Consider the following 139,469-nt stretch of genomic DNA (forward strand, 5'->3'; position numbering starts at 1 on the left):
CTTTGGCTCAGGTCATGATCTCAGGTTCCTGGGATTGAGCCCCGCATCTGCCTCAGCATCCCTGCTGAGCAGAGAGCCTGCTTCCCCCTCTCTCTCTGCCTGACTCTCTGCCTACTTGTGATCTCTCTCTCTCTGTCAAATAAATAAATAAAATCTTTTTAAAAAATTCTTAAAAAAAAAAAAGGAAGTGAATGCAGGTGAAAACGTGGGGGAAAATAATGTAGACAGTCTTTAGAGAAGCTTGACTATGGCCACCAAGAGAAAATGTTTTATTAAAATGTTTGATATTAATTGGTTGGTTAGTTTCAAAGGTGGGAGAGCTTGAGCATTTCTACTATCTTGGGAGAATACAGAAGGGCCTCAGTTTCTTCAGCTTCGTGTTACAGAAATGCTAGTACCACCATAAAAAAAGTCTGTCCAAGATCACCTAGCCTATTGGCCAAAGCATCAGGATTGAAATTTGGGTCCTTTATCAGCTTGTTCTCTTGAGTGCATGGTGTCTCTCCATTTTTCAAATGTTGGGTTTTCAGTGGGTCATGGGAGGATATAGGTGGTTATTTCTGTACAAATACATTTGGAAAGAGCTGTTAGGTCCTCTTGGGCATGGCAGGGACAAAGAAAGCCAATACTTGGCTAAGTAAATGCATTCCACTTGTCAGACACCAGGGTAAGCACTTTACATATAACAAGTTATTCAATCCTCATAGCAACTACACAGAGCAGATGAAGTTACTATCCTTATTTTACAGAGAAAGACATTGAGGCTCAAAGAGATTAAATAACTTGCCTAAGATCACACAGCTAGTGAAGCCCAAATCAAAGAACCCATGTCCTTAACCACTAGACTATACTGTTTTTCATGGGAATGCAGAGTAATAATGATTTTTATCACAAATTACCAAATAATATTTTAAAATGTCACAACTCAGTTTTTTCTAGGCACAGTCATATTTATTGCCCTATTTTACTTTATTTTACTTTCAGAGCAACCAGTTGTGAGACAGCTAAGGCAGAGAACACCATCTGCATTTGAGAGTAGGGAGACACTGAAGCATATTCTCTCCCTCTCTCTCTACCCCTTCACCTCACCCCAACCAAACACACACACACACACACTTCTCTTAGGAAGCAATGGAGCCTGGGCTGGCTCAGTGCCCAAATTTGCTGCAGAGTTGCCAGGACCCTTAAGGGAAGAGATTCAGTCCTCTGCTGTTTTTAGCAAGTAATGCCTGGTGTCCAAGGTAGAGAAAATAAACCCATTCCATCAAAATGCCAGAACATAGGCCCTTGAGCTGCTTTATCAAAGAACTAGGTGAGAGGATTCATAAGAAATAACCAAGGAAATGATTCCTAGTAATAGAAACTCTTTAAAAAATAAATGTAGCATGTCTTCACCCCTTCTAGACTTCTTCCCCCTTCCAGGTGACCTACAGTCACTTGGCATCAGGATGCTCTTTGGTGAGATGGTGATTTGCAATTAGTTTTAGGAATAAAAGAGTAAACACAAGTTGGTTCCACATGCTCTTGACACATGGCAGATTATTTAGAAAGGCAGTATTAATCAGTATGGAAAGGAATCACTAGTGTGAAGAAGAAAAGTCAGAGTCAGCGCAGGTGTGATTTGTTGATAATTTGAAGGAAGGGCCATGTCTTATTCATCTTTCCACCCCCAGCAGCCAGAAGAGTGTTTGGTGCACAGTCAGTGCCCAGTAAATTTTGTTTAATGATTGATGAATATTAGCTAGCATATGATAACGGTCATGCCTGCCACCATGCTTTGATTCTCAAAAACCAATGATTATGCTTGTGAAATCTACTTAGTTGGGCAGAAGGAAAATCAAAATGGCACCAAAAAACTGAAATTCCTGGCCTGAAATTCCCAGGGAATTGTCGCAACTTTTAACTTGCTTGACTGGTAGCATTCTGACCTTTATGAAAGCAATTCTGTCTTTGGTGGGTAAGTTTCTAGACCAACTATAAGATTCTTATATCTATGTTCAACAGCAGCATAGAACCATATTCCCATTGTAATTATGTTTACTTGGCAAGATTTATTCGGACCTCCAATCTGAGATGGCAGAAAGAGACATTCTTTTGCTGGAATCCCAGTTTCAGATTCAGGAACTCCTTTTTAACCGCCTTCCAACTCTGTCTTTCTCTCCATTACCTGACGAACCTAGTCATACTGCTCTGTGCCCCCGACAGAAGCCTCTTCTCTTTCTATTTCCTGAAATCTCAGCCTATTTCCTGAATCTCAGGGACTCCAGTCTGACACTTGGAATCACCCTTACTCAGTACGCCTCTCACTGCCCCCCGAACACACATCTTTTTTTTTTTTTTTAATATTTTATTTATTGATTTGACAGAGAGAGATCACAAGTAGACAGAGAGGCAGGCAGAGAGAGAGAGAGAGAGAAGCAGGCTCCCTGCCAAGTAGAGAGCCCGATGCGGGACTCGATCCCAGGACCCTGAGATCATGACCTGAGCCGAAGGCAGCGGCTTAACCCACTGAGCCACCCAGGCGCCCCCCGAACACACATCTTAACAAGCTACCAGGTACCAGTGATTCTACTTAGCCATTACTTTATTTCAAGACATTATCTTTCTGAACTACTGCAAAATGTTTCTGTGTCCCAGGGAGAAAAAAGCTATAAATGCTGTAAATCTTTTTGCCATTTCTATGCAAGGAAAATTACCTGAATTCATAGGTTTGTATGTGTACTCAGGTGACTACAACACTGGGGTAATAGATGAGACTGCAGGAACGGATAAAACTCTCCAAAAAGGGCACACTCATTCTTCAGGACCGTGGAGAGAACCAGCAGAGGCAGCTGATGAACAGGTATCGGCAACCGGCTGGTGAACAAGGCCAGTGCAGGAAAGAACTCAAGTTAGATGTCTGGTCACAGATTTTCCTTCTGGTTCTTGAAACTTTGAACCCATTCCTGTTTCAGGGCTTTTGTGCCAGATGTTTCTCCTGGCTGGAACCCTTGCTCCTGTATATTTGTATTGCTCTCTGCTCCTCCCCACTCAGGTCTCAGCTCAAATGACTCTGCAGTAAAGCCTTTCTTCAATCACTCTTATCCCATTTCCTCATAACAGTGACCACTATTTGCAACTGTGCTACGTATTCATTTGTCTACCTGACTGTTGTCTCCCTCACCTTCACAGAAAGCAAGCTCCGTGAAAGAACAGACCATGTCTGTCATCCCTGTGGTGTTGAAAACGTACCTGACACCCAGAAGGCACTCTATAAATATTTGACAAATGAGCAAATGAAATAAGACAAGCAGTGAGAGCAGGCAATTAGATTTGAGGCTGAGGAGACTGTTGAGGACCTTGAACCCAACGGTTTGAGCTAATACCAGACACGTATTGTTGGGTTTGGAAAAGGAGGATCTGAGATGCCATGTGTAGGCTTGTGTTAGCATGACTCATGTAGAAACGGGCATCTAACAGACTCATTGGGTGACCCTGCCAATACTACATTTTCATTTCTATAATAACCAACACATTTTGAACTAATAAAAGTGAGACAATTCCATATTCTTCAAAACCAGAAGGGAATGAGGACTGTTTCCCCATTTACTTCCTCTAATTATGTACTTTGATTTTCTCAGTGACATCAAATGGAGACTGACCGGGCAAATCACTGAATGGGTTGTTGAACTACTCCATAGAGGTCAATGAGTAACAACGGTTGCCCCTTGCGCACCCAAATGTTTATAGCAGCAATGTCCACAATAGCCAAACTATGGAAAGAACCTAGATGTCCATCAACAGATGAATGGATAAAGAAGATATGGTATAGATATAGATATAGATATAGATCTATCTATCTATCTATCTATATACTGGAATACTATGCAACCATCAAAAGAAATGAACTCTTGCCATTTGCAACAACGTGGACGGAACTAGAGGGTTTTATGTTGAGCAAAATAAGTCAATCAGAGAAAAACAGTTATCATATGATCTCTCTGATATGAGGAATTTGAGAGGTCATGGAGGGTAGGGAGGGAAAAAACGAAACAAGATGGGACCAGGGAGGGAGAGGAATCATAAGAGACTCTTAATCTCAGGAAACAAACTGAGGGTTGCTGGGGAGTGGGGGAGGGGATAGGTGGCTGGATGATGGACATTGGGGAGAGTATATGCTATGGTGAGTGCTGTCAATTGTGTAAGACTGATGATACCCTGAAACAAATAATACATTATATGTTAATAAAATTTAAAAAAAAAATGTTGCCTCTGAGCCCTTACCTTTTTTTTTTTAAGATTTTATTTATTTGTGAAAGAAAGCACAGGTAGGGTAGGGAGAGGGACAAGCAGACTCCCCGTTGACCAAGGAGTCTGATGTGGGGCTTGATCCCAGGACACTGGGATCTTGACCTGAGCTGAAGACAGACATTTAACCAACTGAGCCAGCCAGGTGCCCCAACACTTACCTTTTTTATTTTATTTATTTATTTTTAAAGATTTTATTTATTTATTTGACAGAGAGAGAGAGATCACAAGTAGGCAGAGAGGCAGGCAGAGAGAGAGGGGGAAGCAGGCTCCCCACCGAGCAGAGAGCCCGATGCGGGGCTTGATCCCAGGACCCTAAGATCATGACCCAAGCCGAAGGCAGAGGTTTAACCCACTGAGCCACCCAAGTGCACCCACTTACCTTTTTTAAAGGACTTTATTTATTTGAGAGATTGTATGAGCGGGGAGGGAGAGGGGTAGAGGGAGAAGCAAGCTCCCTGCTGAGTAGGAAGCCTGATGAGTTACTCAATTCCAGAACCCTGGGATCATGACCTGAGCGGAAGGTAGACACTTAACTGACTGAGCCACCCAGCGACCTACTCCTGCACCCTTATTTACAAAATTCTTAGGAAATGGTAGAGTTATGGCCAGGGAGGTGGAATCCTGCCATGTCTGCTGATGAAGAAGGAGCACACCCAGGTGGTGGGACCACCTGTCTGCCCAGAATTTGAATTTGGTTAACAGGTTTTATTTGGCCCACATAGTGGTTTTAAGTTTTTAAAATTAGCCACCAGCATTTTATTTTTATTTTTATTTACTTTTATTTTTATTTTTATTCAAGGAGGTTGCACACTCAGTGTGGAGCCCAACATGGGACCTGAACTCACAGCTATAAGATCAAGACCTGAGCTGAGATCAAGAGTTGGACATTTAACCGACTGAGCCACCCAGGTGCCCCCACCAGCATTTTAAAAATCTGAAGAGTTCACTTAAAATAAAGATTTCCAGCCTGTCCTAAAAAGGCAGAAGTTCAGGCGCCTGGTGGCTCAGGCCTTGGGCGGCTGCCCTGGGCTCAGGTCATAATCCCAGGGTCCTGGGATCAAGCCCCACGTGATGATCCCTGCTCAGCTGGTAGCCTGTTTCTCCCTCTCCCGCTCCCCCTGCTTGTGTTCCCTTTCTCTCTGTGTCTCTCTCTGTCAAATAAATAAATAAAATCTTTAAAAAAAAAAAAAAGGCAGAAGTTCTAGTAATACCGGCCTTTGAATTCCCACATGACAAAAGTCGCCTGACGCTGAGTAGCAGCCGCACTCTGTAAGCGGGATTCATGGCTTCGATGCCATCAGAGACCCCAGCACCCACCCTTCGCACCGCTGAGCCTACTCTGCTCATTTACCTTAACCGCGTGGCCCTTGTAGGTGTTTGAAGTACAAGGATCAGATGGTTTGGGCAGCGGGAACATGAGAGTGATTAAAAATACAAAGTATCTATAAGGAATTAATGTGTCCATTTTTCCAAAAAAGCAACAAATCTGTGATCCATTGCTATGGGCATGGACTTTGTAATACTGTGCACTATACAGACATTTATGAGGACACTGTACGCTATTTTGCAGTGTCCCCTTAAGAGAAGATCTAGTGAACTCTGCATATGCATACATGCGTGCACAGAGGCGTGTACGCAGGAGATACTCAACAAATATTAACTGAATAAATTAATGAGGGGCTCAAGAGAGTTCATCAAAATCCCAAACCCTAGGGGCGCTTGTGAGGCTCAATCAGTTAAGCATCTGCCTTCGGCTCAGCTCATAATTTCAGGGTCCTGGGATCGAGTCCTAAGTCAGGCTCCCTGCTCAGTGCGGGGTCTGCTTCTCCCTCTCCCTCTGCCTCTCCGTCCCTCCCCCTCCCCGCCCTTGTTCATGCTCTGTCTCTCACAAAATAAATAATCTTTTTTAAAAATCCTAAACCCTAAAAAATATTATGAACCACTACTATACATCTTCCAGCTTCTGAATCCACCATGCTGCTTTTTTCCCCCTCTTATTCCCCTCCCCAGTATTAATCCAGAACTAAAACTAGAAATGTAAGTAAAACCCACTAATTAATTATAAAGAGGCCTCGTTAATCAATCATCTGTTAGTCTGCTTGCATTCATGTGATGTGGTTTGATAGGGCCTTCATTATTTAGAAGCCAGGACTTCTTAGTTGGGAGATACAAAGTCCTGGCCTGGCTCTACCACTAACTGGTTGGGGTTCTTTGAACAAGTCACTTGGCTATCTGGCCAAAGTTTGTTCATTTGTGTAGTTATGTGATCTCCAAGGCTCCTCTCTGCTTTATCGTCTCTGTTTGCCTGAAAAGCAGACACATACGAGGTAAGAAGCTGGGAAGACAGAGCAAACAGAGTCTAGCAAGGAAAGACCAAGAAGAGATTTTTTTTTCTTTCCTGATAATTAAGGCAAGGAGGTCTCCAAATGCCAGGGCAGCAATCCATGGAGGGACAGGAGTGGAACGTGAACTCATTAGCAGGATGTTGAGTAAAACTCAGAGAGGGAAAGAGTAATGGGGAGGGAGTTCAACTGGAGACTGAGAATTCTAAAGAAAGAACGGAAAAGTACTGCTAATTAGGTCATTTAGAAACTGAACAACTGAACGTAATTCTTGCTGAAGCAATAAGAAAACACCGAGGGGATGCACATTAGGAACAGGAATACATGCTAACAGACAAAAACAGGATCCCCAGGATCCCCCAAGTAACTCAGGAAAACAAGCCCCAGGCAAGCCAATAGATACCAGGTAGAAAACGGCCCGTGAATTTCAGCACAGTTTTCAAAAATATACAAGGAAGCACATAGTAAGTGCTCAGAAAATATTGGCTGAATTATATTATTAAAAGGTCAGATGTGCTTTATTATGTAAGAATTCTGACATGAAAAAAATGAAAAATTTGAAAAGTCTCAGAGTAATTATTCATTTTTACAAAAGGATTCACTCCTGGGGCACCTGGGTGGCTCAGTGGGCTCAGCTTCTGACTCTTGATTTTGCCTGGAGTCATAATCTCAGGGTCGTGGCATGGAGCCCCGTGCTCCAAGTTGGGCTCCATGCTCAGTCTGCTTGGGATTCTCTCTCACCATCTCCCTCCCCCCGCCCCTCCCCTGCCCCTGCCCCGCGTGCACACGCGCTCATGCTCTCTCTCTCTCAAATAAATAAATAAAGTCTTTAATTAAAACAAGGATTCCCTGCATGGATATTTTCTTGAAACAGAATCTTTCACCTTTAAAATGTAAAATTAAAATATTTCTACTTAAGATTTTTCATTAGCAAATAAGAGTTCAGAATCAATGCTTTATTTAATTTAGCATCCATGTTTCCTAACACAGCATCAGGCACAGAGGGAGAGTTAAATAGCTTGCAGTGAATAAACGCATGGGTTTTGTTTACCTGCGGCTGCATATCATGCCTCCCTAACTGAATAGCTTAAAACAACAGCCTTCTGTCTCACAGTTCTCTAGGTTGACTAGGCTTGGTGAGAAATTCTTCTCACAGTCTCACTTGGGTTCTCTTGTGTGTTTGCCGTCAGATGGCAGTGGAGTCATCTGGAGGCTCCTTGCCTTCTTGGTGTGGTCTCAAGCTTCACCCTCTGCATGCGGGCTCTCCCTGTGGTCTTTGCAGCAGGGCAACCAGACTTCCTATAAGACAGTGGCTCAGGAATCCCCAGAGTACAAAATCGGAAGCTGCCAGGGCTTCCGGAGACTTGGGTCTGGAGCTAGAAGCATGGTGTCCCTTCTGCCATAGCCCGTGGGTTAGAGCACATCGCAGAGCCAGCCCAGGGCCAGTAAGTGAGGGAACTCAGAAGGATAGGAAAAGGAGGTGGCATTACTGGAGGAGTTTTTGTAACCTAGTCACGCAGCTGGCCCTCACTCAGGGCCAGTTACTTCTACTGAGGCAGGAAGCAGGCTTAGAGCCACATAGCTGCAAACATGGGCCGTTCTTATGGAAAAGGAAGAACGACTCAGAACCAGAGCCCAGAGGATGAAACCAGGAGCTGAGAAGAACCATTCCTAAAAAGCAAAATTGTGCCTTATCAAGGAACATTCCCTGCCTGGAGTCAGAGAAATTGGGACATGTGCCAGGCTGGATTTTTCAGAATTGTTATAAATCAGTGACTGCTTGTGTCTCCCTTTCTCTCTCTTTTTACACAGGGAAGTCAATTGTAGTTTTTCTATCTCTCTCATTATTATATGATGGATGGGTGAGGGGCAGATAACCTGCCCCTTGCTGTTCTCTGCACTAGAGGAAGTGCATGTAAGAGACTGCCCCCAGGGAGCCCCATCCAGACCAGCGCCTGATTTATGGGTTTCAAACTGACGCCATATTGGGCTGAGATTTGTAGGGGTAAGTGTATTTTTCACATAGAAGGGACATGAATCAGGGATGCCTGGGTGGCCCAGTTGGTTAAGCATCTGCCTTCGGCTCGGGTCATGATCCTAGGGTCCCTGGGTCGGGTTCTCTGATCAAAGCGAAGTCTGCTTGTCCTTCCCTATCTTCCCCTCCCCAGCTCATGCTCTCTCTCTTTCTCTCTCAAATATATATAATCAGAAAGAAAGAAAGAAAGAAAGAAAGAAAGAAAGAAAGAAAGAAAAAGAAAGAAAGAAAGAGAGAGGGACACCTGGGTGGTTCAGTCGGTTAAGCCACAGCCTTCAGCTCAGGTCATGATCTCAGGGTCCTGGGATTGAGTCCTACATCAGGCTCTTTCCTCAGCAGGGAGCCTGCTTCTCTATCTGCCTCTGCCTGCCACTCTGCTTGTGTTTGCTCACTCTCTCTCTCTCTCTGACAACTAAATAAATAAAATCTTAAAGAAAGAAAGAAAGAAAGAAAGAAAGAAAGAAAGAAAGAAAGAAAGAAAGAAAAAGAAAGAAAGAAAATGAATCATTAAAAGTCAGAAGATGGTAGCTAGTCTCCCAAATGGCTCCCAATGAACCACACCTCCCTGCATCACACCATTGTATGGACCCTTTCCTCACTGAAACTGGGCTTCCCCAAGACTTGATTTAATTAACAGAATAAGACAGAGCTGACACTGTGCCAGCTAGGACTTTAGTTCCATTGGCCTGGAAGCTTCCATGATTTCATTTTTGGAAACCTTAAGCTTTCACATAAGAAGTCTGGCTCTCCTTCTGGAAAGACCACATGGTGAGATGACATGGAGAAGCTACATGGAGAAGGAGAGGTAGGACCACTTAAAGAGAGAAGAGGTCCAGCTATGCCAGCATCCCAGCCAAGCCTCCAAGTAAGCACAACTGCAAGACAGACCCCAAGATAGACTAGCCAAAGAACTGCCTCTCTGAACCCAGTCAACCTACAGAAATTTGAAAGATAATAAAATGGTTGTTTTAAGCCACCAAGTTTGAGAGTAGTTCATTCGTGCAGCTATAGGTAACTAAAACAGCATCGACGGATGAATACGGGCAAAGTATACTACCTCAGGAAGTTAAATTTTCATATACTACCCATAAGTTTCTTTTCTCTAAAAAATATTTGTTGAGCCCCGACACTGGTCAGCACATCCTTCTTGTGCGCAGAGGAAAATGGTGTCTCCTTTGCCCCACTCATGTGCTCTCTCCTCAGAAACCAAGCTTAGATTTAGATTTAGGGAAACATCTTCAGTTGAAAGTCGACATGTTTAGTTAAAAATTTTTAAGTCTGTTTGTCACTAGCTAGAGTGTCCTCAGGCCTGAGAGGAGGTGGTTTTGATGCACTAGCAGCAAGAAACCATCACAGATGCTAGGGGGAGCAGTGACATGATGAAGTAGTATTTGGGAAGGTTCATCTGGCAGCAGCGTGCAGACAGGTTTCAGGGTGTGCAAGTGGGATGATGAGGCATAAGTGCATATGCAAGCTGACCTGCATCCAAACCAGGGTAGATGGGAAAGGAGAGAACTTGATTATAGAACTTAGTGAACAATGGAAAATGAAAGAGATCATGCCAAAGATTACTGAGACTGGGAGAACAACAATGTCATGAAGAAGAAGAAGAAAAGGAGAGGAAGAAGAAGAAGGAGGAGGAGGAGGAGGAGGAGGGGGAGGGGGAGGGGAAGGAGGAGGAGAAGAAGGAGAAGAAGAAGGAGGAGGAGAAAAAGAAGGAGGAGGAGGGGGGGAGGGGGAGGAGGGGGAGGGGGAGGAGAAGAAGAAGAATAGGGAGGGGGAGGAGAAGGAGGAGGGGGAGGAGGAGGAGGAGGAGGAGGGGGAGGAGGAGGAGGAGGAGGGGGAGGAGGAGAAGGAGGAGAAGAAGGGAAGAGAAAAGGAAAGGAAAGGAAAAGAAAGGAAAGGAAAAGAAAAGAAAAGAAAAAAAAAGAGAAGAGAAGGAAGAATGTGGGATAATTGGAATAAGAGTCATCCATGTATGGGAAGAAAAGATCCATCCAGATTTCGACTTACTCATTTGGACAAGAGGACAACTGAACACAGCTATTGTAGAAGCAGTTGATGGTAAAACAAACAAAAAAGGCTGGAGCAGCAGACTATGGGTAAGAAAGAGGAAGAAAGGGATTCAGGAGGTCCTATGCTTGCTCCACTTGCAATGAGCATGGCTTTGCCCCACTAGCCAGTACACGGCTTGGCCCAAGTCACAGTTAATGTCTGGAACTGAGACCTGGAATTCTGGAGTCCTTTCCAGTCACCCTCCTTTCTGAGAAAATCCTAATACATCAAGGTGGTTGCAGAAACCCCAGTGGAGAGTAGAGTGCTGACAAGGAGAGGTCACCAAAGACCAGTCCTCTGCAAAGGGGCCCATGATTAAGCTAGCAAATTTGAAACCAAAGCAGATAATTTTCCAGCTTCCCCACAAATTATCTTCAAAGCAGCACAGTGTCATTACTTACTGTTATGGACCAAATGTTTGTGTCCTACCCCAAACTCATTCGTTGGAGCCCTAACCCCAATATGATGGTATTAGGACGGAGGGCCTTTGGGAGATTATTAGGTTGTGGTAATGTCACCAGGATGGAGCCCCCATGATGGGAGCAGTGCTCTTATAAGAAAAGGAAGAGACATGAGAGCTTCCTTTCTCTGCCATGTGATGATATAGCAAGAAGGCAGCTGTCTACAAGCCAGGAAAAGAGCCCTTACCAAGAACCAAATAGTCATCACCTTCACCTTGGATTCTCAGCCTCCAGAACCTTGAAAAATGAACGTCTGTTGTTTAAGCTTCCCAGTCTATGGTATCTTACTATAGCAGCCCAAGCTGACTAAGACACTTACCTTTATATAGATGCTGTATTCTACATGGAAGTGAACTTGGTGAACTCCCAGTAAACTCACAGTGGTTCAGAATAGTTCAAGCTCTCCTGGAGAGCAGCTTGTGTCTCCAATCTCCATGGTACTAGATATTCCTGCCTTAAAGCCATAAAGTAAAAATTAATAATGCCTATGAAGACAACAAAACAGAACTGGAGTTCCTTCTGTTTTGTCACTCTATGTGACCACTTGGAGTTTTTTATTCATGTTTAAAACTTTTAAACAGTGAAACACAGTCGCTGGAGTGATCATTTGAAAATATGCTTAAGTGAATCTGAAATCTAGATACCTCTATAATATATTCTTAAATCCAAAGTGTGTGAGGGGCTTGTGCATTTGGACTCAATCATAACTATGTATATCATTAAATCTCAATATTAAAAGTATTTATTCTTCCAATCCATGAGCATGCCTGTCTTTCCATTTCCTTTTTTTTTTTAAGATTTTATATATTTATTTGACACAGAGAAAGAGATAGCAGGAGAGGGAATACAAGCAGAAGGAGTGGGAGAGAGAGAAGCAGGCTTCCAGCTGAGCAGGGAGCCCCATGTGGGGCTTGATCCCAGGACCCTGGGATCATGACCTGAGCTGAAGGCAAACGCTTAATGACGAAGCCATCCACACACCCCTGTTTTTACATTTCTTTGTGTCTCCCTCAATTTCTTTCATAAGTGTCCTATACTTTTCAGAGTACAGATCTTTTACCTCTTTGGTTGGGTTTATTCCTTAGTATCCTATGGTTTTTGGGTGCCATTGTAAATGGGATGGATTGAACTAGAAGGTATAATGCTAAATGAAATAAGTCAGTCAGAGAAAGACAAATACCATATGATTTCACTCATATGTGGAATTAAAGAAACAAAACAGATGAACATAGGGGAAGGGAAGGAAAAATGAAACAAGATGAAAACAGAGAGGGAGGAAAAGCATAAGAGATGCTGAACTCTAGGAAACAAACTGAGGGTCTCTGGAGAGGAAGTGGGTGGGGAGATGGGGTAACTGGGTAATGGGCATTAAGGAGGACATGTGATGTAATGAGCACTGGGTGTTCTGTGCAACTGATGAATCACTAAATTCTATTCTTGAAACTAGTAATACAGTATATGCTAACTAAATAGAATTTACGTAAAGAATTTCTTAAAAATCTCAATAGTAATGCCACCATTGTTCAGCGCTTAGATAACAATTTTTATTTAGGAAGAAGTATTTTGTTATTATTGGTGGCACATGATGATAATACAAAATAGGCCAACTTCCAGTTCATTTTGTAATTTAGAAAATTCTCCACAGAAAATGCACTGAATTGGGGGCAACTGGTGGCTCGGTTGGATGAGCATCGTACTCTTGGTTTTGGCTCAGATTGTGATCCTGGGGTCCTAAAATAGAGCCCCACATTGGGTTCTGAGCTCAGTGTGGAGTCTGCTCAAGATTCAATCTCTCCCTCTGCCCACCCCCCACTGTCTCTCTCTCTCTCTCTCGCTAAAGATGGGTAAATAAAATTTTGGGGGAAAAAGGACAACTTATTACCTGCACCAGGAGTGGACCATTCCCACTGTCCTGCCATTGGTATGCCAAACAGAGCCTGATTCTGGAAAACAACAGCATAAGGATGTAGCACTAAACGACCTCAGTTCCTCCAGTCTGAATGACCATAGACCAGAATGCGGAGACACAGATTGGAGCAAGCACCTTCTGCATAAATTGCACAACCCATGTGGGACTGTTTGACTTTCAGAGAAGTCAAATAACTGGCCCAAGTACCTAGTTAATGAGTAGCTACATGAGACAGACTTCTGGAACTCACCAACTTCTGTCTTCTCTCTTTCTTTGGCACACTGCTAGATCCTGTTCCTTGTCCCCTTGTATTTAGGTGGGGTCATGTGACTGGTGCTAGCCAACAGAATAAGTGAGGAAGTGGTCTATGCCTCTTCTGGCCCTGGCTCCTACAACAAGTCCTAACCTCCAGATGCTCCATGCCCTTTCTCTTTTCTTGTCTCTTGGCTGGATGCCAGTGGGTCCCATGGAGGGCTCAGATGAGGCACTAGGTGGAAGGAACCTGGGTCCCCAAATCTCTCTGTGGACACATGCCAGTGTGATGAAACACAAGGAGTCTATCAGGGCATGAGACGCCACACAGAGACAAGCCATCCCCCCGAGCCCTCTTAGACTAGCCAGACCCAGCCAGCTCTGCAGATTCTCACACATGTATGAGACACCCAGTATATAAATATATAAATGGGTTATGACACGGGGGAGAAATGCACATTTATGATGTGAAGCTACTGAGATTTTCATGTTTTTACAGTTGTTACACCACAGAGACACAGTGCCATAGTTTGAATCAAGGCCAGTTTGACTCCAAGCCTGTAGTCCCAAAGGGCGCAGAGCATGATTGAAAACCGATCCTACCTCCTAGCCCAGATTTCCCAAATTACCTGGCTGCAGAGAAAACCATCCCTAAAATCCCATCACACACGATTCCATCTGTAGTACTAGACTCCAGGAGAACCCTTAGGAAAATATCGTGGCGCTTTTGCTGCATAACAAAGCACTTCAACACCAAGTGGCTTACAGAAACAATGAAAAGAAAAAAGGAAAGAAAAACGTAACAGCAGCTCACAGTTTGGAGAGTGTGCAGTGTGGGGCCTCCCACAGCTGAATGGTTCTTCCAATCTGGGCCAGACTCTGTTAATATTGGCCAGGCATGCATGCATCTGTCTTCAGCTGCAGAGTTGCGCGACAGCTGGCTAGTCCGTTATGGCTTGGGCGAAATGGCTTACCTCTCCTCCATGCAGTGTCTCTTCCTCCAGCAGGCTAACCTGAGCTCGACGAGGTAGTGGCAGCAGCCAAGGTCACAAGAGCAGCAAGAGGAGAAACCTCAGCACACAGGTATTTCCAGTCAAATCAGGACACGTGGCTATGCCAACAGTGGCATGGGAGGGCATTATCTAATGCTTGGATACAGGAAGTGGGAGCCAATGTGGTCATCATCACAATCAATCTACCCCAAGAGCCAAGGATCACTGTTTGGGGACCAGAGCACAAAACAACTGTGTCACTGACTCTCCAGCCCTGACCTCCAAAGCTCCACCAATAGTAATACGATATGGGTGGGGGATGGGGACAGGCAACAGCATCAGTTGGCTTTTTTTGGAGTTTACTGGAAACCAAGCTTGGGAGGAAATGACCAAGTCATTGTTCCTATGGTTGGTTTGGCAGAATTCTGGAAGCAGAGAGTCGTCTCCATCAGACAGAAGGATGGTTCCACTGGGCGTGAGAAATCTTCTTCCTGTAAAAAGTGAGTCATGATAAGAATAGAGTGCCAGACCTCCCTCGTACTCGTCAGCGTGGCAAAGGAGAATGTGGCCAAATCCATGATGAGTGCACTCCCTTTCCTGGGAGGCAAGGAAGACAAGAACCTGGCAGGAGAAAGAAGTGCTCCTGGGGCGGCTGCCCCAAGCTGCTCTCTGCTAACATTTCCTTTTGTCTTGATTTCTATGTTCTAAATCTTCTCCTTGTGCCTTGCTGTTGTTTCTCTAAAAATGTCTTTTACTTGGCAACATCCTAACCAAGAAAAGGAAAATATCTAACAAGAAAAAAACACAGTTTGCCTGTCATTTCAGGGACTTAGGGACAGAACAATAATTCCTTATTGTTATTACGGGTTGAATTGTGGCCCCTCAAAATGCACGTGTCCAAGTTCGAACTCCCAGGACCTCAGAATGTGACCAATTTCAAATAGGGTCATTGCAGATGCCATTACTGAAGATGGGGTCATGCACACAGAAAGAACAGACTTGAGATGATGAAGCAGAGATCGTGGTGATTCAGCAGGAGCTAAGGACCCCAACGATTGCCAGGCCACCATCAGTAGCTAGAAGAGGGGCATGGAACAGCCTTCTGAAGAGCAAACCCCACCAATGCCTTGATCTCAGACTTCTGGCCTCCAGAACCGAGATGATACATTTTTGTTGCCTAAGCCACTCAGTCTGTGCTAATTTTTGTTACAGTAGCCCTAGCAAAACAAGACAGGTGTGAGCAACTACCTGTCATGGGCCATTTCCACTCATTTTCTGTTCCACTTCCTTGCCCCCAAGACTGTTGGCCCCACTTCCAGATGAGAACACTGAGGCTGAGCCAGCATAGTCATAAGCCAGGCTCAAGCCCAGGGGTCCTGACCCTGTCCATGCATTTTCTTTTACACAATGTTGCTGCCTACTGTTTGCTGGCAAAAGGCCGATGGCAAGCAATTCTAAAGGTAGCTAACACCCCCATTGTGCCACAGAATGGTTGCTGAAAGAATGCGTTCTTAATTGATTCTTCATAAACTCGATGATATTTTAAGTATTTCCAGGAGTTCCCTATTGAAAGGAGCCCTATGGGAGAACCTTTTGTATTGCAAAGGGTCCTTCTGGGTTGTGAATGATAACCTTGCTTCCCTCTTGATTCATTTGCTTTGCAAGTGTAATTCGTTCTCATAAGAGAGGTTTTTGAGAAAGTGGGCCTGCCTTCAGTTCTGCACCTCTGCCTTGGCTGGCGGGGGCTCAGTAAATGCTTGCACTTGCCATTGTGGTGATAGCAGTGACGGGCGTCCACCAGTGGCACTGCCTTTTAAATACAGGGGCTGTCTGGAATGATTTCCTCCCATTTCAAGCCGTTTTCAGCATCCTCAACTTAAAATCATTGCTTGGGTAGAAAAAGGGAAAAACATCATTTTGCTAAATGCCAACATTTACCTATTAATTATTCCCTAACTATTAGTGAGCTTTGTGTTAATTACTATTCCAAATTCCTAGGTGCTGGTAAATTAGCAGGTGCTTCATTTCCTTTCCTGGGTCTGTCTTTAGGCTGCCAGGGCAGAAAGATTCCCCTCAGGAGATGCATATGGCCCATTGGAGAGGGGCTGGTGGTGGCTGGAGTGGCTACAATCTTCCTACTTTAATGACAACCTCTATTTGGGAAATACAGTTTGCCAATGTTTTAGATAACTTTCAAGGTTCTTTCCTGCAATCACTTTCATTATTAGTTAGTTAATTCACAAGTATCAAGGGAGTATCTACTAAGTGCCAGGTACCGTCCTTGGCCCTGAAGATGCAGAGATGAGCAGAGGAACTCCAGCCCTGCCGCTCACTCCTCACCATCTAGCAGGAAGCCACGTGGGTAAGTCAGAACCACAGCAATGTGGTGAGTGTTCTGTCAGAAGGCTAGAGAGCACAGAAAAGAAGCGCTACACTTTGCTGGAAATGACAAAAACCATTTCCCAAAGTTGGCGGCTTCCTCACTAAATCCGAAGGCTCAGTAGGAGTATGCCAAATGCATAATGTGACAAAGGACATTTCAAGAAGAGAGAGGAGTGCGTGTCAGAGGCAGCTCTGAGCACCTGGTGTTTGGAAACTGGTGTGTGGCTAGACACAGGAGGTGATGAGGGAGGAGCAGGAAGTGAGTTTAAACAAGTTTCCTAGGGGGCGAGATCGCAAGGGAGCTTGGACATTAGTCCACAAGTAATAAGGAGCCACCGAAGAGTTTTATCCTAGAAGGGGGGACTTGATTAAATTTGGTGGCATGGAAGGTGGTCTGCAAAGTGAAGGGGCTGGAGGCAGGGAACTGAATGGGGAGACAAATGCAGTAGACAAAGGTCCAATCTGGAGGAGCAGTGGGACAGACAGAGAGAAGCGTCTTTGAAGGTCTAATTGGCCTTATTAAGCAATTCATCAACTGGGCAGCATCCCACCCAACAAGCAGAGAGATACTCCAAGGAGTTGTACGAAATGGAAGGTGTTTACAGGCAGGAAGGTGGGGCGGGGAAGTTATTAGGGAAAAAAAGACAAAACAAAATGAGAGAGAGAGAGAGAGAGAAAGATTTGTTTCAGAACATGACATCTTCTTTTCAGGGAAGGAAACAGCAGTTTCCTTTTTCTTTTTCTTTTTCTTTCTTTCTTTTTTTTTTTTTTTTTTCTGCTATGGATAAAAATACGATTTTTAAAATACATTTTTTTGGGGGGCGCCTGGGTGGCTCAGTGAGTTAAGCCTCTGCCTTCGGCTCAGGTCACGATCTCAGAGTCCTGGGATCGAGCCCCACATCGGGCTCTCTGCTCAGCAGGGAGCCGGCTTCCTCCTCTCTCTCTCTGCCTGCCTCTCTGCCTACTTGTGATCTCGGTCTGTCAAAAAAATAAATAAATAAATAAAAATCTTAAAAAAAAATACATTTTTTTTAATTGAAGTATAGTTGACACACAACAGCGGGGGTTTTTAATTTTTTTTCATGCAGGTTACCTCACTAGTGCTGATCAGGAAATTTCTGATTAACTTTTAAAAGGTCACAGTTAAAACTGTAATTAAGTCTTAGTTTGCTATTACCGGGGCAAAGGACACCATTCTGAGCTTGTTTCTTTTTCTTTCTTTCCTTCCTTCCTCCCTCCCTTCCTCTTTCTTTCTTTCTTTCTTTCTCTCTTTCTTTTCTTTCCATCAAATGTACTCAGCTGAATTTTGTTTTTAACAGTATGTTTAGAGTGCAGATGTCACAAGGAAGCTTCCAGAAATGACATTTGTGCTCACTCCTTGCAGGGCGGGTTAGGACCTGCTCACTCATTCTGACCCAGCTACCGTGAGGAAGTCCCACCTGAGTCACAGAACAAGTGAGCCCCTTTTGCATTCACAGGAGTGGGAAATGCTGGCCCGAGGTTTTTCAGTCAGGTTTCCAGGTACACATAACGGAACCCCCTTGGGCCACCATAAGCAGGAAACAAATTTATTACAGGATACTGGGTAACTCAGAAAATGTCCAGGAGGGCGGGAGGGCTAGGCCTGGGAACCACAAGACTGGGATGGGCCTGGGACCACACTCCGGATGGCTTCTGAGGAGACCCCATTGAGCGGGGGCGGGGGGGGGGGTGACAGCATACAGTTCACACTCCTGACCCTGGAAGCCCCAAAGTCTCCTGCCTCCAGCAGCCCAGTGCTCCCTAGTTTCCTTCAACAGAAAGCAGTTTCCAGCGCCTGCTTCCTCAGTCCATTGTTTTCCTAATCGAAGTCTCCAGGCAGCATATCTGACCGTCGGAACTTGGGTCTGTGAGTAAACCCCAGCTACAAGGAAGGCCGGAAGCCTTTCTCCTTGAGGAGGGGAGGCTTGTGTTGCAGAAAATACCCCAAACATAAGAAGGGTTTTAGAGCATGTGATTAGGAAACAGACAAATATTAGCTCCAGGAAGCTGCCATGTGAAGAAGAAGCTGGAGTTAAGTGGTATCTTCCTCCCGCGAATCACTGCTTTTGTAGACATTGCAACTTTTTACTTTGTAGGATAGTTCTTTTCCCCAGACTGGGAAACTGCCTGTGGCAGGTGCGGTGTCATTTTCGGCTTTGTGTGCCACTTTGCTGATGTCATACACCCAGGAGCAGCTCCTAAATGCGTGTCTCCAAGCCCACAACGACCATAGAGCCTCGGGGCTTGCTCATTCAGGGAGGCCCCGCCACATACCTGCCGTGTCCTGACCTGTGTGGGGCACCGCAGCTGACTCAGCACCTGGACCGGGCACACGTGGGCTTGCACCCTGCAGTTACCTTCTGTGCAAAGTGCGCGGGGACGACACCTGACATGTGTCATCATGGTGATCACCCATCATCCTTACAGGAATAATCAGTTTGCCCTGGGAAAGAAGCCTTCCTCGTCATTCAAGGAGGTCAAAGCCTCCTTTGGCAGGCCACCCCAGTGGCCCCTACTTGGCACTGGTTTCCATGGACGCTGCCTCAATAAAAAGAAACCCAGAAGGAAGAAGTACTGAGTTCCAACGCCATGTAAGAAAAGGACCTTGTAGGCTGCCTAGTCTTTGAAATGAGGACTCTAGGCCTGGGGGAGAGGCTTAACCCACTGGTAACTCTGTTCCCATCTGTCTTTCTGAGAGGGAATGCTCAGGGATGCTCAGCGTCCATGTCACTGGTTCTCCTGCAGCCCAGGGCACTGCCCAACTCTTACTCCTCCTCCTAGCAGAGCCACTGCCCCTGGGAGATCGGAGTCACTGCAGGGAAAGAAAGCCATCCATCACAACTCTGCCACAGACTTAATCATGATCCCAGAGGGGAGAAGTGAGGCCCTGGGCGGATGGCTTCACTTCTCAGTCTTGAGTTTTAGTGTTGAGGGGTTAGGAGTCCCCATGGGGTTCTGGCCTGTTTCCCTGGAAACACAGGCAGAAAGAGTCTTCAAGGAAGCCAAGCAAATCCACTGACACCAGGGGCCCAGGCCCAACACCACCAACAGACTTCAGCAACTTCCAGCAGATTGAGGTAAGTGGGTTCGCTAGAATTCAGGGTCAGTCAATGCCCCAGGTCCCAGTGATAATGGGGTCTTCTATGTCTTGCTTTAGTTAAGCTTTCAGAAGGGTACAGTGTGGACTTCTGATCTGCCGCAGTGTAGAACCGATGACACTGATTTTAGGTATATTGAGATTAGTCTCTTGCTCCTTACCATACTCCAGGTGTCCATGCTCTAGGTTTTCATGATCATGGCCGCATTCTTTTGAATCTGAGGTTTCTTAAAAACCAAGCCTTTAAGCAATCTCATTTTAAGTTATTTTATGTCTACTTCCACCCAAACAAGATGAGGTCCACTTTACTAAAGTTACTCTCCCTCCTTAAACAGCTGAAAAGCTGGACAAAAGGTATGGAACAATGGGTTTCAGACACTGGACAACAGGCAGTAAAGGACAGAGTTCCCTGAGAAAGGAAGAACAAGGGAAGCCCAGTGGTGTCCCAGAATGATGTCAGGAAAGAGTTTCCAGGGCATAGAACAGGGAGGAGGAGACCCAGGCAAAGAGTCTCCCTGAGTTGGGAGAAGCAGTTGGAAGATTAAAGAACCCAAGGCAGCTCCAGTTCACAGAGCCAGATGTCAGTGAACACAGACCTGTGCAGAGAGAAAACTGCAGATGTCTTCAGAGGGTTCCCTTGGAATCTTTGGCCAAATACCGATTAGTGATTGCATCTGAGGAAACTAGCTGAGACAAGAGAAAGACCCACCAGAAAAGAGCAGGAGAAACAACTCCCAAAGCCCACACAGAGCTGGGTATCATTTGCAACAATTAGAGTGGAGAAACCTGAAGTATGTAGAATATCAGAAAGACATTTGAAAGACTACTGTTGGATGGAATTGTCTGGTATCACTCAACAAAGTTCAACAGCAAGCCTCAAAAGGGCCCCACTGTTTTTTTCTTAACTGCATCCCAGGACAAAGCACAAAAGCATATAAAGGAGTACCAAATATTGAGCACCCAAAAACATAGAATGTGAAGTGCTTAGCATCCAATGAAAAATGGTCAGGCATAGGAACAAGAAAATATGTATGATCTCTCACGAGGAGTCATACATATGTGTAATTGGTGGCCCTTGTGTAAGAAGAAGGAAATAATGCTAACAGTTGAAATCAATAAAATCTTAAAAAGAATAACAATAGAAAAAGGAAACCAAAAGCCAATTCTTTGAGAATGTCGATGAAATCTATAAACCACTACACATAGTGATCATGAATAAAAAAAGAGAGAACCCAAATGATCCATATTAGAATGAGAAAGTGGACATCACAATAGGTCCTATAGAATTAAAAGGATAACAAGGGGTATGATAAACAACTTTATGACAGTAAGTTCAGTGATTTCAATGAAACGGTACAAATTTCTTAAAAGGCATAATCTACAATGCTCTATCAAAAAGAAGTAGATAACCTGAATTGTCTTAAAGCTATGAAAGACATTTTATTTTTTTACTAAAAATTTTTGGATGAAGAAATTGCAGGCCCAGAAAACTTCTCTGGCAAGTTCTACCAAACATTTAAGGAAGAATTGATACCAAATCTACACAAACTCTCCCCTCAAATTGAAGAAGAGTATGGTAGGCAGTATAGTGGTTTCTACAGATGTCCATGTCCTAATTCCTGAAACCAATGGATGAGTTGCCTCACATGCCAAAAGGGGCTTTATAGATGTGACCAAACTATGGATCTTGAGATGGAGAGATTACCCTGCATTATCCTGGTGGGCCCAGGGTAAGCACAGGAGCGCTTGCAAGTGAAAGACAGAGGCAGGAGAATTGAAATAAGAGATCAGATGATGCTACACTGTTAGCTTTGAAGAAGGAAGATGGGGCTGTGAGCCAAGGAATGCAACAGTCTCTGGAAGCCAGAAAAGGCAAGGAAATTGACTCTCTTAGAGCCCCCAGAAGGAAGACAGCCCTGCCAACACCTTGATTTTAGCGCAGTAAGATTCACTGTGGACTTCTGACCTCCAAGACTCTGAGATAATAAAGTTTGTTGTTTCAAGCCACTAAATCTGTGTTCATTAGTTCAGCAGCAATAGAAAAATAATACAAACAGGGAACACTTCCAACTCTCCCTATGAAGCCTGCATTATCTTGATACCAAAACCAGACAATGGCATTACAATAAACCACAGAATAACACTAAATGTCATCAGCAAATTTAAGCAAATCTACTCTACCAATATATAACGAAGATAATTCCTCATGCCCAGATAGGGTGTAACCCAGGAAAGCTATTATGATTCAATATTCCATTGCTTTTCCAACCTGCTCCAAATCCCTTTAGTAGACCTGGCCTCCAGCAACCCACCCTATACCATCTTCCACCTTTCCCCATTCCACTCTTCACTCAGAATTTATCTGCATCAGCCTTCTCAGCATTTCCTAAATATATAAAATATCTCTGTATGCTCATGCCTTTGCTCATGCTCTTCCCCCGCAAACAATGTCCTCTCTAGCTTTCTCACTAGAGACACTTATTCACTCTTCATATCCTAGAACAGATCTCTTCTGGTGCTCTGAGAAGCCTTCTGCTTTTAGTCTCAGGCTCTTTCGCCCCATCTTCTGTCTCTCTCCACAGCACTCCAATGGGACCCGTCTTACAGGACTTCACCTTCTGTTATAATTCTTACTTTCTTCCCAGACTGTGAGTTCCATCAGGGCAAGAATGGTGTCCAATTCGTCTTGGAATCCTCAATGCCTAGTACAGTGCCTGTCACGTGGGAGACTCTTCATAAATTACTGATCAATAGATACTGCACTAGAGAATAGTTGACAGTCACTTGAGATAGAGTCTAGTGTTCTGTGGCACAGAGGGAACTAATCCACAAGGAAGAAATGAGCCTCAGAGACTGGAAGGGTTCCAAAAAGAAACACATCATCTTTCCACTCAAAATTACATCATCTAATTGACATGCGTTTGGAGCCCCACCACGTTGAACCATTTATACATATGATATTCCTTTTGAGGGTAATAAGGAGGATGTAATTAATACCATTTTTTCAGGAGGAAACTGGAGCTGAGGAAGGATAAAGTATTCACCTAAGATTATGGAATGAGATAGTGGCAGAGCAGTGATATCCACTCCCAGGTGGCTCACGGTACCCTCCGCTGCCTTCTCCTTTCAGCATATGCCACAGTTTCCCACCTCGACCTGAAGGAAGTGAAAATTAGATGCAGGCATCCCCTTTACAGTTCTGAACCACATGCCCTCTCAATGATTTCCACTGTAGGCTAAGGTACTGGAGGTCTCCCCAGCCTGGTAGAAACCCTGGCTGCCCCTACATCTACCTCTACATCTTCTGGCTAACAGCAGGTCTTATCTCTAGCAAAGCACTTAGAACACTAATAAAAATGGAAAAGAGAATATGTTTGAATGGAAGACAAGTAGGTACAGCCAATAGCCCAGTGAGCCTTCCCATTTTACATCTTAGAAATCGTGGAATCACCCAGACACAGTCAGCCATCTCCACAGCCATGGTGTCTTCACCTTGGGGTGTCGGGGGTCACTGGCCAGTCTGACACACCTGAGATTGGTCCCTTTATTCTTGTTTGACACGTATCTTCTCACACTAATCTCTCTAGTTGGTCTTTTGGTTTTTACCATGTCTGCTCATCTACCTTCAACTTCACCTATTCTGCTCAGGTGTGTCCCCATCCCCGTGAAACTTGGGTAACGTAGATAAAATCTCTTACTTTTATCTCTACTCCTTCCTCACCTTGGGAATTTCCTTTCCATTCCCCCTTTTCAGGTCCCATCACTCTTTATGTAGAAAAGGAGCTGAATTCTTTCCCCTTGATCATTTTTTTCATCTGTATAATGTAGTATTTTAATCTCTTCTTATATGAGAAGAACATGCTTAGTCTCCTTTTACCTCTCCAGAATTATTTCATTTGCATTCATTTTATTTTTTTAAGATTTTATTTATTTATTTATTTATTTATTTATTTATTTATTTATGGGAGAGAGAGAGTGCAAGCACAAGCATAAGCATGAGCTGGGGGAGAAGGAAGAGAAGTAGACTCCCCACTGAGTTGGGAACCCAATGCAGGACTCAATCCCAGGACCTTAAGACCATGACCTGAGCCGAAGGCAGATTCTTCACCAACTGAGCCACCCAGGTGCCCCTGTTTTTGCATTCATTTTAGCTACTACCATAGCATGCTTAGAAAGATCTTCTTCCTAGAGGGGTGGCTCTTGATCTCTGACAACCAAGAAGAACAGACAATAATCCTTGTGTAATGCTTTCCAGATTGGACACTGAGGCACAAAGTTTAGGGACACAAGCAGAGACAGATTTAGGTCCCTAAGACAGTAGTAGTGGTAACAATACCTGACATCGGTAAAGCTTTTCACACTCTCTGATGGCATTCCTCAACCCTTAACAACCATTTAAGGTGAGCAGGGCAAGGACAGTTTCCATCAGTAATAAAAACAGTTGCTTATTCCAGGGGTAAATACTCACAAAGATTTCTGCCCTTGTGTTGTGTTTTTGCATGTGACCTGGCTTTCTCAGGTCCTCCTTCTTGAGAAAGAAAGACTGGATTAGCTCAAATGCTTAACCCATACCCTCAGAAAGTTCATTTGCTTTTGCAAGATTTCTGCGCTTCCAAGAGGCTGATGTCCTCAAAGTATCCTCTGACTCTGACTTCATGCCACTTTTCAACTCCTGCTCTAATCCAGTTGTCTTATGGAACTCAGCATTACTTTTTAATTTACATAGACATACAACACACACACACACACACACACACACACACACAGAGAGAGAGAGAGAGAGAGAGTCTTCATAAATAAGAAAGACTCTGTTAAAGGTTTGGGGACAAGAAGAGTGAGTCTTTTACATGAAAAAAAATTAATACAAACCTTTTAAAACTGGACATCAGACTTCCCTGATCTAACGGGTGGATCTCCCTACCCATCTTAGCAGGCCATCCACTCTTTCCTTCCCTGTCTTCTCTTTCCATCCCTCAAATTCACATTCATTTCTGTGGGAGAACCAAGAACCAACCAACATCTTTCTACCAGGTCTCAAGTTCCTTGTCATGGAATTCTCACCTTCTGCTCCAAACAGTTTATCAAGGTGTTTCCCAGAACAAACACAGGAGGAAATCTGGAGATATCCATGAAGATCATCTTTTTGAATTCCTAATATAAGCAAGGAAACTGAGTCTCAAAGGCTTTATGTGACCTGCCCGTGGTCAGGGAGTTGGTATCACTTCTAATCTTCCATTAACTGTAAGACACAAAGCCTGAGACATAACTTTCCAATAATGCTCCCTGTGCAAGGCTGTGAGCTTATTTTTAAGATACAGTCAATTGTACTTTGAACATTTTAAGGAAACAGTATGGTCCTCTTCACCCAGCTCCATGGAGCAGGGGCGGGGGGCTGTGAAATGAAATTGTGATGTGTGGCCTGCTGGATGCTTGTCTCGTGTTGCTACAGGATTGTGGGTGTTGCCAACTGCCTTAGGAAGTATAAACACTAATGTTACTTCTTCCACTGTGTGTGGTACTAACTGAGTGATACAAATAGAGTTAGTTTCTATTCCAGTAAACACAATGCCCAATTTAAAGAGATTCTCACGTTTTCTCCTTCCTTTCTGTATTGTTTTCGTCCTATATTGCTCATTCCCTTTATTATAATGTGATCTGGACTTGCTTCCATTCATAAATCAATATGTTCCAGCAGTAGTAAATATAAGTACTCATTCCAGGGGTAAATGCTCTGAGAGATTTGTACCCTCGTGTGTGTGTGTTTATTTAGCCTGGACTGAGGCCCAGGCTGAATTTTCAGAGTAAAGACCACACACACTAGAGTTCCTTACACAATCAGTCCCTGGGGACCCTCACACCAGCTCCTCACATCCTCCTGCTTTATCTCAGATACATGCCTGCACCACAGATTGGATGGGGCAATCCAGGAAGGGTGGGACATGGAGCTTAACAGGAAAATCCCAAAGCAGGTGCTGAGAGAAACGCATCTGGTCCCCCAGGTACAACATGGTGTCAGGAAGGCCAGGTCTCAGCTCCAGAGCTGCTTCTGGAGTGACACATGCATCCTGGCAGGGGAAAAAACCCAGGGCAATTCCAGGAGCAGTGACAAGGTGGGCAGCAAGATGGAAGTCAGTGAGCGAGTGTCGGATCCATTCTCTCTCCCACCGCGGGACTGAGGGACTGCTCGGGGAGAGAGGGCAGCAACTCTAAAAGGACGGGGATAGTGGGCAGTTAGCAAGACCAACTCATTCCACAGAGATCCGTGTACAAACATATATGTATGGGACATTGCTCTGATGCCTAGGGAAACAGCCATAAAAAAATTAAACATAGTTCCCACACTCGTGCAGCTTATCATGTAAAGGAAGAGAGATCATAATTAAATAATCACAGAAGTGGTTAAGTAGTTCCTATGGTGAGAAGGGCTGTGAGGAAGAAGAGGTAGAGGGGCTTTGTAAATGCGGGCTAGTGAGCCCTCGCTGGGCCCGGGCGGTCAAAAGCACTGCCAACGGGGTTGAACATGTAGGTTGAGCCCCAAGGGATGAGTTGGCTATGTGAATGGCAACCACGAGAGAGAAAAGGTAAGTGCTGAGCATTTATGCATTCGATAAATATTTATTAGGTGCCTACTGTATACCGGGCACACGCAAAGCATTTGGGATGCATTAGTGAACAAAAAGGCAAAGCTCCCCGCCCTCACGGAGCTGGCGTGCCTGTGGAATAAGAAGATGAAAAGCCAAAACTGTGCGGGCCTCGGTGTGGCTTCTCCGAGTGAGGGGGAGAGCCGGAGATGATGCTATGCGGTAGGAAAGGGCCAGATTACAAAGTCGTCTTCATCACCGGGAGGGGCATAAGATCCTGGTACTTTGTATCTCCTGCGTACCACGCCTGACAGATGGCAGCTGCTCAGCACACGAATGAATGAATGAATGAATGAAACAATAAATGAACACATGAATGGCTTCAGACAGGCCAGTGAACAAGGCCAAGGGCATTTTGGAAAAATAATTCTCAGTGTAATGTCCAAGAAGGAATCGAGACAAGGAAACCAGCCAGAAGTTGCAATTGTCTCATTCAATAGTGGCCACATAGGTTTGCTTATTTACTTATTTATACATTATATATGTGACCACCACGATATGGGAACATTCATTAATACCAGATACATAAAAATAGAAATTTGGGGGCACCTGGGTGGCTCACTGGTTTGAGCGTCCAACTTTTGACTTCAGCTCAGGTCTTGACCTCAGGGTCGTGAGATCGATCCCCACATCTGCTCTGCGCCGAGAGCAGAGTCTGCTTGTCCCTTTCCCTCTACTCCTCCCCCACTCATACTTTCTCTTTCTCAAATAAACGAATAAGTAAAATCTTTTTGAAATATAGAAAGGGGTCATCCCACTTGGGGATTCTATGAAGCCAATATGCAGCCTATTCCCCTCTAGTCATGACACCAAAACAGAAACTGGAGAGGCTATGGCCAGGAGCCCATCCACACCGATGACCCTTCCACTCTGGAAGCCCCCGCAGACAGGGATCGAGATTTATCCTGTGCCTAGGTTGACGCTGGCATCCTCTAGAATGGGGCGAATTCTCACCAGCATTTACTGAACGCCTACCATGCCCTAGGCACCGCAGGAGGAGATGTACATTTAATTAATGGTCACGGCAGCCCTACAAAGTAGAGGTCATGTTCTCCCTATTCCTATTTGATAGACAGAGAAAATGAAGCTAAGGACCACCGAAATTATACAGCTCGTTCTTGTCTAAACTGAGATCAGAACCCAGGTATGTCCGACATCAACAGCATTAACGTTTCACTCTGCCTCCCTCTGCCTCATGGAGACCCAGGGAACTGCAGGCCCTGGTGCCAGCTCCCTGTTTTGGCTTCCTTGATCCCCAAGCCTCCCTCCCCACATGCTATGTCCAGCCGCCTCCTACACACCAACCTCTCCCAACCTCTCCACCAGGCATCATGAACTTGGATCCAATGCTGAGGACCATCAGATCCCATTTTGAGGACAGATCTCACAAGGACTTAGAGACTCACTGCAGAAGCAGAGTCGCAGGCCCACCCAGACCTACAGAATCAGAATCTGCATTTTATCAAGCTCATCAGGGGTTCTGTATGTATAATTTGAGGAGCACAGGTCTCAGCCCGAAATGCCCTTTCTCCTGCTCCTCACCAGGCTACGCTTGACTCAACATCACCTGAGTATTCACAACACACAAGACTGTGCTTACAACTGAGGACACAAAGTTGAATTAAATATGAGACACATACTCAAGATGATGATAATGTAGTCCTGAGAGAGACATGTAAATAAATAGTGTTTTTTAAAATGTGAGTGCTAGGAACAAAGTAAGGACAGGAGAGAGTATTTCATATGCCTCACTGTCTCTAAGCAGCATCATAATACCAGGCACGAAGAAAAGGCTTGGTGATACTTCTGGAAGAAAGTGAAGGAGGGAAGGTAATGCAGAGAAAAGGAAGGAGGGAGAAGCGAGAGAAGGAAGGCGTTGCGCTAAGCTGCAGTTTCTAAACTGACAGCTCGAGCAAGATGTGTCCATCAGTGACCTCCCCAGTCAAACACTTGGATGCCCTGATATCAAGGTCACTATAGTCCCTAACCCACCAGCCTCTCCCCTTCTCCTCTTCTCATGTGATTTACTTGGAAAGTGGCCTTATCATTCTCAGTAATTAGTCTAAAAATCTTAGATTTGTCTTTGAATGTTCCTTCTCCTTTGCTCTTTCTTAAAGCTATTATAAAATCTTCCTCTTCTGTTCATTCATGTGTGAGTTACTCAGTGTCCAGTGTGTGTTCTGTGTAGGAGTTCAGGGGTAAAAAAGATCATTTCTGGCTGAAGTGCTCGCAGTTTCTATGAGTCAGAGGGTCACAGTGTGGGGGCAGACAGGGAACTGAATCTTGGCCCAGCCACTTACCAGTGTGACCTGGGGGCAGTCCCTTCCTTGCTTTGCACTGTTATCCATAAAGGAGGATAACAGTACCACCTCACGGACTCACGTAAAGACTCAGTGAGACACACATGGTCGCCATCATTATCATTGTCAGGGAGCAGGGCGGGCTTTGAACATGCAGCCGGGGACTGAGCTTACAGAAGGACAGAGAAGTGGAAAGGCTGCAGCTCTGTGGAGGGGATGGCGAGTTGTCTGCTCAGGGTGAGGCCCAGTGTATGCTGGAAGCAGAGGCTAAGAAGGCTCAAAAGCCTGCTTGGGGCCCCATCCTGGAGCACTGCAACCATGAGCTCTGTGGTGGATCTGCGACAAGAAGACACTGAAAGTTTCTACAAAAAGAAGGATCATGACCACAACTTGTTTTCACTGGATGTGTTGGCTGACAGTGGCAAAGATGGGGAGGGAAGAGCCTCCGGCCAGAAGTGGGGTAGTCAGGAGGAGACACTGCCTTGCAGTGAGAGAGGTGCCGGTTCACTGACATGAAGAAGATGGCAGGACCTCTGAATGGAAACATCTAGAAGGCAGGTGAATGTGCTAGCCTTGAACTGAGGAAATGTTTGGGCTGGAGGGACCAACTTGGAAGACATCCATGGAAAATAATAATTAAAACCAGTAGCATGGATACATGCCCTGAAGGAGTTCAGGTAGGGGAGGAGAGACCCTTGGGCATACTCTGTGGGAGACAGGGAAGCAAAAGGAGTCAGAGAAGCCAGGAGGAGAATCGTGATTTGCAGAATCATGGGTTTAAAGAAGAGAATTAAACTCTATTGAGAAGGACCTAGAAAAGGACTCGAATATAGCAGAGACAGGCATGAGTGACCTTCAACAGGACAGCTGAGCAACTAGGGCATCGTTTTTCACAGTCTCTGCAGCCTAAGGTAATATGAGGCTGGTGGGAAAGGCTTGATACATACAGGCTACGTGAAGCAGCTGTCACATCTTGAGCCAAATGCCTTCTGCGAAGAGTCCATGGCCACGGTCCACTTCCTATTGAGCTTAGCCTGATTACTCTGACTTGAAGTGGTGGGAGGGGGAGCTCACACCAAATAGTCAAGTTGTTTCTTTAACCTTGAACTCTTGGACCTTGAGGATTCATTTGCTCTCTTGCCTGTCTTCAGGACATCCAAGCTAGGTAGAAATCCATCTCTGTTTTTAACAGCTCCAGAGGCAAAAACTAGTGGTAATCTGTTCTCCAGTTTCTGAATACCCTTGCCAAGGTCAACTAGAAAATAGGCCCTTGTAACCCAGAGTTTCTAAAAAGCACATTTGACAAATTGAGTAATGAGTCAACCAGTAGGAAAAATAAAGTCAGAAATCACCCTGCTTCTGGAAAGACTGAGCATGGGGTCATTGGAGGCTGAGGGAGTGGACTGTAAAGGAGGTGCAGAGGCCAGAATCCCAGAGAGTGTGCTCTGGGGCTCTACTTGGGGGAACTGAGGGTCTCTGTCACGCACAAGACCATCAAAAGCATGACATACAAAGGAACATTTGTGCTGTGCCCTCAGAATAAACTCGAATGAGGTTATTCACAAGGAATGATTGTCATCAATGTCTCGTCATTGAAGTCTTTCCCTTTCTTGGTGCCTAGAGTGGATGACCCTTGAGATGGCATATGGTGCTCAGAGACAAAGGGCATCACTTACCATCAAGAAGGCATGTCGTGAGGGAAGAGTGGGAGGACAAAGAAGTACCATGCAGAAAGAACTAGAATAAAAATATAGTCTTGCTGTAGGTAAGGAGACAAAGCTTCTAATTAGGTTATGGGAAATAATATTTTATCATATTAAAAAATAACTTTAATCATTTTAACATTTACTGAGCAGCTCCTAGGCGGGGAGCCCTTAGCTGGGCAACAAGACACGATGCCACGTTCCCTGGAAGTGTGAACAGCTCACTGAAGGAGACCTGCGTGAGCATTCTACGGCGATACAGCACGAAAGGCACTAAGAGAGGCGAGTAGGTGAGGCTCACGGGGCAGGGACACTTAATACTCCAAGAGAGAAAGAGGAGCTTATAGAAGAACAGCACAGAGAGATCGTGGCACATCTGAGGACTTTCATGCGTGCTACATGGATTTAGCAGTCCACTGGCATTTGCAGACTGAATATTCATGGATGAACACCGTCTCCACTGCGTGATCTGAAAGGTCTCCACCATGAGGTAATTGCTGAGACACAAATTTGAATGGCTTGCCAGGATGCCACAGCGGACTCACCAGCCACTTAGCTGGTGAATGGACCACACCCGATGGCTGGCATTCATGTCCCCACACAGCTCAGCTCTTCTCTTCTCTTTGACATCTATGAAGTCACACTCCTACTGTGGCTACGATTTTTTTTTTTTTAATTTGATTTGCAGAGCCAGGGAAACATGGAGTTAATAAGGTACAGATGTCATGAAGTAAGGAGTTTATTTTAATGGAAAAATTTATTTAAGTCACTTTAGAAATCACCTTGGTTCCCTCTTTATAGAACCATTAAGAGTTTAAAAGGATCCCTTACATTTTTCACACTTTACTGCTTTTTATAGTGGAAATGATATGTCATGGTGACATTCATGATTTTGGAGGCTCATGAAGGTCATGGATGAACCCTTTGAGAATGTCAAGGGTCTAGGTCTGTGAATAATGAGTTATATTTCATTGGTACTCTACAAGGCCTCACTTTAAATTTGGAAAGTAGGTATATTCTCCTTTATATACTTTATCTACCACTTGGAGAAGGCTGCCATTGCTCTGCCCAGTTTACCAAGGCTTAATATGTGCTACCAGAAGATCAAGGATGATATTTATCCACGACACTGCAGCCTGACAACAATTAACTACATTCCGCCCATTGAGTGCTTTTCTCTCGGTCAACTTCCTGGAACCTCATAACTGCTGGGACTCAAACTCTGGCCCCGCCCCCCAAATACCCTCCCCGTACTTCAAACTTAGTATGACAACCCACAATCTCAATCTGCTTCCAATTCTGTCTCCTTGTTTTGACTATTACTAAATCAAATGTATTTATTGCTGAAGCCAGGAAATTCAGAGTTGGCCAGACTCTTTCCCCAACATCTAATCAGTTACCAAGTAAATCGATTTTACCTCTTAAATGACTCTCAAATGCAGCCAGGCCTCTCCAGCCCCATGGCACTGCCCTAGCTCTGGGCCAAATCATCTATCATCACAATACCCTGACCCCCTGCGTTGAAACCATCCTTGCTCTATCCTCCAAAAGGATACCGGGTAATTTTTCTCAAACTGCAAACCTTGCACTCATTGGCTTCCAGTGAAGATCAAGATAGCGTCCTATCGATAACTGGTTCCTGGCCAGTGACTCAGATGCCCTCGGTCTGCACCCAACACTGAGAAACACCTTGGCTGTGAGCTCTTTATCTCCCTGAGTACGCTGCATTCTTGCAGACCTCTATGCACTCTGCATTTGCCCAACTCTTGTCCTACACTGCCTGAAAACTCTCGTCTTCTCCGAGAGCCTCTCACAGTACCTTCAGGATCCAATTCAAATGTCACTACTCCAAGAGAGCCACGGCTGTATCTCGTAGGGGCTGGCCCATCTGGCCCCCCACAGTACTGGATACACACCACTATTGTGTATGTGTCACAGCACACGCTAACATCTTGTTAACAGGTCTGTCTCCAGTGATCCGTGAGCTCCCGTTCATCTCTGAATCCTAGTGTGTAGCACGATGCTCGGCCCCTGTCAGGAAGTCAGTGAGCATCTCCTGAATGAAAGGATTGAGTGATTGAGATCTGTAGCGAGGTAATAACCGAAGCGTGTTATCAAAAGGCAAAAACGGCTTTTTTGTTAACTACAAAGTGAATCAAGGTGCCAGAAAAGTTAAAACAAGGATGAAGAATGCTTTTATCCCAACCGACTTTTAAATTACTCATCACATCTGTCCTAGCTAAAGACTAACGGTAGTCAGCCCCCTGCAGACTAGGAGTCACTGTTTCACACTTGGGCACCAGATCCTGCAACATGTTCTATGATCAGAGAAGAAATACTTAAAGAAAAGCTATTGGGCTTTTAAATGTAAAAAGATGCCCAGAAAGAGCATTTGCTAAACATCATTTCCCATCTGGTACATCGGACCACAATATCCCAGGCATGGCTTGGGTCATACTGCACACAATGTCCAATACCTACAGTAGCGGTGTAACATAGGGCCATGACAGTGAGGTTGCTCTTTCTTTAGTCCTTCATTCATTCACAGACGACTTGCGGGTCAGCCCCCACGTGCTGGAGAAGCTAGGACAAGGGTGGGCCCCTGAGATTCCAGGCTTACTACAGACCGGTGTCCTGGACTTGCATCATTAAGCCGTTACTATTTAAATCCAGCCTGGTTCCAAAAATGTTCCCAAGTTCCCCTTGTTCTTAGCAGGTCACAGGCTACCCTGGGTAACCTCAAGAAGGCTGCTCAGCGTTCTAATCCAGCTAGATGGCCATGCGGGCACGACCTGGCTCCAGGACACAGGTACGATCAAAACGTCGTGTTTAGGGTGAGTCCACCGCTGTTCTGATGCCCCAGTGTGGGGGGTTTTGTTGAAAGAGCATTTTCTGAGAAAGAAAAGATTTAGATGAAGGCAGGAGATGAGTAAAAGCTGAGCTCATGCTAGAACCCAAACTCTTGGCATTTTGGTGACGCGGTGTTAGGGCTCAGGGGTGGGGGAGGCGGTTCCCTGGGCGCCCTCCCTACGTCTGGTGGCGGAGAGAAAAGCTTCCAGAGCAAATCCAGTCCGGGAAAGACGTAAACCCACCGCACTCGGAGCCGCTCCCGGAAGCTTCCTCAAGGTAGGGTACCAGGGGAGCTCAAGCCTAACTCCAACCTAACAAACCACATTACAATAACCCACCAGCCGAAGACAGCCGCTCCCCTAGCCCCCGGCGGCCCCAGACGGGCACCCACCGGACTCGGGAGCGCAGCGCCCACCGCGGCCCCACCCGGGCCCGGCCGGAGACCACCCCCCCAAACCCCACGCCCACCCCGGCACCACCTACCGCAGCCCCGCCCCGCGCCGGCCCCACGTGCAGGGCCCCACCCCGGCGCCCGCGGCCCTTTAAACACCCCCCCCTTACACACCATCACCCCCCGCCCGCCACCCGGACGGCAACCGGAGAGGGACAAAACTCATGGCGTACAGCCAGGCTCCTCCGCGGATCACGTCCCGGGCAGCCCGGCCCGAGGGGCCCTCCACCCCCGGCCGCAGCCCCCCGGCGCCCCCCAGCCCCCAGCGGCCGAGCAGGGGAGTGCGGGGCGGGGCCCGCGGCCGCGCGGGTCTCCGCCGCCGCCCTCGCCGCCGCCGCCTCCGCCTGCCGCTCGGGCCGCCCGCTCGCCCGCCGCTGGGTGCGCTGCACGCGGGGGGCAGCCGCGGTGCAGAGGTTCATGCAGCGGCGGCGGCGGCGGCTGCTGCTGCTGCTGCTGCCGCCGCGGAGGCAGACAGACCGGGCGCTGCCGCCGCCGCCGCCCTTCCCCCGGCTCCATGCCGCCGCCGCCGCCGCCGCCGCCGCCTCCTCCTCCTCCTCCTCTCCGGCGAGGGGCGGGGGGCTCCGGCCCCGGGTGGGCACCGCTCCGCGCAGCGCCGCTCCCCCCTCTGCCCTCGGCGGGGGCGCCCGCCGCCTCCTAGGAGCGCACGCTCCGCGCGCCCTGCCGGAGAGAGGGGGCGGGCGTGGGCGGGGGCCGGCGGGCGGGCGTCGGGGCGGCGGGGACCCCGCGCTGCGGCCGGAGGAGGGGGCTTCCCCGGAGGATGCCCGGCGGCGGCTCCCCGCTCCCGGGCGCGAGCTGAGCCGGACCCGGAGCGGGCGGCGCGTCGCCATGCCGGCGTGACGGACGCCCCCGGCTGCCCGCGCGGGCCCCCGCGCTGCCCCACGCCGCGCCGCGCCGGCGCCGGGCGGCAGGATGGGCTGTATCCAAAGCATCACCTGCAAGGCGCGGATCCGGCGCGAGAACATCGTGGTGTACGATGTGTGCGCCACCATCGACCAGTGCCCCACGCGCATAGAGGAGACCTCGCCCATCGTCCTGCGCTACAAGACCCCCTACTTCAAAGCCTCGGCCCGCGTGGTCATGCCCCCCATCCCCCGCCACGAGACCTGGGTGGTGGGCTGGATCCAGGCGTGCAACCAGATGGAGTTCTTCAACACCTACAGCGACCTGGGCATGTAAGCGACCGGCGGCGCGGAGCCGGAGCGGGGTCCCTGGCCCCGTCTCTGCTCCCCACCCCGACCCTCCTCCTCAGCTCCTTCTTAACGCTCTCCCCATCCTCTTTCTAAACCTTCCTCCCGCCTCCTCTTCCACCTCCCTCCTCCCTGCGCTTTTGTTTCAGTGACAGGGCGGGTGTAGGGAGGCTCCTCGCGAAGGCATTTTCTCGTGGTTTGCTTCTGACTCCCCGTGAACGCCAGGAGGACGGTGCGGGGTGGCGAGAACGCGACAAGGAGGGTTCGAGAGACGGGCGTGGGGGTGGCTGGCGAGTGCCCTGGGAGTTTCGGGGCGCCGTCGCGGCTTGATGGGGCTTCCCGGGAAGAGTTTGGGGGGACCTGTGGAGAGAGGAATGGCGTGGAGTGCCGGGGGCGCACGGGCTGTGCCGCGCGTCCTTTGGAAAAGCCCGAGAGGGCTTGGAGGAGAAGGTCCCGGGCGTCCGAACCGGACTTGCTGGTTGTGCCCTTGTTCCCTCGGCTGTTGAAGTCGAGCTCTTGTGCCCCAGGCCGGGAAGCCTGCAGGCGTTTCCATTCAGAGCCTCAAACCCGGCAGAGCCGCCTGTCTGGCTCGGCGCCCTCTGGACGAGTTGTGCGGCGGTGGGGAGCGGGAAGGCACCTTGTGCGAGCAGCCTGGGGCTGGCGCCACGCGGGGTTTTCCTTGGGCTCCGGAAAGTACACGTCTGCTGGCTGTCCAGGGTCCTTACTTGCTCCAGAACTTTGCTAATTGCGGCGCCGGGAGGAATTTCCCAGCGCCCACCGGCGAATCCAGTCCGCGAGCTGGGAGCTCTCCAACTTGTTCAGCAGCGCCGCTCGGTGCGCGCCGAGGTGGGCGGCTGCGGGGAGACCCCGCACGGCGGCGACTCCGTGGCCGCTACCGGGAGCCCGCAGCCTGCCCCAGAACCGCAGGCTGCGGGCTGTCGCATCCAGGACTTTTTAGTTACTCACTTGCTTACCTCCCTGCCGGCCTCCTTGCAGAAGCCGGCTCTGAGCAGTTGGCGACCAGAGTGGCTAAAAGCTTTGGGGCCTGCATTGTACCTGTGTTAACGGTGTTGGTCTAGAGCACGCTAATTAGCCTGCAGCCTCTAGAGAAACCTTTTTCTGGAAACCCAGCCTCATTTCATGTATTAGCCGAAGACTCTGGAGCTCCCAAGGTTCATGCGTTGAATATATGGGGCAAGAGAGTTTCTATTTTGAAACGCCAAACTGTCTTTTGTAATGGCAGTTCGCAGGCTTTGTACTGCACTCTGAGAGCCTGGAAGTTAACACTAGTCATAGGTGCTGAAAGGAATTTTGGCGGGTTGTTTTGTTCCCCCTGCCTTACCCACAGAGTTTGAACTTTTCTCTTTAAGCATAAAAACTCAGTGCTGGAGGAAGCTCATTCCCCGTGAAGATGGGCGAGAGCCTAGTTTCTTCCTATATGCCTCTGTTCACTCTGTTCTTATCTTTCTGGAAGACAGCCGGATGTAAGCAATGGGGGACATATTATTTTGGGTGATTCATGCCATTTAAAAACAGACACACCCTCCAAAGTATGATTATATCAAAACACAGAGGTCTCTTAAAGCTGTTCTTTTAGAAACCCATTATTTCCAGCCAAGCCAGGGAAAGGCCTTCCCTTTTGTCCTGGCCCTGATGGCAGTGTGCACCTTGCGGGGGCGAGGGGGGGGTCAGTAATTGCAGTCTGGGGCCCCTGCAGAGGAAGCCGGGAAGGACTGAGCCAAAACAGCCTCACTTTTCCCCAGACTACACAGCGAGGTCTTTCTGTTGCTTTGTATCTGTTGTGAATCAGTAAAGCAAAAGCAAACAAATAAATAATTTCTTTCCATAAAAGAAAATATATTCTACCTCAGGAAAAGCAGAGTTGAACTTCTTGAATCTGGGGGAGCGTGTGTCCACAGTGGAACCAGCTTTATCGGGGATGAACCGGTGTTAGCTCTGAGGGGCACTTACTCCCTGACCTTCCCTTGCTGAATTCTTGCCTCTGGGGCTTGGAAAGGAGCTTTGCTTTGAAAGTGCTGCTGCCGGTATTTTAAGATTCTTGGTGTTTATATCAATGGAAGCAAAACAAAACCCAAGAAATTGTGAAGCATATTATTGGAGATCCGGATCCAGAGCCCACCTGTTTTCACACTTGCAGTAATTGCTCTGTTTAAGCATACTTTGGGCCAAATTTGATTGAACCCACAAAATATTTATGCCCTGAAAACTTAGCCAGTGCAGACTCTTTCATGGGACCTCATATTGCACAGTCTGTTATTACACACTTTAGCCAGTATCTTGAGTGGGGGAAAAAAACACCAGAGGCTGAATTTTCACCCCGTGCAATGCTCTTGTTACATGAAGCATGATATGATCAGAGGGTGTGGGTTAGAAAGCTGCCTTTTCAACATTTTAAAAGGGACTGCCGGAGGAAATCCACAATTTAAAATGGCAAGAAACTTCTGGTGACAGACTTAAAAGAAAACATGAGCTTTTGTGGTTTAAAGTTTCAGCATTTCCAAGAAGGAGTAGGTTTCTGAAGGAGCATTTGAAATAGTTGATGATCATGATGGCTGGAGCTTAATTTGAACTTGAACTCAAGTGATTTGGAACTTCTTCACATGATTGCATAGAACCCAGGCTGGTGAATACTCACGTCCTCTTATCTATTTCTCCTTTGGCCCTGGTGAACCCCGCTAGTGCAGCCCCAATCCAAGTCTTCATCTTTTGGGAAGGAAGGGCCTCTGGTTTTTTGTCAATCGTCCCATCAATAAACAAATATCCATCAGGCACCTCTCAGAAAGCAAAGGACCAAGCAGGCAGCCTCATAGTTCCTCATGTAGGAGAGAGGGAGGGGCACGTGCAGAACAAAGCTTTGCTCCCAAGTGGTGTAGCAGAAATGCTGGGAAGAGGGGCGGGAGACCAGGCCAGGTCTTCTAGAGGCAGAAGGATTGGAGCTGGATGTGAGCAATGGGTAAGATTCAGCTGGATAAGGAGGGGGCTTGTTCTAGAAGGGAGGAACAGCAAATACATGGGGACAGGAAAGTCTCAGGTATCTTAGGAGAGCATAAGGAGGCCAGGGTGGGGCTTTCAAGTAGGAGAGCAGTGGGAGGTGAGGTCCGGAGGCAGGCCAGGGTCTGCTGGGAAAGGCCTAGGACAGAATGACCTGGAAGAGAGAAGGCTGAGGTCCCGTCTTCTGAACCAGTGCAGAGAGGCTCTTCATACTTTCTTCCTACCTCCACAGCATGCAGGGGCTTTCAACAGAGACGTAAAACCTTTGTGATGAAACGGTTTAGAAAACTAAAGTACGCCACCCAAGAGGTTTCCAGAGTAAGGTGTGGACAAAGAATGGGGTTCATGTTTCAAGGATGAATGAGGTGAAGCTGAGGTCAAGGGGAGAACAGACAATGGCTAACGGCGCTCCCCACTCTCTCTGAGCCCGTGTGCGTCGTCTTCTAGAGCGGTAAAGGAATTGTGGTCAGCCTGGGGCTGGGAGACCCTTGGCCTGGGTGAAAACTGCAGAGCTCATAACTCGCTCCTGCCCATCTCTACTCCTTCCTCAGAGCCAATGTTGATGAGACTTGGACTCTACCTGCCCACCTTTGTTGCCAAACCAGTCCAAACAAAGCTAGTTTCTATCCATTCCAGAATTATTCGGGCGCAGTTTGTGATTTCCATGTTACCATGCCAGCAGGTGGTTTTGAGAGACTCACTTTTTCAGCAATATTCCGCATAGTTGACAGATCCCTCCATCTTGAATCATTCCCATCTGTTAGCTTTATGCTGTTCTTCTAGCATTTTCTCTATCTTACCTCAGAGTACAACTCATCGGGACATTCCCCATCTGATCCTTTCCCAGGGGAATTGTATCCATCCCAATGGCGGTAGATGGCCTGTGTGATACGCGGTCACCCGCAGTACAGGTGTGTGTGTGTCGATGGACCTTTTCCACTTGTCTGTCTCCAAGGCATCTCAGGCTTCGTGTATCCAAACCGGAACTCTTGATTGTTGCCATAGTCCCTCCCCAAATCTGCCCTCCATCAGTCTACCCCCATCTTGGTATAAAGAACACCTCCAGGGGCGCCTGGGTGGCTCAGTGGGTTAAGCCGCTGCCTTCGGCTCAGGTCATGATCCCAGGTCCTGGGTTCGAGCCCCACATCGGGCTTTCTGCTCAGCAGGGAGCCTGCTTCCTCCTCTCTCTCTGCCTGCCTCTCTGCTTACTTGTGATTTCTCTCTGTCAAATAAATAAATAAAATCTTTAAAAAAAAAAAAAAAAAAGAACACCTCCAGCCCCTGAGCTGCTCAGGCTAAAACCTCTGTGTGTCATCCTAGAATATTTTCCCACACATCCAGTCCATTATCAAAGCCCGCTGGTCCCGTCTATGGCGTAGCTCTGTAATCCGGCCACCACTCAAATATCCTCACGGGACAGGTCACCGTCCGCCATCACCTGCTCCAGCAGACGGTTTCCAGCCGAACTTCCCACCTTCATTTTTGCCTTCCCTCCCGTCTTTTCCCCACACACTGGCCAAGTGAGATTTTCAAAATGTAAATGTCATCACTTTCCTGCTTTAACTCGTTTACTGACTTTACATTGTAATCAGCAGGCTCTGTGAAGGCCTCTCCCCAGTCCCTGAATTTCTGTTCTTAAGCTATGTCAGCCTGCTTCCGTTTCCAAAACAAATCACTACTTCATCCCAATTCAGAACTTTTCCTTGTGTTGATCTCTGTCTGAAATGCTCTTTTTGCCCACCTTTTTCTAGCACATTCCTACTTCTTATTCAGGTCTGAAGCCTGACCTCATCAGAGGCCACCCAGATTTCACAGTTCAAATTAAGATGCTTCTGTTCTCTTGAATGAGACACTATCCTTTTACCTGTTACCGTTTGTAAGAACGTAACTGTACGTTTACTTCACACCTGACCCTTCTGCTAGAATATAAGCCCCATGAAAGCAGATATCTCATCCGTTTTATGCTCTCTGAATGGTGCTTAGCTCCTAGCAGATACTCCATAAACATTTGAAAAATAAATGACCCATATTTTCCCACCTCAAGTACTCTGTGTCATCTTCAACAAATTATCTCTCTTTTCAAAAGCAGCTTTTTTTTTTAAGACTTATTATTTTTTTAATTAGAGAGAGCGAGAAGAGAGCACAGCAGGGAGGGGCAGGGGAGAGGGAGAACCCGGAAGCAAACTCGGCGCTGAGCACACAGCCCAACGCAGGGCTCGATCTCATGACCCTGAGATCACGACCTGAGCTGAAACCAAGAGTCAGATGCTTAACTGAGGCCCCCGGGAGCCCCTCAGAATCGGCTTTTCCTGTCACACCCAAGGCTAACCCGATCAAGCTCTTGAACTCTAGACACCCCAGCCATGGCTAAGCGTACACACAGTTTCACGCCGCTCTGCTTTCCTGTCGTTTTGTTCTGCGCCGCCCCAGCAAGTCCGCTGCTGCTCAGCACAGGGCTTCCCTCTGTCACTTCCTCTGCCTCCATGCAGATCTGTGCACCAGGAGTGGGGTTCACCAAACACCGAAGCCTCACTTTTACGTCACCTGTGATCAAGTGGCATTCGGTATCTGCCCGCGGAGATGTAACCTGGAGACGGTGTCATAGCACCATTCGCCCGCGTCACTGCCTCGTGGCCGGAATCTCAGGACTGTGGGTGCTTTAGTACCCCACCCCTTCAGGTCATTTCCCCCAAAGCTAGCACTTCCCTTCTTGTCTGTGGCTGCACGCGGCCTGCGCGTGCAATGTGGCTTTGAGTGTGGCCCGCGCCAGTCATAGAGATGGTTCCTTCAGGCATCTGATGAGCCCCCCAGGCCACTTGCACGAATACCCACCCTGTCCCATTCCCGTTACATCCGCAGAGGGCAGGGCTCATGACCTGGAAGGGGCTAGAGCTGCTCTTCCCCAGAAATGTCGGGGACTCCCAGTCTAGAGCATCAGATGGGAAACAGGATCCCGTTCCCTTCTGAGAGTCCTGAGTGCCCTTGAAGGGGAGCTGGCCTCACCCTTTGCCTCTAATCTTCTCCATCTCGGAGAAGAGGAGCAGGGAGGATTAGCAGGTCTGATCAGGAAGCATTAAGCTCACTGGAGATAAAGCAGGACTCTGGGGCTGAGGGAATGGGAGGGACCGGAGGAGACGTCAGGACTTGGGTTTTTTGAAATATGGCTGGTGTCACCCAGATGCTACAACGCAGCCAGGCACTGGGTGGGCAGGGACAGCAGGGTGTCGGTGACCTTCCACCGAGCAGCAAAGGCAAGGGCTGTCTTTGGGGCCACGTCTGCAGATGCTCCGTGTTCCAGGCGAAGAGAGAAGGCTGGTGATAGGATAGGGAACTGCAGATGCCGGTGTGGGGCACAAGATCCCAAATACCCCTTACCCCCCGATTTGTACAGTGCTCTGATCTCGGCTGCCCCTCCTACGACCCCGGGAGCTCGATGCTGTCAGTGTGCCCATCTTCCTGAGGGGAAGACTGAGGTTCAGGGAGGTCAGAGGACTCAAGGGCACAAGCCTAGCAAGTGGTGGCACGGCGACTGACTTCTGACCCTGTACCCTGCCTATTTCCATGCTGCCATGCTTGGCCCGGCTGAGGCGGGGACCAGCCAGCACCCCGTTCCCGTCAGGGCTAGGAAACCTGGCGGTTATGGCTGCTAAGGCCTGGGGCCTCGCTCCTGCTTCATCGCTCCTCGAGGAGAGGCTCTGGTTGCCCAGAGGCCCCGGGTGGGTGATTCTGTAGTTCCCTTCTCATCTGGCCACTTGGGTCACGGATTCCAGAGGCGCCGCTGTTTCTGATGTGTCAACACTAACCAGGCCACGGGAAGTGACCACCGTTTATGAATGGCTGTCCTGAGAAGAGCTAGAATAGGAAGTCAGCAGCAACAGGGCATTCTGGTGGCCACCCCCAGACAGGCAGGGCCCGCATGGTGCTGGGGTCCCTAGGAGGGGTTGGGCCGCACACACCAGCTGCAGAGAAACCCCCACAGGGTATTGGGGGAGCTGCCTGCTATTCTCAGGGGGCCTCCCAAATCAGCGAGATACCCTGGAGTTGTTGCAGTGGGTTTTAGAAAGAGGGGTGCGTGTGTCCAGGTGGCGGGAGAATCGTTTGCACCCAGGAAAGCCTCCCGAGAATGGGAGATGCGCTACTGAAAGGCCGCGGAGGGAGAGGGAGAGGGAGAAGCCATGGAAGGTCTCTGTGCCGAGTGCTTTCCACGCACGGCCCCCACCCGGGAAATCTCAGCAGCCAGGGGTCCCTCCTGTGGCAGCGAGATTCAGTAGCTGATCCAAGCAGCCCCGCCAGGAGCCCAGGCCCCAGCCACCACTGCCCCCCCCCCCGCTTTCTAACCCACTGCCTTCACTCCTAGGAAGGAGGTGCTCAGAACTCACTCTGCAAAATATCGTTGTCCTGCTACAGTTCCCTAGTCTTTTCCAAAAGCGTCCTGCTGTAGTACATTTCTCTGAATTGTGGGTTTCCTCACTCCTTCGGAAAAGGAGAGAATTGTTCCAAGGTCAGGGGTGCGGACATCTCAGAGTTCCTGCTGGGGGGGCAGTAGATATTAGCAGTGAGAGCCAGCGCTTTCTGGGGGTGCAGGGGGCACAGAAGGCAGCCCCCAGATCTCAGGGACCCTAAGCCGGCTAGTCTGGGCTGCAGATTGTAGCTCTGGGCCGCCTCCTCAGGAGCTTCCTTGACAGTCCCGTGTCAGCCCCGATGGGCAGCATGACAGTCACCAGCCAACGACTGTCTCCCAGACCACTCAGTTCCTGGGCTTCAGAGTCTGCTTGTCCTTCAGACTCTCCAGATCATCGCTGTTTGGACAGATGATCAGGAAGAGAAAGAAGACCCCCTTCTGGTGGCGAAAGGACCCTTGGCTCACCGGACGGGCATCCCCCTGGCTTCTGAGAATTGTGGTACTACTGTTCCCCTCCCAAGGCCCCCTCAGGCTGCCATGTGAGCCCTGGGGACCCTTCTCCCTCGTTAGGTTCCAGGATGCTAGCCGGGGGGAGCCAACAGCTCCCTGTACCCGCTGAAGATGGCGGCTCCCCAGTGCCAGGGTTCGGGTCAGAAGGCCTGGGTTCGAGTGCCCGTCACGTGACCTGTGGCAGATGCCTTAATAATTCAGTGTCTGCTCTGCACACGTGTCACTGGGTGATGAGATCTGCCCTGTCACCGTCACTGGGGGGTAAAGACCGTGAAAGAGCTCTCCAAACTGAAATGGGCTGTGCATGCATTATCATTATGGAGCGTGACCCTTGTCACTAGAGGATGACTCTCAATCAGCCTCAAAGACCAGGGAGGTTGTGGCTGTGGCCCTGTGGCTTCCGGGCAGGAAAGCATCCTGACTCTGAAGATGGAGGGTCCCAGACAGCTCAGCGGCTACTCCCGGGCCCCGCTCAGAGCCGGGGGTTGGGAGAAGAGGCTGGCTTTGCCCATGGGGAGCCCGGGCTGTTTTCCACACATACTCAGGGGTCAGTGGAGGCTATCCCTCGTCCCACCCAGAAGTCACCCTCTCAGATCTACTCTGACCTGTGGGTTCTGGGCAACATCCAGAACCCTGAGCCTCTCTAGTTCCTGGACGGGTTACCTGCAAGTCAGCCACGTCCTGGCAGAGACTCCCCACCCCATCCAGGCCCTCCTGAGGTAACCGTGTCAGTCAGATGAGGAACCTAGGACTTGGGGACGATTCTAGAGTGTGTGAACCATGTTGTTGCAGCTCTGGAAGGAGCTGTCGCTGCAGATGTCCTAGCCCAGGTGGGCAGGTAGGACCAACACCTGAAATGATTTGCATCCAAATTATCGTTAGTGTGTCTGCTGTCATTAATACACTTTATTCTCTCCATATAAAATGACTTTGTCTCTTTGTAAGAAGACCTCCCATAATTAACCTGATGATAATCACGAAACATATTTAGGGCAACCATAATTCCCATTTCACACGTGGAAGAGGAAGCCCAAAGAGATAACAGAGTGCACTCAAGGTCACCCTGGCAGACACTGGGTGGGGCAGGCCTGGGGCCCAGGCCTCTCAGCTCCGGCCCTAGTGCCTCCCAGTGCCAAGTGAACAGTCAGCCAACCCTGGACAGGAGCTAGGAACAAAAGAAGTCACCCTTAGAGACTTGCACTTTGGGCACCTCTGGGCCAGTCTGCATTTGTGGCCTCTGAAGACAAGAGGGCAGAGAGAACACTTCAATGTATTCAACAGAAGGAAAGAGAAACGTGCGGGCTGTCAGATTAAAGTGAAATAAATTTAAAACCGTGGTGTCTGATGGCACCTTACTGGGGTTTCTGGGACAGGCCTGCCTCAGAAAGCCTCTGGCTGGCTCTCTCCTGGGGCCTGACCTTTCCAAGCTGGCTTTGGGCCTGTGTCAGGCTGGGGCACTCAAGCTGTCAGAGGGCCAGCGAATGGGAAGTAATAAACCAGCATCCGAGGTTAGCGTCTTGAAGGGCAGGTGGGCTTAGGAGGTCGGGACTTCCGGGCATGAATGGGGGCCTAGACACACCTTGGCAAGTTGGGAATGGCCATAAATAGGCCAATGAGATGTCGTTTTGCTCTAGGCACGGGTAGGGGACCGGGGTCGGGCGCTGGGGTATGTGGGGACCATGAGGCTGGAAGGGACTCAGGCTGGTCTGGGACAGGATGCTGCCTTACTTCCTCCTCCTAAGGACCACCAGCCGGGCCTCCATTCCCAATGGCAGCCTTCACACCAGAGGCTGGGGGGACTCAATTCAAGACCAGATTTTTCTTTGTCTTTTTTTTTTTTTTTACAGATTTTATTTATTTATTTGAGAGAGAGGGAGAGCAGAAAGGGAGAGCAGAGAGGGAGAAGCAGACCCCCCCACCGAGCAGACAGTCCAACGTGGGACTGGATCCCAGGACCCTCGGTCCACGACCCCAGCCGAAGGCAGACACCCAACGACTGAGCCACCCAGGAACCCCTCAAGACCAGATTTTTTTAAAGCAACTCAGATAATTGAGACTCTGTTTCAAACGTTCATAAATAACCTTTACATTTTTTTAAGCAATTTGTGTCAGAAAACTAAGCCCACACTCCCAAAATTTCTTCGTGGCCTTTAGAGCCAGGGAGCCTGTCTGGTGCTGGGCCACACGTGGACTTTAAGGAAGGAGCCGGCGTTTGCCTATTGTCCGTCTCCCTGCGAGGCCATAAGCAGCTTACTCAACGACAGTCAGCCGCTTGTTGAAGACGTGTCTCTCGCTCAAGGCGCCACGTGCGCATCTGTGAGTGAGGCTGTTACTTTCCCCGTATCAGAGTTGAAGAAACTGAGGTCCAGAGAGGTTGACTAACTTGCCTGGCGTTACCCAGCTAATCAGTGACAGCCGGCATTAGAAACCAGATTTCCAGAGACTCTGTGACAAGAGGCTGCCTCTATGAAGAATGAACTAATGAACAGATCAGAGGGGTTCAGGAGACTGCCTGAGTGCTTGCTTTGGTCCTTCCTGAGCAAACCTGGGGAACAAAGGGTTTAATCATATCGGAAATAGCCAGCCTCCTCGCCTCCCAGCTGGTCTGCTCAGCTGGTCAGGACATGACGTTAATGAGGCTGGGGTCTTGGGGTCGGACCCAAGGGACCCGCTCAGCACCTGAGTTTGCATTCTTTACCCTGCCAGCCACCTGGCAGGTGACCGAAACCACCTACCAGTCAGAGCAGAGTCTAGATTCAAGAGAAACACCCAGAAGACTGCAGGTAGAAGGCCAGCAGAATCATCCACGAGTCGGGAGTGTTAGGGCAACGTGGGGACTCATCTCACCCCCTGGCTCATCTTCACAAATGGTGACCCTGAAGCCCAGAGAGGGGTCGTGACACAGCCAGTGACCCGAGTTCTTCTGACACTGGGCACCCCTAGTCCGTGAAGGAGGAACTGGGTCACCACCCCCTATGATTTCATCCCTGCCCTCAGCACCCCGCTCCCTGTTTGCTGAGGGTCCAGGTTTCTGGGCAGAGATCCCCAAGGGAGGGAGCAGCCCAGAGTCCAGGAAGGGCCTGGCCCTCAGCAGCCCAGGGAGGAACCCTCTTCAGCCCAAGGGATGTCTGCACAGTTGCCGGAGTGGACGGACCAGCCGACTCCCACCCTCCATAGACAGTCATTAGCAAACAGGAAAGGAGAGGGTCTCCCCAGAGATGCGCATCACAGATGGCAGGAAGTCGGAGGGTCTGGCAGCCTGAGGGAGGAGGGTCTGGCAGCCTGAGGGAGGAGGGATGTGTGGAGAATGCGAGATTCTGCCTGGGCGCCCAGCAACTCAGAATCCCTTTCCCCCACCTCCCACTCCCTCGAGCCCAGGGGCCGACGCCGTACATGGGCCCCCCCGGCCCGCTTCCCGCACGCAGGCAAGGTAGCTTCATGGTCCCTGGCATGAAGATCCAAGTGGTGTCAAAGATGATAGATTTGTTGGGGGGGGGGGGCTCCCCTGACAGCAGGGCCCAGCTGGGAGACTCCTAGGGATCAGAACAGCTGGGGCAAATTTGAGAGGAAAATCCTAGCAGCCGGGAGACTCTCTTCCTGTTGTGGCTCTTAGCTGGGTTTCTCTCCCCCTGTTTTTCCTCTTATTTTTGATCACTTGAGGCCTTTCAGCATGGGGGCATGATCTAAGCGTGCAGCCGCTTACTCTCAAGAAGGGAGGGGTGGTGGGGAACGGAAGCCAGCCGGTCAAGGTCAACACACCTTGCCCTTGGTGGGATCTAAGGGGGGATCTAGAGGAAGGACTGCAGAGGGGGCCGCGGGGGCCTCCAAGCAGCCTCTCCCCTCGGCCCGTCTGGTGGCTCCAAAGTTCTGTCTTCGTGCCAATGCAGCCTGGCCCTTATGATGCCTCAGGAAAGTCTGAGCAGCCGTCAAGCGGTCTGCCTCCCCCTGACACGCTCCTGTTCAGCCTGGCCTTCCCTCTCAAAACTTGCACGGGGACCCACGTCCGGCCCTCCCTGGAGGACGAGGCAACCTCAGATCTCCTGGCCTCGTTGGGCCCCTCACAGTGGTCCTGTTGGCCTGCATGGCCTTTTCAAGTCCCGGTCCCTGTCCACCACGTGCACCATCTCTGTGTCCACGTCAGCATCTCCCTGCCTGGTTTCTGACTCTCTGCTCCTCTCGTGCCAGTCACCCTGTCAGCCGGGCCTTACCAGGTGCCTGCCCCGGACCCCCGTCCTCCTGGGCCCTCTCTGTCAGACTCCCTCTTTCTCTCTCTGAGGTAGGATAGCTCAGAGGAGCCATGCTGTCCTCTGCCCTGGGAGGCCGAGAGCCACCCTGTCCCCCTCCACGTGCCCTCTAGCCTGCACTCTTCTTCTCACGAGGGTAGGTGTTGGGGTTTCAAAAGCCACGGAACAACCTTTATGAGGAAAATTGTTTGTGACCTACAGGGGCAGAACTAGAGTTCTGGAAGTCTGGCAAGGTAGCTGAAACTCGGGCCAGACCAGCAGGCCAGGGACATCGTAGAGAGGGTCGAGTAGGGCGGCGACGGACTGATGCTCCAGGGCCAGGCCGCTCACAGAAATCTGCTGCAGAGGGAGGGGGGTATGAAGGAAGTTGAAGAACATGGTTCACTGCCCTTGTCCTCTTGGTGGCCATCAGAAAGGCCTGGGTGTCAGGGGCAGACCCTAAGATGTGGGGAAGAGGACAACTGATGGGTGCAGACAGGGCCAAGGGAAGCCACAGCCCACCTGCTCCTGCCCAGTGAGGCCACAGCTCCTGACCTTTTGTCCGGCCCTACCTTCCTGGGAGTGAACTTGGGAGACCCAAGCCAGGCTGCCACTGATCTCACCCCCACCCCAAGGCCAAAGACCAGCCCCCCACACTCTTCTCTGCTGAAAGGCCCTAGGGTAACTGTCTCTGGTCAGGTAGCTGAGCCGCCCAGCCCCGACTAAGGGGTGCGTGAGATGGATGGGAAGGTTGCGGCTGGGCACCCCGAGATGCGCCTCCCTCCACAGCCAAGGTGCGTTCTCTTTCAAATGACCCTGAAAGAAGACATCTTGTCGGAGCCCTGGTCCCCCAGAGCATCGCAACACCAGGGGACCCCCGTGGGGTTGCAGAAGACTCAGAGAGGGAACTGTTGCATGGAGAAACCAAGGGTCAGACCTGAAGTTGCCGAGAAGGGGTCATTGTGCAGATTTGGAGCTAAGGGCCCCTTTCTCCTGCAGGAGCCACCAGGCCCTCGGCCTAGAATGGAAGGGGAGATGCGGCATGGGTCCCCCGGATAAGGTTTTTGCAGAAGCCTTAGCTGTCAGCCCTTGACCTTGGGATCTGTGTGGACTGTTCCGTTTAGCAGCCAATTCTCTTTAGCCAAATGGTTGAAGGGTCGCATGGGCCCAGGACGTGAAGCCGGAATGCTTGGGCACAGCACCTTCGGGGATGGACTGTGAGCAGTTGGGGCCTCAGATGGTTTTCTCTCCGCTCACATCGCACCACCGTTTCTGTCGTGTGTGGTGGTGGCTTCAGACTCAGGATGGAGGAGTCCCAGGCCAGGGACCCCCACCCTGGAGAAACCACCACCCCTGAGCTGGGAAGACCAGGGATGCTTCTGGATCAGCGGACAGGTGTGCTTAAGTCTTCACGAGGGAAATCCATCCTCCCTTGGATGCCGAGAGAGGTTGTTCTAAGATTTACTCTCAGCATCTGGTGCTTCCTGAAACGTCTGGGCATCAGAATTAGGATCTAAAATTTCACCTTAGTATTTATGACTTGCCACACACACAAAAAAGGAAAAGCATTTTGGAATGTTTTCATGCTATTCCAAAAGAGCAAAGACATTGAAAAAATATTCTATTAGAAACATCTCTGGTTAAATGGAAGCAGAGTGGCCGGAGAGACGGGAAGTGGGTAGATGGTGAGGCTGTCTTCACTGGGACAGGTCAAGGACTAAGTAGAGCCAGAGTTCAAGACCTGTTTACAGGGAAGCATCGAACTCCTGAGCTGTTACAGCTCTCCCTGCAATCATTTCCAGTCTCAATGGTTTGGTTTCTTCTGTCCTGCCATCCCTGATTGTCAACATTTTGACGTATGCATGACCATGGAGCGCCCTGACCCTTAGCTCCTTGGCGAAAATCAGCTCCCAGACAAACTCAGAACCTCAGCTCTGGGTCCCTCCATCCAGCTTCTGAATATGCACTATTTACGCCCGTGACATCAGACTTGTTCGTTGTGTTGTACAAATGTTCTGTGTTCCCGCCGAGTTTTATCTGCTCGCTCTCTTCGCTACCGAGAAGGTCCGTTGAAACTCCTCTCCAGGCGTGTTCCCCCTGCGGGCTGCCCAAGTTTGCTTCATACCCTTCGAGGCTGAGTCTGCTTATTTCTTTGCTTTTGCTTCCTCTTCGCGTTTGACCTCCGGGGAATCAGTTTTGCAAGCTCCACCATGGATTCCATGAGAGATCTGCGATGGAGGGGTTTTCGAGATATTTACTGAACTACATTATGACTTCCCTACTAGGCTCTTCCGTTCCTCAACTATAGGCAAAAGTAAGGCAAAAAAATACACTTTTAGAGGCTACTTTTTCTGGTGGGAAGGAATATCTTTCAGAGCAAGCTGCTTGTCGAGGCAAGGCCCTTCCGTAAGAAGAGCTGAGGTTTCTCAGCAACCCCAGCGTTGGGAGCGGAGAGAGGAACCACGGCACGGTGAGGATCTTGGACTGAGGGAGTCTGGCAAGGCCCGTACTGTGCACCGGCCACAGCCGACAGAGGCTTACTGCTGCCTCAGTGACTCAGTTTCTCTGCGGTACCGAGGAGACTCTGCTCAGTGGCTGTGGCATTGGTCCCCATCTGCACACACTTCAGGGCCCTAAGCCTACCTTGATGAGCCAGAATGTTCTGCTGGAGAGGAAGCTCTCGAGGCCCTGTCTGAGCACAGCCATCCCCATGGTCCCTCCAGGGGATCAGAGACTCAGAAGGATTTGCTGCCGCTTTCTTTGCTCTTCTTCCCTGGGCCTGACCCTGAGGCTCATTCTGCTCTGGCCCTTGGCCCTTGGCAGGTGGTGAGCTTGTGTGCCTCCTTCTCTTCCAGAGGGCTCGGAGAAGGACCAGCAGGAGGAGGGAGGGGGTGGGGAGGCAACGCTGTCTGCTGTTTGGAAAGCGTAACCAGGGGACCCCGAGAAGGCCCCCGTACCTGGTGCAGCCCGGGCACTCCTCGGGCTGACTCGCCCGGACGTGGGGACAGAGGTGGGGACTCCTGCACCGAGCTGCTCTGGGGTTGGGGGACCCCAAGGCAGTTGGGGGTCACATAAAACTAGAATCTGGTGACGCAAGGCTAGGCTGGAACTTTAGCATCTACCGAGGTGCTTTTCTCTAGGTACTTCCGCTGAGGCTCAGACTTACTCTTCGAGCTCAGGCTGTCATTGTCCCTATAACAAGGGAGAACACCCAGGCTCGGGAAACCTGAGCGATCTGCCAGGTTCATGCAGTTAGGAAGGGGCCACGCTTGCCACCTGATTCAAAATTGGTTGTTCCCTCTCGGTAGCTGATGGTAGAAAAAGAAAAGGCGATAGAACTTGAGAAGCTGGAAAGGCCTCGGAGCTCCCCAACCCGACTGCTTTCTCTCTCGGGCCCAACAACAGCACAGGTGCGAGAAGAGGTCAAGGGAATCATCCCAGGTTGTACAAACGGCTGAGCGGCAGATCGGCTGAGATCCTCCAAGGATGCAGTTTATTGTAAAACATGTTGGTTTTTATAACAATTCAATGAGTTTAATTTTTTTTTAATATTTTATTTATTTATTTGACAGAGAGAGATGACAAGTAGGCAGAAAGGCAGGCAGAGAGAGAGGAGGAAGCAGGCTCCCTGGGAGCAGAGAGCCTGATGTAGGACTCGATCCCAGGACCCTGAGATCACAACCTGAGCCAAAGGCTGAGGCTTAACCCACTGAGCCACCCAGGCACCCTGAGTTTAATTTTTTATGCGAGCTTGACCCTCCTCTGAGAAACACACAATGGTCTGCAGGAATGACCTCACCCAGACGGGCACTGCACCGGGAACGCAGGGATGGAGCCTCCCCTCTCAGCTGGGTCTCCCGGCGGCTCCGAGGGGCAGAATGAGTCACCTCCTCCCTCAGGTGCAGGTGGTGCCCGTCAGAGAGCTGAGCTGCACCTCCCCCATCTGACTGGCATACCGTCATCCGTTCGTCGCTGCCTGATAGACACCGGACGAACAGGGTATGCCAGAAGTTTCACCCAAATGTGTCTCGTTAATACTCACTGAATTTCACGTTGCCTCCGTTACACACACAAAGAAACCAAAGCTCTTCAAAGATCACCCGATTTGCCCAAACCCGTGGTACCAGAGCCAGAATGCAAAGGACTCTAGGTTCGAAGGACTCGAAGCTGTGCCTCTGACCAGCAGTATCCGTACAGCATCTCCAGTGCTACTGCCTCGCTCAGGACACGGCAAGCAACTCAAGATGACCAGCGGGGCTTGCGAAGGCTGGGCACAGCAAATAATGAGAACCCCCGATCACGGGACGATGCGAACATTCCTACCAAACTACATGTGCGCGAGAGAGAGTTCGGGATTTTTCTGCAAGCCCACAGAGAAGTCTGTAAACAAAAACGATGGAAGATTATGCTCTTCGTGTTAACAGCCCTTTGCACCTTGCATTCAGGTGGTGGTGGTGTGTGCTGGAGTGGGATAGAGCCGGAAGTTCGTTGTCACTGTGCAGGTGAAGCGTTCGCTGCTGGGCAGAGGGCGCCCCAGGGGAGAAGGGCACAGGGTTCAGGGCCACCCGGCTCCTGAAACTCATGGCCCTTAACTCCCCTTTCACTGGAGGCCACAGAGCATGAAAGAGCATGGACTCGGAGCCCCTGTCCACGGGCTATGTGCGCAGCTCCATATGTAGCTGCTATTAGCTGTGTGACTTCAGGCAGTTCAGGGACCTCTCTGTGTCTCTGCTTCCCCATCCATACAAGGGGGTGCCTAACTCATAAAGTTGTTAGGAAAATGACACGAGTTAACATCTACAACATGCTTAGAACAATGCCTGATGCATTGCGGGCACCCTGTGTTTTGTTAAATGGTTTAAAAAATGGGTGAGGGGTGCCTAGGGGGCTCAGTCAGTTAAGCGTCTGACTCTTGACTTCCGCTCAGGTCATGATCACAGGGTCGTGGGATGGAGCCCTGGATCAGTTTCCACGCTCAGTAGGGAGTCTGCTCGAGATATTCTATCTCTCTCTCTCAAAGTGAATAAGTAAGTCTTTAAAAAATAAATGAAAAACGAGTGAACAAATAACTAAACAAGTATGCATTGAATACCCAGTATGTGCCAGGAGTTACGCTAGGAAATCTTTCATCCTGTGCAGAAAATCCTGTGGTTGTGTACAAGCCCTTCAGACAGCTAAATCAGCCAGCTGCTGTTACTATGCACCTGGGTCCTTGGCACTATGTGGGGTCCACTGAGGGCTTTGTAATCAGGGAAGCCTGCCTGGAGGAGGCGGAACCCGATAGACCGGTAGAGACCACTGAAAGACTGCCATAAGTTGCCTTTTCTCCAGGCAGAATTAGACCAGTTCCTAAAGGGTCCTTACCAGGTTCTAACTTGCTCATCCTTGGGACTCTGTTCCCAGAGGAGGTCTTCACCAATGGGCAGCAGCCACGGGAGGACTTTCTATGTAGACATTGTTATCCTGGCCTGTGCCTGCTTTGAGTCTCCAGAACCACAGCTTTCCAGTAAAAGAAGTTAGGTGTTACCTTCAACAGCCCCTAGGACTTTTCCGGCCATCCTCACCTCATACCGAGACTGTCTTCCCCGTCCCGGCTGTCAGCAAATTTCCCTTCCCTGTGTCCATTGCTGTGCTGACTAGGCTGCACTCAGTTCTTTCCTGACCGCCTCTCCCAGGACTGATTTCCCTCTGCTCATCGCCTCCTGGAGCTGCTCTCTCCTGAACCCCAGACCCAGAGCTCAAAGCCCCTGGATTTAATTATGAATTCAGAATTTTTAGGAACCTTGATAGCTTTGTGCGCATGCTTGGCTGGGGACAAGACCCACACAGAGTAGAGGGTCCTTATCCAAAGGCATCAGCTGAGCCTGGGCACTGAATACAGAGGAAGGCAAAGGACCTACAGCTTCCAAGGGGAAGCTGAGGATAACTGCAGGCCCTGTGAGCCAGAATGAAATGCATGCTAACGCTCACGAGCCTGTTTACCTGTGCCCAGGTGGACGGAGATGCCCCGAGACTCATTCCCCACCATTTGTCCACTTTTCCATCCTCCTGGCTTTCTGGGTTCAGTTTAATGTGCCACCCTGACCCAACAATCAGTAAGTTTAATTCAGACATAAAAAAGTGATTCAGACAGGATCCTAAATAAACATAATGCTCTGTGGTCCCAGATGTCATAAAACCCACAGTGGAGAAGGTAGACATTGGCCCTTGAGGTCAAAAGCCTCTTTAAGAAAGTGGCCGTTGCAGTAACTGTGAGACATCCATCCGTTAAGCTCAAGGCCCAGAGCATTCCCATGAATTGTCCTCAGGGAAGATTCTGGACCTTCCAGGCCATGTTAATAATAACCATCCTTCATCTTGGTAATAGAAATTTACAAAGAGCTTTGGCTCGTAACATCTCTGCTCCTCACCATCGCTGTGTGAGGAAGGCGGGGAGGTATCATCTCTTTTTTGCAAATGAATAAACCAAGACTCAGCAGAGTTGTGTGATATGTCCAAGGCCTGAAGGCAGGGGATACGACTAGACAACCTTCTTCTAACTCATGATGCAACCTTCGTCCACTCTGCACCCCCTTCCAGCCCTCGGGTTCTGCCTTTGCACGTCAGCTTGGTGGGCAGCCAACCAAGGAGAGCCAGTCACCTTTCATTTGGAAAACTTGCAGAGATGGGCTTATTTTGGTGCCAGGAATGTGTCTGACTTGCGCTTGTCTTTGACAATATGCAGATCCATGGCGGGCATTTCGCTGACTTTTGCTAAGATAATGCTTTTTGGCCTCTCTTGAAGTCACAAAGTAGCTGAAAGGGAATTTGAGAAAACATCAGACTCATCCTTCCCTCTCCCCTGGGAAACCCAGCAGCAGATGGGTGTCCGGTACGACACAGGCCCCTCCACACACACCCTACCACCACCACCCTTTGCCCATTGAAAACCCTCCTTTCCCTTTGAAAACCTGAGCGAAGTGCTGATGGCATGATGGCCTCTGGCCCCGACCTACAGAACGCCCTGGAAGGCAGGACGCCACACGCGCTCGGGGACAGTTGTTTGCCATTCAGACAGGTTAGTGAGACAGATGGAAACACATCCAAAATGTCAAGTCTCACCTCGGTTTAGTAGGAGGCGACCCCGATTTGGAAAAACGAACATGCTGGAAACAGTCTTGATCCAAAATTTGAGAGTCTGAGGCAGAAATGGCAATTGCTGTGGTACTTGGCCTCCTGAGTCTGGGGCCGTCAGACAGGGGTCACCTTCTTTGTCCCAGGGCCCTCCAGGTGTCACCTCCTTTACCTCGACTAAGACAGATTTCACCCCGGAGGGCCCCCTTCCACCTGTGTTCTCTGGCTTCGCTTGAGAATTGAGGAGCTGAAGTCTGCCGGGGGCCTTTGAAATGACAGTCTGGTCTCGCAGGTGGTTTTGAGTCCCCCCCACTGCTCTCCCCATGTCTGGCCTTTTCAAAGAAACTCAGAACTACTCCTTTTCATAGGTAGGGGGTTGGAAGGGAGGGTTGCTTTTTTTTTTTTTTTTTTTTTGGCAGATGAATGAGTCACAGAGCAGCTCCTGGGTGAGGCCCCGTGGGGGAGAACAGAGAGGAAGTTTCTTCCATAAGGAAATGGCAGACCCCGCCTTCGCCTGTGGGCTCTCTGTCTTTGATAGATACCTTCAAGGGGTCTCTCCCCTTGAAGCTGAAGATTCTGCCTGGAGGAAAGTTAGTTTACACCTTGTTACTGAAGAAAATAGCTGAGGTTTGAGAGATAAACCCCTGCCCACTCCTTGTCTGTTAAGAGCTCCGAGCTCCGAGAACGGGAGACCTCTCTCTGCTCCCCTTTCCTTGCCACTTCTGCTTGGTGGTAAGGACAGCCAGCTTCCTCCTCCCCAGGTCTGCCTCCCCCCTCTGGGAGCTGAGCTAATCCTTTAGGAGATATTTAATGTTCATAGGCCTCTCTTGCCTAGAAGCAGTTGAAGGGTTCCTGGGATCCTGGATTTAAATCCATCTCTTTCGTTTGCTACAAATTTATTGCCATCTGTTGATTTCATTCCTGTGACACCCACATCAAGATCATTCATAAAGAGGAGCAGAACCATTCCTAGACCCTTCCCTTACTCAGCACATTCCCGCATCAAAATGCCTGAGCCTGCCTGGGTCCGTGAAAACACATTCACGCCCCGCCTTTGGTGTTTCGGTCTCTCTCTCCATGCACGCACACACACACGCACGCACAGTGTGCACACGCACACATCTGAGGGACTGTCAGGCAGTTTTGAGTTTTGGTATTCGTTTCCTGAATAATGAGAAGTTGGCACTCGCCCGTCCCTTTACCCCTCGGGAAGCCTGGTTGCCGGACCCACTAATTTGGGTTCAGGATGTTTCTGCTGCCTTTTGTCAGCTGTTTTGCCTCGCCCTTACTTGTTCCTTCATAAAGGCCCTGACCTTCCTTACTCTCATCAAAGGTAAATTAGCAGATTGTGTCTTAGCTGTCCCGCAGCCCCTCCCATCCCACCCACCGCACCCGTGGGAGGCTTGGAGGGTTTGGGGAGAGACGAATGAGGTGGCCCGAGCCTAGTGCTCAGCACAGGGCCTGACTCCGGTTAAGGGCTCCCCACGAATTATCGTGGGTGTTGTTTTAGCGTCTGCCAGTCCTGTCCTTTAGCCTAACCTCTGTCAGATCGGCTCACCCTCTTCTCCCCATCCTTGCCCCCTCGTGCCACTACCACCCACCTCTTCTCCCCTGCACCGCTGCCTCCCATCTGGCCTCCGTATCTTCTATCCCCACGCCCTTCCCTCTGCCCCCCATCCTCTGCACCCAGTCCGAGTGGGCATTTCAGCACATACGTCTGATCATGTCATCCTCCGACCTACAAGCCTCCCAAGGTGCTCCATCCCCTCCAAAGCAAGGGTCAGACTCCTTACCGAGTAAGCCGAACGTCTGCAGGGGGAGGGGCGGAGGGCATGTAACTCACTTCCTCTGCCGGCCCCAGCCGGGGTCCCCCTCCCTTCCGGAAGACACCTGTGCGTCTCCCCGGAGAGCTTCTCTGGCATCCCCCCCACCCCAAGTCGGGATGAGCTCTCCATCCCTTCCCCCCCAGCCTCTACCACACATTCATAGCCCAATTCCTTTGAGTGACTACTGTCATCTCGACCTGACTGGATAGTGGACTGCTATCATCTGGATCTCAAGTCATGGGATCCTCACAACAATCCCGTGAGCTGTCCTCATGATGGCCACCTCTGCGTGAGGAACTCAGGATGGAGAGAAATGAAATGACTTGCTCAAGATCACACAGCTTTAGCGTTAGGACTGGAACCCAGGATCTGGCTCGAGTCTGCATTCGTCTCGAGTCTGCCGCCAGGCTCTGGGGCCTCCTCTACTATTGATCGAACCATGGCCTTTTCTGGATTGAGCTCCTTGACCTAAGAAGCCATGGGCTACACATGTCTGGTCCTGGAAGCGGCCACACTGCCCGGCTCCAGGCCAGAGCACATCTCCTTTCCGTTAACCCTTCAGCCAGTCCATCCTCGTAGACCTGTGGATTTAAAGGCAGACCCTCCTGATGCGGCCGGTTGCCAGCCCATCACTCCAGTGTAGGCCCAGAATGCCTTCTAGGTGTTAGAACCATGGTGTCAGAGACTTAGGAGACAAAACCTCACCATTGGAGAACTTGTGACTTGGTTGAGGAAATAAACAAGATCATACATAAACCTAGAGTCATGATAATGAGTCCTCAAATCACAAACAAAGCCAGTTTCTTTGATTTATGGTCAGTCCTGACATAGAGTTTCCCTGTTGTCCCAGCTGGACCCCAGACCCCCTGAAGAGAGGGACCAAGGGCCTCTCCATGGGCTCAAGGCTTCTGCGGCCACCCCGTGTCTTGGCCTTGGTTGTGCACTCTTCCCAGGTCTGGATGGTAGTCGTCACTCAAAGGAATCAGGCATCTGGGACATCCCAGGGTGGAAGAGGTTTTCTGGAGGCAGAGCCCCAGATTGCGATAGACCCAAGTTGTTCAGGACTCTAGAACCTTCTTTAAGCATAGTATGACACCCCCTCCAGCAATTACTTTCCGTTGCCCCATGTCCCTTAGTGAGATACCTTCCTAGAGATCTCTGCAAGGCAGTGGTCCCTTCAATGCCAGAGCGCCTCGGGTCAGAGCAGAACAGGCTGCCACCGCACCCCTCACCCTCACAACCAGCCTGATCACAGAACTGTGCCCAGAGCAAGGAAGCCAGGACCTCTGACAGGATGCCCTGCTGGGGTGCAGAGAGTAGCAGAGGTTTGCATGACCAGCCCAGCCCCTGGAAGCCTGCCACTCCCCTGCAATTACCATGCTCTCCAGCCCAGAGCAGTCTCCCTCCAGAGTCCAGGACAAGTGCAGACCGCACTTGGCATGTGCAGCTTTGTATCCAGCAGCACACGCAAGACAAGACAACTCAAGCTGTCATGGGCCATGCATCCCGTAGCTGCCCGCGATCTGTGGCCACCCTTTGCCGGGCCCCACATACATATGTACCTCTCATCACCTCCAAGCAGGAGCACACTTGCCTCTTCTGTAAAATGGGGATAATTATGCTCACCTTGTAGAGTTTTTGTGAAGATTCTGCATCTACTCATCTAACTAGCGTTTCTTGAGGAGCTCTCCTGGGCCCAGCTCCCAACACCTAGTAAATATGCAGTTACAACAGCTGTCAGGAAATCTGTCTTACGGAGTTTCAAAATGATGTCCAAAATGTCCAGGTAGAAATATTCCACTGTCTTCCCTTCAGTTGTTTCATGCTCTGACAATGTTCAAAGAGAGGAATGTCAGGGCGCCTGGGTGGCTCAGTCCTTAAGCGTCTGCCTTTGGCTCAGGTCATGATCCCAGAGTCCTGGGATCAAGCCCCACATTGGGCTCCCTGCTCGGCCCCATCAACCATTTGTCTCGCTAGGATGTAATTGCGTGTGGACGTACCCGTTTGTCTCACTGGATACCTTGAGGGCAGAAACCGTCTCCGTGCATCTCATGTGTCCCTGCCCCAGAAGGCACCTGTTGGGCCACCACAGGTGAGCCCTTTGTGAGCGCTCCGCCTGCGCGCTGGCCCACCCATGAAGAGGGCGTCCACTCTGGGAACCCTGTGCTTGTCTAACACAGCTACTTTGCTTACAAGGCAGTGAGGCACTCTGGACTTTTGTGTCCAGAGACCAGAGACTAACAAGAGAGCCTGGACGAGCTGGGAAAATTTCGGTTGTCCTCCTTGCTTTGTGATCCTGGAGCACCTTCAGAGGACATCCCGAGGTGGCAAAGGGTCTGGATATTCTTTAGGTAGCGTTCAAGGGACTGTAAGAGTTCAGTCACAGGCAGAAGAGGGCACAGGTTTCTTGGATTATTTGAGGCACCCTCCTACAGAAGGCAAAGAGCTTTAAACTCTTTTGAAAGACCCCAAAGGCTAAAATTAAAGCCAATTATTAATTAATTCACAAGTATTTGTTGAGCACGGCCAGATAGCAAGAACTATTCTAGGCAAGGGGATGCAGTAATGAATAAAACAGACCAAAAATCCCCACTCTCGCGGAGTTCACATTCTAGCAAGTGGAGACAATCAACAAATAAACGTGGTGGGTAAGTAGGAGCTTCTTGGAACCGCACAGCGGGCTGCCTGGGAACCAGGAAGGCCTCTGCGTTCAGGGATACTTCCGGGACTTCTGTGGCTGCTGGTTAGACAAGATGACCTTGTGAGTTCCTTCCAGCCCTACAGTCCTGTGAGTCTCAGGCTAGTTAAGATGAGTGGTCTCTCTTTATTCACACACCTTCAGACCAAATCAGCCCTCTACCCTCCAGCAACTCCCACTCTATGAGCGATGTGGTGGATACAATGACTGGTTTTATGTGTGGCACCAAAACCCACTGCTGAAACGTGTTGGGGTAGGGGCGGTGGTTGCCTTTCCTTGAGGTTGCTGTGCTATTGAGACTGAAGAAAGAGGACCATAGAGGATGGGCGATGTGGTTGGACCCATGAGGGTGTCGGGGAGGGAGAGACGGGATTGCGAGCAATAAAAGGAAGGATGGAGGCTTCGATGGGGAGCGAGCAGAAGCCGGAGACAAAGGGGAGCTCCCAACTCAAAACTCAGACCCCCCCCCCAGCCTCCCTCTCCACAGGCCCTACAGCATCATCCTCTTCTCCAAGCTGCAACGTCCCAGGTTGCAGCGAACAGCTCGTGTGATGACTAGGCCTGGGATAGCCACCCTGGAGAGCAGGATGGAGGGGTGGGAGGGATAAGAGAGGACACGGCTTCTGCCCCCAGCCATGTGCTCTCTCCTGCGACAGCCCTGGAACCAGCTGCCCCCCCCTCCCCCGGGGGTGCTGGGGCTGCCTCTGTTGCCAGCCTTGGTTGTCTTCCATTCTCATTCTTCCTGAGCTCCTGCACGTGGGGCTGGAGAGAGAAAGCCGGCAGGTGCGCAGCGGATGCAAGTGAAGCAGAATCTCGGGCTTCAGACGCCTCGTTTCCGTTCCACTGCACTGCATTCTCTGTGTCTTCATGTCTGTTGATGGCATCACGGTGCAGCAGCAGGAACACCGGCCTGCGAGCTCTGAGTTCTAGGATTCTGACATTTCATTTGATTGCCAGTAATTCCTCAAGATAGAGAAAACAGGAATGATCCCCTCTAACCTGCAAGTGAAAAAAAGGAATCCGGGTAGAACTCATTCATCTGTGTTCGTGGAGCCATGACTGGTAGGGCCAGGATAGCATGACATAGTGAAAAAAGTCCTGGACTTGGGAGTTCAGAGTCCTGGATCCAGATTTCAGCTCTGCTATGGTCTGGCTGTGTCACATAGAAGGAATTAATTTTCTAATGAACTTTATTTTATTAGCTACAAAATAAATAAGTACTATTATGCAAAATTAATAAGTACTTGAAGAAAATGTAGCCAATAGGTGACATCATGGTGACATCGTGGTCCCATTAGCCCTTTCCGTGCCTGGGGCAGACATAGCTAATCGATCATAGCACTCTCCCACCAAGCAGCCCCAGGGACCTCCTGGCTCCTGGAGCCAGCAGCTGCTGCTGAAAATTGGAGCTGGCACATAAAATGAAATTGTTTGCCATCCCTCCGCTAGATCTCCAGGTTCTCTTCTAATCATCCTGGGCATAGAAATCTGTTCTCCTCTTTTAGCCGGGTCAGCCTGGAACCTCCCTTTCCTGGACTCTAATAAGAGTAACAATGAGAAGTTCTGGGTCTGGGGCCCTTCTCTTGCCCTTCGTCACCTGTGTTGCTCTGGAGTGTAAGGGCCCCTCCAGTGTGCTGGTTGGGAGGAGTGAAGGCGAGAGAGTAAGCAAACACTTTTCTAAACCGTGGAATGCAGGACTAGTGCGTTCAAGGAGCTGACACTTGGATCATCTGCTCTGCGCTGGGCACTTCATTAACACGCAGGCGCAAGCCGTATCTGTATTTGGGCAGGTGAGCATTGCGAGCCCTCCACCACCAGACATCCAGATTCTCTTCCCATGTGGAGGCCGAGGGGGGAGCCAGGCCTCTGGATCTGGGGCAGATGTACCGCCCCAATTATAGGCAGGGTAGCCTGGAGCCCGGGATAGATGCTCCCTGACCTCATTCTTTTCTTCTTTTCAGCAGACCTGCCACTGGCCTCTTTCCTCGTTTATCTACTCTTTGAGACTTTTATGTGGGATTATTGCTTATCAGTAAAGCTAGGCTGCTGGGAAGAGAGAGAAGGAAGGGTCACGGTTGGTAGTAACACTGGCAGGGAGAGTTGGCAACAAGGGCGGCGGCAGCCAGAGCAGAAGGACGAGGCGCCTGGATGCAGCTGTCCTGTCCCCTGCACCAGGATCAGCACAGGGTGAGACGTCTGCCTCCTAGCCCCACGCCCGACCCCACCTGGGCCTCGGCTTCCCACTCGCTGGGCTCTGGCAGATTAACGTGCCCTCTGGAAAGCACGTGGCCTTCTTGGAAAAGGCCACGCTGTGAACTCCAACAGTGGTAGAAGACTGAAGTCTCCTCAGATCTCTGCCTCCTTCCGTGCCTTAGGATCCTCACAGCCTCATTCTGTTACATCCTCCCTGTCCTTTGCTAGTTCCCAGTGGGTTCCATAGACAAAAGCCCATCACTGACAGAGTTTGGTGAAGACACGGTACTTATCCTACCTAAAAATACTGGTGAATGGCACGTCTGCCTCGGAGGGGCTGTTCGAGAAGATTGAGTGCTGATGCTTGCCCTGTTGCTGCGTTTTTCCTGCCCCGTCTTGTGAATGCAGGAACCCCTGCGGATTTCCATGGCTTGGGGGAGGTCACATCTCTCCCTAAAGTATCAAAACCAACTTTTAGAAAATGAGTTTGGTATGTATTAAGTCTAAAATACCCTGGATGACTAACCTTTGCACTACCTTTGCAGAAGGCACACAGAATGGGACCCTTCAGGGGAAAGAGAAACTCATTTAAGCACTGACCCCTCCCAGCCCCCAAGTGACAGCCGGCATGGCGTTAAGCACTGTGTCTGGGCCTTGCTAGAGCTGATCCCAGAAGCCTGGGACCATGATGGAAATTGTTCCCTTTGGAATTCTCTCTGGCTTGGGTGCCTCTCCATCTCTCTCCTCGCCTGGCCACAGAAGGAGACTGCGTGCCATCCATCTGCCCTTTCTTTGAATCTTCAAGGAGAATGGCTTCACCCAGCATGTCTCGTACGATTAGACTGAATAGAAAAGCAATGAAAGCTTATCCCTTATTGAGAGGGAAACAGACAAGGGCTGATGCAGGCTTTCATTATAAACGGGGATCCAGAAGGATTCAGATAATGAAACCCGAATCTCCATCAGGATGATGTTTCCCGCTAGCCCATCTCCCAGCCTGAGCTACTAGGGTCATTCCCAATATACCCTCCGTTCAGAAAGGAATTGTCCTCAGAGTTTTGGACTTTGAGAACAAAAGAATGTGTTTTGAAGATTTCATTGCTGTTACACTGTCATTAGAGATGATACATTCCTGTCCCGCAAGGGACTTTTTTTCATGTTTCTTCTGGGGCAGCCCTAAATCGTGTCCACACGGGTGTCAAAAGAAAAATCCTACAAGTAGGTTCTACCTGGAAGTCTTCTGGAAAGATAAGCCCCTGCACGTGGACTGAACTCCTTCAGGGCACTTGTAGGAACCTCAAAATTGGCCTAATTAATGTTTTTCCATAGTAATATACCTGTTTTCATTGTAGACTTAATTAGCTTCTTTAAAAATAATTCTTCAGGTAAAGGATGTTAATGACTTCTCATCCTGCCCTGCTGAGCCAAGCCGGAGAGCTTGATAGTTTTAGGCCAAATAAAAGGAAGTAGTACTTTGCGCTGTAGGTAGTAAATGTGCAAAAATCGTTACTCCGAGAAACAGTATGGGCTGAAATTATAAATAGATTCCAGGAATGAACTCTCAGAGAGTCGTGGATGACAGATATAAATGGGGTTATTAAATGGAAGTTAGGGGACATTTCCAAAATACTTAAAGTTAACATTCTAGATGCATCTCCCATATTCTCCCATGACCCTCTGGGATACCCCGGCCAGGGGTGCCTTGTAAGGTGGGGTGAATGCTGGTCTGACCTACTAAGGTGTTTTAAATTCTCAGTCTCCATTCTTGCTAAGCCCATTTAATCACTTTAATCTCTATTATTATGGTTATTTTTTTGATGTTCTGGTCTCTTTCAATTGGCCACTTCTCTAGAACTCTCTGAAATGATTTGGAAAACGTTGAGGGGGGGGCGTCCTACAGCCCAACCCTAAGAGGGAAAACCCCTGAGCTTGGCTCCTGCCTCTACCAACTCAGTGCCCAACCCTGGGCTGTCGCTGAACCTCTCTTGCCTTGTTTTTCGTATCACAATGAGAGGGAGTTGGATGAAAGCTCCCCTGAGGTCCATGGGTGGGAAAATTCTGGGAACCTATAAATAAATACGATATGCACACTCATTTGGAGAGCGCCTGGAGTGAAAGAATGGGAGGGGGCAGGGGGCTGATTTGTCTTGTTTTTTTTTTTCCACTTTTTATTTAAATTCAATTAATTAGCATATAATGTATTATTGGTTTCAGAGGTGGAGGTACATTAATATAATTAAAATAATAGAGTATATCATAATACATAATATTTTAATTAATACATGATTACAATATATTGATTAGTATTAATATTATATTAATACATAATTATAATATTATTATTATTACATAATAATATAATGTATTATTGGTTTCAGTGATTCATCAGTCTTATATAACACCAGGTGCTGTTTCCCTCATGTGCCCTCCCCAGTGTCCATCACCCAGTTACCCCATCCCTCCATCTCCCTCCCCTCTAAAAACCCTCAGTTTGTTTCCTGTCATTAAGTCTCTTATGGTTTTTCTCCCTTTCTGTTTTTGTCTTGTTTTATTTTTTTCCTCTCTTCCCCTATGAACCTCTGTTTCATTTCTTAAATTCCGTATGTCAATGAGATCATATAAATTGTCTTTCTCTGATGGACTTGTTTTGCTCAGCATAATACCCTCTAGTTCCATCCTGGTCATTGCAAATGGCATGATTTCAATTATTTGGTGTCTGAGTAATACTCCATTGTATATAAACACCACATTTTCTCTATGCAGTCATCTGTCGATGGACATCTGGGTTCTTTCCATAGTTTGGCTGTTGTGGACTTTGCTGCTATAAACACTGGAGTGCACGTGCCCCTTCGGATCACTACATTTGTATCTTTGGGGTAAATACCCAGTAGTGCGATTGCTGGGTCGTAGGGTAGCTCTATTTTTAACTTTCTGAGGAACCTCCATGCTGTTTTCCAGAGTGGTTGCACGAACTTGCATTCCCACAACAGTGTAGGAAGGTTCCCCTTCCTCCGCATCCTCGCCAACATCTGTCGTTTGCCGACTTGTTAATTTTAGCTGTTCTGACTTGTGTGAGGTGGGATCTCGTTGTGGTTTTGATTTGTATTTCCCTGATGCCGAGTGACACTGAGCACTTTTTCATGTGTCCATTGGCCATTTGTGTATCTTCTTTGGAGAAATGTCTGTTCAAGTCTTCTGCCCTTTTCTTAATTGATTTATGTGTTCTTTTGCTTTGCCTTACTTTTTCAGGAAGGATAAAGTAGAGGAATTCTCCCTTCAGACAGGAAATGAACATTGTAGGGACAGTGTCAGGAAAGAACTGTCAGCATCGGGGGAAACCCTGGTATCTTCCTTTTCTTCCAACCTGGTAAAGGCAGTGAGTGACCTGCAGGGTAGAGCCTGTGTGTAGGGGTCTGGCAAGTCTGGGTTTGGATGTGGCTCTGTTACCAGCTGAGTCTGTCCCTCATTGGTAAGACAGGGATGATGATGCAGAGCCATGGGATTGTGATGAGGCAGCAGTGAGTGGCGGGAAGTCTTGTCTGGTTCCTGGTATAAAGTGAGTGCTCAGTACATCGTAGTGTTCACAGGAGGGAGGCAGGGGTTTCCGAACCAGCGTGATTACGGTGGCAAGTTCCTCCTCGCCAGTGGCCAGCAGAGAAAGAGCCTCCTGCAGCTGTACAAAACCCACTCCAGTTAGATAGTCGTGAGGTTTGCATCGGAAACCATCTCTAACCAGTAAAAATCAGATTCAGTGTTCCATGTTACACCCAGGGTTCTTTTGTTTGTTTAAGATTTCTCAGTTTGGCAGATTCATATTGCTTTAAAGTTATATTCTACTAAATCTACGTTCTACCAAATCCGTGGAAGTAGTCGCACACCTGCGGAGTTTGGGGAATGATCTGGCAGGAGGAGGAAGGCGTCTGGGTCACATGGCTGCCACCTGCTGTCAGAACACACAAATTGCAGGTTCTTTTGTTTCACTAACAAAGTTCCCCTAAGGTGCATCTTTGGGAAAGTTCAGAATTCTCTAAACCTAGAATTCCGAAATAACAGCCATTCTCTCCCTAGAGTTCTCATAACCTGCCCTTGTGGAAAACCAAAGGGGGCCTTATTAGGGGTTTCAGGCACTGCGTGCAGCTGCTGGATCAGCCAGATGTGCGGAGCTCTGCCCTTGCTCCCCGTGCATGAAGCCAAGAGAAGAGCACAGGTGTAGCCTCTAGCAGCTATCTACTCCCAAAGAGAAGAAGAGGGCCACTTGGCCATCCCCAGAGTCAGCAACGCCTCCTGTCCTGCCAAGATCCCGCCAGTTTAGCAAACAAACCATCCATACCTTCCCTCCTTGTTGCAAGTGCAAGATCTCCAACAAATTCCTGGCACCACTGGTGACCTGACCTGGCCCCAGAGATCGTTTCCATATCCCAGAAGGCTCAAGTAGTACTGTGGACACCCTACGAACTGCTTTTACAGCTTTCATTGTGGGTCGTGATGGGAAGCCGGCAGATGCCAGGACGCATTGTTTGATTGCACTAATGAGCTGGCCTGAGTGACTCAGGCCACTGCTTATCTCGTGACACTTCTGGGCAGTTAGCAACAAAGCTGGCGTTCCTGGGTCATGTAGTTGATGCAATACGTGTGTGTGTGTGTGTGTGTGTGTGTATACACACATATGTGTGTATATATATATATATATGTATAATATGTAATATATAATATATTGCTATACATATCAATATATATCGATATATAGATATACATATCAATATATATTAATATATATCCATATATTATAGTGGTTCTTTTACGGAAAGCGACTGGAAGCAAGAACTTGGTACCTTCCTCCTAACAGGAGAGTCTCTGCCTAATTAGGGAGAATGGTTTGGCAAGAGGGCACAACTGTTGGGTGGAGAACCAGGCACTGGAGGGGTGGGGGAACCTCCCGCGGCTGCACCTTATGGTGGTACGAGGGGAAAAGAGATGACATATGGGAAAGCCCTTATAATGAGGGCTTGCGTTCACCAGTCGCTCACCGTGCACATTCCCTGTTCTGTGCGCATTACAGACATCTCATTTCATCCGCAACGATTACCCTGTGACAGTAAGTAGTGGTGGTGGTAGTACTACTAGTAGTAGTTATCCCCATTTGACCAATAAGGGAGCCGCAATGTTCTATTTCAATGACTTGGCCAAGGTCACACTTCAGTGGCAGTGCAAGATTTTGAATGCCGGTCAACGCCGGTGTCCCTGTCCTCACCCTGTGAGTGTTGGGGGGAGAGGAGAGGTCTGGAATCACCCCTCTAAGTAGCAAAGTGGGAAGAGAAAAGCCAGGCCCTCCCCAGTTCGGTGTGTGAACTGCGTCCCCCCCATGTACCACAGTAGGAACGGTACCACCCAACGTACCGTAGTCGTTTTGTGAGTTTTGTTTCCTGGCGACCGCTACTCCGTGCCCTGTCTTCATGCCCTGTTGCTGTCGCTGTAGAGACATCGGCTAACAAATTTTAAAAAATTGGAGAAACCTGTACTTAGAGGAGTTTTTTGGGCCTTCCTGACTTTCAGCCTCGGATCGAGCAGAAACCTTCTAAACTGCAGGCAACGGCTCTGATCTGAGCGAACGCAATGCCTGTGTGTCCCTGTCACTGCTGAGACGGAGGTCTTCTGCCTCCCACTGAGCATCTCCTGCTATGCGGGGCTGGGCTTTTTCAGGTCACGTCTCCCGTCCGGGGCAGCCGTGCTGTCAAGGCCCCAGGCTCAGACCCTACAGTTAGCACCTAGCCGCCCCCCTGCGTTCTCCTTCTTCAAACATTCAGGATTTGGGGGGCATCCCGTTCGGAGCTTCCTCAACACGCCTGGAGACCACGCCGCTTACCCTGGGTCCCGGCGACTTGGAACTTTATGTTATTTTATACAGTTGTCCCTTTTCTTCCTCACAATGTGCCCAAATCTGCCAACTGTCGCCTTCTCCAGGAATCTCAGTTCCACCCCAGAGCCCCCAAGAGCATCTTTTCGCGTGGCCGCCCCGTAGAACTAGAGGAAGTGCTCTCGCCCCCCGAATGCCCTCTGCCCGTCCGTCTTCTTCAGGCTTTTTCTCTCCCGCAGATGGCAGGTTCCGGGACACGGGCCCAAATACTCCGAAGTGGCCTCTGTGTCTCTCGGGCCCCTCCCCCCTCTGTGCCAGCCAGCTGCCCTCCTGCTCTCTGGAGTCCAGGAATCCAGTAACCGAGGCGCCGTGTCGGGTTTCCCAGCGCGGCTCACCTTGGGCTGCTTCCCAGGCTGCTTCAGGGCGCTTGGAGCGGAGAAAACCAGCCTTGTGCTCTGGGGCCTCAGCAGAGCCACCATGTCCCCGAGGGCTTAGTTATCCATGGATGGGAGGGGGACATGTTTTCCTTTCCCTGTCGTGCTTCCCAGCATGGCCCTGGGGCATTGCTGGACCCGCCAAAGGGGATGAGGGTTCCCTAGTTTTGCTTCCCGCTGGCTTGTTTAATTTGGGGGGACTCTAGGAAAGCATCCCAGCTCAGGAGCTTGGTCGGAAGTCCAAATTATTTTACCTTGGCCCACGCCCTTGTGGTCACGTGAACGTCCACCAGGCTTGTTAACAGCGATCTTGGCCGGTCTGGTGTTCCGAATTTCTGCCAGGCTGTGCGTCTATGCAGGTGGACAGGCACGCTAGGAGAAGGGACGCAGCTGGGAACCAGGGAACCTGGGGGTAGGCCTGTTCCTGCCACAGAAGTAGCTGTGCTGTCTGGGGAGAGTCTCCTGACTTGTCGGTGCCTTGGTTTTCTCTGGCTCAGTCACAGGGTTAATCATGCCGATTTTACAGTAATTCAGGGCTTCTCCGCAGGAGAATTATTGACACTTTGGCCTGAATACTTCTTTGTGGTGGGGGCTGTCCTGTGAATTATAAGACGGTTAGCAGCACCCCAGGCACCTCCCCATCACAACAACTGAAAGTGTCTCCAAACATTGCCAAGAGTTCCCTGGGGGACAAAATTGCCCCCCAGCTGGGAGCCACGGCATTAATCCCCAGGATGACAAGGAAACACAGGATTACCATGTGAGCCCCTGCAGGACACGCCGTGGGTGCCACCATCAGCATCCTTCAGCATTTTGGTCTTCTCCAGTCTGACCAGAATTATGCCGAAGCAGAAAGAAGAAACAGCATATTCTAAGCCAGAGCCCTCTGAGATACAGCAGGAAACGTGATATGTCTGTGCGTTCCTTTCGCACCATTCAAGTGTCTTTCTTCTAAGGTTTAATATCTACTGTGTGTAGAGGAGAGCCAGAAAGATGAGTAGCAGTACCTGTTTTCATGGGTGATAACCTCTAGTGGGAGGAATTTTCCGGCACAGAAAGGACTGGAATGCAGAGCGTGCAAGCCTGAGACCGCCAGGAGGTGGTCAGATGGCTGATGGCCAGGAGGAAACTTCCTGGAAGAGCTGATGTTGGGGAGGGGTTCCGGGGGTTGAGTAGGGTTTCAGCCGTGGGAGCTAGACAGCAGGGCCTGCAGGAGGTCTGAGCAGAGGGAGCAGTGTGATGGTGGGCAGAGACGCACACAGCTTGAGAGGACAAGGTAGCCAGACATAAGACCTAATGGCCAGTCTCTGAAGGCTCTAATGTCCGCTGGGCCAGTCGTCCTCAAGGTTGGCAATGCGGAGCCATGGGAGGTGTGTGAGCAGTAGAGTGCTGTGGTCAGAGTGTGTTTAAAGGGTTGTTTGGTGGCAGTGTCTGGAGTGGCCTGGAGTGAGGGATACAAGGTGTGTGGGGGCCTGAATGAGAGTGATGGCCGTGGGAGCGGGGGGCACAGGGCAAGTGAAGAAAGAGGGGCCCAGAGGCAGCAGGACTGGTGAGGGGTGAGGGGTGAGGGGGGCGGGGAGGAGGCGGAGGGACAAAAATGTGGAATCTGGATTCCTGAGAAAGACACGGCCATTAATGGAACAGGAGGATCCGAGGAGAGTCTGGGAATCAGGAACCCTGGGCCCTGGAGGGGGGCGCGGGAAAAGCATTAAACGTGCGGGTTTCCCAGAGGCGGCCACGCCCACGCCTGGACCGGCCTCCCACGCTTCCTGTGGGAAAAGACACCCGCGTGTTTGCTCAATGCTTTGTTTTTCCAGAGCGGACGGGCTTCTCAGATCTATTTACAATTTTTTTAGGCACGATTTATGTGACCCTCAAAAAATAACATTCAGTGAGAAAAGAGAGAAGCAGCTCAGTCTGGGGCCTTGGTCCCTATGCAAAGCACTTTTTTTATAAGCAGAGAGAATCCGAGTTTGGAATTAACTAAGTTAACAGCAGGAGCAGAACTGCACACGGCGCATAGGCCATATGCTATTTTTTCTGAATATTCTAACAATACACTAGGATGCTTTGAGTCTATGTACACTGGCGTGTGTGCACGGCGAGAGCTCTGAGCCTGCTCTGGTACCGCTGGGCTTCCTGCCATGGCTCACAACCCCAGCAGGGAAACAGAGCCGGGACACTGGGAGCAGGAGCCGGTATCCCCTCCAAAGGCTTCTGCCCTCCCAGGGCCACCAGTCACATTGGCCTCGTGTCCTCTCAGCAGGTGACCCAATGGCTTTCTTTTTCCTCCTTGGACCTTGCTTTACCTCCCCCCAGGCTTTTAATTATTTCGTTCCAGCTCTCTACAGTTCTCACGTTGAGATCCTTAAATGCATCCAAGAAGGGACAATGAAAGCAATGGCTCCCGGGACACCCATCCATCTTCCATCCTACATACATATTAAGTCATCAGTATTTATCTGCTAACCAGCCAGAGGGATGCTGTGTGCCTCTGTGGGGCCACCGCAGGACAAAGAAGGCGGTCCTGCCTCGGCCACTCTGGCTGACAGCCCCGTGCCTGGTTTGGTCCCGGTGGAACAGTGGGAAGAGAGGCTCAGGGACCAGGCCCCCAGGCTCTGGCTTGTGGATATGGACAGTGAGATCCAGCTTGAAACCTTGTCTGCTCTCTTCTCCAGCTGATGCCTGAAAACAGCGGCTTCCGTGTGTAGAGCTTTTCACAAACGATCCGGCTGGGTCACCGTAGTAGCCCTGGCAGTGGCCATGACTGGAAACTATGTGTTTCTATAGAAGTAGGAAGTTTCCAGTAGGAATATTAAGCCCATATTACAGGGAAGATTGGGCTGCACAGCAGGGCAGGACTTGTCCAATACATTCTTGGTGGCAGCAAATGCCGTTGTACTATTAGTCACAACAGGGTTAACCGTTTATTGAGCCCCTAACGTGTGTCTAATGCTTTATGTGGAGCTCTGAGCCCCTCCAGTGGGGCCCCAGCCATTGAAAGAGGAACCGTAGAGCCTCAAGGTTGGGGATACCCGGGGTACCAGATCCTGGCCCCCTGCGTGGAAAGTGGACTTGCCGTGTGTGGGGACAGATGAGGGGTGATGCTCTACAGTCCCGGGAAAATCCCCAGTGCCCCCCGATTGGTGGTGATCAGGGGCAACATACTGATCCGCATCCGGTCCCCATCGGGGGCAGGACTGAGCTCAGAGAGGGTTGTCAGTGACTACGGCTCCAAGAAGCTGGGGAAGGAGGCAGGACAGGAAAGAGGAACTGTCGGTCCTCGTCAGGAATTTCTGAGTCTTGGGTCCCATCAGACCTAACTTGGTTGACATGGGCGGACATCAGGAAGCTTTGGTGTGAAGCTCCTGGGGGGCTCAGTCGGTTAAGTGTCCGACTCTTGATTTCAGCTCAGTCATGATCTCAGGGTCGTCAGGCTCCGTGCTCAGGAAGGAGACAGCTGAGGATTCTCTCCCTCCGCCCCAGCCCCCACTCAAGTGCACACTCACGCACTCTCTTTCTCAAATAAATAAATCTTAAAAAAAAAAAAAAAAAAGGTGGCAGCTTTGGTTTGCCGTGTGTAGGGGGAGGGGCATCCAACCTCAGGATGTACACCTGGGCTCTGCTGTAGACACCCTGGGCTCAGTCCCAGCTCTGATACTTTCTACCTACAGGTCATGTCACCGTGGGCATCACCTTGCTCTGCCTCAGTTTCCTCTTCTGTAAAGTGACTTATATCATAACCTGCAAGGGCCTGTGAGATATTAGCCCCTCGCTACCTCTCCTGCTCGTCTTCTCTGGCCTCACACCTCCCCAGCCTCTTGCACCTCCTCACTGTTCCCCGAGCACACTTGGCACGGTCCCACCTTGAGGCCATTCCCACTGGCCATTCCCTTTGCCCAGAATGATCTTCTCCTGGACATCCCGACAGCCGACTCCCTCATTTCCGACACATTTTTGCTCAAATAGCATCTTCTCAACGGGGCCCACCTGGACCATGCCCCTAGCGCTCCCAGCCACTCCCCTGCTCTACTGTTGGGTCCGTCTTGTCCCTAGCCTGCTCTGTGGTTAACCTTGTGGTGTGCTTGTGTGTTACGTCTGCTGCTTGCTGTCTATAGACAAGTCAAAGATCTCTGTCTTTGACTCTGTCCACTGCTGCGACCCAGGGACCCACTCCAGAAAGAGTCTGCCATAAACAGGTGCTCGTCACACCATCAAAAGGATTGACACAGATTTATGAGGATTAAATTAGATAGGAGTTGTTAATAGTTTAGCTCAAAGGCTGACCCACAGGAGGGACTCAGTAAAAGGCTGTCTCATCATATCTGAGTTTAACATTGATTAATTCGCTGCTGGGGTGTAGTTTGGGTTCAGGTCCTACTGGAGGGAAACATGGGCCATGTTTAACTTGCCTTCCTTCTAGAAACAAGTAGTCCCTTCTATTGAGCCCCGCGGCCCATGAGGCCGGTTGTTGAAGTCAGCTTCAGTACACAGCGAGAGAAATCAAGTCAGGGGACGTGTGATAGCTTCTTTAGGAAAGCCGCTGAGCCAGAGGCCTGCCCGTCGCTGGGCCAGCAGCTGAAGGAAAACAAAACTAGACCGAGGAATGCCACAACTCCAGGTGAAATGCGTCCCAGCGCTGCACACCCCAACGCTGGCTGTATCACGTTATGCTGAAAAAAACTGCGTCTCAGCTCAGTGTAGACGCTCGTCTTGTGCCACGAGGCAAGACGGAGTTACCCACAGAGAAAGCCAAGTTCGCTTCAAGGATACGGAGACAAGTTGCAGAGGAAGAAGTGTGGCTGAGTCAGAGGCATTTCGCAGAAAGGGCCGATGGGCAGCAGAGCTCTGGCCGGCTTGTGTGGTAGCTCGGCCTCTGACCCACAGGTCTGCAAAATCCAGCTCAAGGAGTCTTTTCTCCTGCCCTCTTCCTCGTCCTGCCACCCCATGAAAGTTCGATTCGATTCTGTCAGACAGTATTTGGTGAGTGCGGGCTCTGTCATCGCCTGGAGTGTGGGGGTGACTGTCACTGTCCCCGCCTTTGACGACTCATAGCCCAGCAGGGCAGACTGCGGCCCTTCGAGCCAGTTCTAGACACAGGGGTTAGGACCACAGACTCAGAGCCGTGGGTGCTGGGTTTGAACGCGGCTCTGCTGATTGCTAGCTCTGTGGTCTGGCTTCTGTACCTTGGTTTCTTTGCTTTGTAAAATGGGGACTAGTAATACACCTGCCTCGTAGGGTCGTGGTGAGGGGCAAATGACTTCAAGTGGGTCTGCTGCCTAGAACAGTGCCTGGCGCACGGTAAACATTGTATGTGTTTGTCTTCATTGCCCTCATTACTACTGGGGGGATGTCGTTCCTGGGAAGTACTGTAAAGATGCCCAGGTGGGTTGGGTGCCAGAAAGGGACATCCGATCTGATCCAAAGCTCTAGGAAGCATTCCTGGAAGAGGGAACAAGAACTGAATCTAGCAGGATGGGCAGGCATGACCCAAGCAACCAAGGTATAGACGTCCCCGGAAACGGGTATTGAAAACATGAGCAAGACAAAGTGGCATGTGCTGGGAAGTGCAAGGGGACTAGGGCTCCTGGGAGGGAAGATTCTAGGCAGGACACCGAGTAGTGAGGTGCTAAGTGGACTATGAAATCAGATCATGGTGGGCTTTTGTGTTTACCCTTCTGACTTTAACCCAAATCCCACTCATCTCCCCAGTTTGGTATGCCCCGGAGTAGAGCTCAAGGACCAGTCACCTCCCCCCATTCCACGGGCCACAGAGTGAGTGAGGAGTGGGCATGTGACCCACGCCAGCCAATCACATAAGCCCTGGGATCTCCGCTGAGCTGGGAGAAGCCAGGTCACCCCCGTGCTGTGTGTGGCAGAGACGTGTGGTTCCGGGAGCCCGAAGGACCCACCCCATGGAGGGGTCCTCAGTACTGGCCCCTGAGATCCCAGGAACTGCCCAGGTTCCTGTAGTTCCTCCTTCTGCATTGTGAACTTCCCAGTGTCCTGCCAATAAGCCCTTTAAAAAAACAAAAAATCCAAGCCTTCTCAAGCTGGTCTGCGACATTTGCAAATGAAACAGGCCTGACTAATAGACCCTGCTAACTAATGAGCTGGGATTTCATCGCTGAGCAGCGAAGGAGCCACTGAAGGTGTTAAATTGGGGTCGGCTATGCATTTGAGACACGCAGACACGCTGTGGAAGACAGCTTAGAAAGAGTAGAGAGGGGAAACCCATTAGGGGCCGCTGGAGTCCAGGAGAGAAGACTGGGGCCTGGCTGGCTCAGTCAGAAGAGCACATGGCTCTTGACCTTGGGGTCATGAGTTCGAGCCCCACGTTGGGCATAGAGGTGCCTTGAAGTAGGAACAGAGAAGGCGGACTGATCCGAGAAATACTGAGGTGACCGAGAGCAGCCTGTCCGTTGTGTCTCTGCACGGAGTCCCGGCCTCCTTGGGTCCCTGGACCAGCCTGCGTTGTGTGAGAGGCCTGGCCTCGAATGTCAAGGCCTGAAAGTAGGAAGTGGGCAGCCAGCAGAGACAGTGAGAGGCGCTGTGTCCCGCCCTCCCCCTCCCTGTGCAGCAGACTCTTTGGGCTGTGCTCACTGTCCCCGTGGTGCTGGGCACGGTCCCCACGGCTCTACGGTCATGGCCATGGAGGGATTTCTTTTCAGTGTGTCTGTCTGGTCTCCCATCTTCCTTTAGAGCGGCTCCTGTGGAAAGCAGACCCGGGCCTCTGCTACTTCTGTCTGTGCCCCGGAATCCTGCACGTCGTAGCAGGGGACAGAGGCTCCCAGGATGGCCTCAAGGGGGAAAATGGCATTTTGCCCAAGTACCTTCTATGTCCCAGAGGCCTTATGCATGTTAGTTACATGTTAGTTACTACATTCTCCATTCTCACAGTAATCCCGGAACCGGAAGGTCCTTTGTTACCATTTTACAGAGGGGAGAATGCCAGCGTTCAGGCAGAAGACACACACGACAGCACAGAGCCACTAAGGGAGAGAAGGAGGATTTGAACCCAGATCCGTGATGATTCTCACTTCTGGATCGATATTTTGACCATCTGTCAGTGGGTCCCAGCTGTGTCTGTTCTGATGTCTGTTACTGCCTCAGATAGGAGCCTGCCGACATCGTGCGGGACAACACACTTCACAAACATCTGTAAATACCACACTCCTGAGGTTTTCCTTCCCCTTTATTAACTGATTTGGGTAGAGATGAGTCGGGCTTCTAAGATGAGGTACAGTAGCTTTCTTTCTGGACCTCCCCCAGTTCAAGGGCAGCTGCCGTCACCCGCTGCTGGAAACCTCGCTCATGCACGAGCCTCCCGTCTCTCGCGCTTCAGGTAGATCTGGGTCCCCGGCCCAGCAGCCTTCTGCTGGTTATCAGCTACGGCATCAGCCCACACATGCCCTCGGACTGGCCTTATCCTCTCCCTCAGGGATGATTTCTTTCCTTCTTCCTGGCTGAGGCACACACACAAACCCAGCCCCTAACTCACTTCCTGTGTTTCGCAATGACGCCTCAGCACACCTACCCCCCCAGGTCTGGGGATGAATCTGTGATTCAACAAAGCAGTCAGAGAGAAGGGGTCATCCCAAATATTGTGGCTGGGAGCATACAGCAGGCGCTCTATCGTGCCTGACTGACAGTTGCCTTGAGGGCTCTGGGTCTCTCTAGGGGGCTGCCGTGTGAGCCTTACGTGCGACGCAGGTAAACTCGGCCACGTGAGGGCAGCCACACAGCCTGGCTCCATCCATCACTTGTCACCTCGGGCCCGTGGCTTCCCGCCCTGGGTCGCAGGTTCCTCGGTTGTGGAATGATGACAAGAATAGTACCTACCTCCCGGAGTCATGAGAATTAAATAAATTAGCCCATGCAAAATGCTTGGGACACCTGTTAGGAGGTGACACTCAGTGGGGGTCAGTGGAGATCATTACCACTCTTGGGCCCTGGGCCCCATGCTCTAAGAGGGCCCCGCAATCCACAAAGCAGGAGTTCTGAATGGCCAAGGAGACACCTATGTCCGAACTCCTCCTTCTAGGCCATGCTTCAGGGACCCAGGACCCCTGAATTCCCTGCTGAAACAGCCTTGAACGGCTCCCAGGGCCCATGGGGAGCTTTTCGCCCCAGGTCAGCCTCCTGGGGGGGGCCTCCACAGCCTTGGGAATCCTCAGAGGCCGTCGGTGCATCAAGGCAGAGCCTGGACCGTGGACTTCACTGTCCCACCACGTGGGTCTGGCCCCTCCTTGACCTTGAGGTCCATGTCCATGGGTGTGTCACCCCTCGCCACCACGGGCCAACACAGAGCTCTGTGGAGTCTGAAAATTCCGAGTTGGAATCTTATCTTCCAGACAGGAAGATGTCCGGTAGCCGAGGTAGCAGAACAGCATTTTTCTTACCTAGCAGTTGGTAGGTTTGATTTGTAACTTTCAAATATTTACTCCTGTGGCGTGTGGGCTTTTTTTAATTCTTGCCCCAGACCCTGAACGTTTATGCGGTGGGCCTCGTGGTGATAATCGTGGTGAGGCGTGAGACTGAGAGCAGTTACTCTGAGCTGAAGCTCTGGGGTATGTCTGTCTCGCTGTATTGATTTCTGTCCGCGATCGCTCCCTCTGCTAACCGTGCCCAAGTGGATGGAAGGTAGAGGTGCTGAGGACTTAGCTGTAAGGAACAAGATCAGAGATGTTTGCCGATGCGACCGGGGGGTCCGGAGCCAGGCTGACCCCTCTGCCTGGAGCAGGCATCCAGGTTACCTACTTGCTCCTGGGGGAGGTCCTCCGCTCACCGCCCGCCCCTCCTCTTGGAAACAGCCGTCAGCCCCTGTTTTCACCCGCCCACCTCACTCCAGGGGCCACCGGAGTCTTACGTTTTCGCTGTCTTCAGCAGCCCTTGCTGTGGCCCTGGGGGACATCCCCTATTCGTCCGGAGCCCCCGGGGCCTGAGCGAGCACAGTTGTCAGTATGTCAGGCACTCTGGCCAGCCAAGATCAATCGCAATAATTCACACCAACATACACAATTGGATTTCCACACAAATCCCGTTAGTTCTTCCCTCATTTCCCTCATCTGCCTCTCCTCTCCCAATGACCTTCACCAGTCCAACTTGCCCTCGTTTCCACTCGATATGCAGCCCACCCAAGGCACCTGCGGGTTCCTGCAGCCGCTGGGCCCAGTTGAGGCACCGTGGGCCAGCAGCCGCTGTGAAAGGCAGCCCCCAGACTTGGGAGGTGGCTCAGTGTGATGGAAGGCACACGGACACACGTGAGTTCAAAGCCCAGCTCTCTCATTTCCTTCCCATGCGTGTCTGGACCAGTTACTTAGCTTCCCGGAGCTGGGGATGCTGCGTGTGTACAACGCAGATAAGAATGCTGACCTTTTCATTTGGGTGAGGATTTAAATAGGCAGCACAGGCAAAGCCCCAGCACAGTTCTCAAAAGATGTAGAGACGAGGACCTTCTCCATCTCTGATTGCCAGCCCCGCCCCCGCTGTCTGACATGGTACATGTCCGTTGTGGTCTTGTGTAAGCCGGGAGGAGCTGCCACTGAGAAGGGCAGGCTGAGCTCAGAGCCAGGAGTAACAGGGTTAGCCCCATGCAAAGCTGCCTCTGGTGACTGGGTTCCCTCTGGTCTTGGGCTTTCCTCCCTTGGCTGGGAAAAGTCACCCTTGAAATTCAAGCTTGTGTCTGCCCTAGTCAGCAGCTCTTGGGTCCAGGGAACCATGCCCGTGTGAAATGTATGGCCTTGGCCAGGCCTGGGGGGGCAGGGGGGGTCTCTCAGGGACGTTAGTCTCTTGACCACTTACGTTGGGAATGCTGATGCTCTTTAATCTCTCCTGTGAATATTCATCGCTCTCTGTCCAGGAGAGATGTGTGATAGAAGTGGCAATGCAGAAAACGTAAAGGCTTGTAAATGGTAAGGAGGAGGAAAACAGCCCTCTGAGGGGCCGCAGTGGGAAGAAGGGAGATGGAGAGGGTCTGCTTCCAACTGATACTCTCCTAGACTAACGTAGATCATTCGGGCCGTCAATTGATCTCATAGGTCTGCGAAATCTCCCACGCAGAACACAGAGGCCCAACATGGGCCTCCGGTTGGCTGTCTGTTCTTTTAAATATGATTGTGGGCAGATAGGGTGGTTTTCCCCCGTGCATTCTCTTGTTTGGAATCTCTTATTTCAAAAGACAGTAAATATCAGGTACTCGTGTGTTTTGCTATTCGTAGCCGATGCCACGGAAGGAACTGAAGGCAACTGGGTGTGTTAAAATCATTTTAACCCATCAGGGCCTCTTGGAGTAATTTCCCTGGAAACCTGAGGAAAGGGTTTTCAAGTTGAACTCGAGACAATTGTAAATGTGTCCTTTTGTTGGCTAACGGAAGGTGAATGCTAATGCTGAGAGGGGATCCAGGAGCCAGATGAGTTCTTGTCTTAGAAGTTCTCTCTGCCCGCCAAGGCCTCTGCCTTCTTGGAACAGCCCCGTGCGATCAGAACTCAGGGTTCTGCCCCGTCCTGCAGCCGGCTGATGGGAGTGGCCCTGGGCCCATCGGTTCACCTCTGCCCTCGGGCCTTGTGTCTGTGAAGTGAGCACATGGCATGATGTCGTGGTTCTTGTCCCCTCTCAGCCACCAGTGCGTTCAACCTGAAGGAAGTCACCAAACTCTGTCAGCCTCAGTTTTTCTACCTATAAATTGGGGGATTGCACTAGAGAGAAAGGTAGCAAACTTTTTCTCTAACGAGCCAGATCATAAATACGTTGGGCTCCACGGGCCCAATGGTTGCCATCATAACTAGTCAAGTCTGCCGCTGCGGCACAACGACAGCCAAAGAGGATACGTAAGTAAATAGGTGTGGCTGTTCCAATAAAACTTTATTTGTAAAAACAGGCCACAGGCCCTAGGTCCTGTGGAACTAATAAGGTTCTTCTTTTTCTTTTTTTTCTTTTTTTTAAATTCATAATATTTTTTTCTTAAATTAACAGCTTTATTGAGATATAACTGATACGTGAAAAACTGCACACATTCAATATTTGATTGGACGAGTCTGGACATCTGCAGGCCCTCGTGAAAACAAACCACCACCACAGTCGAGGCCGTGCGCAGATCCAGTCAGCTTTTTCCTAACTTAATAAAGTTATGTGTTTTATCTAATGAAGGCATAAAACCCATTAGGAGATGAAATTGTTGCTTCTTTTACTTGCTGTGTGATTAACTGAAATTATATATTAGATGACTATCTTGGGATATACTTGATAAAAATTTCATAGAATGTCAGACTCCTAGAGCTCCAAGGGATGTTCGGGATTACAGAGTGCCCCCGCCCCGCGTGCTAGATGCACCTCTCCCGCTTCCTGCAGCCCTGGTGATCCATAGCCTGCCAAGGGCCTGTCACCGCAGAAGCAGCCCCCTCTACCCAGGCCCCTCCAGTGGTGAAGGCAGACTCCACATCCTCGAGGCTTCACCCACTGGTCCCACTGGTGTGCGCTCCTTCCTTCTGCCTCCTCTTTCTCCCCTCCTCCCCAAGATGAGCTGCAGAGCCCAGCACACTTATCTCGGAGAACCCATTCAGCTCTGCCTCCTTCCCTTCAGTGCATTCCTGGCCTGGCATCCCTGGGCCCCACAGCCCTCCCTAGCTGCCTCGGTCCAGTCTGCTCAGCCTGGCCAGCCTTTGGGAGGGAGTGCTCCCCAACCTTTGGGAGTGGGTGCTCCCGTGGGCCGCCTGCCTAGCTTTCCAAGCCAGCTGCACTCCCGACTCTCTGAACCCCTGTGCCCTTCCCAGACATCCAGAAACTCTGCCCTCATCCAGTCCTTAGGCCCCCATTCATCGAGGAAGAAGCTTTAGGACATAGGAGAACACTTGAGGTATTTAAAATTCTTTCCCAGACCAGTCAGACCCCCAGAGCCTTCAACCTACCTATTTCCCTACAGTCCAGCCATTCCTGCCTTGAATAAAACCGCTAACCGCCTTCTCAACAGAAATCTGGGCTCACGAAAGCACGTATCCACAGAAAAATCAGTGCCATTAAGACTGGGAGGAAACAGGGGTGCCAGGGTGGCTCAGTGGGTTAAAGCCTCTGCCTTCGGCTCAGGTCATGATCTCAGGGTCCTGGGATCGAGCCCCGCATCGGGCTCTCTGCTCAGCAGGAAGCCTGTTTCCCTGCCTCTCTCTCTGCCTGCTTCTCTGCCTACTTGTGATCTCTGTCAAATAAATACATAAAATCTTAAAAAAAAAAAAAAAGACTGGGAGGAAACAGGCCCTCGGAACTGCACTTCTCAGGTGGGAGTAAATGGCCACTTCTGTTACTAGTACACGGGACAAGCAGCCACTAGCACCGACCAGGACATGTGGTGCGGGGGGTGCTGAGACCACAGGGGCCGACCATCTAAAGGAACAAGCTTGCGATTAGGAGTCTGTCACGGTGCTTATACCAGGGAGCCCAGGGACAAGCTGCAGGCTTCAGAAAATGCAAAATTAGGCACGAATCCTACCCAGGGACATGCGTCTTTCCCTAAACGGGGGAGGGAAGCAGAAGGAGACATGGAAAGGCAGAAGTCAAGATACAATCCAAGGGACACAGTAGAGCCTCAGCCCGAAGAGATGACAGTGCATGTCCCTTAGAAACGAAGGTCATGGGACCTTGGGGTCCACTGTTCTCACCCCCCCTTCCTCGAGATAGTCTTAAGGCCCAAGGGGTGCTCAGGGTAATAGAACAAAAGCAGTATTGGACTCCGAAGTCAGGTGTGGGTGAGCCGGGGAAGAGGGGAGCTTACCGGAGGACAACTTGGCAGAAACACACACCGGGGATGACGTACATCCAGCTGTGGGCTTAGCGAAAGGACACTCCTCTTCCTCAAGGGACCTGGACACGAGGAGCTCTTTAACTGGGGAGCAGGGCATGTGGCATGCACTTCATTCTACCCTCATTGACGGTTTTCCAAGCACGTCTGCAGTTGGGACCGCGTTTTCTCTTTGGAGGAGGGGTATTATTTCCGCTTTCTGCACGAGGGAGTGGAGGCTCGGAGAGGTCAGGGGACCTGACTGAGGTGGGGCGGGGACACAGCTGCTCCGCTATAGCTCCTCTCCTCTGGAAGGCGTCCGTGTCCCCACTGCCCCCCTCTCCCCAGCACTGACCGCAGGGTCCTGGACTTTCTCTCTCTCTCTCTCTCTCTCTCTCTCTCTCATCACTCACTAGATCCTAAGCTGTGTGAAATCAAGGGCCACAACATGTTCACCTTATCATCCCCAGGTCCAAGGACTTGCCTGGCATGTAGAAGATGCATAATAAACACCCAGAGTTCATTCAGCTTGGCCTCCAGGGCCCGTGGGATCTGTCTCCACCGCCCTCCGCCCCGTGGTGTCTACACCCTCGTGGGCCTCACTTCCACCCACCTCCCCTAAGCCCACCTGAAGTACATGAAGTGCTTTCCCACCCCAGGGACTTTGCCCTTGCTGGCCCCTCGGCCTCCACGTACCCACGTGGTTCTTTGCCTCACTTAATGTAGGTATTTGCTTAGGATGACAAAGAGACAGCGTCCTCAAAGAGGCCTTCCCTGCACCTGTCTTACAAGGCAGCTCCCACCCCTCATTCCCTCCGTCCTGGGTGTTTGCTGGCTGTTTCCCCAGCTGTGCAAGCTGCCTGAGGGCAGGAGCCTTGTTTGCCTCCTGCTGTGAGCCCAGAGCTTAGAACAGTCTGGACCACTCTGTAGACCTTTGCGGGATGAATGAACAAGCCACGTGCGTCACGTTAAGGCCCCAAAAGCTGCTTTCGGCTACATCCTGAGAGGACGAAGTACCATGTGCCCTTCCTAAACCTCTCACTCCTCCTCCTTCCTCCCAGAATTTAAAAATTACCATCTCTGTGCTACCAAACGAAGAAGGCTGAGGGGAACCATTGGTGCAAAACCGGACTCCCTCCCTGGGAGTCAGGAGCCCTTGGTATAGACGTGGGTCAGACACAAAGTCTTTACTGTCAAGATGGTGGCCAACATGGAGCTTGGGGAACGGAAAACAAAGAAGCTGCCCTCTACTCAGGAAAGAAGAAGGAATCGCCATTGTTCTATTCTCCTGGGCAGGCTCCGTGTCCCCTCTTCTGTGTCCTCGGAGGCGACCAGCACAGAGCACAGAGCTGGGGAACGGATGAGCAAAGGTCACCTCCCCACCCGCACCCTGTTGTAATGCAGGATGGACTAGGTTTTTTTCAAGTCCTGCTGGAAATCTCCTGGCTGGACAGCTTCCCAGATACCCAGTTTTCTTGCTTGAAGTGCATTTCTTTTCTCCTTGAAAATCAGTATAGGAGAATTTGTCTCTGTTAGAAACCCCATCCTGGTGGGACGTGCAGGGGACTCCCGCTGCACACAGAGACTGGCTGATGCTCGGTGTGTGCGACACTGGCTGGGGCTGGGGGCTCCGAGGGAGGGAGTGTGAGGGACTGGGGGGAGGGGCACTTCAGACAGAGAAGTTTCCGGGGACGCTGCACTCAGAGGACACATGAACTGACTCCTGTCTGTCAAGAGGTGGGAAGAACTGTCCACAGGCTTCCTACGGTTCTCCTCAGGGAACAGAGGGGCCAGAGCTGCCTCCCATTCCGTGTTACCCTCCTCTTCTCCCCTCACTGACCGAGATTACAGGGAGCTCGGGCCCTTCCTGCCATGAGACCCAAGGGAAAGCAGAATTGGCCCTCTCTCTGGGGACAGTGACTCAGATCTCAGGAATGATTCTTTCTGTTATAATAAATTCCTCAGGTGCCTCTTACAGGCCATGGATTTGAAGAGCTGTTTGGACACAGGCCCACCTTCTGGGTGCTTCCATCACGGAGGAGACAGGTGTATATGGAGGCAGAGTGGGAGAACTTTGTGGGCCTCCTGAGGAGCCCGTGCTTCCTTCTGTCAGTGATAGGGAGCCGCCAAAAGGTTTGGGGAAGAGGTGTGATTTGGCTGCATTTTCATTTTCAAAAGGGGGTCATTAGGACGTTGGTTGGCTTGAACTCATCACGGAGGTCCCAAGCCTCCCTTGACCCCTCATACCACAGCCCCCTCTTCCCCCAGCTGGGCCAGGCGCCTCTCCCATGCGCTCACACCGCGTGAGGTGCTCACACCCTGCGGGGTGGGGATGCCCGCCCTCCTGTCCTGGTCCTCCCCTACATGCCAGGCTCTGTGTCACACTCGTCGTTCTTCCCCAGGGCCCAGCACAGAGCCCGGGCCACTGCTGGTGCTCATGAAATATATACATAGACGTATGTATTTTTAACAAATGTCAAACGGGATGACGGCCGTATTGCATGAGAGAGAAAACTGGGGTTTCGGTGAACCAGAGCACTGCCAGCAGGAATGTGAGCGGGAGGCAGAGGCTGGACGGTGGGCAGACCCCAGAGATGGTAGGCAGAGCAGTGGACACAGCAGGACCCAGCAGCCTCCCGTTCCTCTCCTGCTTGTGCCTTCCGTGAGGGGGGAGGTGTCGGTGCCTATATGAGACTATAACACGGCAGCTGGCTGCCAGGGGGGCTGACGGTGCCAGGCTGCCTCCGCTTCCCTGCGGCCCGTGTGATCAGGCCCCAGACTACTAGCTGCAGAGCAGAAGGGAGCAGAACCATTGGAAGGAGGTAAAAGTTCCCTTTTCTACCTTCTGCATCTCCTCCTGTCGAAGGAGCCACTTTCCTGGGGCACCCACACCTCTCTCAGGCCTGGGACCCTCTGGCCTCAAGGGCCAGACTTGTCTGAAAGGTGGCAGATCTATACCAAGATCAATTCCAAAAAGTCGCAGCCGCTCTGTGACTGACAGACTGACCGGCCCACGGCCCGCGGCTTGTCACCCTTGCTGTGCCGTCGACACCTTTCCTCCCCGAACTTCGCGTTCCCGAGCACTCGATGGGCATGAGACGATGTTTCGTACAGGCCCGTTTCACGAATCCGGTTCAATCATGCTGCTGAGAGCGCCTCTCAAATTCTGCTGTGCCACAGAAATGCCCTTTTGTCAGCATGTGTGGTCTCCCCAAAGGTGCCCCACATAGAATGTGCACAGAGGAGGCCTGTGGCTAACGTGGAAAGGATGAATGGGGTCTGTCTGATTTTGTCATTGTCCCATATCTTGTTCTAGAAAGAATTTGTGTGCCAGCAGATACCCATGGGTTGGTGGATCCCATCGTGGGCACCGTGTTGCCAGCTCTGCTCATGGCCTCCTTTTGGCCACCATTTGGCCTTCGTGGTTTCACCCCAGTTTGGATCCAGACACTGCTTCTGCTGGAGATGGCATGTTCCTCCAGCTTCCCCAGCTCGCATGGCAGAGCTGACAGAGGCCTGACATGAGGTTTCAGACCTGTGCCCACCTGTACACGGGCCCATCTCCGTATCCCCCATGCAGCAGCCCCCTGTGCCAGGAAACAGCAGCCCCTTCCCGTGTCAGGCTATCAAGGGGAAAGCGCCCAAGCGAGTGTGCCAGGGAGACCAGCTAGAATGGCAGGACAGGGCCAGAGCCTCTGGGGGCCGGGGTGGGGGTTGAGTCTAGTCCTCCACCTGCTGGAAAGAGTTTCTGATGCCACATCAAGAAGCCACTCATTTGAGTGCCGTTTGTTTTGATCAAATTCCTCTTTTATAAAATGCAGGAGGTGGGGCGCCTGGGTGGCTCAGTGGGTTAAAGCCTCTGCCTTCGGCTCAGGTCATGATCCCGGGGTCCTGGGATCGAGCCCCACATCGGGCTATCTGCTCAGCGGGGAGCCTGCTTCCCCCTCTCTCTCTCTGCCTGCCTCTCTGCCTGCTTGTGATCCCCGTCTGTCAAATAAATAAATAAAATCTAAAAAAAGAAAGAAAGAAAGAAAAGAAAATGTAGGAGAGTAGGGACGCCTGGGTGGCTCAGTCGGTTAGGTGTCTGACTCTTTGGCTCAGGTCATGATCTCAGGGTTGCGGGATGGAGCCCAGCCCACACTCATCGGGGCCTCTGAGACTCCCTCTCCCTCTCCCCTGGCCCCACTCAAGCTCTCACTGTCTCTCTCTCAGATAAATATGTAAATCTTTTTTTTTTTAATGCAAAAGAGTAAATCCTAATGGTCCTTCACACCCTGATGAAAATAAATTTAGTTACATACTTAATTGCCAGTGTGTATAAAGCTTGAACACAGCTTTTGTCATCACACATTTAATTTCATCTTCATAACTCTGCGATGTGGTTTCTAGGCCTGTCTCACACTGTGTCGTCATTGGACGTACGGCGACACTAAGGGAGGTCTGTTCCCTTGCAGACCAGGTCTCCCTTGGCTGCCCCACATGGTCTCCCGGGAAGGCTGTGGGGGCAGGACCCCGCTGGGGGAGGGCTGTGAACTCCGGGCCCACGGTGGGGGCATCCCGAGGCCGAGAGCAAAACAGGGGGAGGGCCACGGTGACAGTCAGCCTGCTCACCGTGGCTCCCACGCCTGCACCTTCCTCCCGACCGTGGCCCGCCTCTTGGGGGACAGGGAAGCTGGTCTCTTCTAGCCACCCTTGGGGGGGGCTGTCTGCGGCAGGCACTGCAGACTGGGGGTTAACTGGCACCCTGCGCTGCATCAGTGAGCTCCAGGTCGTACGGTCCCCCTCACAGTCTTTCCTCAGCTCCCTCAGAGGAGGCGATGCCATGAGGGCCCCGAGATGGGTCCTGCAGCAGCGGGAGGGTTCTCAGGGAAAAGGGCCCCTTCCAGCTCCACAATTTCTCTCCTCGGCTCAGACTCTGGGCCAGGAAAACCAGATTCATGCTTTTATAGAAACCGGGTGAAGTGAGGTGAGGAGGAGAAGCCAAGCCACAGGCTGGTCTCCACAGAACGCAGCTCTGGGCTCTTGCCTGTATTTTCCCTCGACCTCCCTGTTTTGTGTCTGTCTGGGGCCCGGGGTTGTCAATGCCATTATAATAGAAACGTGATCAGTGACTAAGAAAACCAATCCCTCATAAATGCATTCTGAAGATGGGAATGACTCAGCTCAAAGGGGATTGCAGAAGCAGTGGAGAGAGTCACCCAAGAAGTGAGACAGAAGGAACAGAGCCAGGACAGCCCGGCCACCTCCAGAGATGGAACGGCAGACTTACAGCTGGGGAAGGCCAGGCCGCTGAGGCCTGTCTCTCGGCGTTAATCAAGTCCATGAGAACCTGGATCGTGCAACTTCCCGAACTCAATTTATATTCTCTTAGGCAAGATCTCTAGGACCTGGGTGGAAATTTAGCCAGAGAGCAATAAAGAACGGTAAGCCACAGGTAATGAACCAGCCTCTGGCGAGCCAGGAGCCCTGCTCTCCAGCTGGTTCTATTTTAAATATAAGAGGAAATTAGATAATATTGAACATCCACCAAGTACATATTAGGTACCAGGAGCCGGGCCCCAAACTTGAACGACCTGCATTCATAGGGCACGCCCCAAAGCTCTGTGCAGGAGGTTTCCCAGACCAGTACAGGCCAGTACAGGCATCATCCTAGACCTTGTGAATATGAATTTTCCCCCAACGTAGGTGGCCAAAAAGAAGTGAGAGTCCCCGTTACCTGTAAGGAAAGCAAGAGACTTCGTACTTTTCCAGAACAGACGATGGGTACAGCAGGCACCCTGCACATGACTCATGAACCTCCCAGTCAACGCATCCTTGCTGGCTACCAGCCATTCAGGCCTCTATTCCAGGGAGCCCTGGACACGTCTGAGACTTCCGGCCTTCTCTCTGTATGGGTGAGATCATTCTCATCAGTGTCTTGATGACAGCCAATGTCTAAAAGCATATCCACTTTCATTGGGGTGCAGAGAGCAAATGTGAGTCCATTATAAGCCTCTCCTTCCTATCCCTGCCCATCTGTCTTGGAGAGAGTCTACTTCTAACAACTTTATAAATGTGCGACCTTCTTGGTGCAGAGAACAGCAGGTGCCCCGAGCAGGGCCCTCCTTGGACAGATCCCAGCCACCTAGACCTCGCAGTTGCTTGACCCAAGGGACGTATGAAAGAGAAGGCTCGGGTCCAGGCCAGCGTCTTGTGGATGGTCGGGAGAACTCTGTCAACAACAACCTGTAACTGGTCTTCCCACGGAGGCCTTTAACGTTCTACCCTCCAGGTGTGTTCGTCAAAGAGCTCATGCCGGTCACTTTGTTTCTCTCCACTGCCGGAGAGACCTCGCCACTGCTCAGGGGGGTCCTTTCAGGTTTTTCTGTCATTCCTCACGTTTCAGGGGCACCGGACCTCCCAAAGCATGACTGCGTGGTGCCAGCGACACTCACCTTGCAACCAACACCCGGTACTGCGCGCAGAGGCCCTCAGATCTTGCGCTTGTCCCAGGATCGTGTCTTCCTGGCAGGTCATCACAGTGTCCCCGAGCCCTGCTCCGCGAGGTGTCTGAAGCCATGTCTCCCATAGTTGGGGCCGCAGTTCTACTCTCCCAAACTGGGGACTCCCTCCTTGCTTTTCCTGTGGGACTCGGTTCCAAGTATCACGGAGTCTGCAGTGACCGAGGCCCACCCAGCCAGCAGCCGATGTGCTTGTGACATCCACTCACGGTGTCAGTGACTGACTGAGCGAGACAGGGGTGGGGACATTAATGCGTGGCCCAAACTGCGAGTGCCCACCACTCGCCCCGGCCCCTCGGCCGCAGGAAGAGAGACAATGAGCAGAGGCCGCAACAGCAGCAGGAAGAGAGCAGTTACAGTCCCGTCCCCCCACCCCAGGCTCTTCACAGAGACCCCGCTGTGCCGAAGGAGGAGGCAAAGTCAGGATATTACGATCCCCGGGGCCAGGGCCGGTGACCAAGCCCCACTCGCTTCCTCTTGAAGACCGCTCTTCGCCTCCTCTGGATCCCAGGACTCCGGCCCGGTTTCCCTGGCAACTGAGCTGACCTCCCGTGGCACAGGTCAGCGTGCGGTGGGGTGCGGGCAGACCGCGCACGGTGGTCCTGGGGGACCCCGGGGCAAGGACAGGAGCGGGAGAACATGAAAGCAGGCCTCTCGGGCAACGTCAGGCCGGTCAGAAATAATTCTCCTGAGTCCACATCTGAGATGAGGGAATGGGCCTAAAGCTGGGAAGTGACTAGGCCTGGGTCACGTGGTGCGGACACTGGAGAACCAGGACTTAGGTCTATGGTGGGGCGGGTCTCCTTCCTTCCAGAGACACTGCTGCCACTGACCAAGCATGGGGAAAGGAGCTCTTTTCCCTGGAGAGGGGACAGGTGCGCCATGACCCGTGTGCAGGCCGTGGGGGCCTCTGGCCCACAGGTGGGAGCAGGTGAGCCCGCCGCCCCTTCCAGAGCCGCTGCCCATGCTCCGACGGTGGCCACCTGTCCCCAGCAGCGGCTCCGGGGTCACCTCGGAGACTCAGAAGCCCAAAGGGCGGCTGGAAGTCTGCACGTGTGCTCCTTCCTACCGGGCGGAGCAACTCGGGAGGAAACCTTGCTGAGAGCAGCAGAGGCTCCCAGGACGACTGGCAATTTGAGCTTCTTAAGAGACAGACAATATGTTGGTACCAGATGTCATCTCAAGCTAAAAACCTATGGTTATGTTACTTAGATGATCTTCTTTATTTACTCTAACCCACAATCCAGAAGCCAGTCTCGGCTGAACGTGGGCCGCTGAGCATTCCTGGGAGAACCGCGGCTCCGTATTTTTAGGCGTTGCCGTTCCCAGCTGGGGACTCTCGTTTCGGCCTGCAGCTGCTGCACGTAGGGTCTGACCGTCTCTGCGGTTACTCTGTCACTGGTCCTCAGGAGTTCGCATCTTACTCCTCCCTGCTGGGGGAGTGTCACCCCCCAAAACGGCTCCTAACGTGCTCCCTTGCTCCGGCCCCAGAAACCGTCTCCTACCTGGGAGGGTCTGTGCGTCACGGACTGTGTCTCTCACTTGGGCACTTTTTTCATTTCCCCATGCCCCCTTCTCAGCAGGGGCGAGGAGAGGCATGACTGAGGTGGGTGGGGCCGGGGGGGTTTGTCCCTGGGGGTTCAGGAGTCCGGAGCCAGGGGCAGGGCAGCCGAGACTGTGTGCATGGAGGTCCACGCTGTAGAGCTCTGCTGGAAGGCGGGGCAGCCCCTCCCACCCCTCCCCTGCTGGCTCCGGCAGCCCAGGCCGTAGCCCTAGGAAGCCAGGTAGAGTGCCCACACCCCCAGATGTGCCCACATCGCAGGCCAGCACCGGCCCCTGTGATGTCTGGGCGTGCCTCTACCCATGTCCTTCCGGCTCGGTCACCCCAGCTGCCCTGGCCTGCCACCTCTTGTGGGACTGGGATAGTCACAGTGCCTATCATGGAGTTGTTTGTGATCAAAGGAAAGGAAGCTGCCCCCCGCCGGGAAGCCACCCTGCCCACAGGGCCCGGGCAAGCACTTTGGGAAGGGGGCAGCGTGGCCGTCTTCGGCATTGCGGGCCTGCCAGCTAGCTCCTGCAGGCCCCCAACAGCAGGTGCAGGGGGATGGAGAGTGCCGTGCCTAATGAGGACGGACAGGAGGCTCTGGGGCGTCAGAGGGGCCTACCAGTGTGGCCTCCTCTGAGCCGTCACGTCGGACAGGTGGTTTTAGCACTCATGTTCTTATATATTAAACGGTTCTAATAATAGCCACTGTACAGAAGGGTGACTGTGGGATTAAGAGTATCCAATGCCCTACACCCTTGGGCATGTCACAGCAGCTAGTACTGCTGCGGTCACTGCAGTCATTGCAACAGAAGTCTTGTCTCTCCCTGCACCTGCCGGCCTCTGCCGGCCCCGCCTGGCCTCTGCGACCCTCAGGGTTCCCTCCAGAACACGGAGCCATTTTGATTCACAGCAGCTTCCGTACGGAGCCAACACGATCCCGGCACATTCTGTCCCCACGTCTACGGGACACGCCTGCACTGTCAGCCTTCTAAGGAAGGTCCGGGCTGGAGCAGAGGGACATCTGTCCCAAGCGAACGGGCCAGCATGGGGCCAGACTCTTAGCCCGGTGCAGCACCGCAGAGGGCTCTGCTGAGTCCACCTTGCCCAGAAGATGCCCAGGGCCACACTCTGTCAGGGAGCAGAAGCCCATGGCCACACGATCCTCTCGGTGGAGAGGTCCCCCCTGAAGAGCAGGGTGGGGGCCTTCTGCTTCTCTCCCCCGGCTCCTGGCTCCCATCGGGGCCCACATGACTCTAATTCCCAGCACTCCTGCTCCTGGCCTTCAGCGGCCACCATTCTTCTCTTGGCAGTGACCACAGGCAGCATCTTGGCACCGTCCGCCCCTCCCGAAAGCGACCTCTCTGGGGCTGCATTCAGAGCCTTCTGTGTGAGGTCAGCCCTGATCCCAACCTCCTCCTTGTTCCCCAACCTCCAGCTCCGTGAAGTGTGGCCTCAAGACACACACACACACACACACACACTCATTCACACACACACCCCGAGGACCTCTCTCCCCAGGTCCCCCACGCCCCCTCCTCTGTTCCCTGTGCCCCCTCCCCTGGTCCCCATGCTCCCTTCTCCCCCCGGGGAGCTGCCATTGTCCTCAGGACCAGGTAGTTTCCCTTCCCATCAGCCCTGTCCCGGTAGCATCTCAGCCAATCAGGATGCAGCAGTTCTTCCCCAACAATCAATGCCCACCTCACCTCCAGCACCTCATCTAGTCGGCTAATTTCATTGCTTTCTTTAACAAAATAATAAAGAACACTTTCCTTGTGACTCTCTTGCCTGCCGACTCCCGGCCCCTGCAAAGTTTCCACTGAGCAGGGTTGCTCATTTTGCAAAGAATTGCTCTGACGCACTTTCCTCTCCTACTTGTCCTCCCTTCATTCAGCACAGGCTGGAGGTCTTAGAGCCTTTGCAAGTGACAAGGGACAGAAAGACATTTTATATAAAAGGAAGCAAGCCCTTTGCTTGAAAGTGGGGGGGTCTCATAGGGCCTGGCATCTCGTGATATTTTGGTCCCGGACAAAAGGGAACAATTGCATCACTTTTTTCCTAGATAAAAGTAAAGGGAAGGGCGGGTGCTTGGAATCAATGCATGAAAATTAGAATTTATGATCACCCGCATGTTTGCACGGCCGTGCACGACCACCATGTACAACTAGACTTGAGCCGCCACCTGACTGTGTGTTCCTACCACGCCGCCCCTCCCAATACCTCTTCTGGGTCTTTCCTTACAAACTGACATGTCCCACTTTAAAAAAAACGGAGTATCTATTTTTTTTAAGATTTTATTTATTTATTTATTTGTCAGAGAGAAGGAGAGAGAGAGCACACAAGCAGGCAGAGAGGCGGAGAGAGAAGCAGGCCCCCTGCCGAGCAAGGAGCCCAATGCGGGACTCGATCCCAGGACTCTGGGATCATGACCTGAGCCGAAGGCAGTGACTTAACCCACTGAGCTACCCAGGCATCCCTTCGGAGTATCTATTTTTAAAGAAACTTGCAAAATAGGAGAAATGCATTGGTCCTCATGTATATGTCACAGCAAGAGTTTTCGGTTCCAGAATGCTTCTCTGCAAGACTCCTTTAGTGAGTATCTGCCCCCGTGTATTTTTTCCTCGTCATACCCTTAACTCAGGCTGAAGTTTGCAAGTGGACTTGAAGGAGGATAGGTTTGAGGTGCAGGGAGGCCTGGCTTTAATTCTAGCCTGGCTGCTTGGTGGCAGGTTAGAAGGGCTCTGAGATCCAGTGTACTCTTCCATGACGTGGCCATCGTTGGAAGATTGAAGTTACTTGTTCCTTCATTAGTCAAAACGACGGATTAGAATGATATTTCTTGGGGCCTCTTCACTTCTCACCTTAGCATGCGAACGTCATCAGACAGACGGCACCACATTTACGGGAGCATGTTTGGGACGGTTGAGCCTATCATCAAAGCTAGTCTGCAGACACAAAACTCCCTTTGCGGAGCCCGCTCCCCAGGGGCTCCAAGGGCCAGGACTGGATGTCTAGAGGGGCAAGGCTGGCTTGCAGCCGAGGAGCATGGAGTAAAGGAAGACTGAGGTCTGTGTCCTGGACGGGAGGCTTAAGGAAGCTCGAAGCTCGAAGACCAACAGGATGCGAATGGTCAGAGAACCAGACCTGAATCCATGGCGGATGGTCTCCAGGAGGGGCAGAGCAGGACTCCCTGGGTGCAAGGAGAAGGAGGAGGGGTGGTGGAGAGCACGGACGACCCCAAGGGTCCCAGCCAGCCTGGGGTCCCCTCCTGGGAGGAGGAGCGAGGCCGTGCCCACCATCAGAGGGACACTTTCCCAAAGCTCTTTATTCTCCACACCAGTGCTCGCCTCCACTGGCACAGATAATTAGCACTGATGGCAGCTTATTACCCAATTATTTCTGGCTCATGTTTACTAAGTGTATTACAGGCAGTTTGGACAGAGAGTCTCCCCGAGAGCCAGTTCTGGAAAATTCATCAGAAAAATAGAATCTTGGTACATAGTCTCCCACCCTCTTTGCGTTTCAGAAAAAAATGGTAGCTCAACCATGTGGACCCCAGTGTCTGGGCTCTCCAGCTATCCTGCGTCCGTGAGAGCAGGGTGAGCGAGGCAGACAACACACAGAAGGCAGGTGGGGCTCCAAGACCAGTCTCCGTCACTTCCTCACTGTTAGACCTTAAGAAAAACCACCTGACCTTTCTGGGCTTTGGCTTCCTTGGCTCTCACATGGAGGACATACCATCAGCCCCAGGGGATTACTGTGAGGGCTAAGTGGGGGCATTGAGGAGTATCTTGTGAAGTGTGACATCCTAAGCCTGTCTTTGGCGATGCTGACTTTCCCACTGGCTCGGTCATCGAACGTTTGCAGAGCATCTCTGTGGCAGCGAGACGTGGGGGATCCACAAGGAACTGTGTCTGAGAGCCCACCCCTTGCATCGACCTGACCACACCATCATGGGGACATGGACAAGGCCACCCGCTCCCCAACCCCCGTGTCTGCCCTCACTCTTTTTTTTATGATTGATTTATTTTCTTTTATAGAGAGCGAGAATGCAAGTTGGTGGAGGGGCAGAGGAAGAGGGAGAGAGAGAGAATCCCAAGCAGACTCCCCACTGAGGGCAGAGCCTAGCTCAGGGCTCGATCCCAGGACCCTGAGATCATGATCTGAGCTAAAACCAAGAGTCCAAAGCTTAACCGACTGAGCCACCCAGGCGCCCCGGTCTTCCCTCACTCTTGGCCCAACCCCACATTCAAGTCATTCAGAAGCTATCCTGAGCCCTCCCTGCCCGGGCCACGCAGCTCCCTCCTCCGCCACTCAGTCTTCATCCGGGATTCCGCATGGGACATGTTCAGACCCCGCATTACCCCAGGCTAGGTCATTCGCCTCCTGCACCGTGGTCCCCTTTAAAGCGGGACAGTGCTACTTCCAGCCTCCCAGGGCGACTGCGAGGATTAACCAGTGAATGTGTGCGAAGCGCAGGGAAGGATGCCCGTGCAGAACGGGGCCTCGATCAGCGCTGGCTGTCGTCGCCGTCACCACCTGTTCCTCTCCCCACCTGGCCTCCGGCTTCTCCCACCTCCCCTAGGATGACATGGCTTTGTCCCCGGATATCCCACACTGCAGTGAAGTGATCTGCCGCGAAGCCTGTCCTCCCCAAATACTGTCAACATTGCCTGGGATGTCAACAGCCCTGTCTTGAGTCTCGGTGTCCCCTGCACCGAGGACAGTGCCAGGCATGGGGCAAGTGCTTGAGACATCATGGAATTAAATTTAAAATGAGCCATATCTTTGATGCAGTTTTTATTATTGATTTTGATAAGGGTGACATTCCCTTCGGTGAGGCTAGGTGGAGCCGTAGAAGGATGGACTTGACCTATGGTGTCAGGAGGCTCTTCTCCTGTTGTCATCATCGCCACGGCCGCCTCCTTTGGCTCACGGCACTTAATTCCCGGTGACTTACTTTTCAGCCCATTCTTCCTGTTGAATGGGGTCCATTTCCGCAACTGGGCACTGATGTGCCCGTGCAGGGGCTGGGCTGGTTCCTGTATCCGTGAATGGGTTGTGGGGTCCTGGCCTGGAAAATGGAGTGTCATCTCCAGGGCTGTGTGCTCAGGAGCCCCGAGCAGTGGCACATGCAGGATAGGATTTTCGGTGCCTTGGGTTTGCACGTTGACATCTTCCAACCCACAGGAACGCACAGGGTCCGAAAGGAGGCACTGGGAATGGGAGGGTCTGGAAGGGATAGGAGGAGCCTTGGATAACTGACCTTGGTAGGAACCTTTGTATTTAAAAAGAGCTCCTTCTGCAAGGCTGCTAGCAGCTTCCTGTTTGGCTTCCCACCGCAGGCTCTACTTTTAGGCTTTATACTTGCTGCCCCGCGGACCCAGAGCCCCAGTGCGGCTCAGGACCATGTGGGCCGAGCCTTGCTGAGTCCACGCAGTGCTGCTGACCACAGGGCTCCAGCCCAGGAGGAAAAGCTGCTGTTCAATCCCCAGCAAAGTTATGGGCAAGAGCCCCATGCCTCCCAGGGAGCTTCCTCCCACAGAATTCAAGGAGTCCCGGTGAAATTCCAAGTACTCCTCAGACACCTGCAGGGCAGGGCCACCCCCACCACAGGGACACGGGCAACACAGGCCCATCCACAGAGCCCTGTCCTCCTGCTGTGTCCATTTCCTAGCTCCCTGGGCACTTGGATACCCCGGAGGCAGCCCCTACCCCTCCCGGGAGCCCTAAAACAGACCACCCTTCCCACCGCTCTTCTAAAATTTTACATTCCACCAGCCACTCTCAGGGGTTCCTTCATCTCTTGAGCCCTCCGCCTTCCCCCTGCCCACCCCACCAGGTTCCTCCTCCACCCTGCACAGGCAAACAACCCGACCACCTCTCCAAGACTCTCCATCCTCTCGCCTCCTGCAGACATTCACTACTCCACCTCACGTGCTTATGCAATCCTAACACGTGCCCGCCTGTGGTGCTTGGTACTTGGTACTTGGTCTGTGGGGGTAACCAGAGTCCGCGTGTTCTAGCCCACAGGAAGACACGGATGTTAAAGCACAAACACACTCATGCCTATGTAATTGCCAACAGTGATACGGTGAACGGTGACACGTTCTGTGAATCAGAAAAGGCACAGGTTCTGGAAGAGAAACCTAGTTTAGTTCAGCATGGCGGTAGGGAGGGCGTGTGCAGTTCTGGGAAGGTCCCAGAGAAAGTACCACTGGCACTTGGAGCTAAGGGTTATTCCGAGTTACCCACATCAATAGCAGGGGAAAGTGCTTTCCGGATGGCATGTGACAAGGTCCTGGTGCAGGGCAGAGTCTGGCATGTTCCAGGACTACAAGGGGAGAGGGTGGGGATGGAACACTGAGAGCACCAGGCAGCATGGTATGAGATGAGGCCAGGGGCAGAGTCCCAGAGGCCGGATTGGGCAGGGTGAGTGGAGAAGGTGAGGGGTTTGGGATCTATTCTACCTGCAATAGGAAAAGTCGAAAGCTGGGGAGGCTGCCCCTCCATCCGGGTGGCTGGGTGCTGTGGGCAAAGGTGACACAGCCTTCCAGAAGTCAGGTGAGCTGGGATGGCCAAAAAGCTCTTCCCAGAGGACCATGGGGTGGAAATGGCTTGGCCACAGCTGGATGTCACTCAGTGAACCCAGGAAATTGTAATAGGCACAAAACCTAGCGTTCCGCAGACTTCCCATGTAAACTGCACGGTGGCTCCTGGCTCTGAGGGGGCGTTATTGTCTGCATTTTATAGCTCAGTCAGCTCAGACCGAGGGGAGCCGGTGTGCAGCGCAGGGGGTTGTGCGGCTGAGGGACAGGCCGGGATGCAGGCCCTGACGTCGAGACCAATACATTTGCTCACAGCCAGAGGGCCTGCGGAGGAGAGGGAAACTCCCCTGGGAAGAGAGAGCGGCCAGAGGGGAGCACGGAGTGCAGAGGGCTCCATGGCTCCTTCCCGTCACACAGCTGTGACAGGCTCCCAAAGACAGAAGAAGCATGAAGCTCCGGATTTCAGCTTAACATCTGAAGACAGTGAGATGCCGGAGGGTTCCGTCGTGAGCCAGCCCCCCCGGCCGGCTCTCAGGCGGGTGCCGGCATCTTCAGAGCAGAGCTGATCCATCCAGGGGCAAAAGCCAGTCCTCCGGGCGGTTGGACGAGATGCCCCACAGCTTGCGCAGCATTGGCTCAAAGCGTCTGCAGCCTGGACCCCGCGCTGGGGGAGGCCGACTGCAGAGCCGCCTTCCCCAGAGCACAGGACACAACGGCAGACACACCTTCCCTAAGTCAGCTGCGTTTCTTTGTACACAGGAGTATCGAACGCTCTCGGAAGGAAATTAGGAAAACGGTCCATTTTACAAGAGCATCCAAAAGACCGAAGTACGGAGGAGCAGGTGCCCTCCCACACCCCCAGCGCCCCGGAACGTTCTCTGGCCTGAGCGCGCTCCTCACCTTCCTCCTTGCACCGAGGTCATGGGTATACAGCTGACACCCGCCAGGAGCCAGGCCACAGCCAGCGGTGTGTCCCCCCTCCCCACATGGCCTTGGATGCAGAAGAACTTCACAAATTAGGCATTAAAGGAGTTAATCGATTAACAAGGAAAGCAGATGGGGGGACAGTGGGGGGACAGATAAATAATGTAACTTTTTATTTTTTTTAAAGATTTTATTTATTTATTTGACAGACGAGATCACAAGTAGGCAGAGAGGCAGGTAGAGAGAGAGGAAGCAGGCTCCCCGCTGAGCAGAGAGCCCGACGCCACGGGGCTTGATCCCAGGACCCTGGGATCATGACCTGAGCTGAAGGCAGAGGCTTTAACCCACTAAGCCACCCAGGCGACCCTAACGTAACTTTTGAAAATCGAAAACACAACATGGTCAAGTGGGAGGCACCCAGGGCAGGGGAAAGAGTGTGGGGTCTCTCTTGGGTTTAAATCCTGGCTCTGCCACTTCCCAACTGGGAGAATCCACACAAGCTACTTCTCTGTCTGGGTTGTAGCCTTGGTGAGCCGGGGCTTACCGACGCCTCCTTCACGAGGACATTATGAAGATGAAATGAGCTGACCTGTAGAGAGTACCGAGCATGGTAGACAGAGCAGGAGCTTGAGAAATGGTAGTTTCCTCCCATCTCTGGAGAGCAGAGTGCTTTAATACGGGCCTTAGAGGTGACCAGGGTATGAATCCTGGCTCCCCGGTTTACCAGCTGCCTTATCCCAGCATGACTTCCTCTCCCTGTGGCTCAGTTTCCTCCTTTGCAAAATGGGGTGGTGACAACAGAAGCCATCTGGGAGCATTGTTCCAGATTAAGCGAGAGCAGTTGTGTGCAGCATCTCCCTCGCCGAGAGCCCCGGGCCATCCCGCCTGGACCGAGCACCGGGGGAATGCGTTTTTGGAATCTCTCTGCCCCTCTAGGTCAGTGATACCTCTGCAAATTCCTCTATGCTCACACATGTGTCCACCTCCACTTCCCTGCAGACAGGCAGCCCTTCTGTGTGCTAAGCAGGACCTGTCTAGAAATCCATTTTCATGGCCCTGTCACCAGGACATACACGGAGCCATCAGCAGCCACATACCGTCTGCCCCCAGCATCGTTGGTGCTGGTGACCCCCGCCCCCCGCATCTGCCACCCGGCTCAGCGTGCCGTGAAATGCGGTGTGTGAAGAACATACAGTGGAAAGTTAATGAGAACAATAAACTCTGATTTGAAGAGTCGGTGCCGCTAGCCCACACCACTTCCGTCCTCAGCCTCGTCCCTTCTGTGTCCCTCTGTCTGCCCTGCTCCTCTGCTCTGTTTCAGGAACTTGTCCGATACCAGCTTGGGTATGACGCAGTGGGAACAGGGATCTCCTTGAAGAAGAGGTGGAAGTGCTGGGCCGCGGGCACATCCCCATTCTCCGCCTTCCCTCCCACAGCCTGCCTGGTGCTGGTGCTGGGGAGAGATGCGTGCTCCCAGCAGCCAGCCAGTGGCACCCGGCAGGGCCAAGTCCCTCGGCCACCATGCCTCCCCTGGGGACATGCCTCCCTTGGAGTGTCACCCGTACAGAGAACCAGGGCTTTGGGAGGGTGGGAGTGAGGGGAGCAGGGTAGTGCGCTCAGGTCAGCACTGGCTGCCAATAGCCTCTGGTTCTGAGCCACAAGTGGGCACCACTGCTGGGGAGTCAGTCTCATATCAGATCAGCTGCCTACTTGCTTTGTGACTTTACCAAATGATTTAACCTGAGCCTCAGTGCCCTATTTGGGGGGGGGGGTGTGGAGGGGAGTAACGTTTGCATACTTTGGGGTTGCTGTATCAAGTATCCAGTAGAATGTTCAGCATCCAGGAGGCCCCCAGTTAACACCAGCCATTCTTGTGGGCAATAGCGGTATTACTAACACTGGACTTTTTGGAGTCCCCTCTGCCTGCCTTGGTTTCTACTTTGTCACCATAGACACTGTGCTCAGTCTGGCTCCTCTGGTCTTGTTCTTGCTCCAATAAATAGATCTTTGACTTCATTTTCTAGTTTCTACCCTGTAAGCCCCACTAACCACTGAGGCCAAGGAGCCCGTGCCCCAGACCCTGCCTGGACACTCCCCATCCCTGGTACCCAGACCCTTGGGTCACTCCTGAGTCCCATCCTTGGCTTGGTGGCCCAGAGCAGGTATTTCAGCCTCTCCCCAGTCGGTTGGCCTTTCTACCTACCTCCCCAGTTCTGGTTCCCCAAAGCGGCCCGAGCCCTGTGGGCTGTTCTGTTGGACTAGCTGATAGGGTGGGCAGGAGGGGGAAGAGGCAACTTCTCCTCTCCAGGCTGGGATCAGAGAGACTCAGGCACCTCCGGATGCCTCTCAGACACCTGGGCCTGGGAGCCCTGCTCTGGTTCGTTCACTCATTCACTCGTTCAGTTGTAAATATCTAGTGACTTCCTGTTCATCTTGGGGAAGATTTAGCAATCACGTCATTACCAATATGTCCTTGACCTTGAGGAACTGTCCCCCAAAATGATTCCTGAACCAGATGGGAAGAAACCACAACTACTATCTAGGCCAACAAATACGAAGGCTTTGGAGTTCTGGCCCCAGCCTCCGTCGGCAATGGGCCCAGATGTCTGAGTGGGATGGCAGAGAGGCAGCCTGTTCTGCGGGGCTGCCTGGGGTCCACCAGCCATCCTCAGGATTCCCCGTCTCTGTCAGATGCATGTGTTATCATCAGATTCAGCCCCCAGAAAACCAGTTGTGTCTTTGTAAACAACAGCAAAAGCTGCAGATGTTCTGTGCTAAGAGTCAATGAGACCGCAGGGTGTGTGGGGCCAAGCTGGCAGCTCCCCGGACTGGGGAAGTGGGAGGGCCCCAAGGTATCCTCCTCCAGGGACCCACCTGGAAGACCCAGAAGATTCCACACTAGGAATCTCACTTGACTAACACAAAAAGAAGTAAGCCTCCTCCCAGTCAGTGATAGAACAAGAGGAAAAAATGCAAAGAAAAGGTTTGGGTGCTCCAAGGGTCAGAGGCCTATCATCATCACAGGAGCTGGATTCTGGGGTGTAGGAGCTCCCAGGAAGGCTGGCTTGGGGCTGGGACCAGGTGGAGTGATGGAAGCCATGTCTCCTTCCGCCCCAAATGCACAGGCTGGAAGCATGACAAGCAGGGGCTCAGAACCACTCATTGGGAGCCACAACTGGCTCCCCAGCGGCAGGTGGTGCCAGAGACTCAATGAGGAGGCTGCCAGGGTCCTAGAGGGGAGACCAAATGAGGGTCCTAGAGGGGAGATCTCAGGCCCAGCTGAGATCCAGGGCAGCAGCCAGAGTCCCCAGTGTCCTCAGAGTCCTGGGAAAACCACGTGGGTGGGGTCCTATGACCCAGAAAACTGTCCACTGACCCGAAACCTCAGGCATGTCAAATATAAACAAGCCAGCAGAGGCCTCTGAGAAACCTGCTGGGCGAGGGGGTCCACTGGAGAAAGTAGTGAAGGATAAATGCGTAATAAGAATGTGTCTCTCATGCTAGTGAAACCCAGTCTAGACAGAACATGAGTGTGGTCGCAAGGGAAGCCTTTCAGTGAAACATGGTGCCTCTCCCAACATGGAGGGCTCTTTTAAAACACTGGAAATTGTTTTTTCTGCTGTGGGAAAAAATACCTCCCTCTGTGCCAAGAAAAAAGGATGTGGTCAGAAAGGAAGGGGTGGAGGAGGAGGTGGGAGGCTTCTTGGAGTCTGACATAAACAGTGCAGAATGAGGAAAAACCTAATTTTAAAAACTTACTCTGTAATCATGGTGCAAACCATCTGAGAACCGGGAGCCCTGCCAGGGCCGGGCCGGGGACTGGTGTCTGAACAGGCTGAGAAGCTGCCTAGAGGCGGTGGGCGTCTGGACTCACCAGGTGACACAGGGCAGCGGCCTTGAACTCCTGCTTCCCCCACCTCCCACCGCAGCCCTCTCCCCAGCCTGAGCCCTGCCCCCACATGCTCCTTGAAAGGGGCTTCTCTTCCTCCTCTCCTCTCCCTTCACCCACAGCCATGGGGCTGTTACTTCCAGCAACTCAGGTGGGGGGTGAGGGGCGGATTAAGGGACACGAAGGTGCTGGCCCCTGCCTTTGCCAAGTCAGAAGTGATCCTGAGCCACGGACTCTCTGGGATGTGGCACTGACTGCTTGTCCCTGCAGTAGATGGAGAAAAGCCTGAATCCTCAGAAAACATGACGTTCTCTTTAATTTTCCACACTCCTGAGTGGTAATGCCATAGGTTTGAGCCCTGGAGATGAAGAGAGAAGCCAGGAGCCCCTTCCCGCCATCAGAGTGCAGTGAAGTTAACACAGCAGCCAAATTCCTGTAGGAGCAGGTCAGAGGGCAGACGAACCACAGACTCTCAGAGCAGTGCCTGTGGTATGATCAGGGCTAATATCGGCCTTAGAGCTGGAGCAGGGTTTCCGAGGTCCCCTGTCCTGCCTGCATTAACTCTTCAGTTGGTAGACTTTGGAGAGATCTGGGGCCCTGGGAGGCATTTGGGGAGAGTGGAAGGTGTCTGTTTAGCAGTTGTTTAAAAAAATGTTTCAATATTTTAACAACTGGTATGGCGATAGCAAGTGTCTATTGGCTAATACCACCCATGACTATTATCATTATTTTTTTCAGAGCCTTTGGACCACTAATTTAGTACCAGGGAGTCACTGTGAGGAAAGCATGTGATTTTGAATCAGATCCTAGATTCGCAACTCAACTCTGCCCATCGCTAGCTGTATGACCTTGAGCAAGTTCCCTATTGTGTAATGGAAAGTAGAATGATACCCACTTCATGAGATTGATCTAAGAAGTGTGTGCAAAGCTATTTCTGAGAGTACTCTGTTAATGTTAAGACTGAACAGATGTGAGTGAGTAAAAGCACACAAACCAAAAGGAAATACTGATTTGGAGCTGTCCGGGGTTCTGAAGCTACGGGGCTTGAGATCTCCACCTGTCCCCAACATTTGTAGGGTCCAAGAAAAGAACACAAATGAAGGCCCACATATTAATTTTAATTATTTTCTAAATTTTCTAAATACTAAATTTAATTCTGAGTCAATTAATGGAAAGCTAATGGTGTAAGTCAGACTAAGTGCTAAATCGCATCAGTTCTGTCCTCCTACCCTGATAGACACAACTTTATAACAACCTAGGAAACAAGGTTCAGATTTAGAATCCTTGGACTCCTCAGAATTCTGTGCTAGAGTGTAGCAGCACAGGAAGAACCGACCCCAACTGGCCCCACTCCTCTTCCCACCCTGGCTCATTACCATATTGAGAGATATGGAGCATCACACATATGCATGTGGATGCCTAACACACGTGTCCAAACTCCATGTGCACCCCCAACAAACAACCAAGCTTTGGCACACACAGGTAGAGTAGGCTGCCCTTAGGAAGACAGAATGGGCAAAAGGCCTGCATTGACCATGGAGGCACATTTGGAGCCCTACGGGCTGGGAATACTGAGATCCCAGATACCCAGACTGTGGTCTAGAAGGAGGGCAACAGGCTTCAGGTGGGCATGTCTTCTTAGCCCCACAGGCCCCCTTGCTCAGTGTGGACTGGCATAGCTACAAGATACCAGAGTGGGTCCCTTAAAGCATAAGGCCAGGCAGGGACTCCTCTCACCTGGTCTGAGGGGCCGTGTCATCTTGGATCCCAAAGCCTCCCTTGGAGCTTGAAACAGGGTTGAAACTACACATCCATCAGGGGACATCAGTGTCAGCAGTGCTGCTTCTCCCTGCCCTCGAGAATGCTGCTGCTGGCCTCCATCCCCGTGGTGACCACAAGACTTCGTGGGGAGCAAAGTAGGGCTTCTTCAGAGAGGTTGCACTGTCCCTTGTGGGCACTGGGAGAACTGGCTGGAACCTGGACCTCAACCCAGGGACCCCTTATTTGAATGAAATGTTTCACATGAGTTTGTTTAAATGAGATTTGCCTTTTTCTTCTAAAAATCGGATGCAGAAAGCATGAAGGTTGCAATAATCGATGTTTTCATTATTAGCTCCATCGGTGAGTCCATTAGCTGTGAGCTTTGGGTCAATGACTGGTTGTCTAAAATGAAAATGCCGTGTTTATCACCGTGAGGAGAGGGTTGTAGGAGGAGGGGAAACAGATACTAAGGTCTACCCAGCATGTTATAGTTTACAAAGTGCTCACATTCCATCACTCCAGTTGATCCTGTAATAGCTCTGAGATGTAAGGAGCCTGTGAGGAGTTATTCTTCTTCCCATTTTACACACGAGGAGCCTGAGGCTGACAGGAGCAGCTTGTCTGAGGCCAGCCCGCTGTTACCTTGGGACTGACACCCAAACCACCAAGCACAGTGTGAGTGTTTTCTCCACTCAGCACGGTGAAGACTTCGAAGAGAAAAAATGAGATAAAGAACTCATTTACGGTTAAGGTTAAGATTAAGGCACTTTCCCACAAGTGTGGTAAAGGAGAGAGAGCAGGGTTTGGGGTCAGAGAGACCTGACTTCAGATCCTGGTGCTGTCCTTTCCATTGGAAGGACTTTGCACAGTTCGTTCTGAGCTTCTTTTCCTTGTATGACCAGCATATCAACATCCCTGCCTCACACGGTTGCTGTCAGCTGCTTGCCCATGGAAGGATCAGTGGCTGTTAGTTTCCTTCCTTCCCAACCCTCCCCCCATCACTCTTTCTTACTAATACCTCAAGCCAGATCTCACTTGTACCACACGCAGTGCTACATACTTTGCATTCATTACCTCATTTAATACTCACACCAAGTACATCAAGTAAATCCTATTACTGTGTCCTATTTTGTAGGTGGGGAAGCTGGTACAGAGAGGGCAAGTGACTTGCCTAACTGACACAGCCAGTAGGTGGTAGCACTTGGTTCACAAGCCGAGGCACCTTGGCTCCAAATTCCTGCTCTCGGCCACTCTGCCCAACCTTCTCCCCACCTCGCTCTCTTGTTCCCTTTGTTGCCCAACTTCTTGAAGGAATTACCTGAACTCCAAGTATTTTCTTGTGCTTTCTCATTCCCTCTGTAACCCCTTACAGGACAGCCTCCACCACATATCCTGACTGCTGTCTTGATAATTAATAATTCTCATGGTCTTTTTCTTAACCCCACTCTCTTCAGTTCATGTGGCTTTCGGCAGCGATGACTTCCTGAAATTCTCTTAACTTTGGAAGTGAGTTGTCCCCGTTTGCTGACTCTTCTGCTTCTTAGGCTCCTCTTGTCTCCTGGCCATCTGAACAAACCTCCTAAGGTATCTCTTTTATCCCCACTCATCTCACCATCACCAACCAGCTAGTCCTCTCCATGCAGACCGTTGACAAATTTACACCTCTAGCCCTGACTTTCTCCTAAGCTCTCGATCCAGCCATGCAATTCCACAAAAGCAGGTAATTCTGAACTCCTTCTATGTGCCAGGTACTGTTCTAGGTACTGGAGATATGGCAGTGAATAAAACAGGGAACCCCTTCCTTCTTTAGGGTTACCTTTGAGGACCCGGGTGAGGGGAGAGAGACCATAAACAAAGTAAGTAATACAGTGTATTAGACAGTGGAGAAAAGTAAATGAGAGTCAGGAGATGGGGAGTGCTGGGGCAGGAAGCTGTGATTTTAAGTACAGTTGGCAAGAAAATTTGCACTGAGAACATGATACTTGAGCCAGCAATAATGGAGCCAAGAGAGCAAGCCTTAAAGATCCTGAGGGAAGAATGCTTAAGGTAAAATGAAGAGTCTGTGCAAAGGCCATAAGGTGGGAGTCTTCCTGGCATGCTCAGCTGAATGGGCAAGAAGGAAAGAAAAGTTGATGATAGCCAAAAGGAAATGGAGAGCTAGATCATGTAGGGCCACATAGGTTCTGTCAAGAACTTGGGCTTTTCCTGAGTGGCTTAGGAGCCATGGAATCATTTTGGGTAGAGGAATGACATAATTTCACATTTGTTTCACAAGATCACTGAGACTACCATGTTGGAAATAGACCAGGGCAGCAGAGCAGAGGTTTTAGCAAGGAGGAGACTGGTCAGAGGCTAGGGCAGCAGTCCAGGAGGAACAGCTCTAGCGTGGATCCCGGTAGGGCAATGGAGGTGATAGATGGACAGGATTTGAATTCTGGATAGATTTTGATGATATCAACAGGATTTGCTGATAGTACGTGGAATGTGAGAGTGTGGTCAAGAGTAACTCCTAAGTTGTTGGCAGGTGGGCAGTTGGGTCTTTGGATCTAGAGCTCAGGGAAGCAATCCAGATTGGAGATAGACCTTTGGAAGTTGTCAGGATGTAGATGGTACTTAGCTGTGGGACTGGATTCACCAAGGGAACGTGAGTAGATAGAAAGGAGAAGAGAACCGAAAACTGAGAACTGGCACTTTCCAAGGGTAAAAGGTTGAGAAATGAAGCAGAATCAGCAAGGGATGGCGAGGAAGAGCTCATGAGACACACGGGGAAACAGGAGTCATGCGTGTGCTTGATGTGTCAGCCACTGTGTTCCGGGCAAAGATGCAAAGACAAACGTGACTCCATCTTCACTCCCTCATGGAGGAGTCAGGACTTTGCGCTCTGAAATACCACTGTGGGTGGGTCCAGGGATGGGTGTGGGATATCAGAGGCAGTGGGACCACACCTTGTTACTTCTGAGAATGACTTTACACACACACACACACACACACGTGTCAACTGTGTGTGGCTCCTCTGAGTGTTTTACTTTATCCCTTCCTTTTGTCTGTGACAGGCAATCAGTTACCAAGCCATAGAGTATCTGCCCCTCCCCTCCGTTCCTTCCAGCCTAGATGGAAGCCTCATTAAAGATCACCTACAATGTAGCAAAATCTCCTAAACATCCAGGTTCCCTCCTGTTGGCCCTCTAATTCTCCTTCTTACATCACCCTACTTCCTGGCACATTATCCCCTGCTCAAAAGTCCTACCACCTCTGGAATGAAGCCCAGTGCCTAAGCCCATTACTAAAGGCTACTTCACAGACTGACTCTGCACTGTCCACCCAGCGTTGTCTCTACTCTTCCTAGGTGGTCCTTCTGTTTCCTGGACACTCCATGTTCATGCTTAAGGCCACATGTTTGCCCATGGTAGAACCTCCCACTGGGGTGTGCCTTTCTTTGATCCCATATTTCATACCCATTTCCTCTGCAAAGCTCTCCCCCTATAGCCTGCATGGATGTCCATGTCTCCAACATCCTGTATCACTCCGAGTCTGTGTCGTTCACTTTTGTATGTAGGTATATAATGGCCATTATATACCATTATATATATAATGGTACATAATTTTACCATTTATATGGTATATATATGGTATAATTATATGCCATATTATATGGTGTGTGTGTATGTGTATATATATATATATATATATATATATATATATATATATATGGTATATATATGATACACAATTTAGTATATATACGGTATATAATTTAGTGACTGTCACTAAATACATTTATATTCACCAGTTCATTTTTTTTAAAGATTTTATCTATTTATTTGACAGACAAAGATCCCAAGTAGGCAGAGAGGCAGGTAGAGAGAGAGGAGGAAGCAGGCTCCCCTCTGAGCAGAGAGCCGATGCAGCATGATTACTTTGGGCCATGTGGAATTTGAAGTGCCTCCAGCACTTCAAAGTAGTCCTCTTAAATGGTCAGAGAGTGACTCCAGGGTCCTATCACTCTTGGAGTTTATCGGGGACTTCTTTGAAAACCATTACCAGGGCACCTGGGTGGCTCAGTGTTTAAGCCTTCGGCTCAGATCATAATCCCAGGGTCCTGGGATTGAGTCCCACATCAGGCTCCCCCTGCTCTGTGGGGAGCCTGCTTCTCCCTCCCCCTCTGCCTGCCATCCCCCTGCTTACGCTCTCGCTCTCTGTCTCTCTCTCTCTCTCTCTGTCAGATAAATAAATCTTGAAAAGAAAAGAAAAAAAAAGAAAAGAATACTATTACCAAAGCCAGTTTATCAGCTACATAAACCAGTCATGCACTGTATAGGCATAACTCTTTTGGAGGAAAAAAAAAGCGCCACTACCTTAGAATGTACATTAGTACCTATTTTTCATAAAAGAAATAAAAATATGATATTTTTGCAAAAAAGAAACCTATTCACTAGACTTACATCGTAATGAATTTTGGCTACTTCCAAAATCAAACCTTCCCTTAATGATGGAGCCCTTCAGTCCCTGGAGCTGTGGGAGAGAACATGCCTCAGACCCAAAGGATTTCCGATAGAGCAGTGTCAGAAGTCACAGCAATGTGAATGGACTGAAACACGGCCTCCCAAGGTCACCTTGCCCACCGGCTACACTCAGCCAGGTACCTTGTTCTGATGTGATGAATAAGAAACTTGTTTTATTTCTCTATTCCACAGAATTGTCCAAGAAAAGGGTATCTTCCTTCTCCCCCAAGACAGGCACAAGAGTGCAACTTTACTGTATTATCTCTGTTTGCAGAAAATCTGGGACCAAACTAAGCTTTGTAAATTTCCCACATGACTGCCGTCTAGAACCCTGGGCTTAAGTCTGCTCACATAGCTCTAGGCAGGAAGGTAAGGCCAAAAATAGGAACTGTAAAGACTCTATGGACAAAGTTTCTTAATCGACCAGCAAGATAGCCAGTCCTGAGAAGGACAGTTTATACCAGAATCAAAAACCAAGAACACACCAGAATGAAAAATTCCCCAACCAATATGCCACAGTTGGCACAGTGTCCAAGATGGAAGAACAAGTACAATTTGGTACTGCCAAGAATGCTTGTCCTCCCATCCCACAAAGGAACCAAAGGAACCCAAAGCAGGCCTGGTTACTGCCACCTGAATGGAGAACAGTTGAGGCAACACAGAAAGTAAATGCCTGGTGACTTAATTATCATCCCCATACTTCAGCTGGAGGCAAGAAGCTGATTTCATAAACCCAACAAGCAGATTGGGTCTCACCTGACCTCTGGTGCGTATATGGTCACATCCCACTCAAACAACACTGACGTCCCTCTGTACAGTGAGACACGGCTGTAGCATTATTGGGGAGCTACTCATCGGCGCAGCTACAGTGAGCATGTACAGCAAAGTGGGCTCCCTCTGACTTTCTCCTTGAGGTCATTTCCTCTTCTTCATTTCTACCAGTCATGACACACTGCAGTTAATCCCAGCAGGTTACCAGGGGCATGGAGACGAGAGAAAAGTTCTTGCAGTGGTGGGCCCACCTCCTCCCCAGGCAGCCCCGCCTTCCCTTCTCTTCCAACGGGGGCTGACTAGCACAGGGGTGCTGTGGGGACCAGCCAGCGACAGCAATTAGTGCCGCTCAGTCTCTGTGCAACGGTAAAGGATGCTGAGACCTTTTAGCCTCAACTTGACAATGCCACTCTCTCTTAAGCCATTCGTATAAAGCCCTGGAGGATCTTCTGTCACTTCATAAGAGGAAGAACTTTCTATCAAACAAGGCAGCCATGTCTTAGCTGATGAGTGGAGCATCTCATTTTTTTAAATTATTAAATTCTTCTGCAATGTCACTGAGAATCACTCCCAGTGCCAGCAGTGGGTATATGGAGAATGCATAGGCAGCCTCTGCTGACTAAACTTCTTCTTCTATTTGGGTTCAGTCCAGCTCCCTGGGGCTGTTCTGGGACCTGCAATCACACAAGACAGTCTGAGTCCTCTCCACTCTGGCTCTCTCCAGAACCAGGAGGTGGTAAAATAGAGTGCTCAAAAGCATGGACTCTGGAGGCAGATAATTCCCAGCCCCACATCTTACAATCTGTAGAACCCTTGGTGTGGGCTTTAACATATTTAAACCTCCATCCTCTTGTGTATAAAATGGAAATAGAAATTCATGTATCTTTTGGGATATTTTGAATGTTAACTGAGAAATAACATAGTTAAAGTACTTAGCACAGTGGTTGGAATAGAGCAAGTGTTCAATGAGTATCAGCTGTGATGATGATGATGATGATGATGATGATGATGATGGCGGCGATGATGGCAATGGTAGTCATGATGAGCAGAGGAGAGAGACATGAGCTAAGATCAGGAGCAGCCAGGGGGAGTAGCAAAGTATCCAGAATGATGAGTTTGCTAAGCTAAAAAATTGGACTTCCAGGCTGGACCTGAAGTCAGTAGGGTAACAGCACATTAGAGACTATGTATGCCAGCCTACGGCACAACATTTGCATTGAGATGGTTTTCAAGGTGACCATGATTTCCTTTTGTTATCAGTTTCTACATCTGTTTGCCAGGTGCTAGATTGGCCAATGACTGGAATTTTAGCAACCTTCTTTGTTGAGTAGAAATTCTACTACTATGATTTCTTGGGAAATTGGTGTAACCCTTAACTCTGCTCCTTTTGCCCTCCTTTCCACCTGATACTTCCTTCCAAGTACATCAGATTTCACCACCTCTTCCCAACAAACAAACCTTACACACACGCACACTTCCCAAGAAAGTGGTTCTTGCAATGGAATACCTCTAACCATCTGATGACAGTTCCACCATCCCAACGAGTTGATGCCTCCATGGGGCTCACAAGTGCCTCTCTGAGCTTTCTATTTCCAGTTGGACCAGCTATGACTTTATTTAACTTGTTTAGTATAGCTTTTTAATCTTTGTGTTGTTCTGATTTGTCCCTATTTAATACCAAAGCATCACAGCATAGAATTTTTCTGACCAGAATTCCCCTCTGAACTTCCCATTTTGCCCAAGTTGACCATGTTAGTAAGTGGTGAACATCTCCTCGGTTTTTTAAAAATTCATTCAGCCTCTTCTTTTCTTGTGCATCTCTTCTGCTTTGCCAGGTCAAGCTGGGAACTACCTGACTTGAGGGAAGGGAGAGTAAAAGCCATCAGTGACTCAGATGGGGTGAGCTACCCTTGGTACGGGAACACCACGGAAACTGTGACCCTGGTTGGTCCCACGAACAAGATCTCCAGGTTCTCCGTCAGCATGAATGACAACTTCTACCCAAGTGTGACATGGGCAGTGCCAGTGAGTGACAGCAATGTGCCACTGCTCACAAGGATCAAGAGGGACCAAAGTTTCACTACCTGGCTGGTGGCCATGAATACCACCACGAAGGAGAAGATCATTCTACAGACCATCAAGTGGAGGATGAGGGTGGACATTGAGGTGGACCCTCTTCAGCTCTTGGGGCAACGGGCCCGGCTGGTGGGCAGGACTCAGCAGGAGCAGCCCCGGATCCTGAGCCGGATGGAACCCATCCCCCCTAATGCACTAGTGAAACCCAATGCCAACGATGCCCAGGTCCTCATGTGGAGGCCCAAGCGAGGACCACCTCTGGTTGTGATCCCTCCTAAGTAGACGCAGACTGGCCTGACTGTGTGCAGAGCACATGGCGCTATGACATGCAGTGAGGTTGCCAGGGGTGGCAGGAGCCAAACTGAGTTTCTGAGCCAAAGCAGACCTCTTGGTTTGCCAGCCTTTGCAGCCACTTACGAAGAGCAGGCCTGCTTCTGGGGCGGCAGAACCATAATCCTTAGGAAAAGTCCCTTCCTTTTAGGAATAAAGAAATCACTGATTTGACAGACTTGCTGTGATTACCATGCAAGTAGCCATATTTCGGAGCTGACCAGGATGATTCTTTTACCTGAACTATTGACCATTTCTTTCCTGTGAGATGCAGGGGATGGAAACAAAATTAAACAGTGCCTGTGGCAAATGCTGCTTTCCAACCAATTAGAAGTGGGAGTGAAAACATCCACATCAGGTGTTTGTAAGACAGACAGTCCCACTGTCTGACTAGAGGGTGCTTGGGGAAGGGGGTGGGATGGAAGTCGGGCGGTGAAGAGAATGGGGAGAAGGAGGAACGAGTTGATACTACAAAGTAATACCTATGAATTTATTAGTAGACAATCAGATCTTCAACATACTCAGTGGAATGAAAGATACACCTAGAGAATTAGAGATGCATTGATATTCGCTCCATTCTGAAGGGGGGGGGCGGCACCTCCTGGGAACTGTCCAGAGTTCTGATGTGAATAGACAGATGGTGCCTCGATGGTTCCATCTACCCACCTCTTTCCAAAATTTGATTGTTCCGAATATCTTTTTTTTTTTTAAGATTTTAGTTCCGAATATCCTTAATCACAGTATTTGGATAGACAGTTCCTGTATTCTGCACAAGCTATGATAATTGGGGACTTCACCATGTTCTTTGGTGAAACATTAATTGTGATTTTGTTTACAGCTGCTTATCCTGTTCCCAACCAATTCTAAATTTACAAAGAGATAATTGTTTATAAACTATGGAATCCACGTAGGATTTTGAGAACATTTTAACAAATAAGAAGACTATTTTCATTCTTTTGGGGTCTTTTTAGCTTCTGAATGATGTGAACATACAGAATACATACACCTATGTACACGCCCACATGCAGGCATAAACACCAGGATGCTGACAGCCTGACCGACACAGGTGCCAGCAGGCCCTGCACATGACCTTGTAGCCCGGGACATACACTTTATATATGTTTATTTTAGCTCGAGTTCACAGAAGCTCAACTTTAACTGCATGAGCTCTTGTGAGGAAGTGCCTCATAATGCTTAGCTTCAAAGCTCTTTAATGAAAACCTGATGAGCTGCTCACATCGTACAATGGCTCAGATCCAACTAACAAGGATGAGAGAACATATTTCCTTCAGTCAGGCCACCAGCAAACATTTTAAAGAGTTTCTAGTCTTTTTTTTTTAATCTTTTTTTTTCTTAGATTTTATTTATTTATTTGACAGAGATCACAAGTAGGCAGAGAGGCAGGCAGAGAGAGAGAGAGGAGGAAGCAGGCTCCATGCTGAGCAGAGAGCCCGATGTGGGGCTCGATCCCAGGACCCTGGGATCATGACCTGAGCCAAAGCAGAGGCTTCAACCCACTAAGCCACCCAGGCGCCCCAAAGAGTTTCCAGTCTTTGCCATTTTTGGCAAAATGTCCTAGTGTACATCACCCAGAAAAGAGCCTTTCTTTTTATTCGCAGTCATGCAAATTGTGGTACACACACACATGCATACACACACACACACAAGGTTTCTTCATTTAAAATCCCCCAAGCAAAATAATTGTAAAACTGTCACAATGTCATTGTAGATTTTATGGATAGATACTGGCAGCCTAATTTCAGAGGTGAAAGAGTTGAAGTTCAGAGTAATTATTACAGTCCTATGGTTGGCTCCAATGATATCTTCTACCAGAGTTTCAGAATGAAGAGGAAAAAACAGGAGGACTTTTTCATTACTTTTATTAAAAATACAACCAAGTCTAATTTCTTTCAGGTTCTAGTCCCAGGGGATGGTGCTTATTTGCAAGAGAGGTTTAACAGATCCGCTCGAAATCCTGTAGTGTTAACCTCACACCCCAACCACCAACCACTCTCTTATAGATGAGTTATTGACGGCAAGCTGAGCTGTTTATAACAGCACATTAATGACACATCAGTGACTCACAGAAGACCTAGAGACATTCCATTTAAAAATAATTCAGTTGTTACATTTGGATTCCACTGTCCTTCCCATGCTTCCTTGTTTTTTATGGGAGCTCCAAAGAGCTCCATGGCTGAAATAAACTGCCTATTTTACACCCTGATGTCTGAAACAACAAACTGTCTCTCTGATTGAATTAGACACCACCTTTATAGAATGCCCGGACACCAATCCTGGAATCCAACCCATGCGGCCCTATGCTAAGAAAACCTGATATTTAAAAATCCAGAATTGCAACAAACAACTGGTTAACGAGAAATTGTACGTTTCCTGTACAATTGTACAAAATCCTGTACAAGATTTCATTGTACAAAATCCATTGTACAAGATCCATTGTACAAAATCCTGTACAAGATTTCTGTTTTTAAATTCCCCTCGCCCCTCCATTAAAACAAGACATGACTTCCACAATCACATTTACATTTAGTGTAACTTTTTCAAGGGCAGATCTGTAGAACGCAAGGGGCAGCATACACAGCTAGACTTGTTCCTGCTGAAAATTTGCACTTTGCAGAGTTTGAAAAGAAACAACCTGGCCAGTTTTCTGGAAAATTATGTAATAACAAAATGAGAAACATAGAGAGGAAAGTGCTTATCAAAGTTAAAAGCCCTTGGGCAAATATACATTATGATTATTGTTGTGATACTATTGCGAGCTGTGCAGTTGGTCTCTCGGTCTGGGAATGAGCCGGCAGAATGCCCTGTTGCCCTGCAGCCGATAGTGTTCAAGTTGAAGTCACTTTGCAAGGAGACAATCCCTTTTCTTTTCTGGGATCCTTCCATTGTTACCTTTCAGCTTAGTCAGGTATTGCCAAACGAAATGCTCTCCAGCAAGAGAGAAGTCACCTTGAAATCTCTATTGGGGTCACCCCATCATCCCATCAGGCTTTTCTTCCCCTGAGAGTCCCGTGAGGTCTGATGCTAGGGGCCATCAGTTTAGAGAAGCTCATTCAGGGCCTTGATCAGGTTTTAGTTGGGTGGTCTCAGGGCTATACTTGGATTCTGAACACACACATAATTGACTGGTGGCACAAGAGCTTTTAATTCCGTGTAGGAAAGAGCATTTTGTCAGGTAATAGATCTTAAATGTAGTCGCCTTTGAGATCTTTTCTTCCACAATCTCAAGGAAATTGAGGTCCAGTTGAAATAGCTCATCTATTCAGGGTCACAGACCTAATTAGCAACAGAGCCAAGAGAGAAGAGCCTGGGTCTCTCAAATGTCATAGCACAGCATGAGCACACTTACCTGAGACCCAGAGTCCCCTCCAGTGTCTGCCCCTGGACAATTCACCCTCCCAGCACTAGAGACAACTGAATTCCCCCTTTAAAAAATAGGGTGAAATCTTCATTACCATTATGTCAAAAAAAAAATGAATATTCCAGAATCCCTCTTATCCATGACAGCTGTTTGGAGACTGAACTCTTAATCTGGACCCTTTGCATCATGGATTTTGAATTCCCGGCTCAGTGCTTTGGTCCACAGCACACGGGAAGGTTGGAGGCTAGTCCTCTCGCCCCCTCCCATATCATGGGCTTTTTACAACCCCTTGTCTCCTGGTGCTAGGGATGATAGCTCATAGGGCAAAATCACGTTCTAAGCAGCAATTCTGCGCAGTAAAATAAGAGAACTGTGATTTCTAGAATATTTTACCGAAGTCTTATTCTATATGCCTCTTCTTGTCCCCAGACAGTCTTGCAGGGAGTAATTTTGTTGTTGATATTACTGTCCCCATTTTAGAGACAATAAATTGAGATCCAGATGGGCTAAGTGACTTATCCATGGGCGCACAAATGGGAAATGTCAGGAGCTAGGATTCACACTGGGCCATTTGGCTCCAAATCCCACACTAAGACACTGCACTGCACGCCCCCTCCCCCCAGGCATTCCCTGCCTGGAGGGCACCAAAGAGAAGGAAGCAAGGGAGAAAGCACGTCACTTTCCTCTCCACAGCCATGTAGTCCCTACCAGCCACTGAGTGGACATATTAAAAATAAGAGGACAAACCTTGTTTTCTTAGGCAGAGAACCTTGCAATCCCCAGGGAGACTGTCCCCAAAAATGCCTCTTAGGGACTGCAGGCTGGGGGACCGGCTGTCACTTGGCAGCTCTCAGCACAGCCCTGGTCATTAGTAGAGGAGGAAATCTGCTCTCCTGGTCTCAGAGCCCCTTCAACAGCCCATAAGCATGAAAAGAGAAGGAAAGTGTGCATCCCGCAGCTGGGGTCTTAGCTGAGCAAGACTCTGCCAGCCACCATCCCTCGATGTGGCAGAAGCAGCCCCCGGGGCAGAGGCAGTGCACACACAATGGCTCTCTGAGCTCCGGGTGGCACCTCGAACATTCTTGTTAGAACGGAGGGCACAATTAGGCATTACCAGAGTCAGCTCCCAACTGAGCTGCAAAGAAAGATGTAAACACACACACACACACACACACACACACACACACACACGGACCCACTACACTCTCACACTCCTCAAGCTGAAAAGAAAATTAATCAAAAACCCAATGAACGCCTGAACTCTATAATTAAGCCTAAATGATCCTCAGATAGAAGGGAGCTGAGTGAGCAAGCTCAGTGCACATGGATATTTTTACCCCAGAGTCTTATTGCCATTAATTTCTTTTGAGATCTTGAGTACATCTGGTTCCAGTTTCCCAATAGGACATCTGCCTCTAGAAGGCCTGCGGGGGACTTGCCAGCTCAGTGGCCAGAGGACAGCCAAGGTTATCTGGCCATCCTCAGACACTTTTATGGGAATGCGTCTGGGGAGCTGAGGGCCGTGGCTGTGCTCTCCCACCACCCCCCACCCCTGCCCATGGATCCCACCGCTAACCTCATCCGTGCTAACCATTCCTTCCGGCCGTACCATGCTTCACAGTTAACAAGGGGTTTTTACTGTCCTTTATGTAGAGCTCTGTGGAAGACAGGAAATCTTAGTACTGGCCTAATCTTTCTATCTTCGTATCAACAACAACTCCCATTTGGTTAGTATGTTATACTTGACACTGCACAGTTACAGAGATTCTGTCATTTTGTTCTTGATGATCCTGGAAGAGCTGCCCTATGTCCCCATTTTACGGCTGAAGGATTTGAGGAGAAAGGTCAAGCGACCTGTCCAAGGTCACTTGAATGTTAGTCGTGCGCGGAGGATTTGGGCTTCCGTCTTCTGGCTGCACGCCTGCACTCCATTCTCACGGAACATTCTCTCCTCATTCAGTGCCAGTATTGCTGTCTGTCCGTCCGGCCGCTGCTCTTCCCCGGGCGGGGCTGACTGACTAGGAGAGGGTGTCTGCAGGAATGCAGGCGTTCATCCTTTTTGATTGGTCCCTGGATGTGGTTTGACAAGACAGAGTCAGCTCTCCTGAAGAGTCTGGGTTCAACTGTCCCAGGCTCCGTGCCTTCAGGTGATTTCTCTCCTACTCCTCACTGGAAGGGAGGCCTGTTTGGGGGCTCTGAAGTTGGAGGCCAGAGCCAAGGCCCTCAGCGTGACTCGAGATCCAGCTGGTGAACTAGACCTTCAGCAAATCATTTAATTCACCCGGCCTTCCATTTCCTCTGCTGTTAACTGAGCCACTAATACAACCCAGCCAACATCACAGTCGTTGTGAGGCGCTGTCACATTGGTAGAATCCCAGGGCCCAGAGCTAAATGCACGATCTCAAGTTCCACCTCCTGGGAAGCCCAAAACCATTTCAGGGAAACCGACTCTGCCCGCCAAGCCAGCCCGCCTTCAGTGGAGGGTGGTGGGCTTTTAGCACCCCCCACCCCACCCGCAAACACCTTGCTGGAGAGGCCTGGACCCTGGCAGTCAGGAAGAGAAAGGAGACTACTATGAAGCCCTATAGAAAGCAACAGTGAGCAGAATTCGTAGCTGCAACTCCAACAAGCCTTTTGGGAAGGAAAGGGGCTGAACATCAGATCTGGGCCAGACTTGAAATCCCAGCACACGTTGCTTGGTTTAAGCCACCTAGAGGAGCCAGCCAGGGACAGAAGCACTCTTCCTGTTGTGAGCTCAGGCAAGAGATACAGAGGTGGAAAATTATGATAATAATAATTTTACACACACACACACACACACACACACACACCTGTATCAGTGGGTTTCCACTGATACAGAGGTAGAAAATAATTATATATATACTGTTGGGAGTGAGGCTCTCCCACCGTCCTGTCTCTACACAGTTTCTGATGCCCCAGATCTTGGCTAGGACTCCACGGTTTGAAGGCTGCACTACAGATTGGGTTCTGAGGGTACACATGAAAGAAGGATATACTTCTTCAAATGTTCTACCCCTCAGGCCGTCCCACCGCCGGGCAGCCATATTTGGTTATGGCCCCTCTCTCTGCCCAGCGTGCCCGAGGTGGCCCTATTCCACATGGCCCCACCTGCGCCGGCCACACGGCTTGCCTCAGGACAGCTTCCCAAGGCCCCCTGGCCCCACCGGGACCCAGCACCACAGGCCCTCTGAGGAGAGAGGTACTCTTGCCCAACTGGGGAGTGGTCCTGAAGAGAACCGACCCGCTCTTCTCACCAGGATAAGTGTGAAGCCAGGCCTCTGGGCAGCAGGCCACAGGGCCACATGCAGGAGCCTGTCCTCCACCTCCAGGCTCCCAGTGGTCCTTAGCTAACCCAGAACACGTGGCTTAGTCCTTCAAGCAGCTGAGTGTGGGTCAGAAATGCCTGAGGGAAGGGAAAATAGATGCTAGCATGACAGCCCTGAGGGGAGAAGGCCGAGACCCAGAGCAGTGGCCCAGCTGCGCTCGGACATCCCTGGGGACCATGGCGCGCGGGCGGTGCGTGTGAAGCATTCAAACAGCAAGACGGCTGCTTGGGCAGCTGGTCTCAGGCTGGCCCAGGAGCCCCCAGGGCTCTGGGAACAGGGAGGAGACAGGAAGGAGGACAGAGTAGTTGGCCTCAGGCCAGGCCCAGGAAAAGGCTGAGCCAACCAAGGCACCCAGGGTGCAAAAACTTCAGAAGGCCCTAGATGCGTGTTTGTGCAAACACCGACACTGCCTTGCTGAGAGGGAGGACCCCACGGTGTCTGCCCGGGACGCCTGGCTTCCCTCAGCCCGCTCCCAGCCCTGCTCTGGCGTCGTCTACGTGCTGCCTTCTTCACAGGAAGGGAGGCTGGGGGGCGGCTGCTGTGAGATCCCCCAGGATACTCATTCTTCCAGCAAGTGTTTATTCGGAGCCGCTACTATGTGCCAGACTAAACAGAGGCCCTGCCCAGGGGGAGAGACGAGGCTCACAGGAAGCTCTGGGCACCATTCGTCCCCTCTGGCGCCACGAGTCACCCCAGTTTAGTGAGCGCTCCCTCGGCCTGCCTGGGAGGGGAAGACGCCTCTCCCGCCTGAGGACTTGGCGAGGACAGGTGAGGTGACAAGCCGCATTCCGTCGTCGCATTGTGTGATCTCTTCCAAGGAAAGCATCAGGGAGAGCCGACAGCCGCATCCATACCTCCGCGGGCTCTGGCGACGGGAGAAACAGCTGGTTATCTCTCCGTCTGCTCTTGTCCCTCACCCCACCCTCCAAACCAATTAGAATATTCCACACAGACACGATCCAATGAAATGTTAATTGGAAAAATAACAGGAAAGATAATGCATGCACTTCAGGCTGAGAACTATTTCATTAAACTGAGCTTTGAAAGCAAGACAGCCAATTAAATTATTTCCCACTTCACTCCCTCACGTACCAGAAACTATAGAAAGCGATTACTTCTAATTAATTAGGAAAGAAAGAAGGGCCCTGCGCAGGCATATCAGATGAACGGGGACCGAGGCTCTATGCCACCCCGCCCTCCCTGTGCAGTGCATGTGTGCATACAGTGCATACACACACACACGTAGGTGCACACGCATGCATACACACACGCCTCCGGGAGGAAGACTCGTCTGCTCTCTGACCTGAAGAATTCCATGGGTCTTCTGAAAACAGCACAAAAAACACCTGCTCCCAAGAGTCACTCACAAAATCAAACAAAGAAAAACACCTTCTCTGGGCACTTTCATCAGAAGGGAGAGAGGGCCTTTGTTGTGAGAGAACATGCAGCTCGAAACTCAGCTGGAGTCCAGACTTTTCACAGCACAGAACGATCTTGTCTCTGGGAAAGAAGCAGGCACTTCCCAAGCCAGCTCCCTCTTTCAAATGCTCGGGAAGGTGCCAGGGACCGGGAGACCCGTAACATGCGGTCTCATGCGAGGCATCTTCATGTTTCCATCTGTGAAGCGGGAAGAAGGCCTGTTCTCAGGGCCGCAGTCACCACCCCCCTCAAAGTTCTTAAGGCTGTGAGAACATACTGGCAGAGTTTCCTTGGGGAAACAGAGCAACAAAATTCAACCATGCAGTTAAAATATTTCCTGTACAAAAATTACACTAATCCAAAGGTACCCTTATTGTAGAGCAAGTCGAACACAGTTAACATAACATGAACATTGTAATAAGGAATGGAATGGTCCTATAAAGCAGTCGTCACCAGGATGTGACTTTTGCACACAGGCTTCTCTCCAGTGTGGTCTATGAGCAGCACACAGCTCTGAGGTTGTCTCAAGGCTTCTGCCTACCTGTGCCTGCCTCATGTCCCATCTTCTGCCGTCATCCCCCACGTCTGTCATTGTGCGCCATGCAAGATATCAAGGGACGGCAGAGCCTAGCCCCATCGGTGCCCCTCACTTACTGAAGGACGAGGAACGGGCACTGTAGACGGTAGAGCACAGCAGCTAGTCTAGAGTCTAGGAATAGTTTCTAGAATGGCTTATCGGCTATTAATGGCTTATAGGCTATTGTACATATAATGAGGTTGTTCGCAAACTTCAAACAACTACAACAAGTTGATTTGACAACCTCTGTAAGAACTGGGGTTTTGTTTTCTTCCTGAAATTGAAACCATGCATACATTCTGAAAATGCAGCCGTGTTCATTTGTTTTCAGAAAAACTTGCTCTGCCGTTACAGCTTCGCATCCCTGTGAGCAAAAGCAGTGTATCAAAAATCCAAAGACACAAAGCAGAAGAAATGATTAGGGAATAAAGAGGAGGAGGCCTGGTGCTTGGATTTGCCTCGGGGCAACTCCTCCTTCCATGCATTCAAAAATATTCTTTTTATTTGAAAGACTCAGCTCGCCCCTTACTACTCGCTAGGTCTTCAGGACCACAATGATTACATAGAGGGATACACACAAATACCCTTCCCCACACAAAAATAGTGGTAGCCAATTGTCTTCAAAAGGAAAATGGACTGACAACTTCAACTGAGTAGTGTAGACCTACACTCAACAAATTTTAGTGCATTTGGAGCATTCACCCAGGCACAGATATATGGGGTAAGCCACAGGGTTTTGGTAAATCAGCAAGTCTTACAAATCTCCTAGTGCCTTGATGCTGAGAATCAAGGCCATGGGGTTGGGTTGGGGATGGGGGTTCTGGAATTCCCACCCATTTTTTTAGATCCCTGTGTGGCTTGCTGGTGGGTCACACCTATGTGTCATCTGGAATCCCTTAATATTATTTTAGTTTTTAATCATTTTTAAGACCCACATAAAAGCTATAGGCCATCTTTACTGAGAAATGCATATGTAAAGAAGTCCCAATAACTTTACATAAAATTCCAGGGTCGTCGTCCCCTTGAAATCTATTTATAAAGCCCAGATTATAAACACCTGCTTTTAAGGAATGACACTCTTTGGTCACTGTCTTAATGCCCATCTTACTTACATGTTTCCATGTCCACATACAGGTCACCTAGTAGGACAAGGCACGTCCAGCAAGCAGAACCACATGGCAGAAACTAAAGAGGAGGAAGTGAGCCATGGCTGGTGGTTCTAGAAGCGGAAGACCTGGACAGCTGATTTCCCATTAAAACGAGTGCCATTCTAACTATCTCCTAGCCATCCTCCCACCCCATGACCTGTAGCCCCTCCTACCCCACGACGGGTCATGCAGCACTCCCCATGGACTGGCTGGGCTGGCTGCTTGGCCCTCAGTGGGCTGCGCTGAAGTGGGAGCTGTGCCTGCTGTATCTTTGTGTGTGAAAAGATTGGGTCCATCCAGATCTCAAGTCCATCCCTGACCCTCTGAGTGAAGCTGCCCAGGGAGAAAGAGCTGGTCAACCTGGACTTCAGACACCTAACATGGCCCAGCCCTGGTTTCCAAACTCTTGCCTTCCTTCCCTACGCTTTTGGGTGGGAAACAGCGGGAAGGCGTATCTCCCCTTTTCCTCCCTTCTCCACGTTGGGGGGCCAATATGGATACTCTTCTCGAGATTTCTCTGATCCTTGGAGCTAGGGCCAAAGCAGTCCTGCTTCCCCGGCATGACCAGGCTGGGTGTCTTCAGGGGACCAAGGGCAAAGTGCATGTCAGCAGGATTGATGGGGAGAGGGGAGAGCCACCCTAAGAGGGCAAAAACGGTGTGCATTGTTTTATTTATTGGTTTATTGATTGGCTTGCTTTCTGGTTGATTCATTTAGGAAATATGTATTTATTATACAGCAGAAAACCCACTTCCATCTTTGAGGCATCCAGCCCCAGAATCTATCTTCTTGGCCCCATAGAGCACAGTGAGTGACTCCTCTCTGAAGCCACAGAAAAAAGGGGGCGGGATTCTCTCTCTGTACCCAAACACTTCCACCCCAACCCGATTTTCAGCCAGAAGAGGGGTTAGAAACCACCAGTTCTAGTCATGATAAAGCCACACAAATCAGCAAACAGAGGGTCAGCTGTCCAAGTAGAAGCTCCCAGCAGCCCATCCCCTCTCCCCGGCCCTCTATGCATTGTGGGGGGGCATCTCGGATCTAGACTTCTCCTTCTGCTCTGGGGCCACCTTCCAAAGGCCACATGCACATGAGAGATGCCTGAGGAGTTTAAAAATCATCCATACCCTGTCCCCTCCCCAACTCATTACAGCAGAATCTGGGGCTAGAGCCTAGACGTGGGCATTTTTAAAAGTACCCTGTATGATCCTAATGTGAAGCTAGGCTTGGGAAGCGCTTCTAGTGTTTTTTCCCTTCATCCCTCCCGTCCATTCACATCCTTTATCCTCTACTTCCGGAACTTTCTGCCTCACCAAGAATGGGAGCGGCCACTGGGGAATGAGAACTCTCTTCCCACTTCTCCAGCCCCTCCTCCTCACTCAACCTACCCATCAGGTCAACCAGCCTGAGTAGATCCCCAGAGAGTTGGCAGGTCCCAGCATTTTGCACCCCAAGGCTGGTGCCTGCACCCAGCCCAGGGGCTCTCAAACCGTGCCCAGCTTTCCTAGGAACAAAACCTACTCCCCGCCAGATTCTCTCTCCACCTGCCCTGCACTCCCCAACTCCAGAGGTTTAAAGAGCACTTTGGTGACTCCGAATCCCAATCCTGATGGGAAGGCCTGTGCCGAGTGCTGTTAACGCCGGCCATTTCTGCAGAGCCGCCTGAAGTGAATGAGGGCGACGGTGACAGAGAAAGGAGTCTCATCACCCCGAGCCAGTCCTTCCCCCAACAACTGCGCGGCATCCAAATCCCAAACGGCTGAGAAGCGACATCTCCCCCTTCGCACTTACAAGCTCTCCATTGCTGAGTGTGAGTGAATGCGTGTGTGAATGTGTGCATGTGTGTAATGTTCATGTGCTGCACAAAACCATCAAGATCTATAGAGATGTGCCATGTTTACAGTGGGCCCAGATGAATTCCGTATTAGATATATACACCAGAATTCTGTATTAGGTATAAACAAACTGTTTTACACACACACACACACACACACACAGCCTAGGGAAACCTGGGATGTGGGAAGAGGTGTTTTTTAGTACTCGATCTCCCTCATCTGGGTAATTTCCTGGCGCGAGTACTAGTCCACACACACCCTCCGCTGCCCAGCCTGTCCCCTCCTGTGTTTCATACCACCAAGCCTTCGTTCCCCCATTCCCCATTAGTCAGAATGTCCCTGCCCTACGTCCCATCTCTCAGGGTCCTCCTCTCTGACAGGTGACAGACGGTTCAGTCGGTGGGTGCTAAAGAGTTGAGTGTTACCCCTTCCAGGTGACATTTGTGTTTTAATTGGGGCTACAGATAATGCCTTAATCCGAAGGAGAGGCTCTCATGGTGGGCATCTCAGGCACAGCAGTGGGCCAGTAAGGGAGATTATTTTTTATCAGGGGAGCTTTTTAGAGCACCCCCCAACCCTACCTATCTCTAAGATCAATACTTCATAAGTACATGAGCACAAGAAAGGACACTGACCTAAGTACAATTTCCAGAATGTTGACACACCTCCCTTATGTTGGCCCGAACTTTGCAAGTGAAAAAAATTAGAAGAAGGAACAGCTAAATTAATTGAAACCTCACTGGGAAATGTAGCCTATATTTCACTGGCTGCCAGCCCCCTGGCCCCATCTCCCTTCTGCTCCTTCTCTTTTCTGCGACCACCCCCATACGTTAATTTACTCAAAAGTTTCCTCTCTGTGTCCCCCTCCCCCTTCCCCTCCAACAAATGTATTTCCTTCCCTGTTTCCCGTTTGGAATTGTGCTGTTTTTCCGTGTTGTCTGGACAAAGAGCAGGTGAAAAGCATGAGCATGTGTGTATCGCTTGGAAGAAAGAGAAACCAGGTATTCTGCTGCAGTTTGGAGAAAAAGCCACCGGAGGAAGAGACGAAAGTTGGCTCTGCAGAGTGCCTTAAAAATGACTTTAATTAGGAAATTCTGAGTCGTCAGTCTTTGGATGTTACATAAACTCAAACAGATGTTGCATTTCACTTCTCTGGGATTAAAAAAAGTTAAATACAGTATGTATTCAACAACAAAGTATCTTCTCTCTTTAATTTGGTCATTAAAGATGCAGCGGCTGGGTTTTTTTTAAAAAGCCTCAGGGAGGCCTCAGAACAAGTAGCTCTGGGACGTAGGGAGGGCAGATGCAAGGGTCCTGCCCACTAGGACGACTGGTGGGCTAAGGCCAACTGAGTGCTGCGAAACTGGGGAAAGGAGAACATTCTAGAAATCCAGAGGGAAACCTTGCCTTTCATCCCCTCCTCACCACTACTCCTCTCTAGGGCACCCTTTGGCCAGTTTCTGCTTTGCCTTTGCTAAATGATTTTCCCTTAGTTCAACACTTGCCTCCTGGATTCTACTAAAACAAGGTAACGTGAAGAGTCTGAGCTCCCAAAGGCAGTTAAGGCTTCTGGGGTATTGCCTTCTCTCCCTCGAGTCACAGTTTTTAATAGACCTAGCTCGGCGACAGTGGGAAGCGTAGTTGGGATGGAGATCGTGGTGTGCATGTGGGTTCAGAACACTCTGCAGGCAGGAAGGAATTGAGGAGCACAGCCCTCCGACCCCGGCCGGCCACACCACCCCCCAGCCTGCCTCTCCCGCATCCTCCTTGCCCTGCTCTTCTGCCAAAAGCCAGCACCTGGCTGGCAAGTGCTTGGCGTCATCAGGCTGACAGCCGTTCTTTCTACTGGACCTTTTATTCAGAGCTATCATGGTTGTTTGCCACAAGAGATGGGACCCTTCTGGGGGTGCCAGAGGGGCTCAGTCGTTAAGCATCTGCCTTCGGCTCTGGTCATGATCCCAAGGTCCTGGGATCGAGCCCCGCATCGGGCTCTCTGCTCAATGGGAAGCCTGCTTCTCCTTCTCCCGCTCCCCCTGCTTGTGTTCCCTCTCTCGCTGTTTGTCTCTCTGTGTCAAAAAAATAAATACTTTTTAAAAAAGAGAGAGAGAGGGGACCCTTCTGAGGGACCAGCAGTTTTGAGAGGACTAGGAGTCAAAATTCATATTTGTTCTCTCTTTCATTCTCTCTCTCTCTCTCTCTCTCTCTCTCTCACACACACACACACACACACACACACACACACACACACACACATATTCAAAAGAGGAAAAGCAAGGAGACCTGGATACTCAAAGAATGGTAAATAGTGGTTTCCACTAGTGAAAAAAAAATTTTGTCTATCATGCATCTCCTGGGGCAATGGGGGGGTACATTTTTAAGCATAAGTATTTATAACTAGGACACTCCCCCCAAGTGAGCCACACAGGACATGAGCGATTCTGGGGAAGCAGCCTTAAAGGCACATTTCAGAAAAGGGATTTCTGCTCTTCTCCATTAAAAAGCATAATCCCCCATAAATAAATAAATAAATAAATAAATAGCATAGTCTGAAGTACATCCTGTGAGAAAGGGCAATTAGCATATTTTTCCTAATTCTTTTAAGAAATAAACAATGCCTGGCAATGGCTGAACACACCACGTGTACGTGTGTGTGTGTGTGTGTGTGTGTACACGTATAAAGCTCAAATATACGAATGAGGGTTGGGAACATAGTGACAGTTGAGGCAAACTTGAAAATAAGTGGCATTTCTTTTTCACTAAAAGAAACTGTAAAATTCTATATTAAACTATAATGGTTTAGGAAAGGAAATGATGATCAATGATGTATTTTAATACACACACACACACACACAGAAACAGACACACACTTAGAGAAGAAATGTGGGAGAACAAAGATAATATTCCAACAAAAACTATATATTTATTGTCAACTATGTGAAGAAATGGTACCACCTGCCTAATCAACTTATGGTACAAATAGGGTCACATTTCTTTTATTTTTCAAATTAATTACCTGAATTTTCTTAGGCCCTGTTAACAGAGGGTTCAGTGACCCCTTCTTGGGGCTTCTCAGCCCACCCACTCCTAATTTCTCAGGAACCCTGTGTCCCAAACTCATCCCAAAGAGAGCCAAAACTCCAAACAGGAAGAACACGGCCATGCTGACCCATTCCTGCCTTCCCTTGCCACCCCATTAGCTGACGGAAGGTGCCCAGGACACAAGTTCTCACCCCGGTACGGCTTTGGACACCATACTTTGCTCAGTCACTGTTCTCAAAGAAAAATGATGCCAAGAGTGCTGGGACCAGAGGCCCTTCTAAAATCCATCTCATGTTGAGCTGAAACCACCTTCCTTGCAAATTTCTCAGCCTCTATGTTGCACCCAGTTCAACAACCTAACGCCCTGTCCCACCCCCGCCAAGCACTCTGTCTGCTCTGAGCCCAGGTATGGGTCCTTTGGAGATCCCCACGAGTGTCCCAACTTCAAACCTGGGGAAGGGAAATTGGTTCTCATTCCCTATCTTACAGAAAGGCCCGGGTTTCCTCAGCCAGCTGATCAACTTCCGGTCATGCCCCCTCCCTGAAGCCCCTATTTGCGTAAGTAAGGAGACCACCAGCGTGGTCTGAAGAGCAAGAGATTTATTATTTCAACCAATACTCATTAAGTGGCCAGCATGAACCAGGCACTATTCTAGATGCTGAGCAATCCTCAGGATTACACAGAAAAAAAACAACCCTCCCGGAACTGCCATCCTAGAGGAGGGAGAGAGATGTAATAGACATAATGAATAAGGAAATTACATGTTATGTGGTGCGAGGTTCAATGGGAGGGGAAAAGAACAGAGAAGGGGGATCAAGAGTTCAGGAAGATCAGCCTCCGGGTGCTTTTCTGTCTGGGCCACATGCCACGAAGCAGCTGCCAATCACATTTACTAATAACAATAGTAATTATGACCTCTCCCACTTAACCTATGCGTCAGGAGGCGTCCCGGGCCAGGGAAGGCTCAAGATCTACACTTCACACATTCCAGCGCAGTCTCAGGTTGACTGTCTCCTATCTCAGCAACTCATAGGGCCTTCACTGACTGCTGCTGAGAAAGCTGAAGTGGCCTCTGAGGGCCACATGGGTCCTAAGCGTCAGGGTGACGATTCCAAGGACACTGTCCTCGTGCCTTGTGTGATGTTCCCGACGCACGCAGAAACAGCACAAGACATGAAGCCAGAGGATTCAAAACTGAGACCCAACATTGCCTCTTACTAGGTGTACGGAACCTCGGAATGTTCCCTGCAAACAGAAGATAAGACTGGATGTGAAATTACATCATAAATCAGAAGGCCTGGGACAAATGACACTTTTGGGCAACTCCGCGGGCTGCCTCAACACTCTACGTACCTACTATTGGTGTGATTCATTAAGTAAATAAATATAATTAAAAGGGGTTATTTTTATAGCATGCTGTGCACAGCTCCCAAAGCAATCCTTACTCAAGTTGGAAAAATTAAAACAGTATATATTTTCTGTCTGTAAACTAATTATCTGATTCCAGTTGGATTCAGAGCAAGCCCACCTGTAGGTGTTCCATGAAAGCATGTGAGTGACTACACAGAATGTGTTGAAGCAGCGCCGGGACACGGTCCCTGCCAGGAGCTTCTGAGTACCCTGTGTGGAGGAAAGGACATTCGTGTGATAGATCCCAGGGGTGTGGGTGTGGCGATGAACAGCCAGTTGGATGTATGTCCCATCGCAGGCCTCTGGCTTCCCTCTGTTATCTCAGCCACTGGAGAATGTCCACCACAGAGATGAAAGCAAAGGTCACACTGGCCTGGAAGGCAGCTGGTCCTGAGCCCATCACTCTGAGCTAGGAAGTAAGACTGAATTCACCTTCTGGGAAAGTATAGAAGATAAAAACCATTGGCAGGAAGGCGTTACATACTGAGCGTGTCCCCCAGAATGCATATGTTGAATGCATATCACCCAAAGGAATGGTATTTGGAGACTGGGAGGTAAGTAGGTTGGGGGGGGGATTTTAGTCTTGGAGAGGAGATCAGGTCATGGATGAGGTCATGGGGAAGGAGCTTCCATGGTGGGCGTGGTGCCCTTATAAAGTGATGGAAAGACCCCAGGTCACTCTCTTGGACATGCTCTCTTGCATGCTCTCTCTCTCTCTCTTTCTCCCCCATGTGAGGAAACCAGGAAGAACTCCCTCACTAGAAGCACACCATCCGACCTCCCTGATCTTGGACTTCCAGCCTCTAGAACTATGAGAAGGAAATGTCTGTTGGTGAAGCAAGCCAGTTTATGGTGTTCTCCTAGCAGTCCAAACTAAGACAAGAGGCATACTCTCTTTTCTGAAATGGTTCGTAGAGCTGCCAGATGTCGCCTGCTCTCCTCTCCCCACGGTCAGGGTCAGAAACTTTAGAACAATAAGGGAAGACAGCAGGTGGCCTTTTCAGCCATCCTCCCAGCCATACCTCCCAGCAGAAGTATCCCTTCCCTGCTTCTGCAGTTGCTCACTGTCGAGATTCCAAGGAAGTGGGACAAAACCACCCAAAGCACAAAGATACCAGATAAGCCCAGGGTCAACATGAAGGAAGCCGCAAGTCTCCTTTTCATGAGGAAGGACAGAGAATGAACCGAGATGGAAGATGAAAGAAACTCCAAAAGAAGCAAGAATCGGGTGGGAGATGCTGGAATCTCGATGCTCGTAGTTTCTAAACGAAAAAGTCATGTGCACAGCCTGGAAAAGACACAAAACAGTTTAATAGACTCCAACCACAAATCCTGGAGCTGGTCTGTGTCTGCACCCGGCAGCGTGGTCTGAACGCAGCAACTGTTCCGTCTGGCGAGATTATCTACATTGAGGATGATGGGAACCAATTATTTTCCTATCACCGAGCAAAGACAGAGAGAAACGGGTTCCAGCCGAAGCTGTAGGGATCTTTTGTTAAGATTCTGAGAGAGTGAAAAATGGTCTTCAGTGGGGGCTGTTCTGCCCTTCCTAGCGCGCCTCTCCCCCCACCCCCACCAAACAGAGGTGTCCGCAAGGCAGCAGCAAGAGCAGCAGGCAGGAGAATCTGCCCCTGGGCGCTTCTGAGTTGACCTGGGCTATTTCTTCTGAATCGCCATGTGGTAAACGGATGGTTATAAGGACCCCCCAAATCCCATGGAGGAGCAGTGCCCCTTAGTAGGAAACAGAACTTGGGGGTGGTGGGTCTGGGGTGGTGAGTCGCTCAGCAACCACATAGCCTGGGACCCCAGGGCAGGGAGGCCGCTGCCAAAGCAGCGGGAGAAAGCAACCAAGCTGACTGGGGACCCCGACCCCGCACCGCCTCCTTCCCTTGAAGGAGAGATCTCCCTGCTGGTGCATGTGCAGAGACAGAACGCAGGGCCTGAGAACAAGGACATTCTTATATTCCGTTTAACACCTCTGTTGCCAAGTCACACCAGGGAAATACTGCCTGTGATGAGCAGGCCCCTCACAGAACAGGGCGTGGGGGGCCCACTCAGTTGGACACACCTCCCAGGAGCACCTACTATGTGGGGGATGGGAAGAGGAGCAGAATACTGCCCATTTAGTGCCAAGCCCCCAGATGAGCCCCAAAGGAAGCCTGTGACCGGAGCCTGGTAGTGGGGTGTGAATCCTCCATGAACGAGGACAGGGTCCCCAGAGTCAACGGAGCAGAAGAGTTGCCCAGTGATTTCTCCTGCAGCCCCCAACCACTATGCAGAGCCCCTCAGTGGAGGTGTAAGATGAACCTCCCTTCGGTCCCATTATTCAGCCCCCAGAAATACCCAATCCTTCATTATTTATTCAACGCACACGTTGTGCATGCCTGCTTCGTGCCAGGCACTGTTTTAGGGGTAGGAGACCCAGTGGTGAACAAGGCAGGCAAAACTCTGCCTTCGGGAGCTGATGTTCTAGTTGGAGGTTGCAGAGTGATAGATAATAAAGAAAAATCGGTAAGAAAAATAGAGGCTATGTTAGAGATAAGTGCTTTGGGGAAGAATAAGCAGGAAATGGAAATAAAGACTGATGGGTTTCAAACAGGATGGTCAGGGAACGTTCACGGAGAAGGTAGCATTTAAATACAGACTTGAAAGAAGGAGGTGTCAGGCCGATACCTGGAGAAGGAGCTTATCAGGAAGAGGAACCTGGCAGTGCAAAGGTCCTGAGGCCAGAGCCAGCCGGAAGTGGACATGGTTGAGGAACTACAGAAGCCCAGTGAGTTAGAGTGGAATGAGCCTTGTCTTTCAGACCCAACTTGCCAGGAGCTCATCTGAGTGCCTTCCTGAGTTTGAGCTGGCCCTGCCCACTGGTCTTCATCAGAGGCGAGGATGCTCTGGCTGGGTAGCCATTTTCCCATGAAAATTCTTCAGGAGTTCCTGGGTCTTTGATGGAGGTGAGTTCGTAATGGGAAAAAGAAGGAAGGAAATAGTAAGGAGAAGCAGGTATAGGACACGTGGGGTTGTGGCAAGACCGTGGACAGAACTGTGAACAGGTCCTGCTATTTTCTCGGTAACTGCACGAGCTGCCCCTAGGCAAATGCCGACCCTGCCTTGCCCCTCTCCTGCTGCAGGGCTCAGTCATTCCAGCGGCCGGCACACACCTCTACACTCACGTCGGCGGCTCGGCAATTCACTTATTATGAGTTTCTTGAGGTCAGGAAGCAAAACCATAGCTGTGGGACCTCAGAATAGAGTGTCACGGGCCAAACAGATAGGAGATTCTAGGATCACTGCTTCCGTTAGAACCGAGTGCTCTGATGCACTTACTGCAGCCTTGCGGAGGGAGGCTCTAACCAAGCAAAGCCGATCCTCCTCGGAGTGAGCTTCCCACTGCATCTGGGAGCTGGGCCTGGTGCACAGGCCTGCAGAGCCCATTCCCCATCGGCCTGGGACATGAGCTCCTTGGGGCGGGGCAGAGTCTCCCCAGAGCTCGAATCCTCAGGACACAGCCCAGCACCCAGTCTTCGTGAGGACCCAGCAGGAGTCCCAGGGCTTGGCCCTTCCTGGTGGGGGAGGGGCAGGGTGAGGGGGCTGGAGGGGTCTCATGACTGGGGTCAGTGCCTGCGGATAAACCCAGGCAGCAATCGACACCGATGGCATCTTTAGGGGCCCAGAGGGCGAGAGGTCATTTTCGCTGGCTTTGCTTGCCTATCTTTTGCCACAGTGAGACTTCAGCCATGGTAGTTGCTGCTTCAAAAGCCCAGGGTTTACTCATAAACATCCCCATCACAACAGGCCGCTTCGCAGGGGCCAATGGAGTGAGAAGGGGTAGTGGCCAGGGGTGCGGCTACAGCCTCCTGACAGCCCCCCGCCTCCACGGGGCATTCGTCCACGTCTCATGCACTGACTCCTGCCTCTTGGCCATCACAGAGAAACACGCCAGCAGCCATTCAAGGGGCCAGCAAGGCAGAGGTATTTGTCTGGGGCACCAGGGTATGAGAAAACAAATCCTTTGTCGAACAAATGTGGGGAACACTTATTTCTGTGTTAGACATTTCAAATCCTGTGTTCTGCAAAACTGGCTCCCAGGCAAGCGAAGCTGCCTAGATCTCGGAGGCTGCGATGGTTGGCGCACAAGGGGGGAGCCAGGGCTCTGAAACATAGCCCTCCCGGCAAGAGGGTGAGCCCTGATCATCCCTTGGGAGAAGGAACCTGGGAACTAAGAAGAGGGAAAGAGGGGAACCTCTTTTGTGCAACATATCCTTCTGCCCTATTTTGTTTCTATGCATGTGTAATAGCCTTTCAAAAAGTTTTTAATTCATCATATTTAGTATATAGAGACTTTCCCACATTTTACAGTGATATTCATCCCGTCGCTATGTATTTGGTTTTCAAGAAGCACTGAAAATTACACTCACCGGACTCACCACATGCGGAGTGCTGAAACAGCCCTCATTTCGCCTTCACAACAACCACGGCAAGTAATGGAATGCCCGCTTTACAGGCGAGGAAGCTGGGGCTCGCTGGCCCGGGGCCGCACCCCGGACTCCCAGCCACCTGACCTCGGCGCTGGGCTGGGCCACATTCCTGCCTATTGTCCACGTCCTGAAGGACGGCGGAGAAGGCTCCGGAGGAAGGGTGCTCTGTTGAACCCTGGCTGAGACGCATGATGAGGAAATGGACCATCTCCTCCGTCCTCTGGCCTGGAAACATATTTTCTTTCCCCACTTGCCTTTTCTGGGGTGTTGGCCTCTCCTGAGTCTCAGCAATAGCTAGCTCAGGTCCCAGACTGCGTGGGCAAGACGGCAATGAGCTGTTCTCACCTCCTATGAACCCTTTGGTGCTCAAGTGTCTCTTAATTCACACTACAACCACAATTCCTCCCCCCCCCCACACACGCACACAGTTCTATACCCCCTTTGAAATCAATACTCTCACACCTGAATATTGGCTCTACACATAGATTTAGAGACTGGCATTGGCCCTTGGTCCAATAAGCAGCATGAAGGAACTTGATCACCAGTAAAGACGTCTATCCCCTCACCTGTGTCCTTGTGTTGGGGGGACACGTGGTGACACTCACGGTCTTCTTTAGGGGCCTCAGGGAACCACACTGTTAGCATACACACCCACAACCCCCCAACCCCTCCTCTATAGATTGAATGTATCTCCCCAAAATTCCTATGTAGAAACCCTAACTCCCAGTGGGATGGTATTAAGAAGGAAAGCCAGGGCACCTGGGTGGCCCAGTTGGTTCAGCGTCCGACTCTTGGTTTAGGCTCAGGTGGTGATCTCAGGGTCATGAGATCGAACCCCGAGTGGGGCTCTGTGCTCAGCAGGGAGTCTGCTTGAGATTCTCTCTCTCTCCCTCTGGCCCTCCCACTTGTGCTCTCTCTGTCTAAAATTAATAAATAAACAAATCTTAAAAAAAAAAAAGAGGTGGGGCCTTTGGGAGGTAATTAGGTCATGGGGGTGGTCATGTTGTCTTATGAAAGAGCCCCGCAGAGCTCCTTGGTCCCTTCCACCATGGGACGACACAGCAAGATGGCTGTCTATAAAGTAGGAATCAGCCCTCATCAGACGCTGAGTCTGCCAGCGCCCTGATCTGGGACTTTCCAGCGAAACAAAAGCGAAAATGGGACTTTCTGGCTGCCTGTGAGAAATGAATCCCGTCGTTCGTAAGCCACCCAGTCTGCGGCAATCCGTCAGAGCAACCCAAACAGACTAAGAGACCCCCTAAAAAAATACCTATCCCCTACTCCCAGCGGGGAAAGCCATGATGTCCTTTTGCACGAGGCTGTGATCCTATTCAAACACACTTTCCCCAGAAGGGCAGCCTGCGGCAGAGGCCACGAGCCCCCTGCCCACGGCCCCCCAGGCTGCTGCACACTCTATGCTACAGAGCCTGGGGCTGAGATTTACATCATAATACTCGGGGATCCTTTATATTTTTGTGACAGCTGGCCGGCAGATAGCAGTCAGATGTCTAGTACTAATGTTTCCCACCTCCCCCCGCTGGGATAGAACCCACTTAATCCGGACACCTTGCTGCCTTGAGTCATGGGAGGGGGCGGGGTGCAGGCTCATGTACCTGTCTGCCCCGGTCTCTTCTTTCCACCAAGGCTTGTGCTCTCTCATCATTTCAGTCTGCCTCCACTCCATGACCTCTTCCTGCATCTTTTTTATTTTCTATTTTTTTGAGAAAGAGAGAACACGTGCGTACACACACGTGTGCATTGGGGGAGGGGCAGAGGGACAGGGAGAGAGAGAATCTCAAGCGGGCTCCATGCCCAGTGTAGAGCCCAATGTGGGGCTCGATCCCATGACCCTGAGACCATGACCTGAGCTGAAATCAAGTGTCAGATGCTTAACTGACTGAGCCACCCAGCCACCCCTCTTTCTGCATCTTGGTAGGAACCACTGTCCTACCCTCCATGGGAGACTAGCCTGGAAACTCTAACTCAGGACTCCATGGTCAGTCACAGAATGCAGAAGGGGAAGAGGAGAGCAGCCAGATCTAATGGAGCTCTCCACAGAGAGCTCATGCCATCTCTATGTTGACCACTGTGGTCTCCAGCCATCAAGGTGCTCCCACTCTCCGGCCTGAATGCCATCAACTGCTTCTGCCATGTCCCCAGTGTCCCTTGGCTCTTCTCATCACCACCAGACCCGGATCTGTAGTTGGATGACTGCAGCTGTCCACTCTGACAGGGCTGAGATTCTGAAGGGCTCTGTCCCCACCTATTACAATTCCCTCCACTGTTCCGGTGATCTCTCTCAGCAAACTGGGGACATGGCCCAAGACCTAAGTCAAAGACATTGGTAGGGTCTCCACATTCCCACCCCAAAACTGTCCCACCTCCAATAATCACTCTATCCCAGGACAGACCGAAAGCACCTCAGCTCCCTGTTGTCCCAGGGTGAATTCCCAGCCCATCCAGATCAACCTCGGGGAGGGAAGCTGGGGGCTCCCCTAAGTCAGGACATCCAGTGTCTGGAACTTCACGACCAGCATCCTCTTCATCCACGCAATTTCTTCTCCTTATAAGGTTGGTTTGTTTCTTTTTACTTTAAAAGCCATGAAGTTGCCCTCTTCCACCCTCCCCCACTTTTTCCTGTGCCTATGTAGACAGCAACACACTCAGGCAGTCCTTTGGACTTGCCGGAAGATAGGGTCCCTGGCAGGTGCCTAGACTCCCTAGGTAGGATGCTAAGCCAAGCCCTACCTCCAGCTCCTTCTCTGGGGCTTCCACCTTTGTTTCACACACACATACACCCCTCCCCTGGGAAGGCAGAGCCCCTGGCACATGAGGCACATGCCTCCAGGGTACCTCTTCGTGCAGGCTCCGGGGGATAATTATTTATAGCTCCTTAATGTCTGCTTTCCATGCCTGGCTTCCTAGGAAGCAATAAAATGAGACACACTTACACCTGCTCTAAACACTCACCTTGCTACAAACAATGGCTTCTGGTGATTTAGGTCTTAGCCTCTCTGCGGCCAGGGCAGAGGTTGCCACAGTCCCGTAATTATGCTTCTTGTTCCAAAGGGATCTGAGGTGGCCCTTTCCAACCGCCTGAAACAAGGTGGTATATTTATGTGTTAAGCAAGCCAGCCAGCAAACAAGGGCAGACCCCCCAGCCTGGGAGGGTCGTGGGCCCAAGTGCATGAGTTAATCCCAGAGCCCGGCAGCACTCAGGGCAGGCAAGCCATCAATAAAACATCAAAGGCCGGTGCCCTTAGAGGAGGCAAAGCAGGATATTTTATTCATGACCGTATTTTGAAGGGGCTTGCTCATGACTCACAAATTATTCATGAGCTTCTTTCTATTTTTAAATGCAAATTACAAACGAGTTTAAAGGGGCAGAAGTGCCAGGCTCTCCCCCTAGTACCACTCTAGGCTATTTTGGGGGAAAGACTGTCCCACTTCAGGCAGGGGCCCCTTTCGTTTCTGGGTCATCACGGTTTCCCGCGGAGGGCCTCTCCCAGCCAACTGGAAGGCTGGCAGAGCACCCACTCCCCAGGCCCACCTTCTGCCTCTCATTACACCAACAGCTCCCGGCCAACCAGCGCCGGAGGCCAGCCGCTACAGCGGGGACCTCAGCGATCAGCTCCTGCCCCAGGGATGAACCGGACACATGATCCGGAGCGGGGTCCCCAATCTCCCAGGGTACACACGCCCGGCTTCTCTGACTTCTTGCATCACAGCTTCTGCAATGGGGTCCAGGGATCTTCATCCTAGGTAAGTTCCCCAAGTGATTCTTTTTTTTTTTTTTTAAAGATTTTATTTATTTGACAGAGAGAGATCACAAGTAGGCAGAGAGGCAGGCAGAGAGAGAGAGAAGGAATCAGGCTCCCTGCCGAGCAGAGAGCCCGATGCGGGACTCGATCCCAGGACCCTGAGATCATGACCTGGGCTGAAGGCAGAAGCCTAAGCCACTGAGCCACCCAGGTGCCCCCCTCCCCAAGTGATTCTTATACCGAGCACAGTTTAAGGAGCACTGAGCTGGGCCAGAGGTTTTCAGACTTCAGCACATCTCAGTCACCCAGACGCCTTGTTAAAACACGGATGGCTGAGCCCCGGCCCCAGTGTTTCTGACCCAGTAGCTCTGGGGTAGGGCTGAGAATCTGCATTTCCAAGCAGTTGCCCGGTGATACTAATGGAGTCTGGGGACTCCACTTGGAGAACCACTGATCTCCTGAAGACTATCAAGGCCATGCATCTGGGTAAGAGTCTCACCCAGAAGGTCTCCCAGCAGCCAGGTCCACAGGTCATGTAGGACACCACCTCCCGTCACATCCCATAAGCTTTTCCCACTTCTGAGTCCAGTTCCTGGGCTTCCTGGCTTGCCAGAATACGGCCACAGCAGAGACATAATTTCAATATCATGACAGATTTAGGAAAAATGGGCAAAGTCCTTTTCTTCAATCCCCATTCGTTGCAGAGGCATCTGCTTTACAGAGCACCATGTCTGCATTTCTTGATCCAACAAACACCAATTAAGCACTTACTATGTATGCACTGGTGATGGAAACACAGAGTTCCTGACCGCAGAGAACCAACTGTACCAGATTCAAATACAGACGTTCTGAGCAACAGTGGCATTGATGGGAATGCCGAGAGAGACACATAACACATCCGGGTGGAGGGGAAGGGGTCCCGAGGGAGAGGCAGTACTGGAGCTGAGTCTAGAAGGATGTAAGGAGTCAGCCCTGGGAGGAGGGAGAAGGAGGGACGATCAGCCTAAGCCAAGGAACAAAGGTGAGGAAGTTATCCGGGAGTGGCAGGTCTGGGAACAGGTATGTTTCTCAGGTCTTCAGTCTGTGGTGGCAGCATCTCTGACACTTAGAGTGATTCATCCGGACCCTGGAGAGGGCACAGTGGGGAGCAAGGAGGTTGCAGAAGTTGGAAGTGGGGAAGTTCCTCAGCTTCCATGAGATGGGCCAGAAAGAAGACTGTGGAGCCATAAGCCTATGACATTTCATGAACATGACCTTGAACATCATTCTGCAGAGGATCACTGCTCTGGTTGGGAGGGAGTGAGGATGGGGGGCCAGCAAGGTTTCTGTAGAGACTTTGCTGCTGGCCTTGAGGAAGCTGGGGTCCCCTGATGGGCCTTCAGGAGAAAGTCCTACAGACTCACCCACATATAATGGGCTTCTAATCTCTGCCTCCCAAGAGCCAAATTAAACCCGCCTTCTAAGTTCAGCTTAAACATATCCTTTCCCAGACAACCTCCCTGTCCCCTCATTTAAAAGTGCTTTTCCCCTCTGTCATGTGAACTCCTGTGGCATTCGATCTGCACCTCCCTCGGCGCATATAAGACTCTCCTATGTGCTTGTCATCTCCTTGACTAGACCAAGTTTCTTGAAAGCAAAGGCCATGTCTTATTCATTCACCAGATACAGAGCACCTGGAATAATGTCTACCATGTCGTAGGGTCTCAAAAGATGTTGAATAGATGAAGGAATGAACTGACTAAGTAATTGAATGAAATGATTTCCCATGGTGGCCTCATTCCCAGAAAGCGGGCTGGCCACCATGTGGTCGGAATGAATATCCAGGCAAAGCGTCCTCTTGATTACTGGTTGTTACTCATTGCCAGCCAGCCCCCGGAAGGAACGGGGCCCTTACTGAACCTCCCACATGCCAAAACCCTGAATGGGAAGTTCAGCCAAAGCGTCCAGTACTCAACCAACAAGCGAGGGCTGCAGAGCCCCAGACCCCTCAGAAGCTGAGAGATCACTCGGCGCGTGTTCTGCAGATAATTAGCTGTGTGCACTGGGGACTGCAGGCACTTTGGGAAAATAATTACAATAGGTCAAGGGCTCAGCCAAAGCCAAATCAAATGCAATCATATGGACTGCTGAGGTCAGGAAAGGGATGCTCTAGGCTTTGAAACTCATCAGAGTCATTACAAAAGGAAGGTGGCAGTGAGGAGGGGGAAGGATGAGAGAAGACGAGCAGAAGCAGGACTCCTGCCCGATTAGAGCAGAGGATTCTGGGTGAATGCAGACCAGCGGGGCCAGAGAGCATCCCAGTTCCACCTTCTCCCACAGCCAGGGTGGGGGGCGTGAAGGGTTCTCCCCTTGTGCTTCCCTCTTCCTTCACACACACACACACACACACACACACACACACACACACACACGAACGCCCGCTCACTCCAGTCTCTCTCCTCCTTGAGGCTGCTCAGAAGGGATGATTCCAAGGGAGATGAGAACCACAGTGCACCGCTGTGGATGCTGGGAATAGGGAACCTCCCCTGTTATTCACTCAAGAAATCAGGCAGTTACTTCCTTTTTTTTTTTTTTTAAGATTTTATTTATTTATTTGACAGAGATCACAAGTAGGCAGAGAGGCAGGCAGAGGGGCGGGGGGTGGGGGGGTGGAGAGAAGGCTCCCTGCTGAGCAGAGAGCCCGAGGTGGGGCTCGATCCCAAGACCTTGAGATCCTGACCTGAGCGGAAAGCCGAGGCCCAACCCACCAAGCCACCACCCAGGCGCCCCCAGGCAGTTACTTCTTAAGCCACAAGTACGTACCCAGGTTCAGAAGGGCCAAAGGCTAAAGATTAGTGAGACTCACCCCAGCCATCAGTGGTTTATGCCTGGGTTGGGGAAGAAAACTAAGGTTCAGGCAACAATCAGAGAAACCACACGGCAAGCTGAGAGTCACCATCAAGCAGTGGCTTACCAAAGCGGGGGTGCTGAGGCGTCCGTCCCCGCGCAGGCGATGAGGAAGTGAGTTGTGCTCCAAACATTTACAAACAACAGGCGGAGTAGGAGAAGGTCTGCTTCCTGTGGTCCCCACTGCTGCAACTCCAAACAACACCCATCAAATATTCCTTCCCATGGGTAAAGATGGCGCCAACCTGTACCCCACTGCTATAACGATGCAAATTCCCAAGAAAGAGGAGGTTAGCGCAGTGGGAAGACTTTACAGAGGAGGAAGGTCCGGGGGCGAACCTTGCTGTGTGGGAAGAATTGGCATAGTGAGGGGTAAGTGTAGGGATTTCTGACATCGCCATACCCAGGAGCATGCCCACCTCCCCTGCCAGAGACTTCCTACTGGTAATCTGCCAGTGAGTCAGTGCAGGAGCCTCCTGACCGAGGCTTGGGGCCCTGGACCTCCCTGTGGGACTCTAACAGGGGAAGGAAGAAGGTCCTGCCCACAGTGTGCCCCGGGTCCGCGTGGGGGTACAGGCAAGACAAGTGGGGTGTACTAGAGAGCTGTGACTGGGGTCCCAGGACACTGAAGTGAAAAGAAAATGCATTTTTAAGAAGCAGAACGTGGAGCAGCAGCAGAGTTGACGTCCTGGCATCCATTAGAATAAGCAACAAAAATTGAGCTATCCAGAGAATCTGGTCCTCCAAGCTTTGGGGTGAGGCTGCCGTTCTGGGGACAGCTCTGCTTCCTGACGTTCAGAAGCAGTGTCACTTCTCAGCAGGGGGCCCTGGGAGGGAGGTCCCAGTAACTGAAAGGCTGTCGAGAAGAAGGGAGAGGAGTCTCACTGTACAGCTCCAGAGGCAGAATTAGACTCAGTGGGTAAAAATTATACAGACGCAGATTTCAACCCCACATTAGCCTGATGTTTTCTTGCCATTAGGGATGTCCCACAGTAGGGGACACTGCTTGAGAGGTGGGGAGCGCCCAGTCACTGCACGTGATCGTACAGTGGCTGAGGGGGACCTGGGCGGCTCAGGCAGTTAAGCATCTGACTCTCGCTTTCGGCGCAGGTCATGATCTCAAGGTTGTGAGATTGAGCCCCATGTCGGGATCCACGCTGAGCATGGAGCCTGCTTAAGTCTCTCTCTCTCTCCCTCTGCCTCTGTCCCTCCTCCCTCTCGTGTTCACTTTCTCTTTTTCTTAAAAAAAAGAAAGAAAGAAAGAGGGAAAAAAGCGGTTGAGCAATGACTTACTGGAGGATTATAAGGGGCTCTGAGGGATATCTTAGCAATGAGCATGGATCTTGGGAGCACCTAGAGGTGCCTCCTTAAGTCTGAAATTCTGTAATTTTGAGTCTCCTCCTTGACCAAACACTTCGATTTAAATCATGCAACCCAGGGGCACCTGGGGGGCTCAGTCAGTTGAGCATCTGCCTTCAGCTCAGGTCATGATCCTGGGACCCTGGGATCAAGCCCCCACATCAGGCTTTTCTTCTTTTGTCCTTTTCTCCTTCCTCCCCGCCCCAGCTTGTGCTTGCTCTCTCTCCCTCTCTCTCTCTAACAAATAAATAAAATCTTTAAATTAAACAAATCAATTAATCATGCCCCCCAATATCCAGACACACCAAAGCCACTGTGGAAATTCTAGTAACAGTCCCCAGGGACACAGCTCCCTGGTAGCTCACCAGAGTCTAGCCAACCACCTCTATAGGGAAAACCAGAGACATCTCCTCCTGCTGATTGACAGGGATTAAAAAGAACACAGGGCTCAGAACCCGGTGATCTAGGTTCTGATCTTAAGCCAGTTATGAACTGTCCAGGGAAACAGGCAAATCTCTTCTCTGGGTCTTGCTTTCCTTACGCATCAAATGAAGAAGATTGTCCAGAGCGGTGCTCAGATGCTCCCCAGCCCAAAGCGATTTGCCTATTTCCGTATTTGATTGAGAAAATAGAAGCGACCAGATAAGCATCACCTCACCTTCCTACTGCCAACTTCTGAGACCACACATCCTTGGATCTCCACGCCTCTCCAAAGCCAACTCCTCCACGTGTGCCCTGGACCTTGTGTGCTACTGGAGCATGTTGGTCCTGAAATCACTCTCTCCCTTTCCTGCATAAATCATGTCGCCCTCCCTTCTAGGGGAGCACACACCTGCACCAAAACGGCAGCATGTGGTGTGAATCTTGTTCAGATCCTGATCTGAAGACATCTACCCCACGAAAACATTTGTGGGACCATCGGGGAAAAGTGAACTCCAACTAAATGTTTGATGATAGTAAGGAACAATCTTTAAATTTTTAGGTGTGATAGTGGTATTGTGATCTGTGTGTGTGTGTGTGTGTGTGTGGTGTGTGTGTGTGTGTGTGTTTTAAGTGCTTTCCTTTAAAATAATCCAAGGCACCAGAGGTGTAGGCGGCGTTATGAACGAAACGAGACTGGATATGTATTGATAATTATTGGCCTTGAGGACTGAGTACTTAGGGTTCATTACACTATTTTCTTTACTTTTGTATGTGTTTGAGATATTCCAGAATAAAACTTAAAAATCATAAACAAATAAATAAGGGGCAAAGCTTTCAGCAGATATCACACCACGTCTTGGTAGCAACCCTCCCCACCTCCCAGGGTTCCAGAATCCTGGCAGGGAGGAGAGGTGGGTGAGCTCTACAGATAGGAGGACTCATCCCCGGCAAAGGCCAGTCCTAGAGGCAGAGAAGCAGAGGTGGGGAGTGCTGAGAGGGCAGAATCCCGAGGAGCACCAGCAGGGGAAGCAGTCAGGTCTTGTGGAAAGAGGACCGCCAAGGGACCCCAAGTGTACACATTCCAACCCACCCGGTGTCTCAGAGCGGCTCCCATTTAATGCTTTACTGTTTCCTGAAAAACCTCTTCACATGCCTTATCTCATTTCCATCAGCCTCCCCATCCCTTTGAGGCGGTCCTCAGCCTCCTCCACTCTGTTGAAGAGGAAACAGAGGCTCAGTGTGGTAAAGTGTCTTGCCAGAGCCAAGACTTGAATCTGTCCTCTCTCTCCAAAAGCCGTATTTTTTTATCATTCTCAATGGAGAAAAACTGAAAGCTTTTCCGCTAAGGTCAGGAACACGGCAGGGATGTCCATTATCACCACTGCTATTCAACATAGAACTAGAAGTCCTAGCCTCAGCAATCAGACAACAAAAGGAAATTAAAGGCATCCAAATTGGCAAAGAAGTCAAACTATCACTCTTCGCAGATGATATGATTCTATATGTGGAAAACCCAAAAGACTCCACTCCAAAACTGCTAGAA

General features: G+C 50.5%; 1 protein-coding gene across 3 annotated transcripts; it reads left to right on the forward strand.

Moving 5' to 3' along the window:
• Window positions 1–34,677: 34,677 nt before the first annotated feature.
• Window positions 34,678–121,675, forward strand: LOC111150992 (family with sequence similarity 78 member B). Of its 3 annotated transcripts, none has more exons than XR_002640828.1 (3): window positions 34,678–34,974; window positions 108,298–109,232; window positions 118,725–121,675. XR_002640828.1 is itself a non-coding variant. In XM_022508673.1 (2 exons), the coding sequence occupies exons 1-2, from the start codon at window positions 34,712–34,714 to the stop codon at window positions 108,818–108,820; spliced, it is 786 nt and encodes a 261-aa protein (XP_022364381.1). In that variant the 5' UTR covers window positions 34,689–34,711; the 3' UTR covers window positions 108,821–110,189. The 3 variants fall into 3 exon arrangements, 1 of the variants encoding a protein (XP_022364381.1); XR_002640827.1 differs by having other exon boundaries at window positions 34,689–34,974; window positions 108,298–109,228; XM_022508673.1 differs by lacking the exon at window positions 118,725–121,675 and having other exon boundaries at window positions 34,689–34,974; window positions 108,298–110,189.
• The last annotated feature ends 17,794 nt before the right edge of the window (window positions 121,676–139,469 follow it).

The sequence above is a fragment of the Enhydra lutris genome, unplaced genomic scaffold (genome assembly GCF_002288905.1).
Source record: "Enhydra lutris kenyoni isolate GAN:26980312 unplaced genomic scaffold, ASM228890v2 scaffoldscaffold25, whole genome shotgun sequence".
Lineage (NCBI taxonomy): Eukaryota > Metazoa > Chordata > Mammalia > Carnivora > Mustelidae > Enhydra > Enhydra lutris.

Excerpts from the sequence above, each read along its gene's own strand:
- LOC111150992 (XM_022508673.1), top strand. The coding sequence starts at position 34,712 with ATGGGCTGTATCCAAAGCATCACCTGCAAGGCGCGGATCCGGCGCGAG. Across the intron at positions 34,975-108,297 it reads ACCTACAGCGACCTGGGCAT|GTCAAGCTGGGAACTACCTG; the intron begins GTAAGCGACCGG and ends CTGCTTTGCCAG.